The sequence below is a fragment of the Antedon mediterranea genome, chromosome 6, assembly GCF_964355755.1.
Source record: "Antedon mediterranea chromosome 6, ecAntMedi1.1, whole genome shotgun sequence".
NCBI classification, from domain to species: domain Eukaryota; kingdom Metazoa; phylum Echinodermata; class Crinoidea; order Comatulida; family Antedonidae; genus Antedon; species Antedon mediterranea.
The window spans coordinates 20346091-20470080 of NC_092675.1; the positions used below are offsets into that span (position 1 = coordinate 20346091).

The 123990-nt window shown below is 33.5% G+C and overlaps 7 protein-coding genes and 1 pseudogene across 8 annotated transcripts in view; 3 read left to right on the top strand and 5 right to left on the bottom strand.

The window, feature by feature from the left end:
• Positions 1-9560: 9560 nt before the first annotated feature.
• On the bottom strand, positions 9561-10457 carry LOC140052470 (uncharacterized). The gene has a single exon (XM_072098078.1). It carries the CDS (start codon positions 10455-10457, stop codon positions 9561-9563), a length of 897 nt encoding a protein of 298 aa, XP_071954179.1.
• A 21323-nt stretch (positions 10458-31780) lies between these two features.
• Positions 31781-32572, bottom strand: LOC140052471 (uncharacterized). Its single transcript, XM_072098079.1, has one exon. It carries the CDS (start codon positions 32570-32572, stop codon positions 31781-31783), a length of 792 nt encoding a protein of 263 aa, XP_071954180.1.
• Positions 32573-38943: 6371 nt separating this feature from the next.
• LOC140052248 (uncharacterized) lies at positions 38944-42672 on the top strand (annotated as a pseudogene).
• A 32586-nt stretch (positions 42673-75258) lies between these two features.
• LOC140052472 (uncharacterized) lies at positions 75259-80434 on the top strand. Its single transcript, XM_072098080.1, has 3 exons — positions 75259-75623; positions 76117-76703; positions 80301-80434. Exons 2-3 carry the CDS (start codon positions 76199-76201, stop codon positions 80432-80434), a joined length of 639 nt encoding a protein of 212 aa, XP_071954181.1. The 5' UTR covers positions 75259-75623; positions 76117-76198.
• A 5032-nt stretch (positions 80435-85466) lies between these two features.
• Positions 85467-99063, bottom strand: LOC140052057 (uncharacterized). The gene is made up of 10 exons (XM_072097441.1): positions 98526-99063; positions 94420-94549; positions 93685-93785; positions 92917-92972; positions 92352-92478; positions 91329-91504; positions 90632-90755; positions 89989-90090; positions 89356-89454; positions 85467-88752 (listed from the first exon to the last, which is right to left on the bottom strand). The coding sequence occupies exons 1-10, from the start codon at positions 98761-98763 to the stop codon at positions 86549-86551; spliced, it is 3357 nt and encodes a 1118-aa protein (XP_071953542.1). The 5' UTR covers positions 98764-99063; the 3' UTR covers positions 85467-86548.
• Positions 99064-99268: 205 nt separating this feature from the next.
• On the bottom strand, positions 99269-102897 carry LOC140051524 (protein JTB-like). The gene is made up of 5 exons (XM_072096769.1): positions 102736-102897; positions 102278-102415; positions 101496-101661; positions 100409-100488; positions 99269-100004 (listed from the first exon to the last, which is right to left on the bottom strand). The coding sequence occupies exons 2-5, from the start codon at positions 102346-102348 to the stop codon at positions 99842-99844; spliced, it is 480 nt and encodes a 159-aa protein (XP_071952870.1). The 5' UTR covers positions 102349-102415; positions 102736-102897; the 3' UTR covers positions 99269-99841.
• A 288-nt stretch (positions 102898-103185) lies between these two features.
• On the top strand, positions 103186-111303 carry LOC140051166 (peptidyl-prolyl cis-trans isomerase FKBP8-like). 2 transcript variants are annotated; one of them, XM_072096299.1, is made up of 11 exons: positions 103186-103221; positions 103528-103903; positions 104487-104574; positions 105034-105144; positions 105293-105367; positions 106138-106165; positions 106520-106600; positions 107607-107696; positions 108151-108228; positions 108797-108925; positions 109612-111303. In XM_072096299.1, the coding sequence occupies exons 2-11, from the start codon at positions 103543-103545 to the stop codon at positions 109693-109695; spliced, it is 1125 nt and encodes a 374-aa protein (XP_071952400.1). In that variant the 5' UTR covers positions 103186-103221; positions 103528-103542; the 3' UTR covers positions 109696-111303. The 2 variants fall into 2 exon arrangements, with proteins under 2 accessions (XP_071952400.1, XP_071952399.1); XM_072096298.1 differs by having other exon boundaries at positions 103202-103329.
• Positions 111304-118110: 6807 nt separating this feature from the next.
• The window catches only part of LOC140050910 (alpha/beta hydrolase domain-containing protein 17B-like), a 7589-nt gene continuing 1709 nt past the window's right edge, over positions 118111-123990 (bottom strand). The window contains exons 2-3 of the mRNA XM_072095907.1: positions 123686-123990; positions 118111-119452 (exon numbers count right to left, since the gene is read on the bottom strand). The exon at positions 123686-123990 is cut by the window's right edge and continues 60 nt beyond it. Of these exons, the coding sequence (XP_071952008.1) occupies positions 123690-123990 (301 nt within the window). The 3' untranslated portion in view covers positions 118111-119452; positions 123686-123689. The remainder of the gene's footprint in view (positions 119453-123685) is intronic.

Consider the following 123990-nt stretch of genomic DNA (forward strand, 5'->3'; position numbering starts at 1 on the left):
AATTTAACCAGAATTGAAATTTGAAAAGACATATGAGAATACACACAAGAGAGACACCATATGAATGTGACCATTGTGGAAAGAAATTTAACCAGATTGAGAGTTTGAGAAGACATTTGAGAATACAGACAGGAGAGACACCATGTGAATGTGAACATTGTGGGATGAAATTCAACCAGAATGACGATATGAAAAAAACATTTGAAAATACACACAGGAGAGACACTTGTATGAATGTGAACATTGTGAAAAGAAATTAAAAGACATTGATAATCTGAAAAAAACATTTGAGAATGCACACAGAAGAGACATCATATGAATGTGAACATTGTGGGAAGAAATTCAACCAGAATGACGATTTCAAAAAAGATTTGAAAAAACATCTGAGAGTACACACAGAAGAGACACCATATGAATGTAAACATTGTGAGAAGAAATTCAACCAGAATGACAATCTTAAAAAAGATTTGAAAATACGGTACACACAGGAGAGACACTTGTATGAATGTGAACATTGTGAAAAGAAATTAAAAGACATTGATAATCTGAAAAAACATTTGAGAATGCACACAGAAGAGACATCATATGAATGTGAACATTGTGGGAAGAAATTCAACCAGAATGACGATTTCAAAAAAGATTTGAAAAAACATCTGAGAGTACACACAGAAAAGACACCATATGAATGTAAAAATTGTGAGAAGAAATTCAACCAGAATGACAATCTTAAAAAAGATTTGAAAATACACACAGGAGAGACACCATATGAATGTAATCATTGTGAGAAGAAATTCAACCAGAATGACAATCTTAAAAAAGATTTGAAAATACACACAGGAGAGACACCATATGATTGTGAACATTGTTGAAAGAAATTCAACCAGAATGACTATCTGAAAAAAAGATTTAAAAATACACACAGGAGAGAGAGACCATAATATATGAATGTGAACATTGTGGAAAGAAATTCAAGCAGAAATGACATTTGAAAATACACACAGGAGAGACACCATATGAATGTGAACATTGTAAAAAGAAATTCAACCAGCTTGGGAATTTGAGAAGACATTTGAGAATACACACAGGAGAGACACCATATGAATGTGAACATTGTAAAAAGAAATTCAACTTGATTGGGAATTTGGGAAGACATTTGAGAATACACACAGGAGAGACACCATGTGAATGTGAACATTGTAAAAAGAAATTCAACTTGATTGGGAATTTGAGAAGACATTTGAGAATACACACAGGAGAGACACCATATGAATGTGAACATTGTAAAAAGAAATTCAACTTGATTGGGAATTTGGGAAGACATTTGAGAATACACACAGGAGAGACACCATGTGAATGTGAACATTGTAAAAAGAAATTCAACTTGATTGGGAATTTGAGAAGACATTTGAGAATACACACAGGAGAGACACCATATGAATATGAACATTGTAAAAAGAAAATCAACCAGATTGGGAATTTGAGAAGACATTTTAGAATACACACAGGAGAGACACCATATGAATGTGAACATTGTGGGAAGAAATTCAAACAGAATGGGCACTTAAAAGCTCAAATGAGAGTGCACACAGGAAAAAAATCAAAAAATCATAATGGCAGGAGAAGACATTTGAGAGTGCACACAGGAGAGACATCTTAAACATTGTGGGAAGGAATTGTTCATTGATAATTAAGTTTTGTGATCTTTTTTCTCTTTAATTGTTTTATATTTTCAATATCATTGAGTATAGGCCTAACTAATATATCTTATCAGCCCTGTCTACACTATCAAACTTTATGAGACTAAAATGTGTAGACATAGCTTTAGAGAACTTTTTTGTGATTGTTTTTTTTTCTTTTGATGTTTTATTTTCTGTTTAAAAATAAGTTTTTTGAGCTGTGATCGTTGCATATTTTATATATGTTTGTTGAATTCAACATAAAGATATTGTACGATGTGTTTATGAATAAATATACAGTACCTTGAATTATTATATTGTGGGTTTTTCTCGATATACCTTCATCCTTTAAATCTTTTATAAAAAAAAAGCACCATTATTATAAAGAAGGTCCATCTGTTTTTATTTTGTGAATATTCTGTGAGACTTGACTAAAAAAACCATGTTTTGTGGCATATGATGTCATCGTATGTACAGTAAGCTAATGTGAGCCTTTTCTCCATGATTACTTTAGTATGCGAACTCAACCAATCCAATTCTTGAAATTTAAGAAATTATTGTAAAAAATATAGTAACACTTTATAAAAACTTTTTTGAAATTATTTATTACAATAATGCATATGTATTTAAACAAATAGAGAGACTAGGCATCAGAATCTTTGCACATTTCTATTTCTGACATGGTAACGTAAATATTCTTAAAATTGAGGGCGCCAAACATAAAAAATTTAGGAGATCGAAAGGAAGCGGGAAGTCCCAAAGAAAAATAAAATTATGGTGTGCTCCCTTCTAGCACGATATGGCTCTCTCACAGCCATGGGGGTACCACGACATCAAATGCTTTGATGTTAACGCCTTATGATGTGTGGGGGGGGGGGGGGACGTTTAAATTTGTGAACCCTAAACACAGAAGCTCGCATAGCTTTAACTCTATTCCACTGACCGACAGGATCAATTCGATCCCATGCACTCGTGTTATCAACATGACGCTCTGCCACCCTCTAGTTTATCGCAAGGCTAAAACTAGATTCGTTTTTTGTCAAAATTACGTCATGAAAATGCAAATTTATGACGTAATGATTAGTATGAAGCGCGTATAATACTATACTATTGTCACCCTTCATTACTCGTGCACATTGTTGCATAACGGATAGTGCTCTATTAACTATCGTTTGAATTCTCTCAATTCTAATAGCTGGGGTTCAACGATTCTCTACGGATTTAAAAAAAAAAGTAAATATAAATTGTTTTTCTCTGATTTTGAAGGAGAGATATTTAGAGAGTCAAGTTAATTTAGGATATATATATTTCCATATTTCTAACTGCAGGCTGGAATACATTAGACATAGAGAAAGTATTCAAATTGTCATTAGGGTAGCCACGCCTCCAGTATGGCATGGTCCCTCCTTCTGGTTATCTGAGGGCGAACGTCACTTCAGTGTTGGCAGCTGGCGATAATTTTAATACACTGTTTTGTACATCGACTATAAACAAATGATTATGAAACGGTAGACAATTCCGTTTAGATATTTATTAGCTGTAATTTTGGTCGAAATGAAAGAGAAACTTTCAAGAAACAACCAAGAAAACCTCACCTTTCACTGTGTTTAGTGTTTTCATTGCTTACGTTTCATCAGGGAGGTATAAAATGTTATACCTCCCTGGTTTCATCATCGATTGTTTCAGTCTGTTCATGGCCGTGAGTAGGCCTACCGTAATGTGAAACAAGCCGTAATTATTTGTTTTTAATGAGAGCAATGACGACTAAATCCCGATCAAATAATTTATTTATAAAAATCGGCGGACCAGCCCGAAACGTTGCAGTGACTGCTGCAGGTCAGGGGATGTTAGACATCATTAATGTACAGCTCTCATTTTTCTAAAAAGAGACACCCCGGCAGACGGACCAAAAAATCTAAAACATTTGCGGCAAAATGACGTCAAAAGGCAGCCTATCAAGTGTCTTGTGTGTACTGTCAGAGCCGCTGCTATTAAAGTTCCACGTCATTCATTTTGCTGTCCTTTTCCTGAATGTATTCTTAAAGATGTATTGTCTCCCAAAAACATGATTAATTAAATCAGACTTTGAATACGTTATTTTGTAGTTTTAATAAAGTTAATCACTTCCGTAGAAAAAAAAACGAAAAAAAAAATGTTTTCACTTATAAAAATGACAAAATAAATGGTTAAATTCAACCAAAAATCCATTGGCTGGCAGCCAAATTAACATTTTTTAAGGTAAATACATTTTTTTCGATCTGATTTTTTGGTAAATGTGGATAACTATTTTGTTACATTAAAATGGAATATTCAACAAAAAATGTCAATAATTCTTTTTTTGAGGGGGACAATACATATTTAATATGTGAAAAATGTTTCCAGATTATAATATTTTGGCAAAATTGCCACGACCGGTTCTAAAAAAGTGTTATCAAGTCAACTTTATTCCAGTTTCCGTACCGAACACTAGTGCTGCACACAAACAGTTTATTCCAAAAATAAAACTTTATTTTCAAATACATATATATAGATATATACAACGATATATTTAGTGTAGACAACACAATAAAACATTCTTAATATCAGGTAAAAAATAATACTGTTTCTTAATTGCTGTCCTAATGCAAATAAACACATAATAATAATTACATACACCCTGTATATTAGTACTTAAAATATCGATAGGCTTTTTCAGTTGTTGAGGCATACTGTACATTCTGGAAACTTAATTATAAAAATATTTTTTTAAACACTTTTATTATAAATTTGTTCAATACACGCCCTTATATTGGAAGTTATGCTTGGTTGAATTAATTTGAAAAATCATTTTAAAGATAGGCCACGTACAAAATTATAACATTACATAAACTCATTACAAAAATACATTTATAGAAAATATTCAAAATAGCCTATAAGGAAGATTAGGAGCTTTTTTCCGTTAGGGTCCTTTCATGTGACTTATCAGGATTTAATCCAAATACTCAAAAAAACTGTTTTTGTCTTTGTGAAATCGTTTAGTCTTAAAGAGATGGATATATTGTTTACTGTAATATTTCTGAATACGCAAACATGAATAGTAGCATCAAATACTTGGGTAACATATGGTAAGAAATGATTGTTTTAAGAAAAAAAAAAAAAGGGGGGGGGGGAGGTATAAAGCACACATGCAGTGTGGGTTTTTTGTTCGAATTTAATCTAAAAACCAAATAGTAATAAATAATGTAATTAAAACTACATCACTTGTGTAGTGGCGTGGACGAATGTAAAAATAGGAAAGTTTGCACTTTGTTCGTTACACAAACTTATACATTTTGCGCATCCACCACGAGTAAAAAACGGAATTGCACTGGGAAGGGTTTTAATACTACATCTAAATTAATTAATTATCTGCCATCTTTGATCCAATCTAAATTTTCCACTCTTAGCTGTTCGTTTTACAAATAGTACATATTTTTGCTATCACACGCGCCAATACCATAGGGGTATCATAAGGGAAGCTCAGTTTAACTACATTTGGGCGATCTACCTATAGTAAATCAAAGTAGACCTATGGATGACATTTTTCCGAAAGAAATTGATATAGGCTACCACGGTACTCGCATCTGGTGTAATATGCCTATTGCGACATTCAGACGGCTTTTTACTATATTGGATAAATGGAACGTGTTTTATTTATTATTATTATGATTAAACTAAAGCCTATACCAAAAAACTAAAAGCCATCCTGCTATAAAGCACTGATCATTTCTTCGTCGTCTAAGTTTGTAAAGGGGTTCTCAAGTGGTGTACATGGGTTCTCAATCAACGCAGAATTGCGACACAACGCGACATCATCACTAGATTGGATTGTCTTAAAGGGTAATTCCGGGCATTTTTTTTAAGGGGGGATTATTTTACGATGCGCGTTGTTCTTTACCGCTGACGAATAATAAATTGGGGTTATTTAAAGTTTATATTTTATAAATTTTATCCCTGAAGTTACTTTAATGTTAATGCTTTTGTGAACGTCTTTCATCGTAGCCTTCGCATTTTATATTTTTACATCAACCCAACCCCTTCCCCCCGCAAAACCCACGAATTTCCGATGTAACTAGCTAGTCGCAATAAATATTTGTTATTATTAATGCCGCGAAGTATCCGGTGTAATGCACTCGAGGTATCTTCTTCTCTCGAGTCGATAGGCCTTAGGGTTAATTTTTAAAACAGCAAAGTCGACAACGAAACTCCGCTGAATACATGATATTTAGCAAGTGCCTGGGGAAATTAGGATCAATTCTGCAGTGTTTTGTTTTCTATTATTTTAGTTAATTTATAGAGAAAGACACTTTATCTCACAAAAGCCGACTTTTCAACAGTCGCGTAAACTTAAAACGGTCAAAGAAAACTCATTTCCGTGGCCAGCAGGGTGTGTCAAACTTGTAGAATAGGCTTAGAATATTATGCTTAATGATGCGTTTTAATATTTGACTTGTACTGAATATTCGTCGTCTAATAGAAAATAATTCGATTCTCAAACAAAATCCGTACGTGAACACGGACCACCACGACACTTAATTTTAGCGGTGGTGGTCTCTAGTCGACACTCTAACATTTTGGCAAGTAGAATTTAAAATACACTGAATCTTTGGTGCGAACAAAATAAAGAAACGGCCTCTATATTCTTGTCATCTAACTTGTCTTCATCAGTGATAGTGGTTACCTTGATTCTGCTTACCTATGTTGACGTTACTTGAATATTCATCAAGTACAACATTGGTCCTATTGTAATATAATATAATAATAATTATAACATAACAATTTATATAGCGCACTTATCCACTAAAAGTGCTCAAGACGCTATTACAATTGAAGTGAATATGCCCAGAAAATGTAGCACGAGAAAACCGACGTCACAGTAGAACCCCACGAGGACTAAAATCTAGGCCAAAGCGATGTTTCATTGACCGTGAGAGTACGTCAGAGTGATATTATGCACTTTATATGCATTCATTATTGCCAGCGATCTAATTACTACTAAACAATAGCTAGGTACGCACTTGTCTGGCGGTATCCCTTTGTACGAATCGTTCAACGTTGGGTCGAGACGCGTGATATCAAGTTTCATCCAGGGACCAAAATGTGTAATGTGTTATTTTCCAGGCGAAGTTTACCGACGGTTACGTCGTGTACTGCGTCGACGTACGCTACACTACAGCAAAAACGAATTATGTTAATTGTTCGTTCATTTACCAGGGCATACTAGGGACAGATGTAATGTTGAAGCGCATAATGTATCATCATCTGGTTCACCTGGTGCATACATTAATAAAGTTTGGGAATCGGTTTTTAACTTTGAAAACCCAAAAAATAGTAATGCTAACGATAACCACTACGGGAAAAGAGCTACGGTACAATCTGATACAGAAACACATGATGAAGTGTTTAGTATTGATGGAAGTAGTGAATCATCAGATGATGAAAATGCGCAGAAAGAAACAAGTGTGATCACTATAGAACAACACACAAACCAAAATGAGCAGGAAGATGATGACAGAGAGGAGCAGAGAGAAGAGCAGGAAGTGGACGAAAGAGAGGAGGAGGAAGTTGAAGAAGGAGAGGAACAAGAAGTACCGGGAAGAAAGTACCAGAAAGCTGAAGAAAGAGAGGAGCAGGAAGTTGGGGAAAGAGAGGAGCATGAACAGAAGAAGGTAACTGACTACTTTGAAAAAAGTATGCAAAAAAGTAAAAGTGTTAGCACAAACAAGAAAGCAGCGAGAGATCTGAAGGAACAGTCCGGAAATGAAGGCAGGACAGAAGAAAAAACAAAGAGTATTGAAAAAAGAAGTTTAAGAAAGAGAAACAAAAACAAGTAATTTAATCTTAATAATATGTATTCTAAATATTGTAATTTCCCTAGGAAGCTCTTTACTCTAATCTTATGAATTTACATTGTATAACACTAAACGTTAGAGGAGCTAGAAATATAAATAAGCAACATAAGCTATTCCAATGGGTAAAAGATCAAAAAGCGGATATATGTCTGCTTCAGGAAACCCATCTAACAAATGAGATTATTAATAAATCAAACTTTGTTTGGGAAGGTGAAGCGATCCATAGTATAGGTAATTCACATAGTAGAGGAGTGTCGATACTATTACGAAAAGGTCTTGAATGCAAAATTGTTAAAAAGTTAACTGATATTGATGGAAGATATATATTTCTTAATTTAATGATAAATGAAAAGGAATTGGACATTATAAATATTTATGCTCCTAATGAAAGCAAAAATAGAAGTGCATTCTTTAGGACCATACACAAATGTTACAATGACTTTGATGGAGGGAAGGGTAATTCTATCATTCTAGGTGGAGATCTGAATTGCATCATGAATAGTGACATTGACCAAAAAGGTAGCGCAAATAGGTCTGATAAATCTGTTTTTACGATTAAAAACCTAATGAAAAATTTAAATTTAAATGATATTTGGAGATCCAAAAACATGAATAAGCGACAATTTACGTGGCGTAAGAGATTTAACAACATTTTCCGTAGGCTGGATTACTGGTTAATATCAGAAGATCTCTTTTCAAATGGAGATGTTTTAGCCTGTGACATTCGTCCAGCCATTCTCACAGATCACCAGGCGGTATCAATTAAAATAGATTTGCATGAAAAAATACGCGGTCCTGGTTTATGGATGTTCAACAATAGCTTTCTGAAAGATGAAACATTTACAAAATTAGTAATTAAAATAATTGATGTTTCAATACTAAAAAATAATAGAGAACCTGTAAGTGCAAGTTTGTTATGGGAGCTTGTAAAAACAAAAATAAAAGAATTTTCAATTGCATACGGAAAACAAAAAAATTAAAACCAGAATAAAAAGAAAGAAAAATTACAAAAACAAATAAAAAACTTAAATGAAACAATTATGAATACTCAAAATTGTGATATAACCATTGAAAATAAAATTGAAAACAAAAAAATAGAGCTTGAAAACATTTATAATGTAGAAGCAAAAGGCGCGCAAATTAGGTCCAGAGTAAAATGGATAGAGGAAGGCGAGCGGAATACAAAATACTTTCTTGGGTTAGAAAGATCCAAAAGTAAAAAGAAACACATAAAAAGTTTAATTACTAAAGATGGGAGCTTAGCAACGAGCCCAATTGATATTTTAAAGGAACAAATACAACATTTCGAAGGTTTATACGCAAAAAATGTTATAAACCCTGGAAAAATTAATAAATATCTTTGTAATTCTATTATAAACAAGCTTTCAGAAATAGAAAAAGAAAATTGTGAAGGTTACGTCACTATTGATGAATGTAAAAAGGCCATTTCAATGATGGAAAAAAATAAAACACCTGGATCGGATGGTCTAAGTGTTGAATTTTATGTGTTCTTTTGGATAATATTAAACATTTAATTTGCGATGCGTTAAATGAAAGTTATAATTCTCAAGAATTATCCTTTTCGCAAAAACGAGGTGTAATCACCCTTTTGTTCAAGGATGGAGAAAGAGAAAATTTGAATAATTGGCGTCCCATTACCCTCTTAAACACCGATTACAAAATTCTTGCACATGTATTAAGTAACAGACTTAAAATGGTTATTAAATCAATAGTAAGTTCAGACCAAAAAGGTTATATAAAAGGCCGTTTCGCTGGTGAAAACATTCGGTTAATAGAAGACCTGCTTTATTATACAGTTTTTTCATTTTCATTTCTTTATTCGAATTCATAAAATAACACAACATAAAAAAAATACAAAGAATGAATTCAGGGTAACACAAAAAAGTAACCAAAGGTCAAACTTATTTCCATTGTGGCCCTTAAGGATAAAAACACCATAAGAATAAACATTTACAATAAACAATAACACATGTAGTAACAATATAAATATAAATTATAATCTTTCAAGCATAACCTCTTTGAGATGTTTCCTGATATTTCTTTTGAATTGATTGATGGTTTCTGAACACTGTATCAATTTTGGCAGGTGATTCCATGACGTTATTGCCGTGTTAACAAAGGTTGTTTGGGAGTGGTTACCTATATATGGTCTATAAATTGATTGAGTTGCAAATCTAGTATTGTACTGGTGAATTACATTTGCTCTACTAATACCATCATTCATAAACGTAGGGCTTAATCCATTAATAATACGATACATGTGACAAAGTTTTATCTGTTTAACTCTTAAGTCTACTGGGAGCCAATTCAGTTTGTTTAATTCATTAGCCCCAATGTGATCTCTTGGTTCAAGACCAAGAATACATCTGACCGTCTTATTTTGTGCAGTTTGCAATTTAACTTTTAATGTTTTTTTTAATCCAGAGTACCACACGCTACAAGCATAATCATAAAGGCATAACACCAAACTATTTGCTAGTAACTTAAGATCTCTGAAAGTTAAGTACTTTCTATTTCTATATAAAAATTTTACCCTTGAGTTTACTTTCTTTATAACTGATTTACCTATATAATCTCCAGTTAGATTGTTATCGAGTTCAAGTCCTAGATAACTTACTGTAGGTTTGTTTGTGATTATATAATCATTGCATGTAACTTTCAATTCTTGTTGATTTCTGAGTTTACGTTTAGATCCAAATAGAATTGAATACGTTTTGCCTAGATGCAATGACAATCTATTATCTAATAACCAAGAATTAATAGATTTTAATTCTTTTGACAATACATTTTGTATATTGGCGACACTTTTATCAGATACAACTATAGCAGAATCATCGGCATAAAGGAGCAGTTTACAACTCAATGCAGATTCCATATCATTCACATACATTAAGAACAACAGTGGGCCCAATATTGACCCCTGAGGGACCCCACATGTTATTTTTTTCCACGTTGAAAGAGTACCACAATTATCAACTACCTGCCATCTATCTGTTAAATATGATTTAAACCAACCTATTACTGTTTGGGACAATCCTAATGCTCTCATTTTGCCTAGTAAAATCTGATGGTCTACAGTATCGAAAGCCTTTTGTAGGTCTAAGACTATCATACCTGTTAAATTACCTTTATCCCAATTCTTTTTAATATGGTCAGTTAGGTGAATTAAACAAAGATCTGTCGAAAAATTTGCTCGGAACCCACATTGGAAATCATAGATAAGTGATTTAGAATTAAGGTATTCCATCAATTGGTCATGTACTAGTCTTTCAACAACTTTAGAAAAAGCCGAGAGTATAGACACCGGACGATAGTTACCTACCACCGTTTTACTACCCTTTTTGTGAATTGGGATGACTCTCGCTAATTTCCATTCTTTGGGTACAATACCGGATGTGAAGGACAACTTAATAATATGAGTTAATGGTTTTGCTATTGCAGAAGCCCCATCTTTGAAGAATTTGGCTGGTAGAGTATCTATTCCGGCCAAGTGTAATGATATCGAAGGGGCAATAATTACCGTAGATTTTAAGAAGGCTTTTGACTCTATTAGTAGAGATTTTATGTTCAATGTTCTAGAAAAGTTTAACTTTGGAATGTTCTTTTGTAACTGGGTAAAAGTATTATACAATAACGTTGAATGTGTCACAGTTAACAATGGTTGGGTTTCAAACAATTTTAAAATGGAAAGAGGTATTAGACAAGGTTGTCCTCTATCTGCTCTGTTATTCATTTTAGTGGTTGAAGTAATGGCATCTAGAATAAGAAACAAAGATGACTATAAGGGTATTAAACTTCCAAATAATGAAAATAACATAGAAGCTAGAATAAGCCAATTAGCCGATGATACTGTTTTGTATGTTGGTAATGACAAAAGTATTAAGTCAGCAGTCAGTGTAATTGAACGTTTTTGTGAAGTATCTGGAATGACACTAAATAAAAAAAAAACCAATGCTTTTTGGATTGGTAAATGGAAGAACAGAATAGATAGACCTTTAGAATTAAGTTGGGTAAAACACCCGATCAAAATTTTAGGCATATATGTAGGATATAATACAGAAGAATGTACCAGAAAAAACTGGGATGTTAAATTAATAGAGCTAGAAAAGACTTTAAAACAATGGAATGCTAGAAATCTCTCAATTTTTGGTAGAATAATAATCCTGAAAATTCTTGCACTATCTAAATTAACATATGCCGCAAATATCACTGATGTTCCAAAATATGTATATACACAAGTTACAAATCTAATATATAATTTTATTTGGAACAATAAAAGGGAAAAGATAAAAAGAAAAACTCTAATTGGTGATGTTGAGATGGGAGGCATTAAAATGCCTAATTTTACTCTTCATGTTAACGCACTCATGTGTGGCTGGTTAAAAAGAATTATGAATGATGATGGTGCTAAATGGAAAAATATTCCAATGTATTATATTAAAAAAATATGTGATGTTAATGTTTTACTTAATATGTCATGTTATAACATTATTGATGTTAATTCTGATAAAATTCCACTGTTTTACAAAAATATGATAAAAGCCTACATAAATTATAACAGAATCTCTAAAAAAAAACCTGAAACTTATAACGATATAATGAATGAGCAACTGTGGTGAAACCACTACGTTAAACTAAAAAAAAAATCGCTTTTCTACAAGCATTGGATTGACAGTGGCATTATCAGTATTAAAGACATTGTTAATAAGAACACTTTTTTAACATCAAACGAAATACTGGTGAAACTACAATGTAAAACAAACTGGTTAAATGAGTATTTGTGCATTATTAAGGCAATACCAATTCAATGGAAACGTATTATTAAGGAGGTAGATATTTTCAATTGTGATGATAATGATGAATTAGTTGGGACCAAGTATGAGATTAATACTACCAAACTAATATACTCATGGTTTGTGAAAGAATATTTCATTATTCCAATGTCACAACTAAAATGGGAAGAGTACTTCAATGATAACAACATTGATTGGAAAACTTCTTGGTTACGGAAAGTATGTAAAATGAAAGATAAGAAACTAGCACAATTCAATTATAAGATGTTACATAGAATACTGCCTACCAACAAACGGCTGTATCAGTGGAAAGTTAAGGAAACACAAACGTGTGACAAATGTGGAGAAATTGAAAATGAAAATCATTTGTTTTTTAGTTGTAGATTTATTCAGAAATATTGGAGGAAAATGCTTAGTATCTTTGTAAGTTTAAATCACAATAATATATCATTTAAACAATTAATACTAGGAACGGGAGATAAGCTAATAGATTATATTTACACTTTTGCAGCATTTACTATTTATAGAATAAAAATGTTATCTGCACTAAATAAGCCAGTGGGTAAATCTTTATGGAATTCATTTAAAAGCAATATGTTATATAACATTGAATGTGAAACATATAACAATAAAGAAACAAGTATAGAAAAATGGGTAGCTTTAAGAAATAAGATTATGATAATATAATTTCTAATTTGATACGATTAACCGAAAAAGAATTACAGTGATACGGGTTACTGGTGGTACTGAGTTATTATTGTTTTTTTTATCATGTATATAAATATATTGTATAATCCGGGTTGTAAAATGAAAACAAACAAATGAAAATGTGTGAACTATTTTAAAACGGGATAGATGACAATGATGATCCTGTCAAGTGTATAACAAAATATACGAAAATTAATGAAAAAAGGAGTAATACATTCATATATGTAAAAATGTTACTTATGAACTGTAACGACATTTACAAGTTAAATAATACGATTTTATGTAATATGAGATAATATGAATGTGAATAAAAGTGGTGTTTGCGCCACAAAAGAGAGAAAAAAAAAGTTTCATCCAGGGACCAAAATGTGTAATGTGTTATTTTCCAGGCGAAGTTTACCGACGGTTACGTCGTGTACTGCGTCGACGTACGCTACACTACAGCAAAAACGAATTATGTTAATTGTTCGTTTGTTCACCAATTTTTTAATTTACAAGTAACCTTCTGTACCGTGGGGCACCTAAAATAAATTTTTCATCCATTACTAAACAAAAAAACATGCCATTTTCGTTTAGCCAACATTATAGCTATAGTTATTACATTTTCAATATCCTGTATGTCATGAATTTCTCACCACTCGGAAGTCCAGATGGTACGCATGCATACACCTGGGAGGAATAAACTTTTTTCCCCGACTGAAAAAGGTCTACGCTTGCGTTTTTTAAGCCTCTAGGCCTGATGTTTCCAAAGTATAAAATGCAATTTTTTGAAGACCTGCAGCTCTAGTTTTAAACATTTTCTTAGCTCAGCCCCAACAACAAAGCTGGTCATATTTCGAAGTACATTTTCCGGGACCTAACATCTCTATTTTTCAAACATTTCTTAGCTCAGTCACAACCCATGATAGGGACTTATATATTTTTTTTCATGTTTTAAAGTATAATAAGTCCAATTTCCGGGACCTCCAACTCTATTTTTCAAAATTTTCTTTGAACTTTTATTTTTTAAATTGAAAAATATGGATTGAAACCGTCATCGCGCATCGTTTTTTTGCACGCAGTATTTTATTTATGCATTATTAAAAATGGAAAAAATGGCTACCCTAAATCTGATTAAAAAGACCTCAAATGACGCTAGAACGCGTTGCTTCCGGGGGCTTCGCCCCCTCAGGGGTCCCAAGTTGTAGAAGTCAAATTCCTGGAGATTTTGTCGTGAAAGTTAAATTTGGTTTTGCGGTGCATGGCGCCTTGCTGTAACGCGCGAACAACATTACAATATGAAAACACATTTTTAAAAGTACAATAAAAATACATTTAATCATCACTATTCCATACAGTATTTACATATATAATAATTTAAATTTTATCTCTTTACACCTTTATATTATAGTATTGCTGTTTTTGTCCTTAATTTTTTATTTTTTAAGACTTTCGTTATACATAGATGTTGCTTTACGAGCATTTGCTAGTACATCTTTAGTAGGTTTAAAGGCATGACATTGTAAATCTGTGAATAAATTGATCTTGCATGACATAAGGTTAACTAAAGTAGAGTGGGAGAGACTTGCTCTGAATTGTGTCTTAATATGTTTCATAACACTAAAGGCACGTTCCACATCACAGTTAGAGTGTGGTAAAATAAGTAGCAGTTTCATCAACTTAGAAAGCTGAGAAAATCGTCCATTGCCAGTTGATACATCAGTTATAGACGAAACTTTGTGCCAGTATTCATCTATTGGCAATTTAGCATAGTCTTTGATTAAATTGTTAAGGTTGGTAGCCTGATAGTCCACAACTTCACTTTCTAAATTACAAAGATCCTCATCATTAAAGTAGTTCCTAAACCTGCCTGCTAAGATTCCAGCAACATCGGTTGTCAATGCATCTTGCTCAGAAGGGCAAACAACCTTCAAGTTTTTCATAACTTCACAGTTAAGAGGAAATTTCTCCATAATCTTACAAAAACTCTTAGTGAGATAGCGTCTGACATCATCATAAAATTTATCAATGGTACGGTTCGGCAAATCACTTATCTCCTCAGTCATTAATAGCAATTTTGCGTCTCTTCCAATACCTAAATTTACATTGTCCCATTGATTGTCAATACACAAAACATCTAAGTCTTTCATTGATGTTACACATCTAATATGCTGAGGTTTCACTAGTCTCATAGCAATGTTGCGAAGCAATTCTTCCACACAGTCTGAGAGTTTATACAAGATGCTTTCTGTTGAAACACTAGGTTAAACTTATCAAAAACTGGTACTACAGACATCAAAAAATGGGAATAAACTTTCATCATGGGGTTGTTTAATCTTTCTGATATAGATCTGCTCTTTTGATTGTCAGATTTTGAGTTGAAATATGATTGGAAGGCATCCCATTGTGAAATTAAGTGCTTCAGCGACTTTCCCAGTGATAACCATCTTGTGGGGCAATGTTTTTTAACTCTTTCTTCAGCTACAACACAGAAATCCTGGAATTCTTTTAATTCATGACAACGCTTACTTGATTTATCAAAGTAGTAGTAGATATCAATGATTAGGTTCTCTGGGTTCAAGTCCAGCTCTTTGTATGCGGTCTTACAACAAATGTTCACCAAATGATTTGGGCAACCAACACTGTATATTAAGGGTGCTCTCTGTTTAATTCTTGATAGAACTGAATCCCTCTTACCTGTAAGAATACAGAATAGAATTGATTTATATAATTAGTTTAGTGCAGAACAGTCAATATCAACTCTGCTTCGGCATTCTTTACTATAAGTTGTTTTATTGATTATCATTAATAATTTTATGTTAAATCAATTTTTGTGTTCAATCAATTTATGTTCAATCTATTTCATGTGGCATTGATAACGACTCTCAACAACAAATAACCAATCAAGTTTTGATATATGATGCAATCGAATTGTAAAGAGTAAACTTTTGACTTTGGAACAAACAATACTGGGTAATGATACAGTAACTATAGCTATTTTGTACCTACCTATCATCACATTACAGTTGTCGGATGAAAAGGCTGCGACATTCTCCCACTGAATACCATGCTTCTCCACCAATGTTTCATTTACACAATCAAAGATCTTTGCACCAGTTCCAACATTGCAAACAGGCATGTCCAGAAAACCAACACAAACCTTCCCTGATGACTCACTAAAGTATCGAACCATTATTGCACACTCCTTGTCGCATACAATGTCATTGGACTCGTCTATCATAAGAGTAAAAGGCTGACGTTGGTCTTTGATGGCTGAAAGCATTGACTTAGAGGACTCTGGTTCTAAAAATATTAAGAAAATAAAAAAGAAACAAAATGAATGTTTAAATAATGTAATATGATGAATGCTTGAAACAGCTATTAGATTGAATGTTTTTTTTTTTTTAGTATATACCATGCTTTACAAAATGAAATACATGCTATCTTGTCAGGATTCAATATTTCAACAGGAATATTACTACAATACATAATTGACAAAACCAAATATATGCACAGACAGCACTTATTTTAATTTAATAATAAAGTTATTAATTAATTAATTTATTAATAATAAAGCCCCTGGACCCCCACCGGGGGCCCTTGGCGGCCCCTGGCCCTCAGCCTAGTGATGCTCGCTTCGCTCGCATAGCCCCCTCGTCGGGGAATGTAGCCCCCGCGTCGGGAAGATCCTGGCGCCACCCCTGCTGAGTTGGCCTCATCATGAAAGCGTTAAGTTCTGGTGTCCATCGTTCAACTAGCCCAAGCCACAACAGAGAGTCTTACATCAGTCTTTAGAACGTCAAATAACGCAAATTTTTCCAGGCTCTTCGGCCCCTGGACCCTGACTGGGGACCCTTGGCGGCCCCCTGGCCCCCAGCCATTGTTGCTCGCTTCGCTCGCACCCCCCCCCCCCCATTATAAATGCTGCATACGGGCCTGACGTGTGTTAACACGACGCTCAGACGACTGAACTAACTGATCATTTTGGTTTTAGCAAGGTTAATAGGATATTTATGACGTAATGATCAATTACGTAATACACGTATAAATAGACTATTATCAGCTTTTCAATCATGTACTTGGTGGCCTAACGGGTAATGCTCAGTTTTGAGTGCTATCGGCTGGGGTTCGGACCTCGACGGATATTTTTTTTTATAAATATTTGTTTCTTTTTTAAAGAGAGATATGTGACACTGTATTGTCGAATATTGATGGCACCATACCGGTAGGTATTCAAATATGCTTATTCGATGTAAAAATACTTTTAAAATAATAATTCATCAATTCTCATTTTTTTCTTATCTCGTAAAAACTTTTATTACAATTCCTTGGAAGTCATTCTAAGAAATAATACATCACCTGAAACCTGTAATAATTGTATAATATAAAATATTACACATTTTCTGTATGTAGGCCTAGTAGGTAGTTTAAGCGTATACACACATTCTCACGATGCCATTGCGTACACATTGTGATGACAGCCTGGTTATGAAGACGTGTCACATGACAATCACAGTAAAATATTCACAAACCAATCCGATCGGCCTACACATTCAATGTCATGTCATTTCATTTCATTTATTTATTTCACTTTACAACTATATAAATATACAGTGGAGGAGCCTAAAAGAAAGCAAAGCTTGTGGTGAATAGGCTCCTCAAAACAAAACAAAAATAAAATAGAAATAATATATAACACAATTAGAAACTTCAAAAAACAACAATTTAACTAATAATGTCTTTTCTCTAACACATAAGTTTAAAACTAAAAAACAAGTAAAAAATAGATTATATAAATTATTTTAAAAATATCCAAATATGTCATTAATAAAAGAATTTACAAAGAACCTTCAACCAATAATAGTTTAAATTGACGTTAAATAAAGCACCGTCCGTACGTATACACTTGTTGATGTGTATAAACGCACACCGTCACTGCGTACGTATTATTATACGCCTATGAATGACAGCCTCGTTATGAAGACGTGTCACATGACAAACGTCTTCAAATATTCACAAACATTCCACCAATCAACTTAGTGACTTATTTCTATTTTATATCACTGTGCTCCACTGGTGCTAAATTTGATCCACTGAACCAGTTACCGTAGTACTGTACTATTTCTATTTCGGAAGTAAATAAAGGCATAAATGGCGCTCCGTAGAAGTAGAGAATGTTCGATCGTCGAAATGACACTCTGAATATACCTCCACATTTTGGGGATTTGGCATTATTTTTCCCAATCTGGCATTAATATTTGAGGCTACAGTACAGCATAATTTAAATTATCAACGCTGACCAAAGAAGGAAGGATATTGACATTATCAATGACAATGTTATTGTTATTGTTATATCATATTTGTTTCTCAATCTTTAAATAAAATTACCAGGATTGGTGACATTTATAGAAACTTGCGTCGTCAACTCAGAGATAGTCATTCATTTTCCGTCCGGGTACGACGGTAAGTAAGGCCACAGTTACTTGTTGCATCATGATGGAGTAATCTTCACTCCATGCTTGTGGTGGTATACTCGCTGCCTCCTGCTAACAGGCGATGTGAAAATTGTACTCGCGTCCAATAACGACAATGGCCTTTATTTATTCGCGCGTTATTTATTACCGTTCTGCATTTTATGGCATTATCAATCAATCAACTTATCAATCAATATTGAAACACTAGTTATAGTTTATTAATTTACAAAATCGAAAAGCAAAAGTGAACTTTTATTTATCTTTAGTGGATAATCCCCTGAATAATTATGCATATAAGAGCCCATGTTTGCGAGGAAAAAAAAGTATAAAATACACCACTAAACAATGTGTCCACATATACTTCGATATTAAAAATCATATAATCAATCAAGCCATCAAAATATAACCAAGCCTCACCAGTAAAAATTGAAAATTATACAAAATGGAATATTATGGATGGTATATATGAAAATATTGTTGAAAAGTGATATTGTACTTTGAATCTTGGTGCCAACCTAATTATAGCTTTAACATTAATAAACTTTAAAAAAGAAATCACAGATATATAGGAAATAATGTCGTGGTACGTGAGACCATGCCCGGATTGATTTGGAAGTTTTCTCCCCGGGTATCAAGCGTGCGAGGCTTGGCTCAAATGAATGCAATATCAAGACCAACAGAAAGACAACAAGTTGTTGATTGCCGTTATCAGACCATTTATTGTGTACAACTCAACGTCACTCAGAAAATAAAGAGAACGAAGAAAGGAAAAAAACCCTGAATCAACTTGAATGATGTATTTACTAACTAAGAACGAAAGATCGTACAGCAATCAACCATTTCTAAATGGTAACTTCAACAACGGCTTAATAATATATATATACAACACGGTAACAAAAATCACATCTTCCTGTGTTTGCAACAAAAGCTTTTCTGACGCGCAGACAGAAAAACCAGGTAGTTAACCAAAACATCACCTATATGCAAATGCGCCAAACACAATGCTCGCAAAACAACTAGCAGCAAGACACTTATATGCAAATACGCAGAACGCACACGAACAACAACTGATCCATGACATGTTCCCCGCTTAAAATCTTTTTGTCCCCAAAAGGAGAACCTATAAAAGAGAAGAAACATAAAAAATACAAAAAAAATATAGATTCACTACACCTTCCCCGCTTGAGATCCTTTTGTCCCCAAAAGGAGAAACAAACGAAAATAGACAAGAGGAGAAGTTAACCAGCAAATTTAACAAGGCACATAACACCAGGTATCATTCCAAAACAGATTTAGGGAAACGAAAAGGATTACTATGAGTTCCTCGAGTACTACGAGTAGACCTTCTAAGAGGAACTATTGGCTCACTATCACTCAATACTGGAGGCAGGTCACAACTAACAATAACACCGGGTATATCATCATCCGACTCAGAACTAGAACCACTATCATTGTTGAAATGTTCAGACCCTTCACCATTTCCATCCAGAGAAACCACACCATGTGGCAAAACATCGTCCAAATCACAATCAAACTTTTCCACACGAGGATCCAAAATCAGACGCCTTCGATTAACTTTCAAAAGTTCACCGCCAGTTGATGGACGAATACCATATACATCTCCAGTGGAATTGATGGTTTCTACAATATAAGAACAACTAAAATATTTATCCTCAAGTTTATGTCTCGCTTTAAATGCTTGCTTGCGCAACAACACCCGATCACATACTTTAATGATTTCGGAAACTTTAACTTTGTATCGGTCTTCCTCATTTTCCGCTGCTTGACGCAACCTAGCCGATACAACATCTTGGGCACGCGAAACCAATTTAGACTGCTGTTGCACATACTCCTCAGACCAGTCATTATTCAAATTACCCAAAAGATGATCAATCGGTAAGACAGGCTCCCTTCCAAACATCAATAGATACGGGGTTACTCTGGTAATAGCATGAGGTGTAGAATTATACATGAATATGATATGCTGTATTAATTCCGGCCACTTACGGCGTTCGCATGGATCCAGTGATCGCAATAACCTACAAAGTGTTTTATTCAACCTCTCACATTGACCGTTACCCTGAGGATGATAAGCAGTAGTTTTAGATTTTACAATACCATACAGCTTGCAAACCTCTCTAATAACATTACACTCGAAGGACTTCCCTTGATCAGAATGCAATCTCTCCGGTAAACCATAATACACAAACCAGACATCTCTCAAAACACGAGCAACAACTTCAGCGGTTTGATTTTTACATGGTACTGCAAGAGAAAATTTACTAACACATCAGTAAAAACTAGCACATCTTCATATCCCCATTTACCCTTATCCAACTTCAGAAAATCTATGGCGAGTATTTCCAATGGCCGAAAAGCAATGACATGACGCATAGGCGGTCGAATAGTAGGTGTAGGTGCTTTAGAAACGGTACAATTCCAGCATTTCGAAACGTACTTCCTAACATCAAAACTCAAACCAGGCCAAAAACAACAAAGTTTAAGCAAGTCCATCGTACGCTGCATACCCTGATGACCCCACTTGTCGTGACATAGTTCAATGAGTAAGGAACGCAATTTCAGAGGGACAAGAAGCTGAAGTACACAACCCTTAATTGAATCTTCTATTTTACGATACAAAACTCCCTGGTATACTGTAAATTTATCCCACTCCCTCAACCAACTGGACGGTATTGAAACATTTGAATCATGACCATTGCCCGGTTTCCAACCACGTGTCCACAATCTCCAAACTTCAGCAAGCTCATTGTCTTCTTTCTGAAAAGTAGATAACTGACAAAAAGAATAAGATGGTAAAACAGAAGATTGATGAGGAAGGCTATCAATTTGTACATTTTCAGCTGGCTTTAACTTAAGACTTGCAGCCAAACAAGATGCAACAACATGTAGCTCATTGGAGTCTGCTTCGCAACCATCCGTAGGACGACGACTAAGCGCATCCGCACACTTATTAACCGCACCTGGTTTATACTTAACAACAATATCGAACATTGCTAATTGAGACACCCATCTCATTTCCGTAGCGCCAAGCTTAGCAGTCTTTAAATATGATAATGGATTGTGATCAGTATAAACTATTGCTTTAGAACCTTGAATATATGATGAAAATTTGTCAACAACGGCCCATTTCAGTCCAAGTAACTCTAGTTTAAAACTAGACATATTCGAATAATTGCGCTCAGCCCCTCGTAAACTTCGACTGGCGTAAGCAACTGGGTGAAGTGCACCATCAATTTCCTGTAGTAAACATGCCCCCAGTCCCTTTAAACTAGCGTCAACCTCAATGTAGAATTGTTGGTCAAATCTAGGATAAATCAAAACAGGAGGTTTAGTTAAAACACGTTTCAACTCACTAAATGCAACTTCCTGGCTTTCACCCCATTGAAAATCAACAAGCTTTCCCGCTTGTTTGTCACTTGTACACGTAGCTTGATGCAACGGACCTGAAATTGTAGAATAATTATGAATGAACCGCCTATAATAAGACGAAAGACCAAGAAATGATTTCAACTCCGTACGGTTCTTAGGAGTTGGCCACAAAAGTATTTTCTCGATTTTATCCTTGTTAACCGCTACACCCTTTGCGGAAATGACGTGTCCCAAGTAAGCGACCTCAGTCTGAAAAAGATCACATTTTTTCCCTTTGACTTTAAGACCATAACTTTGTAACCTACTAAACACACGATCCAATCGGGCAATGTGTTGCTCAAAGGTAGAAGAAAACACAAGAATATCATCAAGATACAATACAATTTCAGAAAGGTTCATGTCTCCCAACACGTATTCCATAACTCGCTGAAACGTACACGGACTATTTGTCAACCCCATAGGCATTCGAGCAAATTCGTAAAGGCCCCACGGAACTCTAAACGCTGTTTTGTCGATTGATTCATCCTCCATTATAACCTGAAAAAACCCATGAGACAAATCAAGAGTAGAAAAATAACATGAATTACCCAACACTTCAAGAACCTCATCAATACGCGGTAGAGGAAATGAATCCCTTATGGTACGATCATTCAACTTTCGATAGTCCACACATAAACGCAAGGAACCATCTTTTTTCTTCACCAAAACAATTGGACTAGCAAAACTGCTCTTAGAGGGGCGAATTATCCCCTGCTCCAGCATTTCCTGCAACATCAATTTAACCTCAGCAACAGAATGCAAAGGAATACGCCGATAGGGAATCCGGATAGGTGTGTTATCTTTTAAAGAAATTCCATGCGGAATAACATCACATCGACCTACATCATATGTTCCCTTCGAAAACACGCCATTGTGCTTACACAATAACCCAGCAACAACTTTCTCTTGTCCAGGATCCAAACCATTCAACATTATCCCAGGAGGTAAATCCAAAGCAATATCTGGTTCAGAGTTGATACTTCTATCTGCTCCAACATCCGACGATTCCCTGTTCAAAGTAGTAAAAGAGTCATAGTTAGCATGAGAACCAACATTTACATTAGGTTTAATAGATTCATTGAAAGATTGGAAAGGAACAACTATATTTATGTGTTTTAATGAGACAAGAACGTTGGACTCGTCTTCATTGATTCTCAACATTACTTCAGATCTACTTATTTCGGGCGCAGAAGGATGCTCATCTACCAGTTGTCGCAACTCATGTAGACCACTGAAACCATGCAACTGGCGTAAAATATTATATCCAATAAGAATCGGATAATTTACTTGCTTATTCTTAACGGCGATGTCGGAGACAACCAGAAAACTACCCTTAAGTTGCTGATCAGCAATCACAACGGGAATTTCAATGTACCCTTCTATGGGTACCTCAACCCCACAGACCCCAATAACATTCATGAACAACCCACCAACACTACCCAGTTCACCACATTCAGGCTTTAGTATGTTATGGTATATGGATGATGGAATAATTGATGCCTCAGCTCCGGTGTCTAAAATACACCCAAGTTCAGCGGAACCAACGCTCATAGTAGTACAAGGACTTCTAGCAACTAATTTCTCAAATAACACGGTATTTTGAACATGTGAATTAGGTATAGCATTAGAAATATTTGTATCTGCACTTGCAACAGGGGCACGGACATCGTGACATATCTGTGTATCCTTACTCTGGATACCTGATGACGATTGCGGAACAACACTCTGTTGAGAAGGATTTATAGATGAGTTATAATTGACATTTTGGTTTCTACTATACTTAGTAGGACAAGCATACGCAAAATGACCTGGATTTTTACAAGTCCAACACAAACCAGGAGGGACACTACATTGGTTTCTACTATGACCTTCGTTACCACAATTGAAACATCTACGAGAAATATTAGAACGAACATCTGAACGGAATTCAGGACGTTGCGATTGCAATAATGCACCGAATTTGTTATCAATGGTCTCATTGATTTGCTGCTTAAGAAAAGATTGCAATTCTTGTTTCATCTCAGTCAGACCGTAATCTACACACTCTACCCCGTGAATTTTTGGTTTATTATTTACTCGTTCCCCTTTAAACAATTCTACAACCTCCTCCCTCATTTCAAGAAAGGTCTTCCCTCTGAACGCCAACTCAATTCGCTTTAATTCTCTTTTAACCCCATGGTCTCTGACCCCTTCTACTAATCTCTGCTTCAAAGTAGTATCCTGGAGGTGTTTTAAGGCTGCCTGCTCATTCCTATCTGATGCCTCAACCAACTGTGTGTATAGTTTGAGTAACTCTAGACTATAATCAGCTATTGATTCTCCCTCTAACTGACGCCTAGAATAAAAAGAAGAACTATATCCTGAAACAGTTTCTTCTGGACCAAACATAAATTTTAATATACCAATAGCATGCTTAGCATCTTTACTATTACCGGACACCATCATCTGACACCGGACTTCATCCTTTGCCTTGCCACCAAGATGACTTATCAAAGTATCATATTTTTTCCAATCTGTTAAAGAATAATGGTCACAATAGGCTTCGAAATCAATTAGCCAATCCCTTAAAGAACTCTGCCCAGGAAGTTTAGGTGTACCAAAAAACTTAGATAATTTAACAGGTGGAGGAGATTTTTGGGTGGACAAACCCTTGAAAGCATTGGTAAGAGCGGATATCATTTCACTAACATCAGTTGTCTTCGCAGCACTCCCCCTTGCGCAGTCTGTTTTTTAGGCGGGGCCGCGCTTTGACCACCACCAGTCGCCAGAAAATGTGACTTTCACTAATGAATTATTTACGAAGGTAGCATATAATATATTGTATATCAATATTTCTCTATGGATTTTACACAGCATATAACAATCTCACTAACGTTCTGTAATTATAGTTACAATAGTAAAGTAGCATATATCAACATTTAATTATCGCAATGTGCTTTAAACAGACTATCGTTTAACAATATTATTACACGTTATATAACACAAGTTCACCATAACATCACTAGGCAAATCCTCTAAATAATCGGCTACTGCATTCAAAGTACAATACCACTTACGTTATATCAATGTCAATTATTATTATAAATCAATAATTGCGTAAATACAATACATCAATCTACAGTTATCAATAAATCCAATACAGTATATAGAAATCTATATAATTAACAAAGAAAATACATCAATTAATGATAGTTCAATATGTGTACATCTTATCTGTATCTCGGATTCACCGACAGTTGATCCAGGGCTTTCCAATCACTGGTCACTCCAAAGAATATACTCGCTAATCACCATCATCTGCCGCTAAACGTCATTCTTGAATTGCGATCCTGTCCGTGACGCCAATTTGTCGTGGTACGTGAGACCATGCCCGGATTGATTTGGAAGTTTTCTCCCCGGGTATCAAGCGTGCGAGGCTTGGCTCAAATGAATGCAATATCAAGACCAACAGAAAGACAACAAGTTGTTGATTGCCGTTATCAGACCATTTATTGTGTACAACTCAACATCACTCAGAAAATAAAGAGAACGAAGAAAGGAAAAAAACCCTGAATCAACTTGAATGATGTATTTACTAACTAAGAACGAAAGATCGTACAGCAATCAACCATTTCTAAATGGTAACTTCAACAACGGCTTAATAATATATATATACAACACGGTAACAAAAATCACATCTTCCTGTGTTTGCAACAAAAGCTTTTCTGACGCGCAGACAGAAAAACCAGGTAGTTAACCAAAACATCACCTATATGCAAATGCGCCAAACACAATGCTCGCAAAACAACTAGCAGCAAGACACTTATATGCAAATACGCAGAACGCACACGAACAACAACTGATCCATGACAATAATGTTTCTTTGAAGGAATAAAATGTATAGGCCTATACTTGATGTCGAACTTTCCAGACGGGTATATCGCTTTAAGCGATGCATGCGCATCAACCAAAGACGAGGTTGAAACATCGGATTCTCTTATGTAAAGAAATGTCTTATCACTGTTCATTCAAAACAGAGATACTCAAACACATTTATTTATTTTATTTGTTCTTTCTTTAAACTGAAATACACATATTTACAACAAAAATAAAATATAAAACAAAAACAAAAAGAAAGAAAACCGATATAAAACTATTTTCAATTGTGAAGGCAAAAGGTTAATACATATATGTTTTCTATAGTGAAGATTTAAAAGTTGTCAAAGACATATTATGGAGTTCTGATTTTATGTTATTAGAGAATTCCATAGTTTAGTTGATCTATAAACAAAAGTTCTTTTAGCCTGAGAGTTATTCCATAAAGTCATTATTACACATATACCCAAGCACATTATCTATGTATTTTCCACTCTGTCTGATCTAATTAATACCCCTTTTTTTTACACTGCCAAGCTATGTGAAAGTGTTCTCTTCTTTTTATTGTATAGGTTTGCAGGTTTAATTTTTGTTTTAGTCATAGGCCCCGTTTCTGCTGCCAAAAATATACCGTATATATACGGTATATTTTATATACGGTATATTTTTTGGCAGCAGAAATGGGTCTCATAAAAAATATACCGTATATATATGCGGTATATATACCGCATAAATATCCCCATCGTTTGTGGATATTATACGGTATATTCCAAAATATACCGTATATTTCGTACCCCGTTTCTGCTGCACTCAAAATATACCGTATATGTGACCCGGCCCATAAAACGAGGTCAAAAACTAACAGAGCGTGACGCGTTTGTTTGGTTTTTCTGCTGCATTGACACACACGTGTATAATAAGCAAGCAACAGATCAAACTGTGGACTGAAGAAATAACTATTTTTGCAATTCAATTGTGGGGAGAAGCGAAGGTTGGGGGGAGACTACATGGCAACAGAAGAGATACCGTCGAGATTTACAAAAGTATCTCAAACAAAATAAAAGCAGAATTTGTGGTAGACTTAATAACGCCAAAGTTATCGGCAAACGCCGTCGTCTTCTTTGCATAAATGTAGTCAATGCCCATTCTACATTTCTAGATTGTTTGTGCGATGTAAATTCGTTGCCACTTCTGATCATTAGATTTAAAATAGAAAGCAATGCTAAGACGTTTTGAGAAACCATCATTGTTTTTGTTTTTGTCATGTAACCTCACTACATGAGACTCTAGGTCAATCCATACTTCCGTCTCACAAATTCATTTTGGGTATATGAAAGCCAACTTTTTTTACAGCCCACCCACGAAGTATGTGCAGCGGAAACGGTGCACGAATTTCATATACGGTATATATACGGTATATTTATACGGTATATTTGGGATTGGCAGCAGAAACAGGGCCATAGTCAATTAGTGTAGTGTAGTGTATTAAGTATATGAGGTTCTACAGCTAATTAAATATGCAAGGTCTTGTACTCACACCTCATAAATATTGGGCATAGGTATGTAAACAAAGACAGATATCATGTATCAAGTTATCTTAATCTCTACAATTCACTTCTATTATAACATCAGTGCTGTGAACATCATAGACTTTTCTGAAGAGTTTATTTAAAATTAACATTACCAAAACGCAATTTTGTAATTTGTTAACTGTAAGTAAAATCAATATTACAATTTTCTTGTTGATTTAACTATGTAGGTTTATGTAATGATTTAGTTTATATTATTAACATACAGAACAGCATGTACAGTGTCACAATGTAATGGTGTGGCCTGTAATGTTATGACTTATGGGAATAATGACTTTAATAACGCAATAGACGACTGTGTAAACTTTTATAACTTTTAATGCAGAAACTCCAGAATCAAGATGGCTGTCAAAACCATGTGCATGAATTGTGCGGTGTGGGGGCGCTGTACACATTACAGTTGTGTTCAGGCTTACAATATCATTACATCCCCTTTACTGAAAGATGGAAAAGATATGTATCAAAATGTGATTTACTTTAGGCATAATATATAGCATGAATAGATGCTGGATATCTTCAGCATGAGTATGAATATGAGAAAACTGAATAAAGACTATTTGTAAAACAAATGTAACTTTCAACTTTGTTTATAACTATCAGTTCAAGAATCAGTGTCTTTGTATCATGTTTATGTATTATTATTAGAGTTATTCGCGAATCTTGCGGGCTTCCTAATATGTCGACTACTTCTTCGTAGGATTGATCCATCGGACATTTTGACGTCATATGATCTCGGTTCAGCGCGTTTGTTTTGAACTGTTCCGGGTTCCCATTTAGAATGATTTGCTTCATTCTTAATCACTAACGCTTTCCCCCTCTTTTGGGTCTTGCGATTGTTTCGCGTGCTTGTTATAATAGCGTTTTTGCGTTTCTTGACGATCAGCGAGTGCGTTATCAACTTCGCTATGGCCATCGGCGATTCTTACTGGCATGTTTGATTTGTAAATCCTTTTGTTGAGGATCTCTGCGGGAGATGGTAGTCTACTGTCGATTGGGGTTGATCTGAGTATCAAGAGTGCGCGTTGCGGATTGTTATATACAGTACCCCCAGTACCTTTGTACAGTAGTAATGTATTGTAATATAATGTAAAGTATTGTAAAGCTGACTCAAAGATAGATGTATTCACTTCGACTACTTTTTAACAACTCTTTAATTCACAATTCTACTTTCTATATGACTCATACAAATTGGTGTTACAGGTGGTATTTGTAAACCAACTGATAACATAGGAAGTGTATACTGATAAACAAATGTATCATCTTGCCTACTGGCACCATAGCTAGACATAACATCTCTCCCCTCCTAATTTCACATGTTACATTTAGGGAGTGTAATCAATTAACCAACGTGGTTTATAAACTTCACGTCTAGGTCTATCTTTATCAAATGTATGTACAACAGTATCTTTCTGTTTCTGTGTGGTTAGATCATTTGTTAGGTATTTAGCATTCCAGATCTTTCCATCATCTAGCTCATATGTAGCATTACTAACAATTCTTTTAATTTTTCCTCCAGTATAGAACTTATTACTTGATTTATCAACATGTCTCGGATTCTTAATTCGTACTGAATCTCCCACTTTAAATTGTGGTTTCCTCACATTTTTCTTATCATCGTAATACTTCTTACTTTTACTTTGGAACTTTTTAACTCGTTCCTTTACCTCAGTATGTTTAATTCCATTTTGGTAACCATCTGTAGGTCTTACATTTAGTGTAGTAATTAATTTACGCTTATGTAATAATTCTGCAGGAGATATGCCTGTAACAGTAGATCATAAGAAATTCTAACATGGCCTCATTCCAATTCTTATTATTTTCATTGGCCATTTGAATGGTATGTTTAATTGTTCTATTCATTCTTTCAACTAATCCATTACTTTTAGGATAGTACAATGATGTTCTAATGTGTTTAATACCTCTCTCCTTTAAATAATTTTCAAACTCTATGGATACAAATTGTTTCCCATTATCGGATACCAACTCATTTGGTAATTCTTCTCTTGCAAATATCTGATCGAGAAAATTACATACAAATGTAGATGTAATATCATTAGTAAAAGAAACTTCTGGCCATTTACTGAAATAGTCAACTAACACAATAGCATATCTACACTTTCTAGGTCCCTTTTCAAATGGGCCTATTATATCAATAGCAACTTTTTGCCATGCATGTTCTGGTAACGCAATTGGTTGTAATGGAGCATTGTAAGTTTTAGCCGTCTTATCACTATTTTGACACGGTTCACAATTCTTAATTTTATCTTCTACTTTACGATCTATAGCAGGAAACCAGTATAGTTCTCTAATCCTGTTTTTAGTTCGTACAATACCTTGATGTGCAGTATGTGCTTCATCAATTATTTTACATTGCAATGATTTTGGGATTACCAGTCTCTCCCCCCTCATAATTAAATCATCATTTAAACACAATTCATCTTTTACAAGGTAGTAAGGTTTTAATTCTTCATTTAACATTTTCTTACTTGGCCAGGCAGTTGTAATATACCTCTTAAGTAATGTTGACACATGATCAGTATTTGTCTCCTTAATTAACTCTTGTTTTGTAATGCAAGTGTTAGCATCCAATATATAACTTAATACAAATTCATCACTATTATCAACAGAAGGATTATTTTCTGTTATGGGGAGTCTACTTAAAGCATCGGCAACAGAATTATTTTGCCCTGTAACATATTCAATCACATAATCTAAATTAAGTAGCCACTCTGCCCATCTAGCAATTCGCATGGTTTTATGACCTGTAGCACATGAACTTAGCAATTTTAAATTAGCCTTGTGGTCAGTACGTAATGTAAATTTGTTACCCCATAAGTAATTAAACCATTTTTTACAAGCATATACACAAGCTAATGCTTCTTTCTCTCCCGTTGAATAATTACGCTCTGCACTTGTTAATGTAATGTAAATGCAATAGGAATTTCAATGTTATCCTTATTTGACTTAGCACACCGCCTATTCCGTAATCTGAACTATCAGTGGTAACAATCACTGGTAATTTGGGATCAAACAAATTCAATGCAGTACTTTTAGCAATACTATTCTTTAATTTATCAAATGCGGCTTGTTGTTCAGTACCCCACACAAACGCATTTTCTTTCCTTAGCAAATACCTTAATGGTTCTGATGTAGTCGCATAATTTGGTACAAATTTTGCATAGTATCCAAACATTCCCAAAGCAGTTCTCAATTCAGAGATGTTGTTTGGAATTTTTGCCTCGATTATGGCTTTTACATGGTCATTATCAGGTTGAAGTCCTGAAGCCGAAATTGTATGACCTAAGTATGAAATTTATTTAACTCTAAATTTGCATTTATCAAGGTTTAGCGTTAACCCTGCCTTTTGTATTTTACTTAGAACATTTTCCATATTAATAGCATGTTTATGTTCATCTTTACCAAAGACAACAATATCGTCAAGATAGCAACGTACCCCCTTTTCATTCATTAGGATTGAACTCATTGTTTTCTGAAATGCAGATGGTGCGGAAGCAAGACCAAAACATACTCTCTTATAACGGTAAAGGCCTTGATGCGTAATAAAAGCAGTTAAATCCCTACTTTCTTTATGTAATGTCAATTGATGGTACGCAGATCTAAGATCTAACGTAGAAAATACAGTAGCACCATGCAATGAATTGAATAATTCTGAAATATCAGGTAAAGGAAATTGGTCTACTACAAGTTCTTTGTTAACTTCTCTTAAATCTATACAAATACGTACATCACCGGATTTTTTTACCTACTACGACAATAGGACTTACCCAAGGACTTGCATTAATTTTCTCTATAATTCCTTGGCTTTCTAACCTATCAAGTTCTTTAGCAACTTTGTCTCTTACCGTAAATGGTAAGCTTCGTAATTTCTGAATTTTCGGTGTACAGTGTTCGCGGACCATAACTTTATGTACGAAATCCTTCGCGAGCCCCACATTCCCATTGAACAATCTCGGATAGTTCTTTTTCAGTTCTTGCTTGTATTCAGCATCATCAATTGTAGTAGTATCTTTAGCAACTTGGACGTAAGCAATTTGTCCTTTCACAATGTTAATATTTAGGTTGCTAATCAAGTCCATCCCGAGAATAGGCGATCCTTTTTCTACAATGTAAATCTTCGCGTGCACTTTATTCTCTGGCTCACTGGCAAGTGTAACTGGTAAATTCACAAATCCATGCACATGTATCGGTTCCTTGGAGTAGGTCATCAGTTTGATTGACGCCTTTTGTAGAGCTTCGTTGACAAAATATCGATTATAGATTCTTTTGGGTAGAATTGTAACTGGTGAACCAGTATCTATGGTCATGTTCACTTTTGCTGAATGACCTATCAATACGTCAGTGCGTAATTTTCTGTTAACCATCACATTAAACAGACATGGTTTCATCAATATTTTCAATTTCAACACTTCTGCAAACACTAGCAAAATGTCCTATCTTACAGCATTTATTGCATTTAGCTTTCTTTGCCTTGCATTTGACATCATTTGCTTTGTGCGATTTCGAACCACAACAAAAACAGTACTCACTGGATTTGTATTTTGCTGGCTGTTGTTTAGGTTTGTAATTACTCTTTCGTATCTGCTCAACAGGTACTGATAGTTCAGCTTTACCTATTATTTGGCATTCTTTTGCAGCATGTTCGCATTGCCTTGCAATTTCTATGGCAGTATTTAATGTAAGTTCAGGTTCCAGAAGTAATCTTTCACGAATACGGGAAGAATTAGTTTTCTCAACTAACTGGTCTCTTATCATTTCATCAGCTATTACACCGAAATTACATGAAATTGATAATTGTCGAAGTTCTCTTACGTACTCATCTGATGTTTCATCCTGGAGTTGTCTACGTTGACGAAATTTGTATCTTTCCGCTACAACGTTTAATCTTGGGTTAAAATGTGCCCGCAATTTGGCAACAGTTGCATCATATGAATTAACATCATCATTTGGATCAATTTCTCTTTCTGGTAAAGAGCTGTAAATACGTTGACCCTCAGTACCAAGACAATGTAGTAATAGTGCTTTTCTTCTTTCAGCATTCCATCGGTCACTTCCAGACGCAAGAGTATAATTTGTAAAAAATTCAAACCATTGTTCAAACTTTAACGTTGATTTGCCTGGAGTAGGTAGAAACGGTACTGGTGGTGAAATTCCAGCCATTGTATCACTTAGAATTTAAAATCCCATCCTCGTCGCCAATTTGTTATATACCCCCAGTACCTTTGTACAGTAGTAATGTATTGTAATATAATGTAAAGTATTGTAAAGCTGACTCAAAGATAGATGTATTCACTTCGACTACTTTTTTACAACTCTTTTATTCACAATTCTACTTTCTATATGACTCATACAAATTGGTATAGTTACAGGTGGTATTTGTAAACCAACTGATAACATAGGAAGTGTATACTGATAAACAAATGTATCATCTTGCCTACTGGCACCATAGCTAGACATAACACGGATCTTCTTTGGACTCGATAGCTTTCTTTAGCGTATTTTTGACAGTTTGTACTTGACGTTCTATGAATCCATTTGATTGACTGTATCTTGGCGATGTGATGCACCAATTTTCTGCAAATCGCTCAAACTCCTCGGAGACAAATTGCGGACCGTTGTCACTAACGATTTCGTCTGGGGTACCGTGCTCAGCGAATATTTCTTTTAACACGTTGACGACTGTTTTAGATGTGGTCACACTGCGTAGATTCTTGACGATTGGGAATTTTGAGTAGTAGTCGCAGATGATGATATAGTTTGAGCCGTTTAGTGCGAACAGGTCTGCTCCTAGTCTTTGCCAAGGTCTAGTAGGTATTTCATGCTGGATTATTGGTTCCTTCTGTTTTCGTCGTGCGTGTTGCTGACAAATTTCGCAGTTCTCAACTTTTGTGCGTATTGCGTCGTTCATGTTCAGCCAAAATACCGCTGTGCGTGCTTGCAATTGGGTTTTTGTGGTGCCAAGATATGCTTCGTGTAGCTTGTCGAGGATGTCCTGTCTTAAGGACTCGGGGATCAGATAACAAGTGCCTTTGAGGATGATTCCATTTGCTACAGAGAGTTCATCGCGATATGACCAATATTTGCGGATATCTTTACAAACTTCCTTTCGCGTCTTTGGCCACCTTCAATTATAGTGTCGCGCAGCTTTACAAGTTCGTCATTATCGTCTGTTGCTTCGCGGATGGTGCACTCCTTCGCTGCGGAGAAATGTACGTTATCGACCCTTATGTCTAGCTTGATCTCGTCAGCGTCATCTTTGTTTGGCATTCTGGAGAGACCGTCTGCAAGTGGGATCTCTTTCCCTGGTCTGTATTTTATGTTGCAGTTACAGCGTTGGATGCGTAGAAGCATGCGCTGTAGCCTTGGCGGTGAAGCTTTCAGATTTTTCAAACTGATCATTTCCAGCGGCTTATGATCGGATTCAATGATGAATGGCTTTCCGAATACATATGTATGAAATCGCTCACATCCGAAGACGCATGCTAGCATCTCTCGTTCAATATTCGCGTAGCGTCGCTCAGTTGGCGTTAGGCATTTTGAGGCGACCGCGACTGGCTTGCCATCTTGTAGTAGGCAGGCGCCTAGACCGTATGAAGAGGCATCTACCTGAATAACGCTATCTTTGGTTTTGTCAAAATAGTGCAGTTCGTATGAGACTGTGATTGCGTCCTTTTTGCGTTGCATCGCTTGACTATGACTTTGTGTCCACTCGAATATCGCTTCCGATTTAAGTAGGTCTCTGAGTGGTTGGGTTAGGTCGGCTAACCTTGGGACGAATGATCCCATGTATGTAACGATGCCTAGTATAGAGCGGAGTTCAGATATGTTGGTTGGATCGGATAAGTTCGTAATCGCTACAAGTTTCTTGGGGTCTGGTCTGACACCAGTATCGCTGTAGATTTGGCCGAAGAAGCCGATTTGTTTCTGTTTTATCGCGCACTTTTCTGAGTTAAATGTGAGGCCTTCCTCTGCAGCGACTTTCATAAGATTGCGCAGGTTGGCGTCATGACTCGCCTCTGAGTCGCCGTGTACACCGATGTCATCTGCTATGCCAGCAGTACCTGGGCAGCGTTCAAGAATCTGGTCCATTTTTGCTTGGAACACGTCCTGGCTCATTTTCAGCCCGAATGGTAGTCGCTGGAAGCAAAATCTGCCAAAAGGCGAGTTAAATGTGGTAAGCAGTTGCGAATCTGGGTGCAGTTTGACTGCCCAATAACCATTTTTCGCGTCGAGCTTAGAAAAATGTTTGGAAACTGCGAATTTGTGCGAAGTTTCTTCTAGCGTTGGCGTATGGTGATGCGGACGTTGGATCGCTTTATTCAAGTCTTTGGGGTTGAGGCAAATACGAAGGTGACCGTTAGCTTTGCGTGTGTAGGTGATACTGTTGACCCACTCAGTCGGCTCAGTGACTTTGCGTATTACACCTTCCTTGAGCATTCTGTCGAGCTCTAGCTTTATTTTGTCGTGAATTTGGATTGGGCATTTTCTAGACGAATGGATTACTGGTCTGGTATTAGGATCGAGAACGATCTTGTATTCACCCTTAAAGTTGCCTATTCTATCAAACTGTTTTGGGTAGATTGCTTTCAGTTGGTCTACGGACTCTATGAATGAGTTGCTAACAGTGTCGCATTTAATTGATACTAGATCAAGCCCTCGCAGTGATGGTAGTCCCAATATAACCGGACCATCACATTCAGCAACGTAGAAGTCGGCTTTGTGTTGTACGTTGTTGTGAGTACAATCAATAGTCAGAATACCATGATGCCGGATTTCGCTACTGTTGTATGCAGTAAGCTTCGCGTTTGATTGCTTTAACATGGTGTGCATCCGACGCCTTGGATACATATTACGAAATGTTCTGACAGGAAGAACGTTACCCTGTGCGCCCGTATCTAGCTTAACTTTTAGGGTCGCTGGCGTACCATCGATAAGAGATATGTTGAGCGTAGCAAACGCTTCATCGGTGCTAAGCGAATTAATATGAATACTATCAAATTCTAGTACGCTATCTCCTTCTACGGATGTGGCCTGTAATTCTACGCTTTTGTTGTGCTTTTTCTTTTCACAAACTTTTTCCCAGTGGCCTTTCTTCTGGCAAAAGTTGCATATTGCGTTATACGTTACGCATTTGCCCTTCTGGTGCTTTTGGCCACAGTATCGGCATGGCTTGCCTGTGTGTTGGGGTTTTGGATTGGGTCTAGGTGGCGCCCTCTTATGTCGCTTCATGACGTGTACCTGTTTGTCAGGGTTTAACACTGACATGCTGGCCTTTGTTGCCTCATGTGTTCTGGCTGTGTCTATCGCTTTGTCTAGCGTTAAATCGCTGGAAGCTATAAGCTTCTTTTGGACCTCTGTGGAATTTGTCCCAGTGATTAATTGCTCAATGATTCGTTCATCGAGAGATTATTACTTACGTTTTGCACTTCTGTGCTTGCAAACGTAGCCTGGCGACGTAATCGTCCACCTTTTCACCTGCTGCTTGTTTGAGCCTACCAAACTCGAATCTCGACAATCTGAAATTTGTCTTGGGTGTGAAATGTTTCTCCAACCTTTCGAGTATTGACTTAGGCGTCTGGTCATCCTGGTCCATTCCCCATGAATTAAAAAGTCCTTCTTGACCTAGCCAAATCAAAATGTAAGTCACCTGTGACGGATCGTCCTTGCATACCTTGGCGAGAGGACCCTTGAACAGCAGCTCGCAATATTGCTTAAAATTTGCGATTTCTGCAGACATATTGCTAGCCTGGTAATTGATGCTTGGCTTGGTGATCGAATCCATTTGGCTGCCACCATGTTATGTTATGACTTATGGGAATAATGACTTTAATAACGCAATAGACGACAGTGTAAACTTTTATAACTTTTAATGCAGAAACTCCAGAATCAAGATGGCTGTCAAATCCATGTGCATGAATTGTGCGGTGTGGGGGCGCTGTACACATTACAGTTGTGTTCAGGCTTACAATATCATTACATGGCCAATCAGATTATAAGGGACATAAATTATTTTGGACTAGTAGGTTAGGACTAGTAGTTGAACCTGAATGAATGGCATACTGTAACAGTGTTTTGTTTCCCTATTTTAGTAGGGAGTACCAGTACCTGATTAACAGTCGATGTATATTATACAGGGTTGCAGTGTTGCGTATGTCTTTATACTTTCCGTTAATAATAATTAAACAATTATTTAATCAAACTTCATAATCTAGTAATATAATAAAGCTCAATATAAAGTAACAAATGTCAAGAATAAGTAAACGACAGAAAATAAATATTCCTTTGCTTTATAATTAATCAGTTGCTTCTGAGTTATTATTTAGTATAAACTATATTCCTTTCACTAGTTCCTATGTGGACATATTGTGTTGGCATTAAAGACCCATTCCCTACAATTTGTGATGTCTTGTAAAAATAATGCATATACAGTATATTACTTTTAAAAACATTAAACCCGGTCATTCCTTGTCTTAAATGTACGTTTTATTTTATGGTAATTTTAACCATAGAGTTATTTTTACATTAAATGTAGTTTGTGACCTTAAATTGGATTTAAAAAACGTACTGTAGGAATGGGACTTTAAACCAAACTTGTGTCATGTCCAGATAAATTTCCATTTCACACCTGATTCATTAACCCGGAAAGTGTCAGACACTGGTTGCGTGTATTTACACTGCAAAATACCAACCCGTGTAAATGTTCTAGATTAATTGAAATATCGCCCTCTCATGGATGAAGAGACACCCTGTAATGGTCTGCTCATTATCACCTTACTTTTTTAATGGCAATACAAACAAATTGTGTCTACTCGTGAAAAATAATATTTCTGAAAAAAAATAACGAACAAATAACTATACATTTAATTATTTAATATGTGAAAAAAAAAAAAAAATCTGTCTTAATTGTATGTAAATTAAATACTATAGTGAGCAAGGATAGCAACCAACCGGAAAAATATGCGGGACTGTTTACACCGCGAATACGCAAGTACATAAGTTTGTTCCAGGTTGACTTGATGCGGAATACATTGCGCATCACTTAAGGGCCTTTCACACCTGTTCCGGCATGGTTCTGGTTCGGCGAATCGAACGGCAATGTTTCGTTTTCACTATGCTCCACATGGCTATGCGCCAATCGATATGCGCATGGCCGCGTAAAAATGAAACATTGGCTTTGCCAGCGCCAGACTGGAACCGTGCAGACGGGCCCTTTACCCGTGTGGTTCAGCGACCGGGTTGACTTTTTACGTTGTTTAAACCGGCCTGAATTTCTGCGTCCCAGGTACAATTCGGGTTACTTAATTCTGGATCAACTTGATTTGAGTTGTTATTTGTCCTAGACTCCTACTGTAAATTCAAACTATACTTTCAAATGATGTTTTTATTTACAATATAATTTTGTACACAATTTTAATTTCAGTGATTTTTTTTATGAATGGTGGGTAATTTCTTTTTTTTCAGTGACTTCTTGAAAGTGTACCAATACCCAGCGGTGGACAACCGGGGCAAGTCAGGCTTACAGTACTTATGCCATCTGTGAATAATGAATTTATACAAATGTGAACATTGTGGAGATAAACTTCAAACACACCAAGAGTTTAAATTTCTTCAATGTCAAGTGAACGTTGTCAGACTTTGTCTAGATTTAAATAGTGGATGGAGCAGACATTTGGGAGAGTACACAGAGGAGACGCCATATGAATGTGTACATTGTGGAAAGAAATTCAACCAGAATGACGATTTGAAAAAACATTTGAAAATGCACACAGAAAAGACACCATATGAATGTGAACACTGTAGGAAGAAATTCAACCAAAATGACGATCTGAAAAGACATATGAGAATACACACAGGAGAGAAACCATATGAATGTGAACATTGTGGGAAGAAATTCAACCAGAATGACGATCTGAAAAAACATATGAGAATACACACAGAAGAGACACCATATGAATGTGAACATTGTGGGAAGAAATTCAAAGAAAATGATGATCTGAAAAAACATTTGAGAATGCACACAGAAGAGACACCATATGAATGTGAACATTGTGGGAAGAAATTCAAAGACAATGATGATCTGAAAAAACATTTGAGAATGCACACAGGAGAGAAACCATATGAATGTGAACATTGTGGAAAGAAGTTTAACCAGAGTGACGATCTGAAAAAACATTTGAAAATGCACACAGAAGAGACACGATATGAATGTGAACATTGTGGGAAGAAATTCAACCGGAATGACAGTTTGAAAAAACATATGAGAATGCACACAGGAGAGAAACCATATGAATGTGAACATTGTGGGAAGAAATTCAACCGGAATGACAGTTTGAAAAAACATATGAGAATGCACACAGGAGAGAAACCATATGAATGTGAACATTGTGGGAAGAAATTCAACCAGAATGACGATCTGAAAAAACATTTAAAAATGCACAAAGAAGAGACACCATATGAATGTGAACATTGTGGGAAGAAATTTAACCGGAATGACGATTTGAAAAAACATATGAGAATGCACACAGAAGAGACACGATATGAATGTGAACATTGTGGGAAGAAATTCAACCGGAATGACGATTTGAAAAAACATATGAGAATGCACAGAGAAGAGACACCATATGAATGTGAACATTGTGGGAAGAAATTCAACCAGAATGACGATTTGAAAAAACATTTGAAAATGCACACAGAAGAGACACCTTATGAATGTGAACATTGTGGGAAGAAATTCAAAGACAATGATGATCTGAAAAAACATTTGAGAATGCACACAGGAGAGAAACCATATGAATGTGAACAATGTGGGAAGAAATTCAACCAGAATGACAGTTTGAAAAAACGTATGAGAATACACACAGGAGAGAAACCATATGAATGTGAACATTGTGGGAAGAAATTCAACCAGAATGACAGTTTGAAAAAACGTATGAGAATACACACAGGAGAGAAACCATATGAATGTGAACATTGTGGGAAGAAATTCAACCAGAATGACAGTTTGAAAAAACGTATGAGAATACACACAGGAGAGAAACCATATGAATGTGAACATTGTGGGAAGAAATTCAAAGACAATGATGATCTGAAAAAACATTTGAGAATGCACACAGGAGAGAAACCATATGAATGTGAACATTGTGGGAAAAAATTCAAACAGAATGACAGTTTGAAAAAACGTATGAGAATACACACAGGAGAGAAACCATATGAATGTGAACATTGTGGGAAGAAATTCAACCAGAATGACGATCTGAAAAAACATTTAAAAATGCACAAAGAAGAGACAACATATGAATGTGAACATTGTGGGACGAAATTCAACCGGAATGACGATTTGAAAAAACATATGAGAATGCACACAGAAGAGATACGATATGAATGTGAACATTGTGGGAAGAAATTCAACCGGAATGACGATTTGAAAAAACATTTGAAAATGCACACAGAAGAGACACGATATGAATGTGAACATTGTGGGACGAAATTCAACCAGAATGACGATTTGAAAAAACATTTGAGAATGCACACAGAAGAGACACCATATGAATGTGAACATTGTGGGAAGAGATTCAAAGACAATGATGATCGGAAAAAACATTTGAAAATGCACACAGAAGAGACACCATATGAATGTGAACATTGTGGGAAGAAATTTAAACATAAAGGGAATTTGAGAAGCCATTTGCGAATACACACAGGAGAGACACCATATGAATGTGAACATTGTGGGAAGAAATTCAAAGACAATGATGATCTGAAAAAACATTGGAGAATGCACACAGAAGAGACACCATATGAATGTGAACATTGTAAGAAGAAATTTAAACATAAAGGGAATTTGAGAAGCCATTTGCGAATACACACAGGAGAGACACCATATGAATGTGAACATTGTAAGAAGAAATTTAAACATAAAGGGAATTTGGGAAGCCATTTGCGAATACACACAGGAGAGACACCATATGAATGTGAACATTGTGGAAAGAAATTCAACCAGAATGGGATTTTGAGAAGACATATGAGAATACACACAGGAGAGAAACCATATGAATGTGAACATTGTGGGAAGAAATTCAACCGTATTGGGAGTTTAAAAATTCATTTCAGAATACACACAGGAGAGACACCATATGAATGTGAACATTGTAAGAAGAAATTTAAACATAAAGGGAATTTGAGAAGCCATTTGCGAATACACACAGGAGAGAAACCATATGAATGTGAACATTGTAAGAAGAAATTTAAACATAAAGGGAATTTGGGAAGCCATTTGCGAATTACACACAGGAGAGACACCATATGAATGTGAACATTGTGGAAAGAAATTCAACCAGAATGGGATTTTGAGAAGCCATTTGCGAATACACACAGCAGAGACACCATATAAATGTGATTGTGGAAAGAAATTTAAATATAAAGGGAATTTTAGAAGCCATTTGCGAATACACACAGAAGAGACACCATATGAATGTGAACAATGTGGGAAGAAATTTAAATATAAAAGTAATTTGAAAAGACATATGAGCATACACACAGGAGAGAAACCATATGAATGTGAACATTGTGGGAAGAAATTCCATCAGAATGACAATCTGAAAAACCATATGAGAATACACACAGGAGAGACACCATATGAGTGTAAACATTGTGGAAAGAAATTCAACCAGATTGGGAGTTTGAAAACTCATTTAAGAATACACACAGGAGAGACACCATATGAATGTGAACATTGTGGGAAGAAATTCAACCGTATTGGGAGTTTAAAAAGACATATGAGAATACACACAGGAGAGAAACCATATGAATGTGAACATTGTGGGAAGAAATTCAACCAGATTGGGAATTTGAGAAGACATTTGAGAATACACACAGGAGAGACACCATCTGAATGTTAACATTGTGGAAAGAAATTCAACCAGTTTAGGAGTTTGAAAATTCATTTTCGAATACAAACAGGAGAGACACCATATGAATGTGAACATTGTGGGATGAAATTCAACCAGAATGACGATCTGAAAAAAACATTTGAGAATACACAAAGAAGAGACACCATATGAATGTGAACATTGTGGGATGAAATTCAACCAGAATGACGATCTGAAAAAAACATTTGAGAATACACACAGGAGAGACACCATTTTAATGTGACCATAGTGGGAAAAAATTCAACCAGATTGGGAATTTGAAAATTCATTTGAGAATACACACAGGAGAGAAACCATATGAATGTGAACATTGTGGGAAGAAATTCAACCGGAATGACGATCTGAAAAGACATATGAGAATACACACAGGAGAGAAACCATATGAATGTGAACATTGTGGGAAGAAATTCAACCGGAATGACGATCTGAAAAAACATATGAGAATACACACAGGAGAGAAACCATATGAATGTGAACATTGTGGGAAGAAATTCAACCAGATTGGGAATTTGAAAATTCATTTGAGAATACACACAGGAGAGAAACCATATGATTGTGAACATTGTGGGAAGAAATTCAACTAGATTGGGAATTTGAAAATTCATTTGAGAATACACACAGGAGAGAAACCATATGAATGTGAACATTGTGGGAAGAAATTCAACCAGAATGACGATCTGAAAAAACATATGAGAATACACACAGGAGAGAAACCATATGAATGTGAACATTGTGGGAAGAAATTCAACCAGAATGACGATCTGAAAAAACATATGAGAATACACACAGGAGAGAAACCATATGAATGTGAACATTGTGGGAAGAAATTCAACCGTATTGGGAGTTTAAAAATTCATTTCTGAATACACACAGGAGAGACACCATATGAATGTTAACATTGTGGGAAGAAAATCAACCATATTGGGAGTTTGAAAAGACATATGAGAATACACACAGGAGAGAAACCATATGAATGTGAACATTGTGGGAAGAAATTCAACCAGATTGGGAATTTGAAAATTCATTTGAGAAAACACACAGGAGAGATACCATATGAATGTGAACATTGTGGGACGAAATTCAACCGGAATGACGATTTGAAAAAACATTTGAGAATACACACAGGAGAGAAACCATATGAATGTGAACATTCTGGGAAGAAATTCAACCGGAATGACGATCTGAAAAGACATATGAGAATACACACAGGAGAGAAATCATATGAATGTGAACATTGTGGGAAGAAATTCAACCAGAATGACGATCTGAAAAAAACATATGAGAATACACACAGGAGAGAAACCATATGAATGTGAACATTGTGGGAAGAAATTCAACCGGAATGACGATTTGAAAAAACATTTGAGAATACACACAGAAAAGACACCATATGAATGTGAAAATTGTGGGAAGAAATTCAACCGGAATGACGATTTGAAAAAACATTTGAAAATGCACAAAGAAGAGACACCATATGAATGTGAACATTGTGGGACGAAATTCAACCAGAATGACAATTTGAAAAAACATTTGAGAATGCACACAGAAGAGACACCATATGAATGTGAACATTGTGGGACGAAATTCAACCAGAATGATGATTTAAAAAAACATTTGAGAATGCACACAGAAGAGACACCATATGAATGTGAACAGTGTGGGAAGAGATTCAAAGACAATGATGATCTGAAAAAACATTTGAAATTTCACACAGAAGAGACACCATATGAATGTGAACAAAGAAGAAATTTAAACATAAAGGGAATTTGAGAAGCCATTTGCGAATACACACAGGAGAGACACCATATGAATGTGAACATTGTAAGAAGAAATTTAAACATAAAGGGAATTTGGGAAGCCATTTGCGAATACACACAGGAGAGACACCATATGAATGTGAACATTGTGGAAAGAAATTCAACCAGAATGGGATTTTGAGAAGCCATTTGCAAATACACACAGTAGAGACACCATATAAATGTGATTGTGGAAAGAAATTTAAATATAAAGGGAATTTTAGAAGCCATTTGCGAATACACACAGAAGAGACACCATATGAATGTGAACATTGTGGGAAGAAATTTAAATATAAAAGTAATTTGAAAAGACATATGAGAATACACACAGGAGAGAAACCATATGAATGTGAACATTGTGGGAAGAAATTCCATCAGAATGACAATCTGAAAAACCATATGAGAATACACACAGGAGAGACACCATATGAATGTAAACATTGTGGAAAGAAATTCAACCAGATTGGGAGTTTGAAAACTCATTTGAGAATACACACAGGAAAGACACCATTTTAATGTGACCATTGTGGGAAGAAATTCAACCAGATTGGGAGTTTGAGAAGACATTTGAGAATACACACAGGAGAGACACCATATGAATGTGAACATTGTGGGATTAAATTCAACCAGAATGACGATATGATAAAAACATTTGAACGCACAGGAGAGACACTTGTATGAATGTGAACATTGTGAAAAGAAATTAAAAGACATTGATAATCTGAAAAAAACATTTGAGAATGCACACAGAAGAAGAGACATCATATGAATGTGAACATTGTGGGAAGAAATCTAACCAGAATGACAATTTCAAAAAACATTTGAAAATACACACAGGAGAGACACCATATAAATGTGAACATTGTGGGAAGAAATTTAACCAGAATGACGATTTGAAAAAAAGATTTGAAAAAACATCTGAGAGTACACACAGAAGAGACACCATATGAATGTAAACATTGTGAGAAGAAATTCAACCAGAATGACAATCTTAAAAAAGATTTGAAAATACACACAGGAGAAACACCATATGATTGTGGACATTGTTGAAAGAAATTCAACCACAATGACTATCTGAAAAAACATTTGAAAATACACACAGGAGAGAGACCATAATATGAATGTGAACATTGTGGAAAGAAATTCAAGCAGAAATGGTATTTGAGAAGACATTTGAGAATACACACAGGAGAGACACCATATGAATGTGAACATTGTGGGAAGAAATTCAAACAGAATGGGCACTTAAAAGCTCAAATGAGAGTGCACACAGGAAAAAAATCAAAAAATCATAATGGCAGGAGAAGACATTTGAGAGTGCACACAGGAGAGACATCTTAAACATTGTGGTATGGAATTGTTCATTGATAATTAAGTTTTGTGATCTTTTTTCTCTTTAATTGTTTTATATTTTCAATATCATTGAATATTATAGTATAGGCCTAACTAATATATCTTATCAGCTCTGTCTGCACTATCAAACTTTATGAGACTAAAACGTGTAGACATAACTTTTTTGTAATTGTTTTTTTTTCTTTTGATGTTTTATTTTCTGTTTAGAAATAAGTTTTTTGAGCTGTGATCGTTAAAATTTTATATTTGTTGCATATTTTATATATGTTTGTTGAATTCAACATAAAGATATTGTATGATGTGTTTATGAATAAATATACAGAACCTTGAATTATTATATTGTGGGTTTTTCTCGATATACCTTCATCCTTTAAATCTTTTAGAAAAAAAAGCACCATTCTGTTTTATTTTGTGAATATTCTGTGAGACTTGACTAAAAAAACCATGTTTTGTGGCATATGATGTCATCGTATGTACAGTAAGCTAATGTGAGCCTTTTCTCCATGATTACTTTAGTATGCGAACTCAACCAATCCAATTCTTGAAATTTAAGAAATTATTGTAAAAAATATAGTAACACTTTATAAAAACTTTTTTGAAATTATTTATTACAATAATGCATATGTATTTAAACAAATAGAGAGACTAGGCATCGGAATCTTTGCACATTTCTATTTCTGACATGATAACGTAAATATTCTTAAAATTGAGGGCGCCAAACATAAAAAATTTAGGAGATCGAAAGGAAGCGGGAAGTCCCAAAGAAAAACAAAATTATGGTGTGCTCCCTTCTAGCACGATATGGCTCTCTCACAGCCATGGGGGTACCACGACATCAAATGCTTTGATGTAAACGCCTTATGATGTGTGGGGGGTGGGGGGGGGGAGATGGAAGGGACGTTTAAAACTGTTAACCCTAAACACAGAAGCTCGCATAGCTTTAACTCTATTCCACTGACCGACACAGGATCAATTCGATCCCATGCACTCGTGTTATCAACATGACGCTCTGCCACCCTCTAGTTTATCGCAAGGCTAAAACTAGATTCGTTTTTTGTCAAAATTACGTCATGAAAATGCAAATTTATGACGTAATGATTAGTATGAAGCGCGTATAATACTATACTATTGTCACCCTTCATTACTCGTGCACATTGTTGCATAACGGATAGTGCTCTATTAACGATCGTTTGAATTCTCTCAATTCTAATAGCTGGGGTTCAACGATTCTCTACGGATTTAAAAAAAAAAGTAAATATAAATTGTTTTTCTCTGATTTTGAAGGAGAGATATTTAGAGAGTCAAGTTAATTTAGGATATATATATTTCCATATTTCTACCTGCAGGCTGGTATACATTAAACATAGAGAAAGTATTCAAATTGTCATTAGGGTAGCCACGCCTCCAGTATGGCATGGTCCCTCCTTCTGGTTATCTGAGGGCGAACGTCACTTCAGTGTTGGCAGCTGGCGATAATTTTAATACACTGTTTTGTACATCGACTATAAACAAATGATTATGAAACGGTAGACAATTCCGTTTAGACATTTATTAGCTGTAATTTTGGTCGAAATGAAAGAGAAACTTTCAAGAAACAACCAAGAAAACCTCACCTTTCACTGTGTTTAGTGTTTTCATTGCTTACGTTTCATCAGGGAGGTATAAAATGTTATACCTCCCTGGTTTCATCATCGATTGTTTCAGTCTGTTCATGGCCGTGAGTAGGCCTACCGTAATGTGAAACAAGCCGTAATTATTTGTTTTTAATGAGAGCAATGACGACTACATCCCGATCAAATAATTTATTTATAAAAATCGGCGGACCAGCCCGAAACGTTGCAGTGACTGCTGAAGGTCAGGGGATGTTAGACATCATTAATGTACAGCTCTCATTTTTCTAAAAAGAGACACCCCGGCAGACGGACCAAAAAATCTAAAACATTTGCGGCAAAATGACGTCAAAAGGCAGCCTATCAAGTGTCTTGTGTGTACTGTCAGAGCCGCTGCTATTAAAGTTCCACGTCATTCATTTTGCTGTCCTTTTCCTGAATGTATTCTTAAAGATGTATTGTCCCCCAAAAACATGATTAATTAAATCAGACTTTGAATACGTTATTTTGTAGTTTTAATAAAGTTAATCACTTCCGTAGAAAAAAAAACGAAAAAAAAAATGTTTTCACTTATAAAAATGACAAAATAAATGGTTAAATTCAACCAAAAATCCATTGGCTGGCAGCCAAATTAACATTTTTTAAGGTAAATACATTTTTTTCGATCTGATTTTTTGGTAAATGTGGATAACTATTTTGTGACATTAAAATGGAATATTCAACAAAAAATGTCAATAATTATTTTTTTGAGGGGGACAATACATATTTAATATGTGAAAAATGTTTCCAGATTATAATATTTTGGCAAAATTGCCACGACCGGTTCTAAAAAAGTGTTATCAAGTCAACTTTATTCCAGTTTCCGTACCGAACACTAGTGCTGCACACAAACAGTTTATTCCAAAAATAAAACTTTATTTTCAAATACATATATATAGATATATACAACGATATATTTAGTGTAGACAACACAATAAAACATTCTTAATATCAGGTAAAAAATAATACTGTTTCTTAATTGCTGTCCTAATGCAAATAAACACATAATAATAATTACATACACCCTGTATATTAGTACTTAAAATATCGATAGGCTTTTTCAGTTGTTGAGGCATACTGTACATTCTGGAAACTTAATTATAAAAATATTTTTTTAAACACATTTATTATAAATTTGTTCAATACACGCCCTTATATTGGAAGGTATGCTTGGTTGAATTAATCATTTTAAAAATAGGCCACGTACAAAATTATAACATTACATAAACTTATTACAAAAATACATTTATAGAAAATATTCAAAATAGCCTATAAGGAAGATTAGGAGCTTTTTTCCGTTAGGGTCCTTTCATGTGACTTATCAGGATTTAATCCAAATAATAACAATCTTTGTGAAATCGTTATTAAAGAGATGGATATATTGTTTACTGTAATATTTCTGAATACGCAAACATGAATAGTAGCAGCAAGTACTTGGGTAACATATGGTAAGAAATGATTGTTTTAAGAAAAAAAAAAGAGGGGGGAGTTAAAAAAGTATAAAGCACACATGCAGTGTGGGTTTTTTGTTCGAATTTAATCTAAAAAGCAAATAGTAATAAATAATGTAATTAAAACTACGTCACTTGTGTAGTGGCGTGGACGAATGTAAAAATAGGAAAGTTTGCACTTTGTTCGTTACACAAACTTATACATTTTGCGCATCCACCACCACGAGAGTAAAAAACGGAATTGCACTGGGAAGGGTTTTAATACTATACATCTAAATGAATTAATTATCTGCCATCTTTGATCCAATCTAAATTTTCCACTCTTAGCTATTCGTTTTACAAATAGTGTGATATAACGATATACTTTTATATTTAAGAAATTGACCTTTGTATCGGAATTCAAATAGGTTCACAAACTTGACCCAGAAAGTCCAAAGGAGAGTTTGTCCAGATGTTTTAATGACCATTTAGTTTATAATAGAATCCCTAAAGAAAACACTTAGCTTAATTTTGTGACTTTCCCATCGTTAAACCAGGAGTGATCGACACTATTTAAGTACAGATTTGACAGTGTCATCCATCACAGAAATACCTTATTATACCGTTAATCACTCCCACTTAAACACCCCTGGATCAACTTAGGACCAATCGGTACCCTCACAGATGATGTAATGACATTATGCAAATGAACTGAGCCAATATACTCCCAAGTTTCAGAAGGGCCCAGACACACCTTACAGCCACTTCTCCAGAAGCAGACGAACACACTTCACACCTCACTGACAGCATCATTGATCCTCCGCGTTCCTTATCTATACTTATAGTTGTATATTGTACTGAAGTATTATACTGAATAAACAATATATGTGTTACGACAGTCAAGCGAGTAAAGAGTCTTCATTAGTACCTCAACAACCCAAACATTATATTACAATAGTACATATTTTTTGCTATCACACGCGCCAATACCATCGGGGTATCATAAGGGAAGCTCAGTTTAACTACATTTGGGCGATCTAAATTACTGATCATTTTGGTTTTAGCAAGGTTAATAGGATATTTATGACGTAATGATCAATTACGTAATACACGTATAAATAGACTTTTATCAGCTTTTCAGTCATGTACTTGGTGGCGTAACGGGTAATGCTCAGTTTTGAGTGCTATCGGCTGGGGTTCGAACCTCGACGGATTTTTTTTTTTATGAATATTGCTTTTTTTTAAAAGAGATATAGTGACACTGTATTGTCGAATATGGATGGCACCATACCGGTAGGTATTCAAATATGCTTAATCGATGTAAAAATACTTTTAAAATAATAATCAATCATCTTTTTCTTATCTCGTAAAAACTTTTATTACAATTCCTTGGAAGTCATTCTAAGAAATAATACATCACATGAAACCTGTAATAATTGTATAATATAAAATATTACACATTTTCTGTATGTAGTAGGTAGTTTAAGCGTATACACACATTCTCACGATGCCATTGCGTACACATTGTGATGACAGCCTGGTTATGAAGACGTGTCACATGACAATCACAGTAAAATATTCACAAACCAATCCGATCGGCCTACACATTCAATGTCATTTCATTTCATTTCATTTATTTATTTCACTTTACAACTATATAAATATACAGTGGAGGAGCCTAAAAGAAAGCAAAGCTTGTGGTGAATAGGCTCCTCAAAACAAAACAAAAATAAAATAGAAATAATATATAACACAATTAGAAACTCCAAAAAACAACAATTTAACTAATATCTTTTCTCTAACACATAAGTTTAAAACTAAAAAACAAGTAAAAAATAGATTATATAAATTATTTTAAAAATATCCAAATATGTCATTAATAAAAGAATTTACAAAGAACCTTCAACCAATAATAGTTTAAATTGACGTTAAATAAAGCACCGTCCGTACGTATACACTTGTTGATGTGTATAAACGCACACCGTCACTGCGTACGTATTATTATACGCCTATGAATGACAGCCTCGTTATGAAGACGTGTCACATGACAAACGTCTTCAAATATTCACAAACATTCCACCAATCAACTATTAGTGACTTATTTCTATTTTATATCACTGTGCTCCACTGGTGCTAAATTTGGTCCACTGAACCAGTTACCGTAGTACTATTTCTATTTCGGAAGTAAATAAAGGCATAAATGGCGCTCCGTAGAAGTAGAGAATGTTCGATCGTCGAAATGACACTCTGAATATACCTCCACATTTTGGGGATTTGGCATTATTTTTCCCAATCTGGCATTAATATTTGAGACAGGCTACAGTACAGCATACTTTAAATTATCAACGCTGAGAAGGAAGGATATTGACATTATCAATGACAGTTTTATTGTTATATCATATTTGTTTCTCAATCTTTAAATAAAATTACCAGGATTGGTGACATTTATAGAAACTTGCGTCGTCAACTCAGAGATAGTCATTCATTTTCCGTCCGGGGGTACGACGGTAAGTAAGGCTACAGTTACTTGTGACAGTGCATATCGGCCGCCAGTCATTTCGGCCGCCGGTTATGGAACGCCTAAAATCATGAAACGCCAAAAAGGACAAAATATGTATTGTTCATTTCGGCCGCCACAATCGTCAATATTGTTAATGTATGGCACGCCTCAATTATAAAAAATGGTGTATACACATGTGCCTATCGCCTGAATAGACGTACGTATTCAAACAGCAAGCAGCAATCAACAAAAACGATCATACTTTTTGATTTGTATAGAGTTGCGCTATTTTACTATCATTCGCCAGCTTCTTCTTGACTGAGCCCAACCCCAACCAATTAGGTATAATATTATATCAGGCATATAATGATTTACCTCTATTTATATGTATTGTAATTAATATATTATATAGGGAATATACGTCTGTCCTTTATTATGCAAACAATTACGTAAAAGAGAACAATTTATTTAAAAACAATAATTGTTACAATGTATAGCCCGTAAAGCCAGCGTATCCATTTTTATACTTATGCATACTGTGTGGCAGATTATATCATGTCGTTAACAACATAACCTACTATTCGATCACCTAATTTTATTTTTTTATTTTATTTACATCCGTTATGTAGGATAATATTAAGTGTATAATATTAATTGTTGAGACAAATCACGTGTATACTTTTATTTCTAATGTTATGTTTAAAATAGTTGTTAGTAAAAATGATCATTATATGCGGATGGTTAAAAGGCGAGTTACTGAAATAAACCCCCGAATAAGCCGTATTTGGGGAGATGCGCTTTCTATGATCGTGCAGCTGTTTCCTCTAACAATGCGTTATTTTGCTGACGGGGTTTCCCCTTTTTAAAAAGCACGCACTTGTTAGCGTGTCAAATCATGGACAAAACACGTACGATCGTAGTCCATGGCCAGGTAAAGATGACGTCTATTACTAATAACCATACTTTTAAAACGTCTATATGCCTCCTGCACGTGTTTTTGTGAAACGATGTATATAATTTACGTATACTGTACGTCGATACTATAGATTTTAATTTGAAAAATATCTTTTATTTCTTTATTTACAATAATCATTTAATGTAAATAATTAAGTAAATAGTCTCACATAACATCCATACGACGTTCGTAAATCTAAATGTTTAAATATCAGTACCTCTTTGAGAATCGTGTCCACCTTTATTATCCATACATTATTCTCACATCTATCATTGTACATCATAGACCTACTGTAGGGCTGGTAGATTGATTTATAACGGAATATTATCTATATATTTTATTATTATCCTAAACCATGCTCACGTCAGAGTGGCGGATATTGGATGCAAAAATCATCATCATGCATCAAATTCCTTTATTGCATAAACCTCATTGAGCTGGTATCCACTTGCAGGTTATAGAACGAGTTTCGTAATTAACTGTGATTAAAAAATACGCAATAGGCGCGTCTACTTGTTTAACTATTAAATTATTATTTATTTTCAAAACCTTAAACAACGTCATGCTAAAAGAACACATTACAATTCATTAAAACCTGTAAGATAAAATGGAAACACAAATTATTTATAAATAATGAGATAAATATTTATATTTACTGTACTTAAAAAATAACGATCGAGGTTTAAAAAAATGTCAAACAGTATTATTAGAAATTCCAATATTCAAAATTAACTAAAAACATAATGAACGTTTTCATTAAAAATGTATCTAATGCGCCATATACAAATTAGCGCGACCAAAATAAAACGCGCCGATATCAAACGTAACTAATAGGATAAAAAGCGTATCTAGCGGCGCTCCATACCAAATACCGGATGTTTATTTTATCGCGACCGATTTCAAACGCGATCGATTTCATCTGACACCATTTACACACGTCTATTCAGACGATAGGCACATGTATACACCTTTTTTGACAATTAAGGCGTGCCATACGTTATTAACAATATTGACGATTCTGGCGGCCGAAATGAACAATACATATTTTGTCTTTTTTGGCGTTTCATGATTTTGGGCGTTCCATAACCGGCGGCCGAAATGATCAGACACCGTGGCATCATGATGGAGTAATCTTCACTCCATGCTTGTGGTGGTATACTCGCTGCCTCCTGCGAACAGGCGATGTGAAAATTGTACTCGCGTCCAATAACGACAATGGCCTTTATTTATTCGCGCGTTATTTATTACCGTTCTGCATTTTATGGCATTATCAATCAATCAACTTATCAACAGTGGCGTATCCAGGATTTTGAAGTTGGGGGGGGGGGGGGGGCCGGGAATTGCCAAAATTTGCCGACAAAATTGGTGTCATTATCTGTACATACACGACCTCTCTGATCAATATATGTTCTAGGATTACATAGTCATATTGTCTTATATGGGATAACGATGCAAAATTAAAACCAAACCAACATTATCTGTTAGTATGTTGTTTTCATATTACAATAAAGAAAGAATTAGGAAAATTTGATTTGTAGTTTTCGAAATATAGGGTCTAAAACATCGCCGAAAATGATCGTTTTTATTTTTAGCCACGAAAGAAGTAAAACAATTTGCGGCCTCAGTCGACAATTCTATTAACTACGCCATTTTTGGTTAAAATAATTACATATAATTACGTTTTTTATTAATTTATTTTATATATCACCATTGGAAATATCAATAAAACATGTTATTAAATGCTTAAGTTGTTTACTTAACGGAATTCCCCGCGGAATTCGGAAAAATTCATTGCTCTAACTTTGTGTAGTAACGATCAGAGAGATTCATGGTACACGCGCAAGAGAAAACATTCCGCTGCGGGTGATTCGCATCCACCAATCAAATCAGTTAGAATCCTAAATCATTCAACCGTGAGCAATGCCAATCGCGAGAAAGCTCAGCTTTGATTGGCTTACGATGACATCATATCACAAAATGGTGGTTTTGTAGTTGAGCCTCACGGAATATTCTGTTCCAAAAATGAAATACATGGATATTTTTTATGGTATATGTGCTTTTTCTTTAAAAATTTTGAATAATAAAGGCCTCATATCGAGGAAAAATACCGGGTTTTTGGCACTTATAATAAATATATCCTAGACAAAAAAAGCACATGGCACGTCGAACTATAATCTCTTAGCGTAGGAAGACATACAAATCCCAGGTCATGAGAGGCCTCAACTGCATGCAAAAACAAGGTTTTAGGGTAAGGTCAAAGACTTTTGAGTAAACAATCTACCTCGTACGGCCGTACGTACATGCTACACATTTTTTACGTGTTTCGTTAGATGTAATGAAAATAAAAAATAGTTGATCTGAAGGGATCAATTATGATATGATATGTAAATAAACAAACACTCAAAAGAATTATGTTTACAGTTCAATTATTGTCAGAATAAATAGTTTATTTTTTTCCTCGGCACCTTTGTTTGCCGACGGCCGCGATGATGTGCCGACGGAAACGAAATCAGGGGGAGCCCCCGGCCGCGATTTTTTTTTTCGTACATAAGTTGGGGACCCCCTCATGAAACGTCACAAAATAAACATGAATAATTCATCAGTTAAATTTTCTTGTTCCGTGTGCACCCAAGCGTATAGCAACAAGAAGTGATTACACAAGTGCGGTACGATTCTAGGCCATCTCCGCTGTTGAAGAATAGCGGCGTTTTGTGTGGATTGTCGAAATAATCGGCCTTTAGTTTATGGTGTTTTTAATATAATTTATTACTAATAAAGAATTACGTGTTAAAATTATAGTTTCTATTAATACTATTAGGCCTAATTATTAGTCTCTAAACCCATGTATATTCTAGTAGTAGCTGTGTGGATGTGTGTGACGTGTGTGTGTGTTAGGTATGACCAAAGATAGTTACACTATCTTTGGTAATAGTTACACTATCTTTGGTATGACACAATCCGAGTAATAAGTCAGCAAAATTAAACAATAAACATTACACAAAAATACATTTTTTATTCTCGTGGGTCAAATCTTCCCATCTCATGTGTTCATATACGCGCATTTTTAAAGTTCCTTTACTTTGAGTACATTGCATATTGTTTGATAATTGATAGCAGAATTAAAAAAATACAGTACACAAATTATACACATTCTTTATTCTTGTGGGTCTAAGCTTTCTTTGGGCAAGAACGCTTGGGTGCACACGGAACAACAACTGCGATACGATTCTTTCTACAATATAGGATTCTAGGTCAATTCACGTGATTGCCTTCGCGCACTCTTCTTCACACACACGTCCACCATGCAAAATGTGTCGAGGCTAATCGACAGACACACCCACACAGCTACTACTAGAATATACAGGGGTTTAGAGACTAGTAATTAGGCCTAATAGTATCAATAGAAACTATAATTTTAACACGTAATTCTTTAGTAATAAACTATATTAAAAACACCATAAACTAAAGGCTAATTATTTCGACAATCCACACAAAACTCCGCTATTCTATTATGAAATCGCACGCGGCAACCACAGCCGCGCGGAGATAGGCCTAGAATCGTACCGCACTTGTTTAATCACTTCTTGTTGCTATACGCTTGGGTGCACACGGCAGGGCTCGATATTTCACTAAGTCCGGCGTACAATGTCTAGTTAAAACTGCTCTGGGTTAGTCAATCTTCCACCCAACAAGCCCGGGTGTCTAGTGTGTAAATAATTAGGCTAGTTTTAGAGAATATTTAGGCCTAGACTTTTAAAATGCATTATTAAAATACTCTAGCCACTGGCCTAATTGTTTGTAGTCCATCATTTTTATAGAGCGCCTTCGCAATCACGTTCCTCGTTAAAGTTAACGAAGGAGAGCAACTAATCACGCTCCTTAAATCAGCGTGTCAAGTCACCAATAAGGGGATTCCCCTGTCTGCTTTCAAGTGCCAATTTACTTCCATTACACCTCACAGTGTATCCAGTGCGGTGTCAGATAAATGCCTCAACTAGTCTTTTAAGCCAGAACAAGTACCAACCAAATGGTTGCTTTTATTGAACAAATCAATTTTAATGTATAAAATATAGTTAATAAAAAAAAAATTAATAGAAGTAGGCCTATTTTTATTAATTAGAGGAAGATTCTTCACTTCTGTCTTTGGAATTTTAATTAATTTTTTTCTCCGAAAAAAATCAACCAATTTGGTTACCCAAATTTAGTGACAAAACATGTGCTCTAGTCTCACCATCCCAGCAGCTGGTCTAGCTCTTCTAGCAAGCATCGCGTGTGTGACCGCCGTATGTAAACACAGCCAAATACCCTTTCCTTAATTACATTTTTAAGATGTAATATTCAAATGATACTTAGTAACTTGTCATTAATATTTTTTTTGTATTACTTTGTGAAATACAGGTACTTAATTTTTGTTTTTAATTTCTAGGCCTAGTTCTACGCCTAGCCCTATATTATTTATTATAGGCCTAGGCCTAGTAGATTTCTGAAAAAAAAAACAGCCTAGAAAACGAATCAAGAAGCATTTTTGGGTAGAAGCTGGGATCCACTTGATTTAGGATATTTCGACCTTGCTGATTACGAATATGGCGGATCCCAAGCGAAATTCGGCCATCTAAGCCTTTAATTTGCATAATTAAAAATGGCGGCCATTTTTTATAATTACCCTATATCTCGAGAACCACTTGTCACAGATAATTAATTTTGGTGTCAAAATGTTTTAAATATATGTTTTTATATTCACTTTAATGACACATTTTCTCAAAAAATGGATGCAAGTCTTATTTCTGGCATTTTGACCTTTGACCTTGATTTATCGTATCTCAGTAACCAATAATCGGAGAGACACGAAATAGGGCTCAAATTGTTCAGAAACTATACATTCATATTTATTATAATGAAATGTTTTTACAAAAAATGGCCGATTCTACAACTATTGACCTTTGAACTATTAGTCAAATATAATAATATAATAATAATATAACTTTGAAAATTGTGGTCTTATGAATTTTTTTTCGTTTTAAATTGTTTAAAACATGTGTGTTTCTATCCAGTCTAATGGCACATTTTGTACAAGAATAGCCGATAGTATGGTTATTGACCTTTAAACTACAGCATAGGCCTACTGTATAAACTAACTAGAACTTACAGTAGTTTAGTTAGTTTTGATTCAGGTGTGCGGTATATACCCAGTAAGATTTAGTCAATAAGCGGACTAGTGAAACATCCAGTGGGCTAGTGAAACTCACATTGAACAAGCCCAGTGGTCTAGCTAGTAAAATTTCAAAAATCGAGCCCTGACACGGAACAAGAAAATTTAACTGATGAATTATTCATGTTTATTTTGTGACGTTTCATGATGGGGTCCCCAACTTATGTACGAGAAAAAAAATCGCCCCCCCGGCTTCCCCCCCACCTACCCCTACTGGATACGCCACTGCTTATCAATCAATATTGAAACACTAGTTATAGTTTATTAATTTACAAAAACGAAAAGCAAAAGTGAACTTTTATTTATCTTTATATCCCCTGAATAATTATGCATATAAGAGCCCATGTTTGCGAGGAAAAAAAAGTATAAAATACACCACTAAACAATGTGTCCACATATACTTCGATATTAAGAATCATATAATCAATCAAGCCATCAAAATATAACCAAGCCTCACCAGTAAAAATTGAAAATTATACAAAATGGGATATTATGGATATATATATATATCGTATCCGGATATTCACCCCCTGGACATTCACCCCCTGGACATTTAACCCCCCGGAAAACTACCCCCGGACAACCACCACCTGGACAACTACCCCCTTAGGACAACTACCCCCTTAGGACAACAACCCCCTTAGGACAACTACCCCCTGGACAACTATTCCCCGGACAATTACCCACTAGGAACAATTACCCCTTAGGAACAATTACCTCCAGGACAATCACCCCCACCGGGTAATTACCCCGCGGACCACTACCTCTGACACAATACTCCCCGTAGGACAACTACCTCCTGGACCTGGACAATACTCCGAGAGCAAATAATGTTTTAGCACAACTACCTCCGTAGGACAACAAACTCCTGGACAATTACCCCTAGGAACAATTACCCCTAGGAACAATTACCCCCTAGGAACAAATTACCCCCTGACAATTACCCCCGGACAATTATTCCCCCCCCCCCCTCCCCCGGGAAATTACCCCGCGGACAACTACCTCTGAGTCTGACACCACAATACTCCCCTAAGGACAACTACCTCCTGGACCTGGACAATACTCCTAGGGCAAATAATCTTTTAGGACAACTACCTCCGTAGGACAACTAACTCCTGGATAACTACCACCCAGACAACTATCCCTTTAGAACAACTACCCCCCGGACGGACAACTACCACCATCCAACATTCTGGATGTTTTTGGATTGCTTGAAAAGGGAACAGGCAATGAACGAAGTTGTGATCGGGTAAGCCCAAGCTGGTGCGCCACCTCCGGCGCAACGCAGAGCGTACAGACAAACCAATCAACGTATTCTAAGGCTAGTAGAAGGCTATGGCGGTAGAGACACTTTAGATTTTTTAAGGGGTGTCTCCCATAACCTGCATTAGGGTAGTTAGTAGCCTTCAACATACCTTTTTATACTTTGTTTTTAAGTCAGTATAATTTTGATTGTCAAAATACTTTTCGCACTTGGTATCAAAAAAAAAAGTCCCGAAAATGGGATCATCTGGATTATTACCTTTAATGAAACTTAGTCTTTAAATATGGCTGGAAATATCATATTTGACATTTTGACCTTTTTATTCTTTCTATGTCTGTAGGAATTTAATGTTGGTCTCATATTGTTCAAAATATCAATGTTTCTATGTACTTCAATGAAAATGTTTCATAAAAAATGACATGAAATGCTACCTTTGATTGTTGACATAATTTTTGCGTCAGGACAATGCTTCGATAACCACTGGTCTTAAAAGAATTTATTTTTGTCTCAAATTTGTCATATATGTATTTTTGTACACTTGATGAATAATATCACTTTTGATATTTGACCTCAATGTTCACTCACCGAATAAACGGCGATCTTTAAATAGATTCCTCTCAAATAAACGGTGACCATGTCACTCCCATGAAACATCATATGGAATAATCGGCGTCTATTTCCATTAGATTATACCCCCTCCCATCGAATAAACAACTTTCTTCCAATAAATGTCCACCTAAAAACCACCTGAACAATAAACAGCCCAGGCCGTTTTTTCAATAAATACGGTACTTTAAATCTAGCACATCTAGGGTCTAGCGTGCTGTTAAACAGAATAATCGGTTAAAAACGGGTGTTTCGAAACTAGAGACCCGAGACCGGAGACCTAAATATACGAAAAGGGAGACCCACGTACGAAAAGGGAGACCCTAATATACGAAAAGGGAGACCTAAATATACGAAAAGGGAGACCTAAATATACGAAAAGGGAGACCTAAATATACGAAAAGGGAGACCCAAATATACGAAAAGGGAGACCCAAATATACAAAATGGGAGACCCAAATATACGAAAAGGGAGACCCACTATAAGAAAAGGGAGACCCCACTATACGAAAAGAGAGACCACACTATACGAAAAGGGAGACCCTAATATACGAAAAGGGATACCCAAATATAGGTCTCCCTTTTCGTATTGGGTCTCGTGTCAGGTCTCTAGTTTCGAAACACCCGATAAAAACAGAAAGAAAACCGATATAAAACTATTTACAATTGTGAAGGCAAAAGGTTAATACATATATGTTTTCTATAGTGAAGATTTAAAAGTTGCCAAAGACATATTATGGAGTTCTGATTTTATGTTATTTGGTAGAGAATTCCATAGTTTAGTTGATCTATATTTTATAAACAAAAGTTCTTTTAGCCTGAGAGTTATTCCATGAAGTCATTATTACACATATACCCAAGCACATTATCTATGTATTTTCCACTCTGTCTGATCTAATTAATACCACTTTTTTTGACACTGCCAAGCTATGTGAAAGTGTTCTCTTCCTTTTATTATTGTATAGTTTTGCAGTTTTAATTTTTGTTTTATTCATAGTCAATTGACTATGTTTTAGTGTAGTGTATTAAGTGTATGAGGTTCTACAGCTAATTAAATATGCAAGGTCTTGTACTCACACCTCATAAATATTGGGCATAGGTATGTAAACAAAGACAGATATCATGTATCAAGTTATCTTAATCTCTACAATTCACTTCTATTATAACATCAGTGCTGTGAACATCATAGTCTTTTCTGCAGAGTTTCTTTAAAATTAACATTACCAAAACTCAATTTTGTAATTTGTTAACTGTAGTGTAAGTAAAAATCAATATTACAATTTTCTTGTTATACAATTATGATTTAACCATGTAGGTTTATGTAATGATTTAGTTTGTATTATTAACATACAGAACAGCATGTACAGTGTCACAATGTAATGGTTATAAGGGAAATAAATTATTTTGGACTAGTAGGTTAGGACTAGTAGGTTAGGACTAGTAGGTTAGGACTAGTAGGTTAGGACTAGTAGTTGAACCTGAATGAATGGCATACTGTTACAGTGTTTTGTATAATTATTTTAGTAGGGAGAACCTGTACCTCATTAACAGTCAATTTATAAGGGTTGCAGTGTTGCGTATGTCTTTTCTTTTTGCAATTTGTAAATTTGTAATTTTTATCTTTTATTTTAAAATGTGTGGAGAAACTAATAAAACAAACAAACAAACAAAACTTTTACTTAAACCCGGTCATTCCTTGTCTTAAATGTACGTTTTATTTTATGGTAATTTTAACCATTCAAAGATGAAATTTGTTATCGCAATAGGACTATAGAGTTATTTTTACATTAAATGTAGTTTGTGACCTTAAATTGGATTTTAAAAACGTACTGTAGGAATGGGACTTTAAACCAAACTTGTGTCATGTCCAGATAAATTTCCATTTCACACCTGATTCAGAACCCGGAAAGTGTCAGACACTGGTTGCGTGTATTTACACTGCAAAATACCAACCCGTGTAAATGTTCTAGATTAATTGAAATATCGCCCTCTCGTGGATGAAGAGACACCCTGTAACGGTCTGCTCATTATCACCTTACATTTGAGCTATATTGTGTAGTCGTTTTTTGATAACTGAGAACTATCAGTGTGTATCATCCTCGTACATAACTGTTTCTTAGTTGTAATAAAGATCACATTATTATAACATCTAGCATGTTATTATAATATATAAATTTATAGGTACCAATACTAATATTTTTATTTTCAAAAAAATTTAATCAGTATTTTAATAACACTAAAACAACATTCTTAATATAACAAATGATATGTAGTACTACTAAATCAATGTCTAATGCATAAAGGACTATGTACAGTATTGTGATCAGTGTAGTTACAATTTGATAACTGAGCACGCATCTTTTAATATCTACCTCATCAATAATTAGCATTGATATCATATATCAGATTGTTGGATATGATCAGTGTAGTCATAATTTGATAACTGAGCACGCATCTTTTAATATCTACCTCATCAATAATTATTTTTAATAATCTATATCACATTGTTCGATATAATCAGTGTAGTCAAAATTTGATAACTGAGCACGCATCTTTTAATATCTACCTCATCAATAATTATTATTAATAATCTATATCACATTGTTCGATATGATCAGTGTAGTCAGAATTTGATAACTGAGCACGCGTCTTTTAATATCTACGTCATCAATAATTATTATTAATAATCTATATCACATTGTTCGATATGATCAGTGTGGTCAGAATTTGATAACTGAGCACGCATCTTTTAATATCTATTTCATCAATAATTATTATTAATACCCTACATCACATTGCTGGATATGATCAGTGTAGTCAGAATTTGATAACTGAGCACGCATCTATTAATATCTACCTCACCGATAATTATTATTAATATCATAAATCATACTGTTAGATGGGATCAGTGTAGTCATAATTTGATAACTGAGCACGCATCTTTTAATATCTACCTCATCAATAATTATTATTAACAATCTATAGCACATTGTTTGATATGATCAGTGTAGTCATAATTTGATAACTGAGCACGCATCTTTAAATATTTACATCATCAATAATTATTAATAATAATCTATATCACATTTTTGGATATGATCAGTGTAGTCATAATTTGATAACTGAGCACGCATCTTTAAATATCCACCTAATCAATAATTATTATTAATATCATATATCACATTGTTTGATATGATCAGTGTAGTCAGAATTTGATAACTGAGCACGCATCTTTTAATATCTACCTCATCAATAATTATTATTAATATCTTATATCACATTGTTGGATATGATCAGTGTAGTCATAATTTGATAACTGAGCACGCATCTTAAATGTTTACCTCATCAATAATTATTATTAATAATCTATAGCACATTGTTTGATATGATCAGTGTAGTCATAATTTGATAACTGAGCACGCATCTTTTAATATCTACCTCATCAATAATCAATGTTAATAATCTAAATCACATTGTTTGGTATGATCAGTGTAGTCATAATTTGATTACTGAGCACGCATCTTTTAATATCTACCTCATCAATAATTATTATTAATATCTTATATCACATTGTTGGATATGATCAGTGTAGTCATAATTTGATAACTGAGCACGCATCTTTAAATATCTACATCATCAATAATTACTAATAATAATCTATATCACATTTTGGGATATGATCAGTGTAGTCATAATTTGATAACTGAGCACGCATCTTTTAATATCTACCTCATCAATAATTATTATTAATATCTTATATCACATTGTTGGATATGATCAGTGTAGTCAGAATTTGATAACTGAGCACGCATCTTTAAATATCTTACCTCATCAATAATTATTATTAATAATCTATATCACATTGTTGGATATAATCAGTGTAGTCATAATTTGATAACTGAGCACGCATCTTTTAATATCTACCTCATCAATAATTATTATTAATAATCTATAGCACATTGTTTGATATGATCAGTGTAGTCATAATTTGATAACTGAGCACGTATCTTTAAATATCTACATCATCAATAATTATTAATAATAATCTATATCACATTTTTGGATATGATCAGTGTAGTCATAATTTGATAACTGAGCACGCATCTTTAAATATCCACCTAATCAATAATTATTAATAATATCATATATCACATTGTTCGATATGATCAGTGTAGTCAGAATGTGATAACTGAGCACGCCTCTTTTAATATCTACCTCATCAATAATTATTATTAATATCTTATATCACATTGTTGGATATGATCAGTGTAGTCATAATTTGATAACTGAGCACGCATCTTTAAATGTTTACCTCATCAATAATTATTATTAATAATCTATAGCACATTGTTTGATATGATCAGTGTAGTCATAATTTGATAACTGAGCACGCATCTTTTAATATCTACCTCATCAATAATTAATGTTAATAATCTAAATCACATTGTTGGATATGATCAGTGTAGTCATAATTTGATAACTGAGCACGCATCTTTAAATATCTACCTCATCAATAATTATTATTAATAATCTATATCACATTGTTGGATATAATCAGTGTAGTCATAATTTGATTACTGAGCACGCATCTTTTAATATCTACCTCATCAATAATTATTATTAATATCTTATATCACATTGTTTGATATGATCAGTGTAGTCATAATTTGATAACTGAGCACGCATCTTTAAATATCTACATCATCAATAATTATTAATAATAATCTATATCACATTCAATTCAAATTCAATTCAATTCAAGGAACATTTATTCACGTCCAAAAGACAAAAGTAACAAAAACAAAATGGCAAGTGATAAAACAAGAAAATGGACGAAGGCAAATCCCAAAAAGATTACAATCTTGTGACGGGATTGCCTTTACAAAATATTTAAATAAGAGAAGAAAAAAAAAAAAAAATATATAAATAAAGAAAATAAATTAGTTAGACAATAAAGAAATACAAAATATATATAAAACCAGTAGATAAAAGTTGGAATAAAAAATAAAAAAAGAACAGAAAAAAGTACAGCTGCATGGCATATAGCGAATATGATGACAATTGAATAATAAAGATAGCAAGTCACGGAACATGGAAAAAACGACCATATCAATCATATCGATCAGTAATGAGACAAAAGGTAATTTTTTATGTTATTATTAAATGAATAGCGGTTGGCAGCACAGGAAATTGAGGGGGGTAAATTGTTAAACAATAGAGGTCCAGAATATCTAATGCTATGTTGAAAATAATTGGTGTTATGGTTAGGGATATATATGTTATTTCTTGTTCTAGTATAATATTTATGATCAGTGTAGTCATAATTTGATAACTGAGCACGCATCTTTTAATATCTACCTCATCAATAATTATTATTAATATCTTATATCACATTGTTGGATATGATCAGTGTAGTCAGAATTTGATAACTGAGCACGCATCTTTAAATATCTACAGCATCAATAATTATTATTAATAATCTATATCACATTGTTGGATATAATCAGTGTAGTCATATTTTGATAACTGAGCACGCATCTTTTAATATCTACCTCATCAATAATTATTATTAATAATCTATAGCACATTGTTTGATATGATCAGTGTAGTCATAATTTGATAACTGAGCACGCATCTTTAAATATCTACAGCATCAATAATTATTAATAATAATCTATATCACATTTTTGGATATGATCAGTGTAGTCATAATTTGATAACTGAGCACGCATCTTTAAATATCCACCTAATCAATAATTATTAATAATATCATATATCACATTGTTCGATATGATCATTGTAGTCAGAATTTGATAACTGAGCACGCATCTTTTAATATCTACCTCATCAATAATTATTATTAATATCTTATATCACATTGTTGGATATGATCAGTGTAGTCATAATTTGATAACTGAGCACGCATCTTTAAATGTTTACCTCATCAATAATTATTATTAATAATCTATAGCACATTGTTTGATATGATCAGTGTAGTCATAATTTGATAACTGAGCACGCATCTTTTAATATCTACCTCATCAATAATTAATGTTAATAATCTAAATCACATTGTTGGATATGATCAGTGTAGTCATAATTTGATAACTGAGCACGCATCTTTAAATATATACCTCATCAATAATTATTATTAATAATCTATATCACATTGTTGGATATAATCAGTGTAGTCATAATTTGATTACTGAGCACGCATCTTTTAATATCTACCTCATCAATAATTATTATTAAGATCTTATATCACATTGTTGGATATGATCAGTGTAGTCATAATTTGATAACTGAGCACGCATCTTTAAATATCTACATCATCAATAATTATTAATAATAATCTATATCACATTGTGGGATATGATCAGTGTAGTCATAATTTGATAACTGAGCACGCATCTTTAAATATCCACCTAATCAATAATTATTAATAATATCATATATCACATTGTTCGATATGATCAGTGTAGTCATAATTTGATAACTGAGCACGCATCTTTAAATATCTACCTCATCAATAATTATTATTAATAATCTATATCACATTGTTGGATATAATCAGTGTAGTCATAATTTGATTACTGAGCACGCATCTTTTAATATCTACCTCATCAATAATTATTATTAAGATCTTATATCACATTGTTGGATATGATCAGTGTAGTCATAATTTGATAACTGAGCACGCATCTTTAAATATCTACATCATCAATAATTATTAATAATAATCTATATCACATTATGGGATATGATCAGTGTAGTCATAATTTGATAACTGAGCACGCATCTTTTAACATCTACCTCATCAATAATTATTATTAATATCTTATATCACATTGTTGGATATGATCAGTGTAGTCAGAATTTGATAACTGAGCACGCATCTTTAAATGTTTACCTCATCAATAATTATTATTAATAATCTATAGCACATTGTTTGATATGACCAGTGTAGTCATAATTTGATAACTGAGCATGCATCTTTTAATATCTACCTCATCAATAATTAATGTTAATAATCTAAATCACATTGTTGGATATGATCAGTGTAGTCATAATTTGATAACTGAGCACGCATCTTTAAATATCTACCTCATCAATAATTATTATTAATAATCTATATCACATTGTTGGATATAATCAGTGTAGTCATAATTTGATTACTGAGCACGCATCTTTTAATATCTACCTCATCAATAATTATTATTAAGATCTTATATCACATTGTTGGATATGATCAGTGTAGTCATAATTTGATAACTGAGCACGCATCTTTAAATATCTACATCATCAATAATTATTAATAATAATCTATATCACATTGTGGGATATGATCAGTGTAGTCATAATTTGATAACTGAGCACGCATCTTTAAATATCCACCTAATCAATAATTATTAATAATATCATATATCACATTGTTCGATATCATCAGTGTAGTCATAATTTGATAACTGAGCACGCATCTTTAAATATCTACCTCATCAATAATTATTATTAATAATCTATATCACATTGTTGGATATAATCAGTGTAGTCATAATTTGATTACTGAGCACGCATCTTTTAATATCTACCTCATCAATAATTATTATTAAGATCTTATATCACATTGTTGGATATGATCAGTGTAGTCATAATTTGATAACTGAGCAGGCATCTTTAAATATCTACATCATCAATAATTATTAATAATAATCTATATCACATTGTGGGATATGATCAGTGTAGTCATAATTTGATAACTGAGCACGCATCTTTTAACATCTACCTCATCAATAATTATTATTAATATCTTATATCACATTGTTGGATATGATCAGTGTAGTCAGAATTTGATAACTGAGCACGCATCTTTCAATATCTACCTCATCAATAATTGTTATTAATATCTTATATCACATTGTTGGATATGATCAGTGTAGTCAAAATTTGATAACTGAGCACGCATCTTTAATATCTATTTCATCAATAATATTATTAATACTCTACATCACACTGTTGGATATAATCAGTGTAGTCATAATTTGATAACTGAGCACGCATCTTTAAATATCTACCTCATCAATAATTATTATTAATAATCTATGTCACATTGTTGGATATGATCTGTATATTCATAATTTGTTATAACGCATCTTTTAATATCTACCTAATCAATAATAATTATTAATACTTAATGTTGGATATGATCAGTGTGATTTTGTTAGATTTACTGTATACAAGAGATCGAGTCGATGGGTTTTGAAAATGTGTTATTCTTTTGTTCCTAATTACCCTATTGATTTGTATCCGTTTGCTGTTTAAATTAACGCATCGTTTATGATGAACGTGTGCCGTTGTAAAAATAAAAATATTCCATATCTTTTTATGTTTGATATGTATTGTAGGGGCCATCATGAGACATGCTTTGGCTTCTATTGAGGGTCCCAGTTCTTCTTAACAGAATAAATGTGCAGTGAATGAATAATTTGATAAATGAGGACGTGTGTTTTAACATCGATCTATTCAGACCGTAATACTCTTCCAGAAATGATATGTTGCTATAATAGGCCTATGACAAATTTCCATTACATTAATAATTCAATTAAGATTTGAAATGTGTCAGAAATACTAAAGAAATCCAGTAATCTTATTGATTAATAATTATTTATACCATTTCTGATGAACGAACAGAAAACTAAACTTGCAGCCAATCAAAAAGCTGCTGCACTGTATAAGTAGGGAATTTTAAGTAGGAGTTGTTTTAAATGTCATTGGTCTCGGCTAATCAGTTATTGCCATTTGACTATGATAGGCATCTTTATTACCAAACAATATTAAAATATAATGACTTCCTTCACTTTTTACAACCTAGTTTGTGTTTTAAAATGTCAATTTAGGATAAATTTACAGATTTTACTATTTAAACTGCGTAAACTTAATGCAAACTTTAAAAAAACACCCACAAACATCATCCAAACAACTTAATATTGATTATACCACTACAAGAACTATAAAAGAGGACAATTTATGAAATAATTTCATTGAAATATCTCTAGGTTTGAATTTTTAGGGTAAAAGATGTCAATTTTGGATAAATTTACAGATTTTGCCATGTAAACTGTGCAAACTTTTAAAAAACACCCCACAAACATCATCCAAACCACTTAATATTGAGTATACCACTACTAGAACTATAAAAGAGGACAATTTATGAAATAATTTTATTGAAATAGCTCTAGGTTTGAATTTTTAGGGTAAAAAATGTCAATTTTCGATAAATTTACAGATTTTACCATGTAAACTGCGTAAACTTAATGCAAACTTTAAAAAAAAAAACCACAAACATCATCCAAACAACTTAATATTGATTGTACTACTACTAGAACTATAAAAGAGGACAATTTATGAAATAATTTGATTGAAATAGCTCTGGTTTGAATTTTTAGGGTAAAAAATGTCAATTTTGGATACATTTACAGATTTTGCCATGTAAACTGCGTAAACTTAATGCTAACTTAACAAAAACACCCCACAAACATTATTCAAACAACTTAATATTGATTATATCACTACTAGAACTGTAAAAAAAGAGAATTTTTGAAATCAATTTATTGAAATAGCTCTGAAGTTTGACTTTTTAGGGTGAAAAATGTCAATTTTGGATAAATTTACAGATTTTACCATTTAAACTGCGTAAACTTAATGCAAACTTTAAAAAAACACCCACAAACATCATCCAAACAACTTAATATTGATTATACCACTACAAGAACTATAAAAGAGGACAATTTATGAAATAATTTCATTGGAATATCTCTAGGTTTGAATTTTTAGGGTAAAAGATGTCAATTTTGGATAAATTTACAGATTTTGCCATGTAAACTGTGCAAACTTTAAAAAAACACCCCACAAACATCATCCAAACCACTTAATATTGAGTATACCACTACTAGAACTATAAAAGAGGACAATTTATGAAATAATTTTATTGAAATAGCTCTAGGTTTGAATTTTTAGGGTAAAAAATGTCAATTTTGGATAAATTTACAGATTTTACCATGTAAACTGCGTAAACTTAATGCAAACTTTAAAAAAAAAAACCACAAACATCATCCAAACAACTTAATATTGATTGTATTACTACTAGAACTATAAAAGAGGACAATTTATGAAATAATTTGATTGAAATAGCTCTGGTTTGAATTTTTAGGGTAAAAAATGTCAATTTTGGATACATTTACAGATTTTGCCATGTAAACTGCGTAAACTTAATGCTAACTTAACAAAAACACCCACAAACATTATTCAAACAACTTAATATTGATTATATCACTACTAGAACTGTAAAAGAAGAGAATTTTTGAAATCAATTTATTGAAATAGCTCTGAAGTTTGACTTTTTAGGGTGAAAAATGTCAATTTTGGATAAATTTACAGATTTTACCATTTAAACTGCGTAAACTTAATGCAAACTTTAAAAAAACACCCACAAACATCATCCAAACAACTTAATATTGATTATACCACTACAAGAACTATAAAAGAGGACAATTTATGAAATAATTTCATTGAAATAGCTCTAGGTTTGAATTTTTAGGGTAAAAGATGTCAATTTTGGATAAATTTACAGATTTTACCATTTACTGCGTAAACTTAATGCAAACTTTAAAAAAACACCCACAAACATCATCCAAACAACTTAATATTGATTATACCACTACAAGAACTATAAAAGAGGACAATTTATGAAATAATTTCATTGAAATAGCTCTAGGTTTGAATTTTTAGGGTAAAAAATGTCAATTTTGGATAAATTTACAGATTTTGCCATGTAAACTGTGCAAACTTTAAAAAAACACCCCACAAACATCATCCAAACCACTTAATATTGAGTATGCCACTACTAGAACTATAAAAGAGGACAATTTATGAAATAATTTTATTGAAATAGCTCTAGGTTTGAATTTTTAGGGTAAAAAATGTCAATTTTGGATAAATTTACAGATTTTACCATGTAAACTGCGTAAACTTAATGCAAACTTTTAAAAAACACCCACAAACATCATCCAAACAACTTAATATTGATTATACCACTACTAGAACTATAAAAGAGGACAATTTATGAAATAATTTTATTGAAATAGCTCTGGTTTGAATTTTTAGGGTAAAAAATGTCAATTTTGGATAAATTTACAGTTTTTGCCATGTAAACTGCGTAAACTTAATGCTAACTTAACAAAAACACCCCACAAACATCATTCAAACAACTTAATATTGATTATATCACTACTAGAACTGTAAAAGAAGAGAATTTTTGAAATAAATTTATTGAAATAGCTCTGAAGTTTGACTTTTTAGGGTGAAAAATGTCAATTTTGGATAAATTTACAGATTTTACCATTTAAACTGCGTAAACTTAATGCAAACTTTAAAAAAACACCCACAAACATCATCCAAACAACTTAATATTGATTATACCACTACAAGAACTATAAAAGAGGACAGTTTATGAAATAATTTCATTGAAATAGCTCTAGGTTTGATTTTTTAGGGTGAAAAATGTAAACTTTGGATAAATTGACCATGTAAACTGTGCAAACTTTAAAAAAAAACACCCCACAAACATCATCCAAACAACTTAATATTGATTATACCACTACTAGAACTATAAAAGAGGACAATTTATGAAATCATTTTATTAAAATAGTTCTAGGTATAAATTGACACATTTTACCATGTAAACTGTGCAAACTTTTAAAAAACACCCCACAAACATCATCCAAACCACTTAATATTGATTATATCATTATTAGAACTATAAAAGAGGACCATTTATGAAATAATTTTATTGAAATGGCTCTAAGATTTTTCTAGGAGTGAAAAATGTCAATTTTGGATAATTGACAGATTTTACCATGTAAACTGCGAAACTTAATTAAAAAATACCTCACAAACATCATTCAAACAATTGAATACTGATTATACCACTACTAGAACTATAAAAGAAGACAATTTATGAAATCATTTTATTAAAATAGTTCTAGGTTTGACATTTTTGGGGTGATTATGAAATAATTTTATTGAAATAGCTCTAGGAATAAATTGACACATTTTACCATGTAAACTGTGCAAACTTTTAAAAAACACCCCACAAACATCATCCAAACCACTTTGATTATATCATTATTAGAACCATAAAAAGAGGACAATTTATGAAATAATTTTATTGAAATGTCTCTAAGATTTTTTTACTAGGAGTGAAAAATGTCAATTTTGGATAATTGACAGATTTTACCATGTAAACTGCGTAAACTTAATTAAAAAATACCCCACAAACATCATTCAAACAATTGAATACTGATTATACCACTACTAGAAATATAAAAGAAGACAATTTATAAAATCATTTTATTATTAAATAGCTCTAGGTTTGACATTTTTGGGGTAAAAAACCACTTAATATTGATTATCACTAAAACTATAAAAGAAGACAACTTATGAAATGATTTTATTGAAATAGGTCAAAGTTTGACCTTTTTGGATAAATTGACAGATTTTAAAGTGTAAACTTTACAATGCAAAAAAGGCCATCTGCAAACATCCTTCAAACCACTTATTATATTAAGACAATATTAATATTTGAAGCAGATATAAAATGATGCATACTCAGTTATCAAATGACTAGGCCTACACTGATCATATTTGATATTGGTATATAGACAGTTAATATTAATTATTGTTGAGGTAGTTCAAACTATGATTACACTGATCATATCCAAAATTGTGATATAGAATATTATTAATAGTTATGGAAAAGATAGATATTAAAAAACTAAACAGATCATATCCAACAGTTTGATATAGATTATTAATATTAATTAAGGATGATGCAGATATTAAAAGATTTTTGCTCAGTTATCAATTTATGACTACACTGATCATATCCAACTACGTGTTATAGATTATTAATAATAATTATTGATGAAATAGATATTGAAAGATGCGTGCTCAGTTATCAAATTATGACTACACTAATCATATCCAACATTGTGATATAGATTATTAATAATAATTATTGATGAGGTAGATATTAAAAGATGCATGCTCAGTTATCAAACTATGACTACACTGATCATATCCAACATTGTGATATAGGATATTATTAATAGTTATTGATAAGGTAGATATTAAAAAACCAAACAGATCATATCCAACAGTGTAATATAGATTATTAATATTAATTATTAATGAGGTAGATATTCTTCTTCTTTATTGTATCAAACAAAAACAATTTCAATACAAAAGGTAGCCAAGGTATAGCCGAAGCTAATCAAGCTTGGTACCTTTTATCTTAACTAACTTAAGCTACGAAATTAACAAATGAATAACAGAACTTAAAAGAAAATAAAAATTTGATAACGTCAAAAACCAAACAAAAAATGTTGAATAATAAATAAATAACATAACATAACATTAAGTGCTGTATGTACTATACTGTAATAAAAAAAACCATATCAGTTCAATAGATCTGATGAATTAACAATATATAAAACATTGTAAATTATAGATTATTCTTTTATATACTTAAATAAAAGTAATTCTAAAGATGTATGCTCAGTTATCAAATTATGACTACACTGATCATATCCAACAATGTGATATAAATTATTAATAATAATTATTGATGAAATAGATATTGAAAGATGCGTGCTCAGTTATCAAATTATGACTACACTAATCATATCCAACATTGTGATATAGGATATTATTAATAGTCATTGATAAGGTAGATATTAAAAGATGCATGCTCAGTTATCATATTATGACTACACTGATCATATTGAACAATGCAATATAGATTATTAATATTAATTATTGATGAGGTAGATATTAAAAGATGCATGCTCAGTTATCAAATTCTGACTACACTGATCATATCCAACAATGTGATATAGATTATTAATAATAATTATTGAAAGGTAGATAATAAAAGATGCGTGCTCAGTTATCAAATTATGACTACACTGATCATATCGAACAATGTGATATAGATTATTAATATTAATTATTGATGAGGTAGATATTAAAAGATGCGTGCTCAGTTATCAAATTCTGACTACACTGATCATTATCGAACAATGTGATATAAGATATTAATAATGATTATTGATGAGGTAGATATTAAAAGATGCGTGCTCAGTTATCAAATTCTGACTACTGTACACTGATCATATCCAACGTGATATAATATATTATTAATAGTTATTGATAAGGTATATTAAAAAACTAAACAGATCATATCCAACAATGTGATATAGATTATTAATATTAATTAATGATGATGTAGATATTAAAAGATTATTGCTCAGTTATCAAATTATGACTACACTGATAATAACCAACAATGTGATATAGATTATTAATAATAATTATTGATGAAATAGATATTGAAAGATGGGTGCTCAGTTATAAAATTATGACTACACTGATCATATCCAACATTGTGATATAGGATATTATTAATAGTTATTGATAAGGTATATTAAAAGATGCGTGCTGTTATTAAATTATGACTACACTGATCATATCGAACAATGTGATATAGATTATTAATATTAATTATTGATGAGGTAGATATTAAAAGATGCGTGCTCAGTTATCAAATTCTGACTACACTGATCATATCGAACAATGTGATATATTATGATATTAATATTAATTATTGATGAGGTAGATATTAAAAGATGCGTGCTCAGTTATCAAATTATGACTAACACTGATCATATCCTACATTGTGATATAGGACATTATTAATAGTTATTGATAAGGTAGTTATTAAAAGATGCGTGCTCAGTTATCAAATTTTGACTACAAAGATCATATCCAACATTGTGATGTAGATTTATATTAATATTAATTATTGATGATGTAGATATTATAAGATGCATGCTAAGTTATCAAATTGTTACTACACGGATCATATTTGATATTGTGATTGATGATATATTCATATAAAGAGTGTACAATACTCACAGTATTTTTTAATCCATCCACATGAAGAAGAGACACAAGAAGAGTTGTTTGAAATTGTGAAGCCTCACAACCTTACTAATTGTGATGACATTTAATATAATATTACAGCCATACACAAACAGTAAGGTAGTTAGGGTCACTACAATCTATTAAAATAATTAACATTAATTTAACTGGAAACATTGTTAATTATCAGTTTGAGTTTGACTTTTGTCTCTTTTGTTGTAGAATTGAATCTCTGTTTATCCATTGCTTTCAACCTGAAAATAAACAGGCCTAATACCTTGGCATTAGCAATGAAATCAACTTACACACTATGTGACCCCCCAGCCTATCCCTAGCTAGGCCTATGCCTCTCTAGACCATTCTGCTGGCTAGCTAGCAAGGCCCTAGGCCTAGTCCTATAATTAATAGCACAGGTCTCATATAGATAGGCCTAGAGTGTTTAGACTGAGCCTGGTGGTTATATGCCTATTTATTTAACTAGGACTAGGAGGCAGGCCTAATCAGCCTAAACTAAGGCCTAATAAACTAGTCTAGGCCCTAACTAGAATACATAGAGCTAGCTAGTTAGGCAGCCTAGGCCTAGCTACTTATTAGCTAGTAAGTAGGCCTAGCTAGCTAGCCTACCAGTTCCCTAGTAGGGCCTAACCAGGTGGGCCTAGCCTAGCCTACTACTCTAAGCTAGATCTTTCTATTTCTAGGCCTAGCTAGACAAGGCTAGCCATAGATAGTAGGCCTAGTAGTACTAGGCCTACCTAGTTTTTAGGCCTAAACTATTAGCTAGAGTAGAGAGATGCTAGCCTAACTAGGCCTAGGCCCTAGCTAGCTAGCTAGGCCTAGACTAGGCTAGCCTATAAATAGGCCTGCCCTCTAGTTAGGCCTAGGCCTAATCTGCCCTTTTTGGAGGCTAAAATATTGTCTGAAATAAGCTATGACCTACAAATATAGCTTAACTATCTGTTTAAGGGTGACACTGATGATGGGTAATCAATAAAATATGCTTCTAAATCTACCTTTTTGGCTTGCAATCATAATATCCAGTCTAGCCTAGGCCTAGGCCTGCACGGATCAGGTAGCGAAACGAACGAAGTGAGAGCAGAGAGCTGAGGAGGAGGAGGAGGCCTCCTCCTCGGCCTAGGTTTCAGGCAGAAAAGAACATCTTGAGTTTGTGTAATTATATATCTATTTATAGTTATTTTAAAATATATCCCTAACATTTAAAAAATTATATATATTACTGACAATTAATTCTAAGAATGATACTCTATCTAATGATATAATCAATTAAATGTATTTTCCGTACGAAATTAATTATATACGAGGATGGCATAAGTGATAGTTCTCTGTTATCAAAAAACAACTACATACTATACCTGTACATTTTATGGCAATACAAACAAATTGTGTCTACTCGTGAAAAATAATATTTCTGAAAAAAAATAACGAAAACAAACAACTATACATTTAATTATTTAATATGTGAAAAAAGAAAAAAAATCAGTCTTAATTGTATGTAAATTAAATACTATAGTGAGCAAGGATAGCAACCAACCGAAAAAAATATGCGGGACTGTTTACACCGCGAATACGCAAGTACATAAGTTCGTTCCAGGTTGACTTGATGCGGAATACATTGCGCATCAAGGGCCTTTGGCGCTAGTTCCGTTTCGCACCTGTTTTTATTTCGACTTCCTTTTGACTCCAAATTGTTAAGCAACTTATTGTGAATACCACACCTTAAAATTGGGCCTCATAAGTACTTTTATGAAGAAGAATCACATAAAAAGTAACAAATAAATCCTTAAATTGATGATTTTACAGACATGTTTCTCGCATACCGTTCGCGAATTTAGCATACTCGAAGTTCAATATTTTCGTTTCTATGGAGCGCCAAAAGAGCAACAACAATAGATGGTTAAAACCTGAGTGGAATGCGTCTTCTTTTAATGCATTTATTATTGAAATACACGTTTAATTTTAATATATTTTGTCAATAAAAATGCTGTAACATTTTACTGCTATTGCTAATAATTTGCTGTTTTCAAATAGCAACCAACCCTAGGCCTAAGAGTAAGACTAAGACTAAGAGGAATTTTGTTTAGATCAGGTATACCCCTACAGACTACAGTACATGTAATATGATGATGAATGTCAATTTTCATTCCTAAAAGTTCCTGCAAAAACCATGTACAGTATCAACAGTAATATTTTTGTTGCATTGACATTGACAAAATATGATAAAATTGAACGTAATATTCACCAATAAATGCATTAAATATACGCAATTTACTGAGTTTTTAGCCCTCTATTATGATTGCTCTTTTGGCGCTCCATAGAAACAACAACATTGAACATGGAGTACTGGCCTATGCGAAATTCACGAACCGATGTGCGAGAAACACGTCTGTAAATTCATCAATTTAAAGGATTTGTTTTTTACTTTTTGTGTGATCTCCTTCGTAAAAGTATTTTTGAGGCCTAATTCTAAGGTGTGGTACTCACGATAAAGTTACTTAACCAATTTTGAGTCAAAATAAACGACAGGTGCGAAACGGAACTAGCGCCGGGCCTTTCACACCTGTTCCGGCATGGTTCTGGTTCGGCGAATCGAACGGCAATGTTTCGTTTTCACTATGCTCCACATGGCTATGCGCCAATCGATATGTGCATGGCCGCGTAAAAATGAAACATTGGCTTTGCCAGCGCCAGACTGGAACCGTGCAGACGGGCCCTTTACCCGTGTGGTTCAGCGACCGGGTTGACATTTTACCTTGTTTAAACCGGCCTGAATTTCTGCGTCCCAGGAACAATTTGGGTTACTTAATTCTGGATCAACTTGATTTGAGTTGTTATTTGTCCTAGACTCCTACTGTAAATTCAAACTATACTTTCAAATGATGTTTTTATTTACAATATAATTTTGTACACAATTTTAATTTCAGTGATTTTTTTTATGAATGGTGGGTAATTTCTTTTTTTCAGTGACTTCTTGAAAGTGTACCAATACCCAGCGGTGGACAGCCGGGGCAAGTCAGGCTTACAGTACTTATGCCATCTGTGAATAATGAATTTATACAAAAGTGAACATTGTGGAGATAAACTTCAAACACACCAAGAGTTTAAATTTCTTCGATGTCAAGTGAACGTTGTCAGACTTTGTCTAGATTTAAATAGTGGATGGAGCAGACATTTGGGAGAGTACACAGAAGAGACGCCATATGAATGTGTACATTGTGGAAAGAAATTCAACCAGAATGACGATCTGAAAAAACATATGAGAATACACACAGGAGAGAAACCATATGAATGTGAACATTGTGGGAAGAAATTCAACCAGAATGACGATCTGAAAAAACATATGAGAATACACAAAGAAGAGACACCATATGAATGTGAAAATTGTGGGAAGAAATTCAAAGACAATGATGATCTGAAAAAACATTTGAGAATGCACACAGGAGAGAAACCATATGAATGTGAACATTGTGGAAAGAAGTTTAACCAGAGTGACGATCTGAAAAGACATATGAGAATACACACAGGAGAGAAACCATATGAATGTGAACATTGTGGGAAGAAATTCAACCAGAATGACGATCTGAAAAAACATATGAGAATACACACAGGAGACGAACCATATGAATGTGAACATTGTGGAAAGAAGTTTAACCAGAGTGATGATCTGAAAAAACATTTGAAAATACACACCAGAGAGAAAACATATGAATGTGAACATTGTGGGAAGAAATTCAACCGGAATGACAGTTTGAAAAAACATATGAGAATACACACAGGAGAGAAACCATATGAATGTGAACATTGTGGGAAGAAATTCAACCACATTGGGAATTTGAAAATTCATTTGAGAATACACACAGGAGAGAAACCATATGAATGTGAACATTGTGGGAAGAAATTCAACCAGATTGGGCGTTTGAAAATTCATTTGAGAATACACACAGGAGAGAAACCATATGAATGTGAACATTGTGGGAAGAAATTCAACTGGAATGACGATCTGAAAAAACATACGAGAATACACACAGGAGAGAAACCATATGAATGTGAACATTGTGGGAAGAAATTCAACCGGAATGACGTTCTGAAAAAACATATGAGAATACACACAGGAGAGAAACCATATGAATGTGAACATTGTGGGAAGAAATTCAACCAGATTGGGAATTTGGGAAGACATTTGAGAATACACACAGGAGAGACACCATATGAATGTGAACATTGTAAAAAGAAATTCAACCAGATTGGGAATTTGGGAAGACATTTTAGAATACACACAGGAGAGACACCATATGAATGTGAACATTGTGGGACGAAATTCAAACAGAATGACGATCTGAAAAAAACATTTGAGAATACACACAGAAGAGACACCATATGAATGTGAACATTGTGGGATGAAATTCAACCAGAATGACGATCTGAAAAAAACATTTGAGAATACACACAGGAGAGACACCATATGAATGTGAACATTGTGGAAAGAAATTTAAAGATAAAAGTAATTTGAGGAAACATTACACACAGGAGAGACACCATATGAATGTGAACATTGTGGGAAGAAATTTAACCATATTGAGAGTTTGAAAACTCATTTAAGAATACACACAGGAGAGACACCATATGAATGTGAACATTGTGGGAAGAAATTTAACCAGATTGAGAGTTTGAAAACTCATTTAAGAATACACACAGGAGAGACACCATATGAATGTGAACATTGTGGAAAGAAATGTAACCAGATTGAGAGTCTGAAAACTCATTTAAGAATACACACAGGAGAAACACCATTTGAATGTGAACATTGTGGAAAGAAATTTAACCAGAATTGGAATTTGAAAAGACATATGAGAATACACACAGGAGAGACACCATATGAATGTGAACATTGTGGAAAGAAATGTAACCAGATTGAGAGTTTGAAAACTCATTTGAGAATACACACAGGAGAGACACCATTTTAATGTGACCATTGTGGGAAGAAATTCAACCAGATTGGGAGTTTGAGAAGACATTTGAGAATACACACAGGAGAGACACCATATGAATGTGAACATTGTGGGATGAAATTCAACCAGAATGACGATATGAAAAAAACATTTGAAAATACACACAGGAGAGACACTTGTATGAATGTGAACATTGTGAAAAGAAATTAAAAGACATTGATAATCTGAAAAAACATTTGAGAATGCACACAGAAGAGACATCATATGAATGTGAACATTGTGGGAAGAAATTCAACCAGAATGACGATTTCAAAAAAGATTTTAAAAAACATCTGAGAGTACACACAGAAGAGACACCATATGAATGTAAACATTGTGAGAAGAAATTCAACCAGAATGACAATCTTAAAAAAGATTTGAAAATACACACAGGAGAGACACCATATGATTGTGAACATTGTTGAAAGAAATTCAACCAGAATGACTATCTGAAAAAACATTTAAAAATACACACAGGAGAGAGACCATAATATGAATGTACAGATACAGATACAGATACAGATAACTTTTATTGTCCAAATAAACTGGAAATTGCATTTGCTCACTTATCACAAAAAAAAAAAAAAATGTGAACATTGTGGAAAGAAATTCAACCAGAAATGACATTTGAGAAGACATTTGAAAATACACACAGGAGAGACACCATATGAATGTGAACATAAAAAGAAATTCAAACTTCAAAGCAATCTGAAAATACATTTGAGAATACATATAACACACAGGAGAGACACCATATGAATGTGAACTGTGGAAAGAAATTCAAGTACAAATGGAGTTTGAGAAGACATCGGAGAATACACACAGGAGAGACACCATATGAATGTGAACATTGTAAAAAGAAATTCAACTTGATTGGGAATTTGAGAAGACATTTGAGAATACACACAGGAGAGACACCATATGAATGTGAACATTGTAAAAAGAAATTCAACTTGATTGGGAATTTGGGAAGACATTTGAGAATACACACAGGAGAGACACGATATGAATGTGAACATTGTAAAAAGAAATTCAACTTTGGGAATTTGAGAAGACATTTGAGAATACACACAGGAGAGACACCATATGAATCTGAACATTGTAAAAAGAAATTCAACCAGATTGGGAATTTGAGAAGACATTTTAGAATACACACAGGAGAGACACCATATGAATGTGAACATTGTGGGAAGAAATTCAAACAGAATGGGCACTTAAAAGCTCAAATGAGAGTGCACACAGGAGAGACATCTTAAACATTGTGGGAAGGAATTGTTCATTGATAATTAAGTTTTGTGATCTTTTTTTTCTTTAATTGTTTTATATTTTCAATATCATTGAATATTATAGTATAGGCCTAACTAAAATATCTTATCAGCTCTGTCTACACTATCAAACTTTATGAGACTAAAACGTGTAGACATAGCTTTAGAGAACTTTTTTGTAATTGTTTTTTTTCTTTTGATGTTTTATTTTCTGTTTAAAAATAAGTTTTTTGAGCTGTGATCGTTAAAATTTTATATTTGTTGCATATTTTATATATGTTTGTTGAATTCAACATAAAGATATTGTATGATGTGTTTATGAATAAATATACAGTACCTTGAATTATTATATTGTGGGTTTTTCTCGATATACCTTCATCCTTTAAATCTTTTAGGAAAAAAAAGCACCATTATTATAAAGAAGGTCCATCTATTTTTATTTTGTGAATATTCTGTGAGACTCGACTAAAAAACCATGTTTTGTGGTATATGTTGTCATTGTACGTATGGTAAGTTAAGCTGAGCTTTTTCTCCATGATTACTTTAAGTATGCGAACTCAACCAATCCAAGTCTTGAAATTTAAGAAATTATTGTAAGATATGTAGTAACACTTTTAAAAAAATTTTTGGAAATTATTTATTACAATTGCATATGTATTTAAACAAATAGAGGGACTAGGCATCGGAATCTTAACACATTTCTATTTATATTTCTGACATAACTTAAGTATTCCTAAAATTGAGGGCGCCAAAAATAAAATTTAGGAGATTGAAAGGAAGCGGGAAGCCACAAAGTGGCGTCTGTATCGTGTACAAACGAGTCGTAATTATTTGTTTTTAATGAGAGCAATGACGGTGCTACATCCCGATCAAACAAATTATTTATAAAATTCAGACCAGGGACCAGCCCGAAACGTTTCGGTGACTGCTGCAGCTCAGGGGATGTTAGAAGCTAGACAAGAAATAATGTCATGGCCGCCTCATTTAATGCACAGCTCTCATTTTCTAAAAAGAGACAGACGGATCTAAAAAATCGAAAGCCTTTGCGGCAAAATGACATCAAAAGGCGGCCTATCAAGTATCTTGTGTGTACTGTCGTCAAGCCGCTGCTGTTAAAGTTCCACGTCATTCATGTTGCTGTCATAGTCCTGAATGTATTGTCCCCCAAAAACATGAAAAATCAAGATTAATTAAATCAGTCTTTGAATAGGTTATTTTGTAGTTTTAATAAATTTAATCACTTCCGTGGAAAAAAAAAACAAAAATTGTTTCCTTTTTAAAATGACAAACTAAATGGTTAAATTCAACCAAAAATACATTGGCTAGCAGTCAATTTGACTAATTTTTGCTTTCAATTTGCAGTTTTTCTTAAGGTAAATACATTTTTTTCGATCTGATTTTTTGGTAAATGTGGATAACTATTTTGTGACATTAAAATGGAATATTCAACAACAAAAAATGTCAATAATTATTTTTTTGAGGGGGACAATACATATTTAATATGTGAAAAATGTTTCCAGATTATAATATTTTGGCAAAATTGCCACGACCGGTTCTAAAAAAGTTTTATCAAGTCAACTTTATTCCAGTTTCCGTACCGAACACTAGTGCTGCACACAAACAGTTTATTCCAAAAATAAAACTTTATTTTCAAATACATATATTATATATACAACGATATATTTAGTGTAGACAACACAATAAAACATTCTTAATATCAGGTAAAAAATAATACTGTTTCTTAATTGCTGTCCTAATGCAAATAAACACATAATAATAATTATATACACCCTGTATATTAGTACTTAAAATATCGATAGGGGTTTTCAGTTGTTGGAGCATACTGTACATTCTGGAAACATAATTATAAAAAGATTTTTTTAAACACATTTATTATAAATTTGTTCAATACACGCCCTTATATTGGAAGGTATGCTTGGTTGAATTAATTTGAAAAATCATTTTAAAAATAGGCCACGTACCAAATTATAACATTACATAAACTCATTACAAAAATACATTTATAGAAAATATTCAAAATAGCCTATAAGGAAGATTAGGAGCTTTTTTCTGTTAGGGTCCTTTCATGTGACTTATCAGGATTTAATCCAAATACTCAAAAAAACTGTTTTTGTCTTTGTGAAATCGTTTAGTCTTAAAGAGATGGATATATTGTTTACTATAATATTTCTGAATACGCAAACATGAATAGTAGCATCAAATACTTGGGTAACATATGGTAAGAAATGATTGTTTTAAGAAAAAAAAAAAAAAGGGGGGGGGGTGTATAAAGGTATAAAGCACACATGCAGTGTGGGTTTTTTGTTCGAATTTAATCTAAAAACCAAATAGTAATAAATAATGTAATTAAAACTACATCACTTGTGTAGTGGCGTGGACGAATGTAAAAATAGGAAAGTTTGCACTTTGTTCGTTACACAAACTTATACATTTTGCGCATCCACCACGAGTAAAAAACGGAATTGCACTGGGAAGGGTTTTAATACTACATCTAAATTAATTAATTATCTGCCATCTTTGATCCAATCTAAATTTTCCACTCTTAGCTGTTCGTTTTACAAATAGTACATATTTTTGCTATCACACGCGCCAATACCATGGGGTATCATAAGGGAATCTACCTATAGTAAATCAATGTAGACCTATGGATGACATTTTTCCGAAAGAAATTGATATAGGCTACCACGGTACTCGCATCTGGTGTAATATGCCTATTGCGACATTCAGACGGCTTTTTACTATATTGGATAAATGGAACGTGTTTTATTTATTATTATTTTGATTAAACTAAAGCCACCCAAAAACTAAAAGCCATCCTGCTATAAAGCACTGATCATTTCTTCGTCGTCTAAGTTTGTAAAGGGGTTCTCAAGTGGTGTAGGCTACATGGGTTCTCAAGTGGTTAAAACATGTAGCTGTCCCTGCTCAACGCAGAATTGCGACACAACGCGATATCATCACTAGATTGGATTGTCTTAAAGGGTAATTCCAGGCATTTTTTTTAAGGGGGATTATTTCACGATGCGCGTTGTTCTTTACCGCTGACGAATAATAAAGTGGGGTTATTTAAAGTTTATATTTTATAAATTTTATCCCTGGAGTTACTTTAATTTTAATGCTTTTGTGAACGTCTTTCATCGTAGCCTTCGCATTTTATATTTTTACATCAACCCAACCCCTTCCCCCCGCAAAACCCACGAATTTCCGATGTAACTAGCTAGTCGCAATAAATATTTGTTATTATTAATGCCGCGAAGTATCCGGTGTAATGCACTCGAGGTATCTTCTTCTCTCGAGTCGATAGGCCTTAGGGTTAATTTTTAAAACAGCAAAGTCGACAACGAAACTCCGCTGAATACATGATATTTAGCAAGTGCCTGGGGAAATTATGATCAATTCTGCAGTGTTTTCTATTATTTTAGTTAATTTATAAAGAAAGACACTTTATCTCACAAAAGCCGACTTTTCAACAGTCACGTAAACTTAAAACGGTTAAAGAAAACTCATTTCCGTGGCCAGCAGGGTGTGTAAAACTTGTAGAATAGGCTTATTATGCTTAATGATGCGCTTTAATATTTGACTTGTACTGAATATTCGTCGTATAATAGAAAATAATTCGATTCTCAAACAAAATCCGTACGTGAACACGGACCACCACGACACTTAATTTTAGCGGTGGTGGTCTCTAGTCGACACTACTCTAACATTTGGCAAGTAGAATTTAAAATACACTGAATCTTTGGTGCGAACAAAATAAAGAAACGGCCTCTATTCTCGTCATCTAACTTGTCTTCATCAGTGATAGTGGTTACCTTGATTCTGCTTACCTATGTTGACGTTACTTGAATATTCAAGTACAACATTGGTTCTATTGTAATATAATATAATAATATAACAATTTATATAGCGCACATATACACTAAAAGTGCTCAAGACGCTATTACAATTGAAGTGAATACGCCCAGAAAATGTAGCACGAGAAAACCGACGTCACAGTAGAACCTCAAGAGGACTAAAATCTAGGCCAAATTTCAGGGGTAGCAAGCGTGTATAAAAATCTGAATGTTCATGCAGTATTATGTTTTACAATTACGACGAATAAATTCAAAGTTAGACGATGTATTCCTAGTCCGCAAGTCATATAACTCGGTTCCTATTTTTGGACGAAAGCGCACCGCCAGTAATTTGACCAATCACGTCGCGATGGATCATCCGAACTGTCGCTTGTGATTGGTCAATTCACAATCCCGTTACGCCTATGTCACACCTTGCGTTCAAATAGGAACTAAGCTTGTACGGTACTTATAGTACTTATTTTGGGTGTATTTATTCCGCATTGCTGTTCGCCTTAAAATGTTGTTCGATCATCTGCGATATGCACAATTATCATAATGGCATCAAATTTATGAATGTGATCGAGTGGTATACTGTACCTGTGAGTCTTTTTTTTTAACCATAGACCTACATTTCTTCTTTTTTTCTTCGCCGTTTTAACTTAATTGAAACAGACTAAAGCTATAACTATGAAATTAATTAATGATAACATTATCGAACTAAAAACCAGAATTAATATTCTTGTAGGCCTTCATACTGTTGCGTTTGTTGATGCACATAAAACGAAGAAATACGTTTCCAAAAAACATGACGTTAACGTATTGGAAAAACACACCTATTAAAAGTTTTATTCAAAGTGTATTGTCCACTAAGCAAATGTTTTATGTCGCGAGAACGCAATTCGTATAAATATTTTCATCTATTGTGCTTTTTGACACGAAAAAATGACATACCGACCTAACATCAGAGTTCATATGTTCGATTCGCGGAAATATATCGCTTTGTGAAAAACAGGCTCGAATAGTGAAGGAAGAGGCGATAGGCCTACTAGTGTTGTTAAAAAATGACATACGATCCATGGATCAATTAATTAATTAATTAAATAAGGAAAAAAGAATATTGTCATCTAAATGAAACAATAAGATAACCGAGAAATGCGGAAACAGTGTGTATATTGTATTGCCCATAATAGTGGAGCACAAGGATTGTTGGTTGCTAACTAAAACCAGGAAGCAACAAAAAAGAAGAGGAGGAAAACACCAATGTTGTCCATATGGAGCACGTGTCAGTAGGTCGTAGACCTAGTATTGTATGTTTGTTTAAATAAAACAAGGCAATATAACAACTAAGTATTGCATTATTTGTCTAAATATGATGGTGGTTTCTAAAACCAGGAAGTAATATAACATGTGGTTTAAAATTAAGGAAAGAGAATGAAGGTCGTATTCTAATCACATTTTTCTTAAATACTAAGTCAATAAATATTAAGGATTACAATTAAGTTAATAGATATTAAGGTGATTGAAAAACAAAAAAGACCTTGGATAGAATTCTTAAAGTTTCCCTTTGCTTAATTTTTATATTACTTACTCAATTAAAGTCAATAAAGTTGTGTTCACTTAGAATTCTTAAATTTTCCTTTCATTGAAAATAAAGTATTCAAATAAGAATTTAACTTAAGTAAATGAACATTAAGGATTTCAATTAAGTAAATAGATTTGCAGATTTGTGTTCAGTTTAGATAGAATTTTGAAATTTGTCCTTTGCCTAATTTTATTTTTATTAAGTTAAAAACTAAGTATTCAATAAGGTTAATAGGCCTAAATATTAATGGTTTTCACTTAAATTGTGTTCACTAAAGAATTGTTAAATTTTCCTTTTAATTTAAGTGTGAATGGGGAACATTGGCCATTAAATTTCGGAAATTGTACTCTTGATGCCTACTGTGCCTGTCAAACCCATATATGCAAATAAAAAATTTATATAAAAATGGGAGGGGGGTTGAGATGTACGAGGTAGGAAGATGGTACACAAAAATATAGTACTAAGGATAAATAAAAAGATGGTACAAAAAAATGTGAAAAACTACTAGCAATAGAATGTAAAAAGAAATAAAAACTTTTAAAAAAATACATAATAATCAAAATCTACATTTCATAGTGATTAAATATAAATGTCTGAAAGAAATACAATGCCAAGACGCATATCTCAACAATGGAAAAGCGTTTTAATGTATTTTACATTGAACGCAGGCCGAATTCAACACATTTAATTCAACTTCACATTAAAGTCCCCTTTTCTTAATAAATCAATGTCAATATTCCAACTAAACCAAAATAGAAAATTGTATCAATAAAATAGGCTCAGCAACTAAAACGACCAAAAACTGTTTTCTTACGGAATCATTTTGCATTTTTAAAAAAACATAGCGCATTATACACAGTTATGGAACATAGGAAAATAAAGTATTATGTCGTGGGAACACAAATTATATATTTCAACAATTATAATCGAAGAAATGCATTTATATTTTACAAGTCAAAGAGAATACCTCTAAACCAACAAGCTGAGACGGCGACTTTTTACACTTCACTTATTTTCTCATTCTCATCTTATTCAAAATTAGTTTTTCTTAAAACTTTTAAAACCCAAAAATGTTGTCAAATCTAAATACAATATTTATGAAACAGAGTTTTTAAAAAGTACCACAATACAATGCAGTCTTTTATTTACTGTGAGGGAACTATTTGTATTAAAGACCTTATACCAACAACATAGGAAACTCATATTTTTCTTCATAGAGCACGGTATACCTTGCACCGAAAACATAGGTAACTTGGTAATAGTAGGTCTACTCTGTGCATGCTATATTATACATCAAGAGAAATCAGGTTTCGTACCTTGTCGGTTTATGGAGTTTAATACATATACATTTCAAATAAACATAAAACATGGATCATTGAATTTGTACAAACAATTATGCATATTAACTTAACTACAGTATTAAGCATGTTTTTATTCTGGTGAAAATGGCATTAATTTACAATAAACAAATATGGATTAAAAAAAAAGTGTTTACAAATATTGAATTAATTTACATTGATTTTTTAGCCGAAAAAACAATGAAACCTAAAGATGTCAATAGATCATGATTTCATAAGTATTTTAAAAAAGTAATCAGCTTAGTCCATGCTATTGTTTTGCTATATTTACACTTAATAGTCAGTCACAAATTTACCCTTTGAATGAAATTCTAACCAACATTCATTTTTAACAATATTTCTAAGACTAAAAACGAAAGTGAGGAGGGTAACCACCTCGCATCAGTGGGCGGCGTTCTGGAAGCCGACGCGGTGGTGGTGGTCCATATTCGTGATATGGGTGCCCTCTTTGATACCTGTACGGATGGTCTTGGTATCGGTGCTCTTCATATCGGCTATCCTCATAGCGTGAACCAGCATATGGTGGAGGAGGCCTATGGTGATAATCCGGTACATCCATACGTCGACGCGGTCTGTAATCGTCATAGTGCCCTCTATAGTGGTCATGATCCAAGGAATCGTACGAGTGATGCTCTTCTCTATAATCATCCCATTCATTAGATTCTTCAGTGTAATTTTTAGCGGGAACAACAACTGAACTTAGTCTGCGCTTCAAAGCTGGTTTAGCAGGAGCAGGAGCACCGAGTACTGGTATAGCATTTCTGACTGGCTGTTTAACTACAGAAACTATTGACTTAACTGGGCTTGGGAGATCTAAAAGCGGGACAATCTTTACATTAGATGGAGGTGTACCAGGTGGTGGGCCAGCTCGTTTTGCATTTGGTGGCGGAGGCCCAGGCGGTGGCCCGGGTGGTGGACCAGCACTACCTATAGTTGTAATAGTTGATATTTTCTCAGTTTTCATTGTGTTAGCAATAGACATGATTGGTTGTGGAGTAACAGGTGAAGCTACAGTAACTGTGGGGGGCTGAGTGGTTATGTCCTCCTCAGGTACAGATTCTTGAACACTCTCAGGTTTATCTTTTTCACACTTGACCACACTGTCATCTTCTTCGTCATCTTCATCATCATCTTGTTTCAGTGAAGACAAAAATGCGCCAAGGGCTATGGAATGAGATGATTTAATTTTAGTTTCTGGCAACTTCTCCCTTTTTGGTGGTTCTACATCATCAATGTTGTTAGCATCTGGAGCTTGTCGTCTTTTCAATATTGAGCGAGGTTTTGATAATTCAACGTCTTTTGAGGAGTCGGTTGTCATTTGTTGATCGTCTGTACCTTCACTAGCTTGATCTACATCATTTCTTTGAAGCTTTTCTTCCATTTCAGATTTTGATTTGAATGTTTGATCATCAACAGTTGGAACAGTCTTTAGAGCCGTTAGGTTGCTGAGCAGATTTGGTCTTTGTACATTACGAGGTTGCTTTGATGCCGTTATAATCCTGGTTAAGAACCCAATTGGATTTGTTTTAGCTTGCTGCATTAATTCTTTATCTTCTGCTTCATCTTCAACTGTGTTGTACTCATCTGGGGCACTGTAGCTAGGCTGTGAGTACTCCTTACTGTTACCTTCATACGAAGTCCTTTGGTTAACGTATGGTTTGTAACTGTCACTGGTATAACTATTATCATAGCTTTCACTTGGAAAACTTGGCGTCTGATACTCTTGTTGCGGGTCTGAATAATTAACGCCTGACGATGGCTTGTAATCATTCTGTGGCATGGGAGGAGGGACAGATGGGGGGTAATTTGCCGCAAAATTGGGCGGCGGCACTGTTAGGTCATATGAATTGAGTGCTGAGTAGGCTGATGGCTGAACTGTCTGCTTGGTTGGAGAATATAGATCTGGTGAAGGCGGAGGATTATACTGCGCATTGTTTGATGATGTCGGTATTGTTGAATAATTTGCCTCCTGACTGTTTTGTTGTCCATAGAACGGAGGAGCAGTGTACACTGCTGGTGCGTAGTTTTGCGAATATACACCAGACGATGTTGGCTGTGCTGATGTACCAATAGATGTAGCAGTATAACTTGCGTCTGTGGTTGTAGCATTTTGGAAATACGCATTAGAAGTAAATGGAGCATTAGTTTGAGGGGTACTGACTGGTGGCGGTATCTGTGAAGGTACTGGTTGCGGTATTTGTGGAGGGGCTGATGGCGCATATGTAGTCGAATACTGCTGTGTTGATTCTGTGTACATGCTGCTGTATGTTGAGGTGTTTGTCTCTGTCGGAAATGAAACGGGTGGAAAATTGGAACTTGTATCATGTACAGGTGGTACAGGTTGAGGGAATGGAGAAGGGGGAAGTGGGGGTAAAAGATTTTGGGCTGTAGCCTGGTATGAAGGTTGGACTGTGTTGTAAGTGTCAGATTGACTGTTTGTAATAGGGGAAATGTTTAATCCTTCTGGAGTGCCTTCTGGTGAAGGAGCGGAACCATTTGATTCTGGCGAATAGGATGCTGGTGCATCATCGGCATACTTCCCAACTTGACCTTCAAAAAAATACAAACAATATTACTGTTAATATTACAGTATGACATAAATTGAAACTCTTCTGTACTTTCTTAGGCCAGTTTCTGGACCTAGAGTCAGGCAAAACTGTCTCAAGAAATGGAGCGAGGAAACACGTCCCATTGAAAAGTCGCAAAAGGAAAACTCCTTATTTAAGGGGCGATTCCAGCTTTAAGGGGCGATTCCAGCTTTAAGGGGCGATTCCAGCTTTAAGGGGCGATTCCAGCTTTAAGGGGCGATTCCAGCTTTAAGGGGCGATTCCAGCTTTAAGGGGCGATTCCAGCTTTAAGGGGCGATTCCAGCTTTAAGGGGCGATTCCAGCGTTATAGACTTGTGTTTGGGGGGTTCGCTAAATATTTCATAAATAATAAAACAATCCGTCAGGTTGCAGAAAAATAAAATTAGTCATTATTTTATTTTAAAAAAGACAAAAGATTTTAGGGGGGCTAAAGCCTGTTTAGTCCCCGCCTAAATCCGCCCCTGCCTACACCAATCAGTACCAACTTTTTAAGTGAAACCATGTCCATATAACATATGCAAGGTCGAAGCTTTAACAGTAAATAGTATATATTGATAATGATTACCAGCAATGGTTGCAATTGGTTGTCCAATGGTGGGAGGTCCAGGCAATTTTAAAGGTGCTGCTTTCTTAGACGTCTTCTTTGTTGGTCTGGATGAGGCTGCTGTATAAACAATAAGTAAATATTAAACTATCAGAAATAGTATGACATAAATGACCCTTTAAAAAGAAATCATGTAAACTAGTATAAACAAGATGTATATTATTTATTTCAGTTTCCTATGGCTTGGTTGTCTGACTGTGTTTCTATTCTAAATGTACATTTGTAACTGTTCTTCAATATAACCGACACACATACGTTAATATAATACAATGTACTATATGTTATAATGATATATAATATCTTTTTACCAAGCTTACTTGTCAGCTTCTAGTAACGGAATAACAACCCTAAAACTTGGTTCGCACTAGAACACACAATGCAAGCAAGTTGACTAATTACAAGCAACAGTTTGGATAATCAATTTTTTGTGATTGATCAAATTACTTGTGTTGCCCTTATGTCCCTGCATTGCGTCCTAGTGGGAACAGGCTTAAACTTTTAACCCCATCCTAATTAGTGTGTAGCTACATCTGAAAATAATCTTTGAAATATTGTCAAAACCATACACTAATAAAGTTTATAAAAGATACATACCAACAACGGATCCAATATTTTTAGATTCACCATCATCATCAGACATCTCCATATCTTCTAATTCTGTTGTGTCTTGGTTTGGATCCCTTGGAGGTGTAGCACCTGTAAAAAAACAAGATAATGCATTTATCTCTTGCGCCTTTAGTGTACATTGGTGACACATACAGTGGTCATGTTGGAGCTAATCACTCGGGCGTAAAAGGGAAATTTATCAAAACATAAAACAGGAAGAATTAGTACTTTTAGATGGGATTTCTTCATTGTTTCACCTACCTTTACTATGCATATTTTGAACCCGCTGCTAAAATATTCATTCTTTGAAATGAACAACTGCAACCTAGAAATTAAGCTACTGTTTATATTATACTAAGGGATAATGTAAAATACCAATACATCAGTTGCGCAAGTTAGCCACATTTACGCTTACAATTGGACAGACAATTGATAAGTAAATACTTAATAAATCAGTACTATATATGATATATGAGTAGAATCGCCCCTCATTGGCTACAACATTTACACTATAGTACGCACATCTAATGTTGGTGTACTTTATAATGCAGTAAAACAGTATAAATGCAGTGATATAGACTGATATGTTTCTGTGATTATGCATAGCATTGAAACAACACAAATACTATACCAGGTGATGGGGCATCAGATGTCGGTGACGGAAGCGGACTTAGTGAATCATCAGGTATTAACTTGCGATATTCGTCTAAACGTTTCTTTAAGTTACCAACCCTTGTTCCGAAATTCTTATAAGCCTGGAATAAATAAAAATCATAAATGATAAATCTGTATACAATTCTTTATGTTAAACCAGTAATTAAATACGTACGTGTCTTCATCAAGACTTTATCTTGCAATGACTGGATGTTAGTGGTTTGCTAGGAGTAGCTTTGCTAGTTATAGAGCAGTACCTCCTATTGGCAAACTTAGTCTGCGTTTTTCTGAAGTTCTTTGGATTCAGAACTAGTAAAGCAGTCATTGACTTGTTGTCGAAACGTCGCACACGTACATATTTAATTACTGGTTTAAACATGAAGATAATTAATATAAAACCGGATGAAAATATTTTTGAATACATGATAAATGTTTTTCAAGTTCCAAAAAAAAAATAATATTTAGAGTATTAGAAGAATCAACACCTAAGCCTCTTGATACAAATGTTAAGTTCTGTCTACACTATCAAAAAAGTTTGACAAAAAAAGTGTGATGTGCCCAAATATGGTAGTGATATGCCCAAATATTGTGGTATGACATCATCATGTCTATATATGGGCACATCACATTTTTTGTCACATACAGTTTGATAGTGTAGACATAGCTTTACTTACATTAGCAACTATTTTAGCTTCACCAAACTGAGCTTCATAAAATATAACACTTTTTTCTAGTAATTCTAGAAGTGTTTGTCTCATCTCAACTTCTTTGCCTAGGGACTGCACGTAATGATCAAGCTTATTTGTTGCATCTTCAAAATGTTTTGAAAACCGTTTGCCACCAGCGCGATCTGCCGAGAAAATGTTTTGCATTATATTTATTTATTTATATTTTAATTATCATATTATAATTGAGGGCATATGTTGGACATTGGATTACTGATCGTGAGATTGTTGTCCTAATCTGACTCTCACCGCATTGCTAGACGCTTTACTTACATTTGCCTCTGTGTATACAATGGGTACCGGTTAGATCAAGACACGACTGATTACTAGCTGCATTATTATGGGAGTATGTTTCCATACGTGCATGATCCAAAATGACCGGGGTAATAATGTGCAGCGCATTGAGAGCTTGCTTATGCGCTATATAAGAATGAACTATTATTATTATTGATGATGACAATGATGATTGCTAAACTACAATTTGGGTAAAGAAATAGGTGAAAAATACATTGGTGACAATAAGCCATTATAATTAGGGTTATTATAGGCATAGGCAGCGGATTTGTTTGATAAAAACTGACGGGAGGGGAAATATGTGTTTTAGTCTACTGTACATGGAATTCTAAACAGGAAGAGCAGTTGTTTATTTACTGGTGCAAGTATGGTTTGCCTAACACTGTTATTGGTGAACTGGACTCTAAAAATGATTTCTACCTGTAGGTAATCATAAAACCCTGGCATTCTAGGCAATTCATCGGCATCCGATTTTAAAAATGCCTTTGCCCTATTTGCTTCCGATAAATTAGGAAAAGGGAGTGGAGTTGGTATAACAGGTGTTATCGACTCTATAAATGACTTATACCCAGTGATGTAAAACTGTCTAGGCAGTTATACTGTATGGAATTTTGTATATTTCCTTGTACTACTGTACATGCTTAGTCAAGGTGTAACACTGTTGTTGTTGTCTTTTACCTTTTAATTGCATTATTGCTTCTGTACTAGTAACATCAACATTTAAACTTGATAGTTGTTTTCTCTTCAAGTCCACTTCCCCTTCAAATACTACTAATTGCTCCATACTGTCTGGTAATTCATCCGGCTGCATGAATAAAAACAAATTGTATAGTCTAAAACATTCATTTTATTTTTTCTTAATGTTCTATATGAGTAAATTGTACTGTGTTTTGGACGCTCCTTTTAAATGTGCCTGGTACTGTACAAATGTAAAGCCTTGTCTACACTATCAAACTTTATGTGACAAAAAATGTGATGTGCCCATATATGGACATGATGATGTCATATCACTATCATATTTGGGCATATCACTACCATATTGGCCACATCACAATTTTTCTGTCAAACTAGTTTGATAGTGTAGACAGAGCTTTAAAGCATGTGCTAAGAGGAAGAGGGTGAGGATACCATCAAAGTCTTCTACCAATCTTATTACCTCCACCAAGAATGTTATGCAATCACCCTGGTTTATTTGTCTGTTAGCAAGAATATACATAATAATTAAAGTAAAATAAATAAATACCTTGTATTCAGCCAGAATTTGAGTGTTTGCCTTTGCAATGGCATCTGTTTCTGTAGCTGAGGATGAACAATTTACAAAATGAAAATTTTAGTATTATGTTCTAAGTCCACAATATATAGGTCTGCAGCCCAACGAACAGCTGTTCAGATTAAGGGTATTTTCAGATACATAGAGTTATGCTTTCGTAACGTAAGCAATGTCATATTATAATAGCGTTGTAACAGCAAAGTGTTTTCATTAGAACAGAAGTGTCACCGATTTGGGTGAACATCTGCAGGAGTAAATTTGATTGGTTGGAGGTCCAAATCGTTGATGCTTGACTTTCGTATGGTATCCGTTGTTCACTAATCTTGTACCATGAGCTGTCATAACGAACGAAAGATCAGTGTCGTAAGACCTTCAGACCTTGTACGCTGCGAAAACATAACTCTGTATGTCTGAACAGGTGCTTAGACTTTATTTACTCGGGTAAGTTGGCTCCCCAAAGTTAGTGATAATTATCCTACAAAACCAAATTACCTGGTACTGTAAATAACTAATAAGCCTGTACAGTGTATATATATATAAGGCTGTAGTCACTAATTATTTCATTGTAAAAAAATAAATTCAAAGTTATTTGGTAATAGTTTTAATTTGAAAATAAACTTTCCTTCTAGCATCTATCTGTATTCTACAAAGACCAAAGTATAGAACAAAATAAAGAAAATAAAATAATAATCAAAGTTTATATAATAATATTCTCTCCATCTCGGAGATATTTTTTCTTACAAATTGCATCCTGAAACTTCTCAACCACCTCACTTTCATAGACATTACGTTGTTCCCAAATCTTAAACAGCCTCTCTATGCTTTTTCTTATACTGTCGTCTCTAACAAAATATAAGACAATTTCACAATTAACATACGGTAGAAAAGAGCTGGAAATGTTTATATGATAAATTAATAGAACAGTGCTTGATGGTCATATACCATAGACATAATTAAAGCATTGTCTACATTATCAAATTTTACAGTATGTGACAAAAAAAAAATAGCACATCACACTTTTTTTTCCAAATTAGTTTAATAGTGTAGACGGTTACTGTATAATTATGAATTGATGCAAACAGGGAAGAGACTGCTCAAAATGGTCGCCATAATATATCTGTTCAAAAACATTATTTAGTACATGTAGGGCCTAGGATTGACTATATTGTCAATGGCATTGTCAATGGCATTGGGAATTAAATGAATAATTTCTTGGTAAAAGTCTTAAATTTTGGTATACAAGAATCGAGGAAGATCATAGAATAGAAAGTTCTCGCGTTGATACACGCAAAATGCTGCAACGCAGTTGGTGCACAACTTAGAAGGGAACACAACTCCAAACTGGCGTATTGAAATGTGAAAAATACTGAAAGGAAAAAAAATGATGTATCAAAAACTATTGCACAAAGCATAAAACATTTTACTACATTGACAATCAAATTAAATATAAACATTGCATCATTGTTTATACTATACCTGCAAAAAGTAACAGCCTTAGTAATGGCATCTGCAAAGGCTTCTACAAACGTGTCAATTCCTTTCCTCTTACTATTCTGGATTACATCATTCGCAAGGTACATAAGAGTCAGTCGTTTTGAAGTACCAGCTAAAAATAGAAAATCAATTATTTTATTATTGTTCTTCTTACTATAGTTTGTCAATATATTTGATTTAGTTGATCGAACTTAATATTTTGTAATGTATTGTATTTTGCGACAAAATAAAAAAAAAGAATCCATTTTCAAATTTTAAAAACCAATAACCAACTTTACTACTGTAAATAGATGGCAGCAAATATGAGTTGGTTTTTCTTCTGTTTTTTTTTTATTGTATGTATTTTTTATTCTACAAATCTCACAATTTTTTTTTATCTAAATAAGTTTTTTTTTCAATTTTAACAAACTTTCCAGATTTGTATATTCCAAGATTTCTTTTAGCATCTGCCTCCTTTATTTGTCAGACGTTCCAATCCTCCAACTTAACAATTTATCAACAAATTTAATGTGTTTCAACTGATTTTACTGGAGTTTGACCCATTTTAATCGGAAGTTATTATTATTATTATTCCAAAAACAGAATTCAGACAGTAGACATGGGTTTGAAAAATGTCTTAAACCTAAATTTCGAGGGATTGTACAGTATTAATAGTCAGGAAATTGGGAGATTGGATGACAATTTTGGAGAGGCTCCTTAAGAAATCGCAAGGATTGGTCTGGTATTGTAGCTATAGCATCATTTAATTTTTTTTTATTAATCCATGCATAAATAAAAGAATATTATCCTTCTTAAAAACAGGTAAAGTGTGACACTACTACAAAACCTACTAAAACACACTAATTGTGCAAAGAATGAATTTTAATAATTTATTTGACTGGTGAATATGATTGAAATAACAGAAAAACAAGTTGATTAACCATTCAAGATAGTGAATTATTTAGTGGAACAAGAAGTAGACACAATGGTGAGACAATTCAAGTGATTAACTGTATTGTAATTACCAAACCATATTACAATTTAAGCTAGGCACGAGACTACATACAGCAATACAACAATCTAGAGAAAAATTAAAGTTAAACCGAATTCTACAACCACATCTCAAAACCCGGAGTTAATATAGTATACTGTATATTCAAGTGTTTTATAAAGATAATTGTCAATTTTATTTGTAGTTGCCACAGAAACATACACTATTAAAACTGGCAATTGTACAAAAAACAGAATGATCCTTTGATAGTAAACTTTATCATAACTTGGTATTTCATAAACAACTACTATTATAGTTCCATGGTATAACATATTTTTCAAGAAAATCTGGTTTTTCTTTAAATCCCTAATATAAGAAAATAGTGTTTATTTAGCATATTTCTAGTTTACCACCTTTGCAATTGACAAGAAACAATAGTACTGTTACATCTTCTAGCAAAACTACATTCCCTTTTAATTGACTTATTTTTGAATTTCTACATTTAATTAAAGCAATACAGAAAATATATTAATAATGAATTTAATAATGTATTAATATTTATACAATTTAATTCCATTTTGATCATTTGCATAAATACGGTATAAATTGTTCCAAGACTATACAGTAGTATAGCACAATAAAATATAATTAAATAGAAAAGAAAAAAACCGTAACATACATAATTCTCTAACTCTAATGGCAGATGGGTAAAAACTATTATGGAATCTATTTTGTATTCCTGAATGCTTGGTACAAATATTTGCACAAAGACGGTGAAAATAGAATACTCATCATCATTATAGAATATTTTTCCTAAATTTCCCGAAAATGTTGTCATTTGAAGGTTGTGAATGCTTAACAAATGTAATACAGTACTGTAATACAAATTTCACTTGCATACATTAACGAAAAATGCACTTTTGATGTTGCATGGGTTCAATGGAGTATAATAATAATAATAATAAATACTTTATTTTAACACGGAAAAGCTTGTGTCACCTTGTGTTACCTTACAAGGCCGTGATCAACTAACAGTAGTACATTACACATTTAAAAATAACAAATTTTAAAAATAACAAATTTTTAAAATAACAAATTAGAGAACAAAAATATATTAACAGAAACCTTAATTACATTTGTGATAAGAGTACAAAATAAATAATAAATCACACCAATAATTTTTTGAAAGTATATATATATTGAATATCATGTGAGTCACATGACCTACAATCCTCCAATACAGTAAATAACAAGAAGTACCAGCAGGTATTAATATATAAAAACAGATAAATCGGCAAAGTTCAACCATGTTCAACTTTGCCGATTTTGTCGGCGATGAATCGTAATACGCGTACCAAAGAATATTTAGCACTCGCGTACTAGATCCCCGATAAATTCTAGCGTTTCCATAGAATCGCTACGCTCTGTCGTGTAGCGATTTTATGGAAACCAGGCTTAAATAACAAGAAGTACCAGCAGGTATTATATAAAAACAGATAAAAAACTACAGTAGTACAGATATTAAACATTGTTGTTATTACAAACAATAGTCACTAACTTACTGTAGTATTTTATTATTGTATTTTCATCTATTACAAACTAAATTTTGAATTTATCATATCTTGATTAGAAAAAATGAAAGTATTCAAAAGTAAAAATTTAACATTTTGAATTGGGCTGAAGGGAATGGTTACAAATATTATCGCATACTGCTGTACCCATTAATAAGTATCATCTGTCCCCGCAACAGACTATACCATTTTTGGAATGTTGGTTTTAAATCGCAATCGTACATAGTTTAAACACAAGGTTTATTGGAAAATTTAATTCGTATTGTTTATCATAGAATATTAATTTTAAAGTAAATTTAACAGCTTCCGCGGTGGTTTAAAAAAAGTACTGTATGTAATGTGTTATGTTTTTATAGAAATGTATTATACAATTACAAGATTATTAGAATCTTGTTTAAATACCAACATATTAATGTACACTAGTATCTAGGTCTAGATGTACAGTACGGTGGTTTTTGAAACCGTTAAATTCAAGCATAGTTTTGCATCTAGCTTTCATAATAAATGGTAGGACAATCAACCACACAAAATTAATATTCACCCTCGTTACTAATTAAAGGTCGCCAATTATGCACTATGCAAGATATAGAGGCAATCTAATTAATGTTTATTAGAGAATGTTATTACTATTATTAGAGACAATAAATAATTAACCACTTATTATTTTTAATTATTACAACCTATTAATATGACTGCTAACTAGGCCTTATTGTATTTTTTTAATATTTTATTAAAGACCCCTTCCCTGCAATTTTGGACGTTTTTTGGAAAATAATACATATATATCACTTTAAAAACATTAAACCATGTCATTCCTTGTCTTAAATGTACGTTTTATGGTGAATTATGATAAAAAGTGAGAAACAATGCACTACCTAAGTAGCTCGCGGCGATCGACCTCTCGTGGACGGTCTTAGGCCTAGCCTAGCTAGGCTTAGTTTTGTAGGCCTAGCTGGTAAACATCGATAACGTACGAACATCGTACGCTAGCTATATACCTAGCCTGACGTTGTATAGTTGCTGCATTAATTGTCTTTCTATTTTTGCCAAACTCCGTTGATACAAATTGGGGAAAATCCGGTATTTTCGCTGAAAAGTTAGGAGTCTTCCATTTGTTTTGGCTTCACGATCGATCGAAAAGTGGGCGAATTACAGGTGAAAAACAAAAATATCAATCCGCGCGCAATGCATTTTGGGATTTATAGCGGGCCGCTATAATTATTAGAATCGATTTATTTTTCACATTTTTAACCGTTTAAAGACGAAAAAAGTTATCGCAATAGGACCATATAGTATTATTTTTACATTAAATATAGTTTGTGATCTTAAATTAGATCTAAAAAACGTAGGGAATGGGGCTTTAATTATACATTTTTAATTAGGAAAAAACTAAAATATCAGATATATCCTTCACAAATATTAATAATGAACTTCATTTATGAACAAATATATTACAATAAATAAAACATACCTTTTTAAAACATACTTAATAACTAGGCCTATATAAAGGCCTTAAAATATAATAATTAATGACCACAAATACTCACTCTGTTTAACTTCTTCAAGCCAACTGGATGCAATATCCTTAGCATGGTGTTTGTGATGAATAATCCATAAAGATACAGATTGGACACTGTCCTGAGTGTTATTCAAAGATTTTAATTTATGCTGCAAACTTGCAATATTCAATTTAGTACTTGTTGATGAACCTGATTTAGACTCCTGTTTACTTCTTTTCTTACTTTTCTTCCTACTGGACCTGTGGTGTTCACGGTCACGGCCCATTTTCTCTGATCAAAATCGATCTTATTGTGGCACTACCATCCAGGCCTAGCATCTGATAAAGTCCACGGAGTTGTCACCAATCAACTCGCTTACCTTCTCGTCAAGCACATGACGGAACACAACATTGATAAACACAGGCCTAGAGTTGCAACATCGAACTCAAATCTTGAGATGAAATATATTATTCCTTCACTCTTTTAAAGTTATTGTTATATTTTGTAAATTTTTGACGGGAGCATAAATATCTTGGCCAAATTTAATCAATTTTTAATTCTAAAACATGAGATTATTCACCGCCGCCATGTTATCATTTTGCAATGAGCATGCGCAGTTAGTCGCGATCGCTTTAGTAGTAATAGAGGGCAGCAAACAATTTTTTTTCTCTTTAGACATGTTGCTTCTTTACAAATAAATTGCTTTCAACACACTGAAACCACCAAATTAAATGTATGTAAGAGAGATAAATGCAAATGTAAAACAAATCATTCTCGACAAAAAAACCCATTTTATTATCGATCAAATCATCTTTATTTAATAATTAATTATTTTAATCAATTGCTATCATACTATTATATACATACTTTAAAATACAAAAAAAGTTAAACAATGAATTAAAAGCATTTTATTGTCATCCAGAGAGTTTATTTGCAATCATCGGTTGAGCATGTCTCATGGAATGCGTTACATACTTGTTGACTGGGTGTATTAAAGATAGTAGCGCCGTTTCTCAAACAGTAATAGAACCGTGATATCTTGACAGGACTTTTGAAAATAATATGGTTTCTGGAGCTTCTACCAAATATTTTGACAAAGTATTCGCAAACACAATTCAAGGTTGCAAAAAATTCAGTGATTATGGGCTGTTTTGAGCAGATAATCAGCAGTCTTAACTACTCAAAATCCTCACTGATTATATGCAAGCAGTGAGAGTAGATCACTGCAAGATGTTTGCGAGTGACAAGTTGAAATGCCTGAGCCTTCACAGGCTTCTAACAATAAATAAATCCTCATGGCTGTAGCACAATAAAATCTTTTATATAACAAATACATTAACGAAACTAAAATAAAGTAGGAGTCATCATAATGAATTTTCTATTTGTAATCTAACTTTCCGCCTGGTTTCTGCATCTAGTATTCGTCTTCGAAAAAACACAACTAAACATGAAATGATGCAGAGAACAAACATAACGCCCTCAAACACCCAAAAATGTTTCTCTATAGGCCATCCAGTCAATTCACAGCTGAAAAAAATATATATAAATTTGAAAAACATTCATAATAAAAAATGTCATAACAAAATATATATGTCCAGTATCATTAGCAAATTCTGTATACAGTGTGTCATACGTGATACCTGTACCACAAGTCATAACCTTTAACATAACATAATACACCACCACTAATAAAAACTACATCCTATTTCAAAATATTACGAAATTGTTAATGCTTGATTTAACGTAATACAAATATAATAAAGTAGCTAGAGAAATATTAAGGGTGTGTGTAAAAAAGTTACAGGTATATGGGATACTAGTGTACTTTCAGGTACTCATTGGGTGAGTGCTTTAGGCTACGTGGACAATCTTAAAGGTGGATGTCCCAGCCCACCTCTACCCCACACAATTACATTGATGAAGACACTTACCTTTTATATGTATTAACTTTTGATTCTTTGCATTTCAGTAACAACTTATAGCCAGTTATTTTGCAATATTGGAAGACATTCTGTAATGAAATAATGTACCAATGTTACATTTCAACACATATTCAACAGGGAAACGGGAAAAGAAATTGTTACTTCTGTAACTAAGCCTTGAAATGAAATTTAGGTAGTGACCTAAAAAATGTGGTCAGGTTTGGGGGTGGGTCTAACCAGAGGACCTCATTGTCATATGTCCGAAGAGTTAATTCAAGTGTATTTATGGTCAAGAATCTCTCGACCATAATTCTGGTGGTAGAGCAGATATCTGGATTGGTTCACTTTTAAAAATCCCAGTGCATCTTTTTTCTGAAGAGAGGAGGTGTTACCCTTATGTTCTGGTCTATCTCATTAACTCAGCCCCTATCAACTTGGAAAGATGCATGAATGAGCATCCTTTGATTCCAGCTGAAATTTAGACTATTACAAAAAATATTATTGTTCATGCCATGGAGGTAAAAATAAATTACACTTTAAAAACATATAAGTTAGGATACGAAAATAAACACTATTACTGTACATAATAATAGTTCATAATAGTTAGTTCATTCTTATATAGCGCATATAAGCAAGCTCTCAATGCGCTGCACATTATTACCCCGGTCAGTTTGGATCAAACACAGAATGAAAACATACTCCAATAATAATTCTGCTAGTAATCAGCGCAAAGTTGTGTCTTGATTTAACCGGTACCCAGGAATTCGTTTTTGCCAGTGGCTATTCGACTCTTAAATTCTTGAACCTTGACTTGACTTTTTTTCTATTTTGTTCTGTGTATTGTGATATTTTGTATATTTTGTAAGATCATTTTAATCCAGACCTTTTTATTTGAATTGCCCCGTGTGGGATGATTAAAGAATTTTGAATTGAATTGAATTGAATTGAATTGTATACACCTGGGTGGAGAGATGCAAATATACGTAAAGTGTAGTTACTAAGGATACAAGCAATGCGACAAGAGTTGGATTCGAACCACAATCTCAAGATCAGTAATCCAACGTCCAACACACTGCACCACACGTCTAATACATACCGTTTCGTAGTACTCGCACCTTTCACAAACTCCCATCACAGTATAGTCTTCCCGATGCCAGCATGGTAATGTACTTTCATCTGTATGCATATTACTACTTTCACGACTCTCAACAGACTTTTTATCTGAAGTTAAGTCTTCTGATGGAATGACACCCGCATTACACCTTTAATTTAAACAATGTTATAATTTGTTATTGGTTAATTCTTCATGTATAACATTGTAGGTCACAAAAATGTTTAAAGCTCTGTCTACACTACCAATCTAGTTTAACAAAAAAAGTGTGATGTGCCCAAATATGGTAGTGATATGACATCATTGTGTCCATATATGAGCCCATCACATTTTTTTGTCACATGTAATAAAGTTTGATAGTGTAAACAGAGCTTAAGATAACAATTTAAATCAATAAATTTATATTAATTATTATAAATATATATTATTTAAAATTTTATGAGGGTGGTCCATCCAGCCAAAGCTGATCATTAGGTACCCTCATAATCTAATCCATAATGTCAGAGTCTATCTGACCTATTTAATTTGGTTAATACTTTGGTAAATTCTTTGTTATTACTTTTTGTATTCAAACTAAAATCTCCAATTAGAGATGAGACCATTTTGGAACCAAAGCTATTTATTAGATATACTATAAAACCTTGAAAAGAAGTCCATGGGCTTCTTTTTTTAGTAATGAGAGATTACAGAATATCATTTTTTTTTATTGGCTGCACGTGCAGGAGAAAGAAGTGTACGTATTGTTGTAGAGTGTTAAATGTTCTTACCGTAAAAAGAAAAATAGTATAATTAAAAAAATATTATAAAATTCACAATTATTTAAAGTTTGTATGTTCATTTTGCTGGTGATGACAAAATCACTGAAACGATCAATAATAATGTAGACGTCACTAAGAAGAAGGTTGCTGAAATGAGAAAAAAAAAAGGTGGATTAGTTTTAATTAGTTCTTTATTTTCTCTATTATTGTATACAAAACTGTGGTAAACACATTAGCTGTTTATAAGGCCTATATTTGCTAGTACTTCACGTGATCAGTGCAGTGGGGGAACCCACCTACAGTTGCTAGTAATTCACGTGATAAGTGGACACAGTTGAAACCAATCGGGCCCGCCTATACTGAGCACAATTTTATAGAGACGGCTGAATTGTGAGTAGGCCTAGCCTAGAGGCTTTGGTGAAACGCCTAAAAATGACTTTAATTAATACTACAGTGGACAAACTTACCATTTAATTTTAAATATGAAATTTCAACAATGTTTTTATGCGTTAAAATAATGAGAAATCAGCATCATCTTCTTCTACGAATCTCAATAACAATAACATGTTGTTAAAAACACAACAAGAAATGACAACAAAACCTCCACGTCGGTTTTCGCGACAAAAATAGCTGTCATCATCAGGATGCAGACAGACTGTTCCTTTGTTGGAAAGGGGTAGGCCTAGGCTAGTATGTGTTACCAATTAAGTATCATTTGATGTTTGTAGATAATCAAATCATCAAATTTACTGTCACTTAATATTTTGTATGAAATATCTAAACATTTTTACATGTTTAATACATTTTTAAATAATAACATTGTATATATTTATGTATGCTTCTAAAATATATCACCTTAAAATGATGGTCTCTCCCGCAAAAGGGCTTCCCCAAAAATCCATTCTTTCATTACATTTTATTGGCTGCCATTGCTCAGAAGTGTAAGGCCTAAGGTCTGTAGAGTGTACTAATTTGTTTAGACCCTGTAGGTTTATAAAAACAGGCGAAATAGATAGGTCAACACATAGAATCAAGTTTAATTTGACCGGTAATAAAATAAGGTATAATTAATAATGTTTTGTCTAAATTCATATTGGGAAACTGTTTTAATTCTTTGATATTTTGTACTTTTTCTCGTTGAGTGAGGCAGTGGAAACGTGATCGGCCTACTATCTCTAACTGTAAATGTGAATTGTTTTAATAATATATTTGTTTATGAATTCTATATTTTTCTTTAAAACTGCGCACCAAAACAACAGACTGCGAAAAGTATCATGGAAAAACGGATTGAAGAAGTAGATCTGGCCAAAGACGATGTGAAAGATGACGTGATAGATTCAGAAGAAAATAAAACAAATATGGAAGGAGAAACAAAACCAAATGATACAAGTTCAGATGAAGTTACACCAGACAAAGTTCAGACTGATGATGCTCCAGTTGATGGCGGCTGGGTTGACATCATTGGAAGTGGTGATCTGAAGAAGCTGGTGCTTAAAGAGGGCAGTGGTGTTGATAGTAGGCCTCGGAAAGGAGAGATTGTTACCATGAGAACAAACGGTCAATTGGAAGATGGCAAAATTGTTGATGCACATGAAAATTTTAAATTTTCTGTTGGAGAAGGGGACGCATTGCAGGGTAAAAACTATCATAATTGATCTCCGTTATTATTAAATGTTTAAAAATCGTAATATAAAAATAACGCTTAAAAAAGAACGACGTTTTGACTCCATCATGGGGTCATTATCAAGTCCAATGAATAAAATATAAAACAACAACTAATTAAATAGCACAAGCCAAGGGTCAACGTTTAAATAACAAAAGACCTATTGTCTAACATCCTGTCAAATGAAAAGCTTAGCTTATACAGAGTCACTTTGTTTATTCAGACTAGGTTTTAATTGTCTGATATACAACATTTCATAGATAACACAGTCAAATTTGTTTTTGCATTTCCTAAGTATACTAAAACATGAATTAATTTTACTTGGATTAACAATCACGTTATGATCCTTTAAATGCTGTCCTATTAAGCATCTACTATGTTCAACAATGCGTTGGTAGAGGTGTCGGCATGTATATCCAACATAACATCGCACAAGTCACATTTAAATTTATACACAACACATTGTTGACTTATAATAGTTGGTTTCTTTTCGACTTTCCTAGGTTGTTTTATTCACATACGTCTTAACATATTCAGTTTTGTTTGTGTTTTTAGCGTGGGAGCTTTGTGTTCCTCTAATGGAATTAGGAGAAATTTGCACATTGATTACAACTCCGAGGTTTGCTTATGGAGAAGTTGGAAGGTAAATGCCTTTACCCGCTAAATGGTCTTTCACACCTGTTCCGGCATGATTCCGGTCCGGCGCCGGCAAATCAAATCGAACATCAATTTTTTTCATTTTCACGATGCTCCACTTGGATATGCACCAAATGCGCCTTGCCATGTGAAAACAAAATAATAATAATAATAAGATTTTTATAGCGCACATACCACTCCAGAGTGCTCAAGGCGCATTTAAAAATAAAAAAGAAATAAATCATACAAATTCCTGACAAATAAAATGCAAAACAGTGACATTCAATTTGATTTGCCGGAGCTGGTGTGAAAGGCCCTTCCTGATTCCTGATTCTTTCCTGAACCATACACTGGAGTTCTTCAGTGTGATAGATCTACCCATTGTTTGACAGACAAATAAATGTTTAGCATATATTAGATATATCTCCTCTGAAGGTGTTCATTTTACAATTTTCCTCTTTTTCAGAAAACCAGACATTCCACCAAATGCAACTATTACGTATGAGTTGGAATTATTAACTGTTGAAGAAGCCGTTAATCTTACAACCCTACCATTGGAAGGGCTTTGTAAATTAGCGTAAGTATAGTGTTGTACTTTTTGAAAGCTGTTATGATTCTATATTTTTATTATTATTTATTAACTTTATTAATCTCAATTATTGGAAATTAACATCCTAGTGACTCACTTTGTGTGGTAAGGCCTCACAATATATTATCAATTTCAGAGATGAGAAACGAGAAAGAGGAAATGACTTATTTACAAGATATGATTATTCTGGTGCTATTAACTCTTATACACGGTAAGTATCTAACCTAGCAAAGATAAAAAAATCACACATTATTTAATACAATTTTTAAATCTGCAAAATGTAATAACTTGTAACCAGGTTTGCATAGTGTGAAGACAATTTTCTGGAAAATCTCCTGAGATTTTGCAAGGGTCCCCATGTGAAATCTCAAAACACAGACGAGATGCCTGTTCTGTTCTTCCCAGATGTCCCGAGTTTGTACTGCGCATGTATGTTGCCCTGGAATTTAACTGACCAATCACAGTACACTAATAATTAAATAGCACCTACTATGCAATGACAATACTTTTCAAGATTTTTCATGTATGCGTGTACGAAAGCGTGCAATAAATCTGTAGATCAAACCTGGTTACAACTAGTAACAATTTACACCAATGGCTCAGATTCGTTTTTAGTAGTGGGAGGAACGTATAAAATGAAATACTTTAGGCTTGGGACTAGAGGGCTGCCAAGGGATGAGAGCCCAATTAGAAGGATAATATAGTTGGCTGTAGCCAGTTCGAAAAAACAACCTTTTTTCTGAAGTTCCCCTTTTAAAATAACTAACTCTTGACATTTTTTGGCCAATCTTTGTAGGCAAATCTAATATGAGGCCTAAAACAATATTTTCTTTAATAACAATGTTTGTAATTATGCCCCAAGTTATTTATTATTGATTATTTACTATTTTATTATTTTTGAAATTGATTTTACTGTTCATACTACATATTTGTATACTATTTATAATTTATATTAATAACTTTTTCCTTGTTAAATTACAGTGCTCTTCAAATTCTAGAATCTGATGAGGTAAGTCAAATTCATGTGTGCAATAAGTCATCTTCCATGTAGATTTTATTGGTTGATTTGTTATCACATGGCATGCATTATTCTCTTCCATTTCAATGATTGAAGGTACTATTTCATGCTCACCTTTTGAAACCACCTGTAGAGTGCACAGTCTATAACTGTTGTTCTCTCGCGTCAAAAATCCAAGAAATGTGTTTATGGCTTGGCATTAATACATTTAATTCGAAATTACTGATTAAATAAAAGTTTACTTTATTTAATTATTTATTCGTCATTCTTTATATACGATACTAATAAATGAAAAAGACAAATTTTGTTTTACTATATACATTTACATTTGTACCTTTTTTTTAGTCCGCAGATGAAGATGGATTTAAACAATTACAACAATCAAAAATAAAATGTTACAACAACTTAGCAGCTGCTCAAATAAAGGTAAAACTTTTTTGTAGTACCTATTACTTTACCTGTGGGTTTATTTTGTTATGTTAAAGATATATTGTCCCCCTAAAAAAATTTTTTTTAAATTCTTTTGTTGAATATGTTATTTTAATGTCACATAATAGTTATTCACTCTCACAAAAAATTTGGTCTGAAAAAAATTTATTTACCTGAGAAAAATGTAATTTAAAGCAAAAAATGGTCAAATTGTCTGGAAGACAACGAGTTTTTGGGTAATTTAACTGTTTATTTTGTCTTTTTATAGGTGAAATAATTTTTTCCCCCGTTTTTTTTCTTATGGAAGTGAACAACTTCATTAAAACTGCAAAATGGCCTATTCAAAGTCCAATTTAAATAATCTTTATTTTTCATGATTTTGGGGGACAATATATCTTTAAAGTAAAAAATGTATTTATCTCTTTTTAAGACAAGGACCCCAATGGAAATAAGTTTTCTTTTAAACTTTCTTATTCCTTGGTTCATTCTATTAATATTGTTATCTTGTGCTTTTTATATTTTATGTTTGTCTTGTATTTTTGAGTGAACCGAATAAAACTTAACTGAACTGAAAAATCTTAGAAAAGAAAACATCATTCAAATCAACTAAACATGCACTTCCTTCTTTCTAACTTGCTTTCTTTTCTTAACATAAAATAATTAAGTAGAAACTTCTATTAACGAATATGATTAAAAAATTAAATAAGAAAAGACAAAATATTGATACTGTTTTCATAAAAACATATACTTTTTTTAAATGGTGTGCTTCTTTCTGTGATGAAAAAATAACTAAAATGTGTTTCACTTATATTAATTCACAAAGAAATAAGACTTAGGTAGAAAGAAACAGTCAAACGATACGATATGATAAGATATTATTGATTGTAATTTTAACAACGAGGTACAAATGAAATTTTGTTGGTTGGTTTACATTTTACATCCATGCTTATGATTTTATTCTTATTTTATAACTTAACTCAATTTCTAAACTTAAATGTTACAGGTTAAAGCTTATGGTCCTGCTCTAAAGTCATGTGACTGGGTACTCAACCATGAAAAAGACAACGCAAAGGCATTATTTCGTAAAGGAAAGGTAACTGAACTTTATTTAGTAGCTGCATCAGTCAGTGTTAAATGAGAGGCTTCTTCACATGGCATATAAAATGACCAATCACAATGCATTATTATAGTTTGATGAAATTAGAAAGCATGTCAGATGTACTGTCAGTCGTGTTGAGTTTGCTGTCATAAGGTCATATCAATTAGGAAGTTTTTGATTTGCAATGACATACGACATGACATCTTGCTAGTTTAATGTGCGCTTGAGTTTGGTTTGACAATTTTTGTCAAGATTGTTTGAAACCCAATTGCATTGATTTTACTGTGATGGACTCTGTATCACAAATATGCACATTTCAATCTTTATTGGGTTCGTCAGTTGCGGTGAAAGAAAAATCTATGATTTAGGGGAAAAATGTATTGAAATATTGTTTCTCATTGTCTTTTCTATATTTAAGGTGTAATAATAGATCTGTATTTACTTTAAGGTTCTTGCTGTACAAGGTGAATTAACAGAAGCATTGATAGTAACAAAAAAAGCTTTGAAATTAGAGCCATCAAATAAGGCAAGTTGCAATTTTAAAACATACTGTAGCTTACCATAGTCAATATCTTACTAGGGGTTCTTTTTCCCCAAAAAGGGAAGGAAAAGCAACTGAAGAAAAAATAGTTGATGAAAATAATTTGCCTGCTGGCTACCAGTACTGTATGTAGGATTGGCCTAAACATTTTAATAAGTTAGGCCTACTTACTAGCAATTAGCTGCTGGTCTGGTTTCGAACCCTACGAACCCTGCCCCCTAACCCCCATGGCTTTGTAATGTCAAACATAAAGAAAGAGTGAAATAAGTGTTACAGATGAGAAATCTGTAGGGTGACCACGAGATCCGACCTCTACCTTCTGCTTTCATGATATGGAGACGCCCTTTAGACCACTGGGATTTTCATTATATGGAGATGCCCTACCATTAGACTAAACATATTTGTCTGTCAATAAAGTATAAAAATAATTGTAAGAATTGTGAGGAATGGATATAGGTGTTGTGTGAAACCATACAGTTACTTAACTATAAATATCTATGGTGAAAGAGGACAGTATCTATTATCCAGTAATTATAAGTTATTGTGTTTTTAGACAATACATCAGGAGTTGTCAAGGTTACTAGCCAAACAAACTGAACAAAAAGAAGAACAAAAGCTATTGTGCAGGAAAATGGTTGGAGATATGGCAAACATGGCAGAGACTACACCACCAAAAAGCAAGGTGATTAATATGCAGGGTATTGAAGAATAGCTCCCCTATTAAAGATTTATTTTTTTAATTTAATAGATGAACAAAAGTTATGTTCAGACAACCAAACATGAAATTATACGTGCGCAATACTTCCGATGAACGTCCACATGATGCTTAATTTTAGGTTCAAAAAAACAAAAATTGCATCTACACAACGCTAATTCGCTAATTTTCTAATATGAGATAATTGACTATAATACCAGTGTGGTTACATGTTGGTGCATACCACCAATCCCAAATGTACTGACTTTACATTAGGTCATGATAATACCAGGATTTGGGCTAGCTGACACCAGGATTTGGGCAAGCTGAAACCAGAATTTGGGCCAGCCGATATTCTTCATGACCAAAAAAGTCCCATTGCCTAAAAACGTTATAAAATAAAAAACTTTAGAATATACAGTACATATATTCATGTGATCTGCTAATGGTTTGCAGTGGCGATAGTTTAATCACAATAGTTTGTGAGGTTCTTTGATACCTTCATGTTCTTGAGTAGATGTGCGCCATCTACATATACCTGTAGTATGTGTGTGTTTCTGCTTGTTTTGGCATAAAGACTTGGCTAAAATATGTTGGGCAGTTGTCTGAAAATATGTAGTACTTGACCATTTACTTTTTTTACAATGGATTTGATTTCAATTTTGTTGTTTCAGATGAAAAACAAATATGCAATTCTTGCACTCCTCGCTGGCTTGCTAGCTGTCATCACTGCTGTGTTGATCCAATCATCTGAATAGCATCCTCTACAGTTGAGACGTAAACAGAAAATAGAATATATTATGCAAACATAGATGTCTAGGGGTGTATGTACTGTACTTTATTGCAATATACTGTACTACTCATTTTGTCAGAATGTGTGTTCTAATTTACAGTATTTTCACATTAAAGATATTTCCTTTGTCCGTGTAATATGACCTGAACAGGGAAGAGTAAAATTACATTTGTAATACCTTGTAATTTCATTCTTCTCTGGACCTTACCTACATATGCATGTACAGTAAGTAAGTGGGATGTCTTTATGGTAGGAAACTGAACGAGTAGCTGGAATAGTGGGTGGTATTAAGTTGCAAAATTAAAACTGCTCTATTTAAAAAAAAAAAGTTATGATACATTTATAAAGACAATAGATTAGATTTTGTATTAAAACGGCCTCATATATTGTAGTTAAATTATTAAATAAGACTTGTCTTATTAGGAAGTAAGTAATAATACAAGTGATGTACAAAGTTCAAAACCTAGATGATGATGAACTATAATAGAATTACTCAAAACAGTCAGATATGTCTGTCTTCCCCGTGGTCAGCCACACCACCACTACATCTTGTCCTGGAAGTTAATACCAGTAATTTGAATGTGCAAGAATTTTACACAAATTTTAGTCAAGTAACCTTACTCTTTCCTATTTAATAGCCATTTTAAAAATCAAGATCTACAAACTGAATCGAATGATTTACATGACATGATTTATAGTATGTGGGTCTTTACAATATCGTTAGTAGATTTTCCAACAGGAAACCGACTGCCAGATTCTATCTTCTAATCATCTTACTTCTCTCTGCCCAATCTGCTCTTTGGCCTTCAGCTCTATGTTATCGTCTGTGTGTTATCATTGTGGTACAGTAGTACGATGAAAACGTAGATCATACCATCTTAGGTTTACAGAACTACAGTACATTCCATGATATACAGTATTTCCTGCACTTTGATATACTTGTTTTATGTGTGCTAAAATTATATTATAAAAAGGTGCATTGATTATAAAAACTGATAATCATCCAATTTGTAACAAAGTATAATTATAAAAACTAAAAGCTATAAATATTATTGTTGTATTTTTAGTTTGAACATTATGTTCATGGTTTAATTTAAAATGCAGTAAACATGAGGTTAAATAGTTTAAATGTTTTCTTTTTAAATTCATTTTCTTATACGTACCAATAAAAATGTATTTGTCCATGTTAATTCATACTAATTTAGTCATACAGTACTAAGCTAAATTTATAATTAAACTTTTAGTATACTCGAACAAACAGTATCTGAATTTTCTTTGCACTGATAAAGAGTAATTATACGTGACTAGCAATATGACCGTAATATCTCAACTGAATAATTAAAGTGACTTTAACTTTATTTATAGAATTGTGAGCTCCAATAAAACCATAATTATAACTAGATCAGACAATAATTGCCTGCGTAGGCTTGAAAAATTTGTTAAGGCCTATTTATGTATTATTTTTGGAAAATTATGAATAATTTCAGTCATGTGATATTTCTATGTATATGAGGATATGATTCATAAACATTTGTATTTTCAAAGGTAATGACAATATAATACCAAGTAGGAAATGTATTAAAAATAAATATTTATAAATCTACCAGAAATTATTAATAGTTTATTTACTATAATGTGAACCATTTAATTACAAAAATCTAATCCTAATCATTGGTTTCAAAATAATACAAAAATGAAATACATATTTGTATTAATAAAACAAAATAGTGTACTATATTTTAAATATATTTTACTGTATTCGCCCAATGCTATCTATCTGCTTGACTTGTTTACCTGTGGTGAGTTCAAGTGGATTGAGGCCCAAAATCAAGAAGTGTTTTGTGGTGGTTTTACCATAGCAATTAGCAGAGAACAGCATTTAAAACAAAATGCTTTACCAGATAGACCACAGCGATAGTAGCATAGCACAACTTGACCTGTTTATACATTATTTGAAGGTTTGCGGTACACCATGTACATTAGTTCTGAAAATAACTGTTAAGTTCCTTGATGTTTCGATCAATATGCTTTGATCATCTTCAGGAGTGAGAACCGCAAACTTCATATCAACATTGACCTGTTTATACACATGCAGTAACTAGATGTTAATAATGACACCTTATAAACAAATGTGGGGGTGGGGAACAAACCCCATGGACACACCAGCATCATCCATCTGCCAATTAGGGTTCAAAGGGGTGGTGCACGCATGAGTCAATATAAAGTCAGTATAATAATAATAATAATAGATAGATTTATATAGCGCAAATAAACGATGACTCTATGCGCTCGACAATAAAGAGAAAGAGTGGAAAACAAAAGGAAGAGAACAAAAAGACAAAAACACCAAGCTAGCACCTAAACCGGACTATGGGGATACATCACCGCTAACTGCCCAGTTAGCATCGGTTATATCTTGATCTTTTCAGTGAAAAAGTTGCACTATACTGTATGTGCTGACAGATACTAAACACAATAACAATTGTTTGAATATTAGCAAGTAAAACTATGACGACATGAAACAAATAAGAAGGTTCTATTGTTTTGTCTTGGCATTGAATGTCCATGGATTGTCTCGATTTGATTGTTTAAACTAGACAAATATCTCGTAAATATGAAATACAGTATGTACATATATACATGCATATGTATTTAACATCTGTAAGTGCAGTGAAGCCCTGCAGATTAAAAAGCACTAAATATTATAAACAAATTACTAAGAAAATATGTTTAATTTTCCTCAAGGGTTTATGTTAATGAAACATTAAAAATTGATACCATATGGTAGACTCTTGGGGTGGAAATGGGAATCGGCCAAAAGTGGTTTATAAGGTTGGGTTTAAAGATACGGTTTTTATTTAGGCACACTTTCCTAGTAAGCACACGGCTAGCTCTACTTATTGGAAAATTTCTTTCTGAACTACAGCACTGTATAGAATTGTTATTTAAATTTCAGATGAGGCGAGCACCGAGTCTACCTCATGCTGGCTACAGCCCTGTGATTACCGTATTATCGTCCTCAAATTAAACAGGAAACTGGGGCATTTGGACCAATGGCAGCCAGTAGTGCAGCACCCTATGCCAGCAGAGATCCCCTACTCGTTTTGTAGTGTACCAAGTTGCACTGTAGTATGAGACCAACAGCTTTACCATCCTTTCTGAAGGACAAGGCAATCATATGAGTAATACGGATACAACCCATGACCCAGATGCTTGTTTAATTATAATACTCACTATATCATTAATTATTATACAAATAATATGTTGGAATGGAATGAATATTTTCATGAGTTGATATTTATGATTTTAATTGTCTCGGATACATAGTATGGCCGATGTGTATAGTATTTGATTGACCTGTCGACATTTATTTTTCTGAAAGAGTTCATCCCCATCTTGAATTTTTAAGAGCTCATTCTACATCTGAATTTCTATACATCTGCAGTCCACATCGCAAACTTATGGAATTTTAGCCTCGGATCATGCTTCTTGTTTTTGATATACATGTCCATGCAAAGTGTGATGCCTATTAATATTATGGGAATATACCTGCTTTCAATTCAAATATAAGCTGGAACCAATCGTAATGGGAATATTGTGGCCAGATAATATGACTAGGTTGAAGTTGTCCGGAGCATATACCAGTACCGGAATATTATGAATATGAATTTTTTCTGATAAGAAAACATGCCGGTATTGTTTGCACAATATTGCGATAATAAAGCTCTGTTTGAAATTGGTACAATACGAGTGGTATCATTGCATTGTTAGGATAGTTAGGATATGGAGATGTAATAATGGTGGGACCAAACCCTGAGATGAGTCATGCTTGTGAGTAACACAGGTGATTCATCCCTTAAGCTCTGTCTACACTATAAAAATATTTTACCTAAATATGGTAGTGATATGCCCAAATATGGTAGTGATGACATCATCGTGTCCATATATGGGCAAATCACATTTTTTTTGTCACATAAAGTTTGATAGTGTAGACAGAGCTTTACCACAGTGTATTCTCACTTATGCCTGGTTAACTTTGAATATTACATTCCTGAGGTGGGTCTTTATCAAGGAAGTCAATCAGAGCATGTTACCATCAATGAATCACTACCACACACAATGTTCATGTCATTGCTTTTGGTTAAAGATATATTGTCCCCCTAAACAAATTATTTTTAAATTTTTTTTTAATATGCCATTTAATGTCACAAAATAGTTATTCACTTTGACCATAAACTGGATCTAAAAAAAAAATTATATATCTGAAGAAAATGTCATTAAAAGCAAATACTTTTTTGGTTTGGTTTTTGGTTAAAATTAAACGTTTCTTTTGTCTTTTATAAATGAAATAATTATTTTTGTTTTTTATATACAGAAGTGAATATCTTTATTAAAACTGCAAAATGGCCTATTTGAAGTCAGATTTTATTATTTTATTATTCATTTTTCATGTTTTTGGGGGAACAATACATCTTTATATACTTATTTCACACATCTAATCATTTTGTCATCGTTACTGTCTTTCCCCTCGACCACATACCACCTCAAAAGCTCATTGTATTGTTAATAACTTCCAAAACCAAATAAGTTACTGAACATCAATTTATTGAATATCAGATTATAATATCAATTATAAAATCACTCCAAATTATCATATTTAATATCCAATATATGCTGACACAAGTATATTTTTGAGATTTTATTTATCACATTGACTAAACATCTACAGTATTAACAAGGTTTAGACTATTAAAACATTACATTTAAGGAAAAAGGAAATATTTGGTGTGTTATAAAGCTCTGTCTACACTATCAAACTTCGAAATGTGATGTGCCCATATATGGTAGTGCTATGCTTAAATATGGTATTGATATGACATCATCATGACCATATATGGGCACATCACATTTTTTTGTCACAGAAAGTTTGATAGTGTATGAGTTTGAACTCATAAACATTTTATCCGAATGTAACTCATAAACAATCATTATTTTAATACATACCAGTTGCAATTGGTAGGCAAATTATCCATATGGGCAAAATACCTAGTCAATTACAGTTTGTGATTATATGATTAAATATGAACACCAGTACTAGTAGTGTGGTACTGTGCAGTACTTGGTAGTTTTCATTGGAATCTTGTTACATAAGGATAAGCCTATCTTTATACAACAAGCAGGAAATATAAAGTTAATAAAACAAAACAAAAACATATTGTGTGATCATAGATCATAATCAGAGTTTATCATCTATTAGTTGCACATACTGTATTTAAATTACATTTAATGGCCCCACAAATACCAAATATAAGTTACAAATTAAAGGACAAATTTCATTCTAAATCCTGCAATATTTTTTTTTACAATATTTAATAAACCAATACATTTACATTTTTGTTCGTTGGAATATACTTGGGTCCACATCAAGTAAATTATTTAAAAGTCTGAAGTAACTTAGATAAAATCATTGTATCTCATATATGGCTTAATTGGATGAGATTAATGAGGCTAGTTGGGTGATGATTGAGATTAGGCTTACAATATAGTAGTACAGTAGTATTAGTAATTCTCCAAATGAACCCATGCTTTGAACTTACAAACTATCTCCCTAATACTTGATTCACACAAGACAAAAATTCAAAAGTCTTACAAAATGTAGCATATGGAAACAAATTGTTACATTGGTAATGTGTGAAATTGTTTCTGCGTAAAATCTTTGGACAAGTCGGTAATCTTTCCAAGCCTTAGCGAGGCCTGTGTAAAGTGTATTTCACACCTGTTCCGGCACGGTTCTGGTACGGCGAATCGAACATCAACGTTTCGTTTTTGCGACAATCCATGCGGCTATGCGGCAATCTATAAAACATTGAAGTTTGATTGAATTTGCTGTCTCCGGACCGGAACCAGGCCGGAGCAGGTGTGAAAGGCCCTTTAGGGTTACTTCAATGAAATACAGTGGTACCTGTGCATACGCACTTGTCTTGAGATTATATTGCATATGTGTGAACGCATTTTAACTATTAGATATCTATGTACCAATTGCATTTATGTTGTATGTATGAATCAAGTATCCATTTTCCTTGAATTTTGTTTGTACAATTATCTAAAAATTACAACCTGGGTTTGACTTGGTACAGGATTGATAGGATTCTATCTTGACAAAAAATATCATTATCATCATGCGCTGATCTATATTGTTTACTTCACCGTTAATTTCACAATATTAACATCAATACAGTATTCATTAAAATGAATTCTAAGTTTTTTATCTAAATACACAATGTAGGTACATTTTGCTGAATACAACGAGGCATACAATACTGAAATTATATTCGGCACTATACTGTATAATAATAATAATAAATATTTATCACTTAGTAAACTCGTAAATAACAACTGTACAAAAAACTTAGTGTTGTTCTGCATCAATAACAGATAAAATATGCTCTCTTGGAAAACTAACTGATTGTTACAGAATGAGTTTATCTATAAAGATATTGAGGATGGTTACAAGGGTAATTGATGTATTTACATACTCAAGTATTCAATTTATGTATACTAAACTCATTCACACTGGACTTTGTTCAGTCAATCTAACTGCAACATTCCGTCAAACTAACTGCAAAGTTTGGTCAACTAGTAACAGCAACTTTCTCTCCTGTGGAAAAGTTTATCAACTGAAATTCGATAAAAGGAAGAGTTAGTTTAACGAAGCTGGAAAACTCAAGCCAAACAAAGTAGGCCTGATGTCGATTATATAGAACTTCTAATTTAGTTGATTGAGGACTTCAGTTAGCTTGACCATGGTTCTTATCTAGACAATTATTCCAGTACTAAAAACCAGAGAATTTGACTGAACTGTATTACTCAGTGAATAAGGCTTTGGATATTGTTTTTCTCAATTTACTAGTTGTTGTACAATTTTCCAAAGCTTTGTTGGGGTATATGTCTCACACTTACCCAAGTATAAAATATAAACATGCAGTAGAGCCCCTATTAAGGGGACACTATTGGACCGTTTTAAATAAGCGGTTGGCCTTAGCGTTAAAACATATATTTCCCTGTTGTTCATTTCACAGTATAGTGTTCTCTTAATAGAGATGTTCCAAAAGAGGTGATCTACCGTACTTTAAAAAAATGATAAATACTGAATTGGCAATTCATGCCGGTTACTTAATTAATTAACTATCTATTTATATTAAAGATGATTTACAAAGAATAAAAAAGTTCAGTAATAACAGTTAACGCCTATTTACAATAAAGTACAACATTATTTATTACTTAGTAAATCACTGTACACATAATGTAACCTCTTGTATCATTCAGATTTTTTAATGCTGAATTTTGCGATTTTTTAAAAAGAAAATACTGATTTTAATTCCTTGCTGGAAAGTTGCTAGCTGCTATAAAGGTAATCTGAAACAAACAGATGATCAAAATCGTATTATAAACTGTTAATAACTAAACTAATAAAATGATTACAATCACAGAAAAGATAGCGCCATATGGTATAATACAGTAGATCTCCTACTAAGGGGGACACCTCCAGAACCAAATGTCCCATTAATAAGAATGTCTAATGGAATAAGGGCTGTAGTGTTAAAACATATATTGTACCTTGTTCGTTTCACAAGAAAGTGTTCCCTACAGGGGTGTCCCAAAGTAGGAGTTCTACTGTATTGAATTGGCAAAATAATAGTACATATAACACACAGAAAGCAAGGTGGTAGTCAACCAAATGAATACAAATATGAGCATACACTGCTGAAATAGCACTCATTTATACGTACAAACTAGGTGAAACTAGGTGAATTTAGCACAAAAAAATGCGCAGCCAATGAGAGCTCAGGAAATGAGTTATCATGCGTTCATGATCTGCTCAGCATTTGTACAAATCAAACAGCTCAGCACATACGCAATCTAAATGAAAATCGCAGCTCTTGTAGTATAAAATAATATACATCACAATTTTTTTCTTTTTGTTGCATAAATTCATTTAGTGGAAAACAGGCTTTATGTAATGAATTTAAATTAGGACTCTCTCACATTGAAGGAGTTAATAACAATGACATAAAGAGTTAATTAACAAATTTAATGCTGATATTTAATATACATTAAAATATTACTACTAGCCTTAAACAATATTCAATTTCTTTGAGTCTATTATCATGCTAATACCAACTGTACCAATTAACTGTGATTATGTAATTAACAAGATTGAAAAACAACTAATTAACATCGTTTATATTATTTAATCATTAACATCAAATTTAACCAATAATCACATACTAACATTAAATTTTACAATTAATAATTGGTAAAGATGAACAATTCATAGATAGTCATAGATAGTCAATGATTGTATTTAAACAATGTCATAGTACAAGCCTTCTCTGTGAAAAAAAAAATACAAAAAGGATCTATTGTTTTGGTAATGTAAAATTAATTATTTAACAGACTTTTGAATCTACAATTGAGCAAATTCAAGCTCTGATAAAAATATAGAACATGTCAAGTTCTCATTATGTTTCAAATTCATCAAAGGGATAGGAGACAGTTTGTTTACTGACTAAGTATGTTTCACACTGCTAAATTAGTAAATCACAAAGCTTGTCATTCTAAATTTATTTTTACTGTAAATTAATTTAAACCAAATTAAATCCAACCTATGTGTTTCTTTTATACTCTTTTAAATACATGTACTATGTGGAGAGAAATTCCTTCATTTTTCAATCGTGTGATTAAACAAGAATGGTTACATGTCTTAATCTCAGTTTACAGTGAACGTATATGAAATAAAATGTGTTATTTATTGTGGTATATATTCCTCATCCATTTCAAAAGTGTAATTGGATGGAAGAATTATACATAATACTAAATTATAAATGAAAATATATTCAATTAGCATATTTATAAATATAAAAAAAAATAGTAGTATTGGAAAGACATAAAGACATGAAGTTATCTAAAGAATTATTTAGTGTATACCACTTTAAGCAGTTAGAAACTAGGTAAGTCTGTGTCACCTGGAAAACGTACTGTAACACCTGTATGTAGAATTGTGTAGGACTTATGTACTTAAGTATACTAAAGAAATTTTGACTCACATATATACTGTAAACCACCTGTGTAGTGTAACATGTGACACAGAGTATAAGGGTCACTCCTTATTCAAACTGATGATAGGTTCATACTGAAGAAAGTCTGTGCCACTTGTGTACATACATAGTGTACATCTGTAAACTTATGTAAAGCCACCTGTTGTGGTATGTGTAAACCCCCTGTGTAGTGTAACATGTGACACAAAGTAAAACCTTATTCAAACCTTAAGGTCAAACCTTATTCAAAATGATGATAGGTTCATACTTTATAAAGTCTGTGCCACTTGTGTACATCTGTAAACTTATGTAAAGCCACCTGTTGTGGTATGTGTAAACCACCTGTGTAGTGTATACATGTGACACAGTGTATAAAGGTCAATCCTTATTCAAACTGACGATAGGTTCATACTGAAGAAAGTCTGTGCCACTTGTGTACGTACATCTGTATATGTTAATACATAAAGCCACCTGTGGTTGTATGTATAAACCATTAGATGTGGTAGATGTATTTGAATATATACAGGTCAATCCTTATTCAGACTGTTAATACAGCATTAATGATGTTTATTTCTGCACTCTTTTTTGTGTGTAGCATGTTTGTTTGTTTGCTCATTTCATTACCTGCAAGAATAAGAAACCATAAGATAGAGTTAGGCGCGCATAGTACACTATAATAAAGCAAGTCAGGTTGAGATTGTCGTTTCAGATTTTTCTGATTCAGTAGTATATTAAGGTTTAATATACAGTACTATAATCAAGAAAATATTTTTTATAAATATTTATTTTATCTTATTAACAAAAATACTGAAATTCATCAAGGAACATCATCATTTAAAAGGAACAGGGTAATATAAAGGATGACGATGAAGGTGAGATACAGGGGAATTCCCTTTTCAAGGATCAATGAGCAACATACTGTACCATTTATGAAAAAATGTGCACTCAGTTCCTTATAAATGTTCCAAAGTATATAATAAAATGACTTAGACATACTACTCAATGATATTGTAGCATAGACCACAAGAAACCCAATAAGTTCCTTGTATACATACTGTATTCAATCACAAACTATACTATCAACATTCCAGTAATTGATGAATGATTTATTTATTGCTGTACCAAAATATAATGTAAACTACTAGATGGCAAACACAATTCATGTTCTATTCAAGTACTAACTATAAATACAGCAACATTGTACTGTAATTGAATGATAAATCAATTCTAATATATTATACCCCAAATTAGTATAAACTACTTGTACTACTACTACTACAACAAATCTAATAAAGCTCTTTGTAATATTTAATACTTGAAACTAAAAACAATAATATACAACCTGTTGAAGAGTCAGACATTATTCAAATACAAACTATGTATGATTGTTACTGTTAGGCTCTGTCTACACTATCAAACTTTATGTGATAAAAAAGTGTGATGTGCCCAAAGTTGGTAGTGACATGCACAAATATAGTAGTGATATGACATCATCGTGTCCATATAGAAACACAGCACACTTTTTTGTCACATAAAGTTTGATAGTGTATACAGAGAGCTTTTAAGTGTCTGTCAAATGGATGGTTGAATGATGCACAATAGTACAGTTACTGTAACACTGCTGACATTTGCACCTGAAGGCAAGGGAAGAGTGGGAAGACCTAAACAAAACTACAGTAGTAGTAGAGAATAACATTGAACAGAGAAGGATCAAGTTGGACAGAATCATCGAATGTAGCCTCAAACAGGGAATTGTGGAGGCTATTTATTATTGTCTATGGGGAGAGAAGAAATATAATATAATAAGGATAATAATTAATCTACTGTATTTTATAACACACCTCGGTGTATACATGCAATTTGAGTGGTTAATTATGCATCACATGCTGTTCGGTATTAGTTCGGAAGTGCTATCTAATGGTTGTAATGGACATTCAGCTTAAATGGTAAAAATCTTGAGAATTTTTTGCCATGCAAGGTTGTTGAGTGATCCGACCATACTCAAAAACCTTTAGTACATCCCTTCTTCTCTGCGTCCAAAATGCGAGTGTTGCCCTTTTTAATGGCCTAGCTTCCCGACAATGATTCAAGATGGAAGAAGTAGTTTAGTTGAATAAAACTTTTTAAAAAAAACCACCAATAGATGCACTGATTATGTTTAAATAACAAAGTATAAACTGACTCTAAACAATGAGAGGCAAGCTCATTAATGAGTTTTATACTTTAGAGAAGATGGATACATGTGGAGTAATCTACAAAGTCACCTGCCGCAACTGTACACAAGTTTACATTGGGGAAACAGGGAGGGCATTACAAACACGAATTAATGATCACAAAAAAGATGTTACAACAAACACGGGGGGAGTAATGACTAGGGCCTCCAGAACATCCACATCTTTGATCATACACAAATCTGCCATTACAGAACATGTCATAAAACACAATCATGTACCAAACTGGGAGGCTACCATCTTAACCAAAGAGCCTAAACGCAAAGACAGACAGATTAGAGAATCATTACATATAAGGAGAAATAAGGAGAAGACCATGAACCGGGACACTGGAGCCCACGAACTCTCGCATTTGTACAATGATTTGATAGACACATCACCTGGCCGAGCCCCGCACAACCTCCAACCTACAACCGGAGGCGTACGACGTCATCAACAGATGACGTCAAGAATGACTAAGCTGCATTAACACTCCGCAGTCAGTTGAGAAGGATCTCTGATAGAGATCGAAACGTTCGAGTAAGTACTCCGTTAACTTGTGCTTTTACAAAAACGAAATTTGTCATCTATACAAAATCGAAGCTAAATGAAATTCTTTCAAGACTTTAGAATACAGTTAGTAGAGGTGTGAATAAATAAGGAATGTGCTAAATTTGTTTGATTGACTGCTCTACTGCTCAAAGCAGTCAATCTTTCAACGCATAAACATAGTTAGAACAGAGTGCAATAAATGATAAAAGCTACATTATACTGAAACACAATATCCTACAGCCATCCAGTACTGACATTGCTATTCAGTTGGTACAGTTTTACACTTAAACCACTTGAATATATCAATATTTATCAGATACTGTACTGTAGTTATCTAATACTATACACTAATTATATTTTAGGCAGCATGTATGATGAGTCATCTGTGTGCACAGTGTGTCATAAGCAAAATATTTTGACACCATACATGGCAATATTCTTGCTCAATACCATTGAAAAATATACTATACAGTATACATTAGAATATTATTACAGATTTACCATAGCACAAATATATTCAAACCTCAATTCGAAATAAGCAATGTTTAATATTATTAAATTAAAGTCATCTTCTTATTTATAGGTTAATCAAAAAACACATTGATGACACGCCAGAAGCCTACCCTAGTATCTGTAATTGGAAATCTTTCATTAATATGAATCTAGATTTGTTATCACTTGTTTATCACTGTGTGTGAATATTAATTTTTAACTAAAACCATTAATAACTATAGATAAGGCTTATTATAATGAAATTAACATACTGTAATGCACAAGGCTCAAACGTACGGTATCTCATATTGGAGAAAATCTCATATTTAAACTTTATACAGTATACTGTGAATAGACAATACAGCCTACAGTACAGTATCATGCATTTATTTATTTATTTATTATGAATGCAGCACTGCAGTTTGTGAATAGTCTCAGCAAATTGTACAATAAGCAAATTTGTATGCTTTTAATTGTATTCGCATAAGGCTGATACTTGGTTAAAATCTAATTAGAAAAGTCTGTAAATAAATTATTAGAAATGTCTGACAGTAGCAATCGTCGTTGTCATTCTATCTGTGCAAATTAATGCATCGGATAATACAGTAGGTGCCACACAATAGCCGGCTTGCACTCATTAAATCCAAGTTTAGTGCAACTGCAAATTATAATTTTGTACTGTACAGCACAATGTACTGTGTTTTTCTTTTTGTATTTTGAAGGATGCACCTTTGAATCATAACCAATTTAAAGGTGATATTGGAATCCAAATAAATAAATAATTGATTGGATGTGGCAGAAATATAATATTAATCAATAATGTTAAATTATTGTATCTAGGGAAATTTGTTTGTAGTTTTTACTAAAATGATTTTATATTCAATTTATTCTCCTATCCAGTATGCTTCTGTTAAATAATTTTTTGTAATTGATATATACTGTTACTGGTACGACTACGAATCACTGCTATTTATACTACAGATAACACATGTATTATATATTTATAGTGAGTTATTGTAATGGGTAATACCAAGAATTGAAGATCTTAAGAAGTAAACTTTTAAGCAATATTTCTGAATAATAAACCATTATCTTATTTTTGTCCACAGTTGTACTTCTTAAAAACCAATGAATGAAATGTTGTTGAAAATAGTGAAAGAAGGCAGAGATTGAATGAAAGATACTGTACATGCAGTAGAGGAAACAAAAGGAAAGCATTCTTAAAAGCTGGAAATAATATAAAACAATTGCTGGTTTTCTGGCCTTCCTATTGTTGAATACTCCCTGGTTTTGATGAGTTTGATATAAGTTTGATTGAATAATAGCTTTAAATTCACTAATGCCCTCCTCTCAAGAGAACTTATCAGGCCTGCCCATCAACATGTATCATGATATTTGGGTCTCACATTAAGTAGACATGTGATAGTAACAACCTTTCATGTTCACGATAAGCCAGATAATACAATGAAGATGCCGAGTCGAAAAGTAATTCTGCACAGAATGACTGTTAGACTCAATAGCTGCATAGCCATATGACAAGTTATGAAAATGAATTTCGTTATTACAGTATAATATATTGTTTAAAATAGGAAAACATCATTACCATTTCATTTTGCATCTGTTGTAGGTTTTTCAGTTACATTAGATTGTTCCTTAGGCGGAGGCGGCGGCTGCTGGACTGTCTGTGCGGGTGTCTGTGCGGGTGTCTGTGCTGTCGTCGGATGAGTCGTCTGTTGCTGTTGTGATTGTTGACTGTGCTGAAGCTCTATTGAGGTAAAGTGTTTCAGTCGTTCCAAGTATTGACTGTACAACTCAACATCGTTGTGTCCAGCGCCCTCGACCCATAGAGGATCGACAGCTCGTGGACACTTTTCAAACATTGCAAGCCCGTGAGAGAAATCAATTACT

Coding starts and splice junctions, on each gene's coding strand:
- LOC140052470 (XM_072098078.1), bottom strand. CDS start 10,457: ATGTATGTGAATGATATGGAATCTGCATTGAGTTGTAAACTGCTCCTT.
- LOC140052471 (XM_072098079.1), bottom strand. CDS start 32,572: ATGGCTGGAATTTCACCACCAGTACCGTTTCTACCTACTCCAGGCAAA.
- LOC140052472 (XM_072098080.1), top strand. CDS start 76,199: ATGAATTTATACAAAAGTGAACATTGTGGAGATAAACTTCAAACACAC. Junction 76,704..80,300: donor ACCATATGAATGTGAACATT/GTGGGAAGAAAT, acceptor TATAAAATTCAG/ACCAGGGACCAGCCCGAAAC.
- LOC140052057 (XM_072097441.1), bottom strand. CDS start 98,763: ATGGGCCGTGACCGTGAACACCACAGGTCCAGTAGGAAGAAAAGTAAG. Junction 92,973..93,684: donor GAAGTTTCAGGATGCAATTT/GTAAGAAAAAAT, acceptor GTTCATCCTCAG/CTACAGAAACAGATGCCATT. Junction 89,455..89,988: donor AAATATTGGATCCGTTGTTG/GTATGTATCTTT, acceptor TTGTTTATACAG/CAGCCTCATCCAGACCAACA.
- LOC140051524 (XM_072096769.1), bottom strand. CDS start 102,348: ATGAACATACAAACTTTAAATAATTGTGAATTTTATAATATTTTTTTA. Junction 101,662..102,277: donor ATACTATTTTTCTTTTTACG/GTAAGAACATTT, acceptor TTTAAATTAAAG/GTGTAATGCGGGTGTCATTC. Junction 100,489..101,495: donor GGTGCGAGTACTACGAAACG/GTATGTATTAGA, acceptor ATTTCATTACAG/AATGTCTTCCAATATTGCAA.
- LOC140051166 (XM_072096299.1), top strand. CDS start 103,543: ATGGAAAAACGGATTGAAGAAGTAGATCTGGCCAAAGACGATGTGAAA. Junction 104,575..105,033: donor GCTTATGGAGAAGTTGGAAG/GTAAATGCCTTT, acceptor CCTCTTTTTCAG/AAAACCAGACATTCCACCAA. Junction 106,166..106,519: donor AAATTCTAGAATCTGATGAG/GTAAGTCAAATT, acceptor CCTTTTTTTTAG/TCCGCAGATGAAGATGGATT.